This window comes from Pipistrellus kuhlii, unplaced genomic scaffold (assembly GCF_014108245.1).
Source record: "Pipistrellus kuhlii isolate mPipKuh1 unplaced genomic scaffold, mPipKuh1.p scaffold_m20_p_18, whole genome shotgun sequence".
NCBI lineage: Eukaryota > Metazoa > Chordata > Mammalia > Chiroptera > Vespertilionidae > Pipistrellus > Pipistrellus kuhlii.
In genome coordinates this window covers 17,654,629-17,773,231 of record NW_023425493.1, presented here as the reverse complement: position 1 = coordinate 17,773,231, position 118,603 = coordinate 17,654,629, and the positions used below count along the sequence as shown (strand labels likewise).

The 118,603-nt window shown below is 47.5% G+C and overlaps 5 protein-coding genes and 1 long non-coding RNA gene across 15 annotated transcripts in view; 4 read left to right on the top strand and 2 right to left on the bottom strand.

The window, feature by feature from the left end:
- The first annotated feature begins 2,087 nt into the window (after positions 1 to 2,087).
- On the top strand, positions 2,088 to 37,413 carry KIAA1614 (KIAA1614 ortholog). 6 transcript variants are annotated; one of them, XM_045583164.1, is made up of 12 exons: positions 2,088 to 2,550; positions 5,722 to 5,773; positions 10,336 to 11,264; positions 11,952 to 12,015; positions 17,546 to 17,692; positions 23,588 to 25,128; positions 26,878 to 27,004; positions 28,684 to 28,939; positions 31,803 to 31,930; positions 32,664 to 32,851; positions 36,302 to 36,331; positions 37,124 to 37,413. In XM_045583164.1, the coding sequence occupies exons 2-12, from the start codon at positions 5,748 to 5,750 to the stop codon at positions 37,360 to 37,362; spliced, it is 3,675 nt and encodes a 1,224-aa protein (XP_045439120.1). In that variant the 5' UTR covers positions 2,088 to 2,550; positions 5,722 to 5,747; the 3' UTR covers positions 37,363 to 37,413. The 6 variants fall into 6 exon arrangements, 5 of the variants coding, with proteins under 5 accessions (XP_045439120.1, XP_045439117.1, XP_045439119.1 ...); XM_045583161.1 differs by lacking the exon at positions 2,088 to 2,550 and having other exon boundaries at positions 5,652 to 5,773; XM_045583162.1 differs by lacking the exons at positions 2,088 to 2,550; positions 5,722 to 5,773 and adding an exon at positions 8,044 to 8,749.
- A 210-nt stretch (positions 37,414 to 37,623) lies between these two features.
- STX6 (syntaxin 6) lies at positions 37,624 to 73,314 on the bottom strand. 2 transcript variants are annotated; one of them, XM_045583167.1, is made up of 8 exons: positions 73,054 to 73,237; positions 63,472 to 63,641; positions 61,492 to 61,586; positions 58,873 to 58,935; positions 55,891 to 56,016; positions 54,226 to 54,332; positions 52,951 to 53,045; positions 37,624 to 37,727 (listed from the first exon to the last, which is right to left on the bottom strand). In XM_045583167.1, exons 1-8 carry the CDS (start codon positions 73,086 to 73,088, stop codon positions 37,639 to 37,641), a joined length of 780 nt encoding a protein of 259 aa, XP_045439123.1. In that variant the 5' UTR covers positions 73,089 to 73,237; the 3' UTR covers positions 37,624 to 37,638. The 2 variants fall into 2 exon arrangements, with proteins under 2 accessions (XP_045439123.1, XP_036298477.1); XM_036442584.2 differs by lacking the exon at positions 37,624 to 37,727 and adding an exon at positions 47,042 to 48,671 and having other exon boundaries at positions 73,054 to 73,314.
- A 144-nt stretch (positions 73,315 to 73,458) lies between these two features.
- On the top strand, positions 73,459 to 79,531 carry LOC118721302 (putative tRNA (cytidine(32)/guanosine(34)-2'-O)-methyltransferase). Of its 2 annotated transcripts, XM_045583166.1 has the most exons (3): positions 73,470 to 73,580; positions 73,860 to 73,988; positions 77,236 to 79,531. In XM_045583166.1, exon 3 carries the CDS (start codon positions 77,454 to 77,456, stop codon positions 78,411 to 78,413), a length of 960 nt encoding a protein of 319 aa, XP_045439122.1. In that variant the 5' UTR covers positions 73,470 to 73,580; positions 73,860 to 73,988; positions 77,236 to 77,453; the 3' UTR covers positions 78,414 to 79,531. The 2 variants fall into 2 exon arrangements, with proteins under 2 accessions (XP_036298036.1, XP_045439122.1); XM_036442143.2 differs by lacking the exon at positions 73,860 to 73,988 and having other exon boundaries at positions 73,459 to 73,580.
- Positions 79,532 to 81,108: 1,577 nt separating this feature from the next.
- On the top strand, positions 81,109 to 96,558 carry LOC118721301 (major histocompatibility complex class I-related gene protein). 3 transcript variants are annotated; one of them, XM_036442138.2, is made up of 6 exons: positions 81,111 to 81,274; positions 87,879 to 88,139; positions 88,829 to 89,104; positions 92,642 to 92,917; positions 93,509 to 93,613; positions 95,078 to 96,558. In XM_036442138.2, exons 1-6 carry the CDS (start codon positions 81,220 to 81,222, stop codon positions 95,116 to 95,118), a joined length of 1,014 nt encoding a protein of 337 aa, XP_036298031.1. In that variant the 5' UTR covers positions 81,111 to 81,219; the 3' UTR covers positions 95,119 to 96,558. The 3 variants fall into 3 exon arrangements, with proteins under 3 accessions (XP_036298035.1, XP_036298031.1, XP_036298034.1); XM_036442141.2 differs by lacking the exon at positions 81,111 to 81,274 and adding an exon at positions 82,480 to 82,498; XM_036442142.2 differs by lacking the exons at positions 92,642 to 92,917; positions 93,509 to 93,613 and having other exon boundaries at positions 81,109 to 81,274.
- An 8,818-nt stretch (positions 96,559 to 105,376) lies between these two features.
- LOC118721304 lies at positions 105,377 to 114,338 on the bottom strand. The gene is made up of 3 exons (XR_004988693.1): positions 114,194 to 114,338; positions 111,888 to 111,890; positions 105,377 to 105,389 (listed from the first exon to the last, which is right to left on the bottom strand). It is a non-coding gene; the product is annotated as an uncharacterized LOC118721304 (long non-coding RNA).
- A 2,262-nt stretch (positions 114,339 to 116,600) lies between these two features.
- The window catches only part of IER5 (immediate early response 5), a 2,098-nt gene continuing 95 nt past the window's right edge, over positions 116,601 to 118,603 (top strand). Inside the window, exon 1 of the mRNA XM_036442144.2 lies at positions 116,601 to 118,603. This exon is cut by the window's right edge and continues 95 nt beyond it. Within this exon, the coding sequence (XP_036298037.1) occupies positions 116,841 to 117,716 (876 nt within the window). The 5' untranslated portion in view covers positions 116,601 to 116,840 and the 3' untranslated portion in view covers positions 117,717 to 118,603.

The window sequence follows — 118,603 nt, the reverse complement described above, 5'->3', positions numbered from 1 at the left end:
AATCATTGCAGACCATCACAAACACACTCAAGTATAACCCTAGTCTCAGGCACAGTGCCAAATGTGGTATCATCATTAGATCAGATCAATGCCACCTCAAGTATATGGTATTTAGCCATTGACTTGTTGAGTAACAGGTGGCTAGCATGATAGAGAACCTTTATAAGATGTATGTTCCAGAGGATTGGAGCCTCTCTTTGGCTTGTAGTAGGCTGCCTTCTCTCTTGTCTTTACATGAGCCTTTCTCTGTGGATGCATCAAAAGATAACTTAAAAGGGCATATTAATCATCCTCTCATGTAGCTATAAAATGAACACATCAGATTCTATTTTTTCATTAATTGAAACAATCCGTAAAATGTTGCAACCTGTTCAAAAGAGAATCCAAAACACACACATATAAGACATTTGGAATGCTGAGAAAAATTTACAAAATGCAAAATCATCAAAACTGGTCAATACTCATGGGGCAGTTCCATCAAATAAATCACTGTCAATTCTATGAACAAAAATCACTTTAATTACTAACACTTGTTCTACAACTTATAGAATTGCAAAATACTCAGATACTAGTCTGGAAGGATGCACTAGAGACAATACACCCAATAATCTTTTTGGTCCATATCTAAGTCATATTTCTCCCTGCATTTTAATTAATGACTAACTCCTCCACCCCAAATATGCATATATTTATCAGGGCACATCATTTTAAAAAAACAACAAAAAACAAAACAATAACAACAGTGAAATGCTTTTGCTCTCTAGAGAGACAAAAAAGAACATTTTAAGCTTTAGTCAGCTAATGCCAACAGCCTGGTTTAGGTCCTGAGGCAGATTGAATCCACCTCATTTCTCTTGTTACTTTCAAATCTTCTCAGAAATGACCCAACTCTTAGCAAGAGATGTTAGCAGTACCGATGTTAGCAATATCTTTTTGTCTTAGATATGGAAGAAAGAAAAATCCAATCCCCTTTTTGATTACCTGTAGGGTTCTACCAACCATGATTTTCACAATTGCTGTCCTGGAGGCAGAGACAAGCCCTGTTCCCAAGGCTACTGCAAAATGGAGCTGGACATTGGGAGAAAGAAGGGGCAAAAAGAGAGTAGGGAACTAGAGAGGTGAGCAACATCTTAGAGGTACTAGTAAACAGCCATGAACCGCACAGAACCTTTCCAGATGTGGCTGCTCATGAAGGGTGACAATTGGGCCCAATGCGGTGGGACTTTTCACATATGAAATCAGAGCTCACGTGATTGAAAATCCTCAGACATTGGCACTCCGAGAGGCTTTCTAAGAAGTTGTAAAGAATCCACTTTGGCCATATCCATGAGCCCACTGGCCTCCTGGGGACTCTGAGGTCTCTGCTCTCAGCTCAGTAGAGGTGGCACTCTATACCCAGTCTCAGCTGAAACCCTTCCCCAGTATGCTCTGAAAAGAGCCACTTTGTCACATCCACTTCACCATTAAACACATGCTTCTCCACACACCCTGGGTGTACCCAAGAGGCTACTTGGGGCAGCATCTGCCCTTGGAACACTCTAACCTCCCCCGGATCCAATCCACCTCTTCACGCTCTGCTATCATACTTTTAAACCGGTTTTGGATCCAACCTCTTGAGTCAGTAGCTTCTTACCTTTTTATTACTGGTTGCTCCTTTACGTACCCTAAGTTTGTAAAGATATTGTCCAACAAACCAACCATATTTATTGCATAATAATCCTCGTCCCCATGGCAACTGATGTCAAACTGAGTTGATAACAATACCAGTCAAATGCAAAGACATTTCTCATGGTAAATGTATAATTTCCTTTAGACTTCTTTAAATATTAGAAATAGTTTATGCTCCCCTCCTCATTAGGTGTAAGGGGACCACAAGTTGAGAAACTTCTGTTCTAAGGGCTAATGTTGAATGAGTGCCAACCAAGTCTTTTTAGTTTTCCCTTTTTACAGATGGGTAAACGAGGCTGCTAGTTTTTAAGGTGAATTGGCTTAATCAAATTGACAAGGAATCAGAGTGGAAACTGACATTTTTCGAAGTCTCCCCCTTTTTGGTCTCATAGCACTAGACTTTCTAAAATAAAATAAAGCTGGGATTGGCTGCCCTTGTCCTGAGGGAGCCTTTTCTGCGGATAGCCTGGACCTTTCGTGGTATCTAGAATTTGGGGTACAGCAGCTGCCTGCTCCTCTATGCTGGGTTGAGAAACCTAGGCTATCCCAGAAGGAATAAACCTGAGAGGTTATTAGGACCAGGTTATCCTAAAGTGTATCCCAAAGGGAAACGGCTTCTGCGGCCAGTTACCTCTGAGAAAGGCAGGGTTAAACAAAAGTAAACTGGGTTCGTTTTATCTTGTTTTCACTTCAGGACTTCCATGAACCTTTGAAATGTCCTGAGCCTAAAGATCTGCCAGGAGGACGAGATGACATACATTATCTGCCCAAACTTTCTGGACCTGAATTCTCTTTTTCATAGGAGACCTATTAATTCGTCATGGACCCTGAGGTTCTGAGGAATTTATTTTGGGACCTGTTAGTCCCGTCCAGCATTTCCAGGTGAGGAATTGACCAGCACTTGGTCCCATAAGTAGATGGAGCCTACCCAGAGCTGAATACCAGCTGCCAGATTCTAATCCTGGACTTTTCGAATTTGTATCTTTCCCTCCATACCTTGCCCATCATGTACCTTAATTTAATCCAGGAAAAAACTTTCCATGCACTGCAGAAGTGGAAGGAATTCTGCTCAGAGAGGCTGCTTCTGAGGTTCATCTGTGTCCTCAGCAAAGCCTCCCTGGTGGTGGGGGCAGGAGGGAACAGGGAGGCTGGAACCCCCACAGGAAAAGGCATTGCACAGCCTGGTGTTTAGAGAGGGTTTCGCTCCAGAAGGCCCCAGAGAGTGGTCGATCTGAGGAGCTAGTCTGCAGCGGGAAAGCCTGAGGGCAGCTTCCACATAGGGAGCACACTAACCTCCCCTGGATCCAAAGACTGGCCACCTTGGTGTCCCTCCAAGACCGCATCTCGTGGTGTAAGCTAGCTGGGGACTGCTGGTGAGAGCTCTCAGGTATCTGTCCCCACTGTGGCCTGGAACGATGTCTCTAGGGGGAAAGAGGATGCAACTGCTCTTCAGAGCTTGTCAAGCTCATCCCCAGCCAGAAGCAAGGAGTCTGCAGGGCTCCATGCTGACTTCCCCACTTGCTTGAGGCAGTGTTCAAAGGCTGCTGACAGCAAGATAAACTGACACTGGACTCCCTTTCCAGAGTCAGTCCAGAGAAAGGACACAAAAAAGATAGAAAATGAAGAGCTTGGGCTTTCCAAGGCAATAGCACTACCTTGCAGTTGGCCAAGATGTACTGTCTTTCCCCTCTGCCCAAAGCAGCTTCTGAGGCTCTGGGGAGACCTTCCCCCATCCAACACTGATCCATTCCACTTGGCCAGGTTAGACCTCCACTCACATGGTTAGCCTTCCTCCCTCCCTGCCTGCCTGCCACCAAAAGTATGTGTGTGTATGAGAGAGAGAGAGAGAGAGAAAGAGAGAGAGAGAGAGAGAGAGAGAGAGAGAGAGAGAGAGAGAGAGAGAGCGAGCGAGCGCAGCTGTCCTCCATGCCTGAGGTGGCACTCACATCCACCCTACCTCACCCTCCCAGGTGCAAGCCTTGTTTCCCTTTGGGCATCAGTGGGGTTGGAGAGGCTCTGACTTGAGAGGGAAGCATTCCTAGAGGGCACCCACCTGAGAGCCGCCGTCTCCCTGCTATAACTCAGCCAGAAATGTGGTTGCTAGGCCTGGAGCAGGGCTGGTGGCTGGGTCACTCACCAGCCTTGTAACTGTGGGCAGTTTCCTAGGCCTTCTTGAGTCTTACTTAGCTTCTTCCTCTGCAAAATCTGACTTGCATGGCTGTTGGGGGCATTAAAGAATAGGAGCTGCTGCTCTAACGCACATACTGGTGTCTGCCTTTCACAGAAAGAAGGACAGTATGAGGCAGATGGCAGTGTTTAACCTCTGTCCCTGCAGATGTAGGAGGGGAGAGCTATGGGAAGGCATGTTCACAACCCAGGATCCCAGCACTTCCATCCTGAGTGAAAACCTCCTTAGAGAGTTTCTTTAACAAGTAAAATGCATTTCCATTGTCCTCCTTACCAGTCTCTCACTTGATCAAGCTTATACCCAGAACTCACCCAAATTAAATGTTTGGGGTTTTCATAGCAAACAATCATATGATCTACAAAGTATAATGACTTTATGTACCTTTAAAATAACTATATATCATAATTATACTCATTTTAAATAATTATACATTTATAAAACTTACAGACCATTGTTAAATGAATGTGGTTATGCAAAGCATTCTTATTCAGTCCCTAATTTTGGTAGGACAGAAATGGGGTTCTTACCTGGTCAGGGTCAGCCTGCACTGCTCTCCAAGGCTGGCAGGCAGGCAGAGAGCCCACTAGGATGGGACAGGGACCTTCCTTGGAGATATGGCCTCCAGACTTAACTGCCTTTGATGATGCCTACTCACCCTGTATCCACCCTGACTTTTCCTAAACATTTGGTCTCAAACTGCAGCTTTTCAGTTCATAATCCTAATCATAATGATTGAGATTGGGGAAATATTTTAGTACTGTCCCTCCTCCATGCCTGCCATGTGGGAGGCTATCAACAGGACACCTGACTTTGACCTATCTCTAATCATTGTATCTTGGCCAAGTCAACTTCCTCATCCACAAAATGAGAACTATATTGAAGGGTGACTGTACCCTAAAGTCATGTTTGTGACAATTTTTGATCTCAAGAAAAAACAGAAAGTGCTTGGTACTATATTAATGATTTGCTTAAGACATATGAACTATGGAAAAATACATTAGTATAGTCCTCATACCAATTGTTCGATTAAAAATGACTTCACCCACCCAGTGTGGCTCAGTGGTTGAGCATTGACCCATGAACAGGAAATCACGATTCGATTCCCTATCAGGGCACAAGCCCTGGTTGTGGGCGCTGTCCCCCGTAGGGAGCATGCGGGAGGCAGCAGGTTGATATTTTCCATCTATGTTTCTATTTCTCCATCCCTCCCCTTTTGTCTCTAAAAAATCAATAAAAACATATTTTTTTAAAAATTACAATGATTTCAATGGAAGCTAAAATGTAGCTAACAAAATTCAACAATGCACACAGAAGTAGAGGCTGATGAAACCTCAGGGTGGTCCTACCATAATTAGGGACTGAATAAGAATGCTTTGCATGACCATATTCATTTAACAATGGTCTATAAGTTCTATAATGTATAATTATTTAAAATGAGTGTAATTATGATAGTTATTTTAAAGGTACATAAAGTCATTATACTTTGTAGATCATATGATTGTTTTCCCATGGCCAAGAAAGGAGCAACCAGAAAATTCAGGTTTCCCGTTGGACAAGCTTCATCAGGCAGTACAGCAGGGGAATGGCAGAAGTGTCTCTCCCATTCGACTTGCCCCACACACACCTGACTCTAACAGTGTGACCTGGAAGGACTGTTTCTCACCTATATCTTCATCTTAAGTGGAACCCAGTTTCCACATTCCACATACCTCTTCATTCCACATGCCTCTGAGTGTTGAGAGCATGAGGAAGAGTGAGGCTTGAGTTTCTATCCAGGCTGAGTGGAAGGTGGGCTTCCCTAGTTGTTCAAATGGAGGAAAAGGGCTATGTGATTGCTACTTACCATGTATTTGTGTTCTTCCTAGATTTCTCTCCAAAAGCTGGTAATGAAATGAGTCTGATACATAAGGATATAAGGTAGTTCCCCAGCCCAGAAACAAGCTATGCTAAAGGGGGTAGGCCCAGTGTAGACCACCTTTAAGAGATTTCCACTTCACAGGACAGAGTGTAAATTCCTCTCCTAGCCTCAGAGGCCCTAAGCCACCCTATGCTGCAGCTTCAGCTCTCCCTGTCCTTTCCCAGTTTCACTTTTACAGGTAGTAATAGTGAAGCCAGGCAGTTTCACACCTCATTGCTTGTGTTTATGCTAATCTCTCCACCTGAAATGTCTTCCACCCACCCTCTGTCTGGCTAATTCCTGCTGATTCTATAAGACCTAGCTCTCTGTGACATCCCCTCCCACCCAGCACACACCTCAGTGTGTTCCTGTGAACCCACCAACTCCGCTACCCTGCGCCACCCTCAATGGGAGCTCTTATACAGAAAGCTTATTACCTGCCCCTTCCATGCCCCACTTGACCAGAAATGTCTCAAGGTCAGGCTTTATGGTATTATATTTTGTCTTCCCAGTGCCTGGCACATAATAGGAGCTCAACAGATATTTACTGAACCAAACCAAATGAATGAGAAGTACCTCAGATTCACATGTCTCGGTAATTTGATCACATTCAGAGGACTTGCTTATTAGTGCTTTTAAATATGTGATATTTTAAAGCCTCTGTATAGATGTGACTCTCTTTTCCCTCTATATTAAGAGTAAAATAAATTTAATAAGTTAACTGAAGGTATTTATTTGCATCTCAGAAGGTTGGGGGGGGGGGCAGGTTTCTTTTAAACATTAAGCCTCTGCTGGAACTTTCAGAAACTTGCCTTAGAGATCATTAACTTCTGGGGGAGGGTTGGGGACAGGAGTCATGGAGAAGTTACCTCCAAGAATTTGAGTCCTGAGATGCCTCTGACAAAGGGAAGCAAGGAAAAAGATCTTGGAGCTGAACCGGATTAGTTCAGATTCTTCTCTACTTGCTGTGTGGCCCTGAGCAAGTCCCAAGAGATGATTTTACCTTGAATAGCATGAATAAGGAAGGCAGAAAGGCCACAGAAAGAAAAGTCCATTATGGCTGGGCTGCATATTTTGACTATTATAGCACTTCCGAAAATTTTTTGATTTTTTTTTTAAACTAAAGCGTTCCATGCTGAATGTGCAGAATACTGGCAGCACATACAGTGTGATGTGAGGGCCTCGTACTCCAGAAGGCCTGCCACTTACTAGCTCTGTGACCTTGGACAAATCACCTAAGGTCACAGAGCTAGTAACTCACTTTCCCCATCTGCAGAAAGGAGATAATACCCAGTACCCATCTTTTAAGGTTGCCCTATGAGATAAGGAATGCAGTGTGCTTAGCCCGATGCAGGTGCACAGTATGCTGTCCTAAATGGTACCCTATCATGAGGTGGTCAGTACCAAAGATCAGTGTGCCCTGTTGGAGAAACCACTTGCTCTAGTACTATGCAGGGGGAAGGGAGCTAGCTGCAAGAGCACTGGGCCCAGGCTCTGGAAACCACCTGTCACGAGAGCTGTGGGACCTTGGGCCTGTTCTGTATCACAGAGGGGCTGCCCTGGTTCCTAAATTAGCTCAAGGCTATTCTACCACAGCTTCCCAGAGAGCTGCTCTCAGGACTGGGTGTTTTGGCCCTGCCCACATGCCCCTCCTTCCGCAGGGGAATTCCTCACAATAGAGGCCTCTGGAAAGGACCTCTATTGGCCACTGCACCCTCATGGTGTGGTCCTTACTGTTGCTATGCCTGTCATCTAGATGGTGACCATAGCGCACATATGCAAACAGAAGAGAGAAGCTTGCTAGCTGCAGGAAAGATGAATGAGCACTTTCCCCTCTGTAGAGATTTCCGGACTTTCCCCGGTCCTAACTCTCTTGTTTCCCATCCTTTGTGAGAAAACAGGTTTGGAAATAGGCAAGGCTCCGGCACCTCCCTCTGGGTGGTGAGAAAGAAAGCTCCGGTTGGCTTGGGCCACAGATGCAGGTGAAGCTCTTTAACTGCTACTTCTAGGTCTGGAAAAAGTGATGCGGTGTCTTCAGGGGTCCCCCCCACCCTCACCCCCAGGCGCCTACCCCAGGGAGCTGGCAACGCAGGCACCAGGCTCTCCCTTTGGCAAGACAGGATGAGGGAACCCACCTCTACTCCGGTGACCCTCACGCCTCTGCAAAACAGAAATTAATGACCTTGACCTCGAAGAAAATGGTGCCCCAGGCTGACGGGGACGTCCTGTGGCAGAGGGCTCCGAACTCCCCTGGAAAAGCTGTCTAAACCAAGGGCATTCCTTAGCTTCACCCGGATAGCGGAGCCTCACTGGCAGCCTGGGGTGTAGAGTTACACGCATTCCCACGAAGAAGCTTGGGAAGAACGTATTGTTTTCTTAGCTTTTGCTCCCGTTGAGCCTCATCCCACAGCTGCGCTGCCCACAGCTGCCCCGGGGTCTGCCCCTCGCCACGAGGGGTCAGTAGGGCTAAGCACCCCGCGTCCCTGCGTCCCACGGGGCTCAGGCGGGTTCCTGAACTCAGCGGGGCCTCGCCTGCCCTCCCGCCCCTCTGACGTCTGCGAGACGCTGGCTCGCTCGCTCTCTGGGGCTCGGGCTGCTGCAGCCGGTGCCGAGGGGGCGAGGCCGGGCGGGGCAGGCCCCGCTGCTCCAGCCCCTTCCGCTCCCCTCCAGGCTGCGCTCCGCTCTGCTCCGCTCCGCTCCGCTCTGCTCTCCCTGCCCCGGCCCTGGAAGGCGCCAGGCTGGGCTTCTTTCCCCTTCGTGGCACAGCTACGAACTAGCAGCCGATGCCACAGCCATCCCTGCCTGACCTGCTTCCCTCCTCCGACCCGGAGGGAGGCCGCAGCTGGACCCCGCCCGGGCCCAGGGCTGACTGCGGAGCCGGGAGCGGAGCCTGGCCCCGGGGCCTGGGAAGGAGAGGGGACCAGAGGAGGGCTCGCTGGTCCAAGGATGGAGGGGATGGAGGAGCCAGAGGCCAGACCTGCCAGTGGGGGCCTTCAGTGAGTACGGAGGAGGAGGCGAGGAGCCGGCCGGCTGTGGGGTGGCGGGGTGGCGGAGCCGCGGAGCTGGAAGGGTTGGGGGAGGCCTGCCCTCCATGTCCATCTTCATTTCAGCCTTTCTGAGTTTGAGCAAATGCAGCACTTGGGCCATAGACTCACTCCAAGCAGCAGCACCTTCTGTTTCCCCAGGCCGCCGGCTATGTCCCGCTGGAAGGTCTCCCTAGATGGATTAGCTGTGGAATACAGGTCTAGAGAGTTTACCATCAGAAAGTTTATTTTTATTTAACCAAAATGACTCCCATTATATTCTAATCCCTTTTTCTCTGGATTGAACCTTAGAAGGGAGAAATCGGTGACTAGGCTGCAAAGAGAAAGTTGGTAGATCCTAGTTTAACTGGCAGAGTAGATGATCTCGGCCTTCTAAAGATAGTCCTTAAACTACACTGGCTGGAAGCTGGTGCGACATTTTGCACTGTGTGTACTTTGCTTTATGAAATGTGTACATACCTGAAACATGTATAAATTAAATTGTAATAAAAAAAAGTAGAGGGACTTGCCAATTAAGATAATTCTATGGTGACTCTTTAGTCAACATATGAAGTAAATAATTAACTCCTAATTTGTAATATATGTAAATATGGATTTTTATACATGCAGTTTATTTCAAGTGGGACATATCTAGATGTATGATGTTGAGGGAACATTTTCTCAGAGTGCAGGGTAAATATCAAGCCCTTATGGCCCGTATGTGAGCACAGAACGACTTGGTGAATAAAATCCTGTGCTCACTGACAGTCTTGGCAAGTCACCGAAGCCTGCTAGTCTGGATCATTCTCACTATAGAATAAGGGGGCCGGGGTTAAGTGACCACCGAGTGCTTTGGAAGAGTCATGGCTTTGAAACAAAAAGCTTTGCATTCCAAACCCGCTTCCCCTTAGTACCTCTGTGGCATAATCTTGCTGTACCTCAGGTTCGCAGTCTGAAAGTGAGGATCATAATGCTGTGTGGCTGAAGGATGTGAGGATTATTTGAGAGAGTGTGTGTTTGAAAGCACTTGCAGGCCTGCCTGGAGCAGATGCTGGTAGGAGCTAGTGACTGATCATGGCCAGCCTTTGAACACAGCACCATGCTGTGTCCTGTGGTTTGGAGGGAGGGAGTGTGATGTGTGTGTGGGGGGGGGAGGGGAGGTGGAGGCATGGGGCACCTTCCACCCAACAGACAGATCCCGAGGGAATCACATCTTCACTGAGATCACCTGTCAGGAAGACAAGAGCCAGGCATTGGGAGATCTGGCCTGGCTTTTCACTTTGGTCCACATCTGGCTTAGAATTAGTTGTTTGATGTTTGTGCCCCCTCTGTAAAACGGAGTTAGAAAACCCAAATTTAATAATATCTTTTTGTATCATTCAGTGAATTTTGCTTTCCAAAGTGCTTTCACATTATCTGCAGGATATTTATTCCCTGCTCTGCCCCCAGATTACTCTTGTCTGGACAGGGCTCAATATGAAGGCACTTTGGGGACCCAGGAAGTTGCTGGAGCTAGCCAGGTGTGGGGTCTAAGGAGCTCTGTCTATTTTATTTTCCAGAGAATCCAAAATAGAGAGCAGAATAGCCAGCTCCATGGAAGTGACCTCAGCTATGGAGAGAAGTGGCACTGAGTCACAGCTCAATAATGGACAACTCCCAAGACCCTGGTCCTGCCCTCAGGAAGACAGAACACCCAGCCAGATGGCCCCCCACCCTCCCAGGGCATGGGGAATACAGCCCCAAGGACCCTCGGTGCTGGAGTCCAAGGTCAGGGCCTTGAAGGAAAAGATGACAGCAGGCAAACAGGGGGCAAGCCCCTGCCTCACTACCCATGAGAGACCATCCCCCAAGAAACCCAAATGCCGACGAGTCAAAGGGGGTGGAGCCAGAGATCCATCAGCAGGGTCTCCCTTGCTGGATACGGCTGTGGTTCTCCATGCTCAGAACCCAAACGAAGGACAGCTGGACAACAGTGCCAATGAGAAGGAACTTGCCATGAATGGGAGCCCCAGACCTCCCAGGCCGCCCACCCCTAGGCTGAAGTGCTACAATGAGAGGAGCCTGTGGACTCTGCCTGACCATGAGAGGAGTCTGCTGCCAGGGTCCAGCTCTTTGCAAGACAGCCCCATCCACAGAGTCACTTCAGGACGACCTAGGGGCCCTAGACCTTGTGACAGAATTACCCACGTGCCCAACCTGAGGAAAGGAAGGTCATGCCCCTTTCAGGATGATCTATATTCAGGGGAAGACCTGGACAGCTTGTCTCTAACCTCTGAGGAGGACTTTGTCCCCAGACCAGGCCTGCTGGGGGGCCTCTGGAGAGCTGGAGACCTGGGGGCTCTGGGCACTGGGCGCAGTGCCTTGCCCCTGTCTGAACAGGTGGAGAGGAACCGCCTTCTTCTGCAGGAGATGCTCATTGTTGGGGGGCAGGGCCCCCCCAAGGTGGGAGTCCCAGCTCGGACTCTCTCCTGGGACAGAGCTGTATCAGGTGAGGCTCACTCTGCAGGTCTGGGTGGTGGGGACAGCAGAAGGGAGTCCAGAAGGAAAAGCAGGGGCTGGGGCAGGAGAGGGAGGTGTGCTGCCTGTCACCAGAATCATCAGGATGTCCTCTTATGCTTGGCTTTGACATAGATTGTTTACCTCCTCCCCCCACAGCCAGCCCTATCTGCTGAGTACCCCCATGACTCCCCAGGCCAATGGGAGGCCACCCTCTGTGCTTGGGGATGGCGGCTACCATAGCTTCTTTCCTGTGGCAAGTAGCCTCTTCTAGAGGCTCTTTGCATCTCCCTCCAATGATGTGCCCTCACCACCAAGTGGCTAAGTATCTTGTCAGGTGGACTGAACTCAGGCAGTAGCACCACTGGGCTGTGCAAGTGTTCAAGCCTGAGAAGACACTTCTGTCCCTCCTTTCCTTCCTATTTCAAGAGCTCACTCCTCACACACTCCTGAGAGAGGTCCTGTGTGGGCCCCTTAGCCCACGGAAGGGCCTACCACGGCCACTGTGACAGGCCATGCCTCCACCTCTCAGGTGGAGACAGAGGCAGAGGAGAGGAGCGGGTTTATCTGGGAAGTAAATGGCTTCTGGAGACACTTTTCTCCTTGACATTCATCAAGTGGCAGTGGAGAGCCCAGTTTCTGGCTCTGCCCTGATCTCCGCTTCTGTTCTGGGTCCTAGAGCAACCGCCCGGGGACATGGACTGGGACTCAGGCATCTCCCTGCAGGACTCAGACCAGAACAGGTAAGAACTCACAGTGCACCCTTTCTCCCTCCCTCCTCACCATTGTCCCTCCATTTACCGATCAATGGGAGAGTAGGAGACCTTGAGAAAGCACAAGGGCAGATCAGGGGACAGTGGGCCACTATGGATTGTCAACTCTGAGATCGAGTAGAGGGTGCCAGTCACCCCATGTCCCAGGCTGGGCCTGCCTGCTACTTCAGCAAAACCACTCACCGTGCAGAACATTGCAAAGGACGTGCTCTTGCTTTGTGGGATTCGGTTCCCCTGCCTGGCCTCAGTTTCTTCATCTTTAAAGCGGGACAAATAGTATGTGTGTGGTTGATTTCATAGTACTGTGTGAGTCTAAAAGGAAATAGCAGTTGTAAAAACCCTTAGGGAAAGTGTACAAATGCAAAGCACTTATTGCCCAATTCCTTTCCCAATCGAGGTGGTGTTCTCGGATCATGTATAGGGTCTCTCCTCCTCCAATCTCACCCTGCAATCCCACAGAGCTTGCTCTGGCCACTCCACCAGTGTCTTGGGGAAAGCGGGCACACTAAGTGATTAGGGGGGTGGGCAGTGTCCTGACTGGGAAGGATGGTCAGAGGACACTCACAGTGGAGGTTCAGGGGGCATCTGTGAGTCTGAGCTGCTGCCCACTGCTGTCTGCTCAGAGATTGGCCTGGTACATGTTTCACATAGCCCAGTGTTTGGAGCCATTTTTGCTCAGAAGTCAGGTTCTGGATCTTCTGGGCCCCTAGGATCAGGAGGTCATGATGAGTCCTGGGGGTGAGCATGGGGGAAGCAACACTCCTGTAACTCCCAGGATTCTCGGGGCTGTAGGTACACCTGAGGGCACCCAAGGCAAGAATGAAAGGAAGAATGACTGAGCCCTGCCCACCCTGCTTGTCCCCACCATTCCCCGTCCTGCCTACTGATTCAGATATAGGCCCAAAGGAAAAGTAGAGGTAAGCCCTCTTATCACTCCCCAAACCACCAAGACCAAAACTAGAAAGAAAAAGTAACTTAACCATTCACCAGTGTTTTTAAATACCATGCTCCTGGCGCATCTAGTGTTCTAAATCCTAGATGGAGAGGGAAGGATGCTAACTTAACACTTGAAGCCCTACCACACAGCTGGTGTCACTTGGGACTCGATGCCATGTCATTATTGCACTCACACACACCTCACACTAAAATCTCATTCAGGTCCCAACCTTTATGAATAGAGGGGCTCAAGAAAGCCAATTTAATAAGTCACCGTTGGGGAGTCAGGCTAAAATTCAGGAAAAGGAAGCGCTCCTGCCTGGCCACCAGAGCTGAGCAGGCCATTGTCCCTCCACCTGGGGTGTCTTGGACACCTGCCCCCACACACTAGACGGCCAGCCCAGTGGGGAACGTGTTAGCCTTCACTTTGATGTCCTAGGTAAACTCTGTGCAGCTCCACCCAGATCCTTTGCAAGGTGTTAGATGAAGCATGTTCTAAGCAGTCCTTCTTAAGGATGCCCTCTCTTCCTTCTCTGCTGAGAGAAGCTCCTGTTTGTGGTCTAGGCCGCTGGTTCCCTCTGCTACCCAACAGCCTCCTCTTTGGAAGATGATTTCCTGTGAGGCCCTGTCAAAGGTTTTTGAAAGTCTAAAGCAAAAGCACCACCTCGCCCCCTCTAGCTTTGAGATGGTGTGTCACTTCCAAACAGGACTTCCCTTACAGACTACTACCAGGCCATCTCTTTGGCAGGTGACTTCAGTTCCTGGTTTAGGGATTGCATTCTTTACTCAGTAAGGGGGTGAGAGTAATTTAACAAACAAACAGTGCTACTAATAACAGCAATAATCACAGCAGCCGAAACCAGTTTGGCTCAATGGATAGAGCGTCGGCCTGCGGACTGAAAGGTCCCGGGTTCGATTCCGGTCAAGGGCATGTACCTTGGTTGCGGGCACATCCCCAGTAGGGGTTGTGCAAGAGGCAGCTGATCGATGACTCTCTCTCATCGATGTTTCTATCTCCCTCCTCTCTGTACGAAATCAATAAAATATATTAAAAAAAAATAATCACAGCAAATGTGAACAGCTCTATGCTAACCTCCTTAAAGGGACTCAGGTCTCGCTTAACTACTGAGCCCTTAGTTAGCAGATGGGGAAACTGAGACTTAACCCCTCAGTAACCTGTCAGGGTGACACAGCTCGTAAGTGGCAGTCCAGAATATGAGCCTAGGCAGGCTGCCCAGTGCCACCGCTCTTGGCTCTGGCCTGTCAGCAGCCTGCAGCCCGGAGAAGAAGGCACCAAGATAAGGTCCCTGCCTCATGAAGCACACAGCCCAGAATAAAAAGTCCCAGGCTTTCCTTACCTCTTCCCCTCCCTCTCTCAGGAAACCGCACACCGTATGACAGCAGGCGTGCTCTATCCTCGGTCCTCAAAAGGCTAGATAATGTACAAAAATGGAACAAATGCTGGGCAGAAAGCTTATATATGTTCTGTACACTATATGTTTTCTCTACCTGCCTCACCCTATAAACTGGGAAATGTCAGTTGGTGTTAACATTCCAACTTATTTCCCTAAATCATCTTCCTGGGATGTAAGGGTTAAACCCAGTCTTCTTGGAGCTTATTGTTTTAATCCAGGATTATGACGGCTGCAGAAAGAGAACTTGAGATCTCCACCTGCCTGTGTGCCTTTAACACGAAACTGGCTTGGATGGAAAAGTCAGCGGGGAGGGGAGGGGCTGCCCTTTGTCCTCGGGAAGCCGAAGCCGCTTAGGACCCTGGAGGTTGGAGGAGCAAATGGAATTCCACTTGTCTTTGTAGGGTTTGCTGCTCCTTGGGAGCCAAACATCTGTGGTGTGAACCCCACAGAGAGAGAGAGTGTCAAAGTCTCCCCACCCCACTTTGGAGTACACTCACAGACTCACAGGGTAGGGAGTCCTCTCCCCTATTAAGTGCCTGCTGTTTACAGGTGGGGAAACTGAGGCCCAGGGAGGAAAAGCACTCAGCCACTTGACTCCTGTGCCCTACCCCCTGAGCAAATGAGCCCAGATGTGCAGGCTTTCAAGAAAGGGGCCAAAGCTATCTGTTCTCAGGTGGAATTGCCTTTATCTAGCCATGTACTAACTGCTCAACCCTTTCAGGAGACTTCCCAGAATTGTGAGAGCTGGGATTGTGGGTGATAGGTCATGATGGGAAGGGTTTGGCTCCAGGGCTGTGTGCCCTTGGCAGAAGCCAAGGTCAGATTAGACTGGAAAGGCTTCCTCAGATGGAGGAGTCTGAACCTGCCTGTCTGCTGGGGTTGGCACCCCAGCAGTGGACCAGTACGATACGGCCAAAGGAGGTGGGCAGTTAGACTGTGGCAGGCCCACCGTCCCTCAGGACCATACTGCCTGCCCCCTATCATGGGAGAAAGACCACCTGCCCTCAAAGGGCTGGGCAGTGCCTACCCTCTCCGGGGTGTACCATAACTAGCAATTGCCTCCCCCGCTCACCTTGGCTGCCATCTGTGAAGGTGACTGCCACTCTCCCCCTTTCTCAGTTTGTTACTGCATGGATGCCTCCAGGCGCCCCAAAAGCCCTGTTTTTCTAATCAGTGGAAAAAACAGCGTTGTGTGTCAGGAACCAAAGCAGGGCAGCTAATGGGGGGGGGGGGGGGGAATAAAAAATCAACCATTCCAATTGGAGGGACAGAAGGGAAATACAATAGAAACCCGGGGCAAGGCCGATCTTGGCAGCATCTGGCCAGCTGCCTGGGGCCCTCCTGCCTGCCCACCAGGTCTTGTGACAAATGCCCTCCGACAGCCAGGGAACCGCAGCTGTCACCGGAAGGCTCCGAATTTTCAGGCTGGCAGCCAGAGGCCCACAGCTGCAGGGGCGGCTCTCCGGGCTGGTAACCTCATTATCTCTGCTGTCGGAGCAGGAGCCCCAGGGAGCAGAGCTGCTCTCGGCAGTGTGCTGGAGGAGCCGCCTGCTTGGGAAGCCGTGCAGAGGGAGGCCTCTCCTGCCAAAAGAGGCTTCGCAGGGCAGCAGGCCTGGAGACTCACTTGCACATCACTCTAGTCAGCCCTTCTGGTTCCAAAACTGTGCCTGGGCCCTGCCAGGGTTCATGGGCACAGATGGTGCCTTTATACCAGCAGCACTTTTTGTTTTCTTGGGCCTCAAAGCAGGGTTAGGCACAAAAAATAAGAAAAAGGAAGGAAGGAAGAGAGGGAGAGAGAAAAAGAAAAAAAAAAATCCTCGACTGCCCAGAGCTTATCTAAGGATGTCCCAAGAGGATGTCAGAGTTATGCCACTCACATATCTGTCACCTGTCATCTAGGAAACTACTTGGCACCTTCTCCCTATCAGCCCAAGGCCCATTTCTCCAGGTTACATGCGGGTGGGAAGGAAAGGGGTAGGCAGAGATCTAGGTCTGCTGAACCTCTCCCTGCCTGAGCTTCCTCCTGTGGGCCTCCCTGGTGAGGCCGGGGCAGCCACGGGAATACTGAAGTCACGTCAAAGAGCATGTCTGACTCTGGCCACAAACAGCCTCAGCCTGTCCCTGGGACCCAGGAAGGAAAGGGGACAGAGGATACGGGGAGGATGCTGGAGGCAGCGGGGCTGGCTATCGTCTGCTCTGCTCTCAACTGATGTTCGACCTTGAGCAACGTGCCAAATGTGCCTCTCTGCTCCGGAACACCCCCATCTGTCAGACGGAGAGGACACCTGCCTCCGGCCAGCCTGGCTGGGCGCGTGAGCTCTGCGGAGAGAAACATCTTATCGGGGGGAGTCTGTGGGGATGCTGTTACTGCTGTAGCCCGGCGCTGGCTGTATGTCACTGTCTGCAAGGCAGCGTTGAAAAAGGGCTGCTGTCATTTTCCGCAGCTCTGGACTGGCTGGGAAGGCAGCACAATGTGTCGGTGATGAGGGCTGGTGAGGAGGACCCTTATAATTATGAAAATCAAGCCATTTGCCAACTTGGTATGGGTCCAGCTTAATTTCTCCCAGCCCTCAACGGATGCCTAATGAGTCTGGGTTGGGACTGAGGCAGAAAAACACCAGGACCTATAAAAATGTCATCGCTCCAAGGAGGAAAGCTGCAATGGGCAGAGCCCTGAGTCCCTGTGCCTGTGAGGGGAGCGCAGGGTGTGCTCGGGAGCTTGAGAGGGTATGTGTGGGTGCAAAGAGACAGAAGGAGAGGGGGAGATGATGCGTGTAAAGACCATCTGGCTGGGCACAGGCCCAACCCAACAACCGAGGCCCTTTTCTCTCCCTCCCCCAGCCATTATAACTCCTGCTGTCTGCCGAGAAAGGAACAATAAAGTAATCTGGAGACTCCTCCACACTTTTCTAGATCCTCCTGGGCTCTCGGCCTCTGCTCACCGAGCAGATGCTCAGGGCGGGCCAGCTCTGCAGCCCTGTCCAGAGTAGCTCAGGGCCTGGCGCCTTCTGTGGAAGTTGGACAAGGAAGGCGGCCCATGCAGGGTTTTCCTGGCATTGCCGTGCTAGATACTGTTAAAGCCCTCCTAATCCATGTTATTTTCTTCTAATCCCTCTCCCGCTTGCTCCTGCCTGTGCGCCGCCCCGCAGGACCTTTGGCCCCAAGCCGGAGCCCGTGCTGAGGAGCCCCAGGCATGAGGAGGCGAAGCACCTGCTGCAGCGCGCCCGCATGAAGGCCAGGACCCGACCCCTCCGTGCCAGCCATGATATCATACCCACCATTGACCAGAGTGGCCGGTGAGTGGGGCCTGGGAAAGGAGATGAGACCTAGCCAAAATGCCTCTGCTCACTCCTCCCGTGTGTGTGTGTGTGTGTGTGTGTGTGTGTGTGTGTGTGTCTCCCATATCGGGTGCTTGCTTTACCGTATTTTTCGGACCATAAGACGCACTTTTTTCCCCCCAGAAGTGGGGGGAAAAAGTCCCTGTGTCTTATGGTCCAAATATAGCCTACACATATACTTTAAAAAAAAAAGTTTTTTTTATTTGCCCGGCTCTGTGTGGTCTCTGTGTGCTTGCCCGGCTCTAAAATGGTTCTAAATGCTGCTGTTTACTTTACAGGGTTGATTACATGTGTTTATGACTGTGATGTTGGGTTTTAATGCACATAAAATATTTTAGGACACTATTTGTTTCAGAATCTTTTTTTCTTCATTTCCCTTCTCTAAAAACTGGTGCGTCTTATGGTCCGGTGCGTCTTATAGTCCGAAAAATACGGTAATTCATTTAGTTGGTCAACATACTTTTTACTGAGGGCCTAGAGTGTTCAGCATTGAGGGCTCAAAGATGAATGAAACATAATCTGAGCTCCCTGGAGGGACAAAAGTCACTGTCTCCAGGGAGAAAGGTAGGCAAGGCGATCAATACAATTCTGTGGATCGTGGTGTAGGGAGAAAGATGTGTTTGCAGGGCAGGAAATCTGTACCTTCACCTGGGAAGGACTGGGAGGCTCAAGAGGAGTTGGTTTCTAGGTTAGGGCTTGAAGGAGACTTGCATATTCACTGGACAAACGAGGGAGGCAGGGGTGAGCATCCCAGGGCAGAAACCAAGAGCAGAAGTACTGTGCTCAGGAGTTCGGCCAGGCTGGAGCCTGAGGACCTGCTGGGTGCATGGTGTGCAGGCCAGAGAGCTCCATGCAGGCCAGTTGTGCAAGCCTCCAGGCCTGCTGAGCAGTTTGCATGTCTCTCATAACAGCAAAGCATCACAAAAGGTTTTAAGCAGGTGGGTAGCATGATCACATTTGTGATTCAATAAAGTGGTCCTGGCTGCAAGGATGTGTTGGATCTGGGGTTCGGGGGCACTGAGGAGACTGCACCATGCTCCTGGTGCAATGTGATAGGGAGGAGGGTTTGGAGACAAGAGATTACTGAGAGCCAGAAGGAAGCAGCTTTAATGAGGCAGCAGTTGAGTGGTTAGAAGACTCTGGAACCAGACCACTGGGTTGAATTTTGGCTCTGCCACTTTTTAGCTGTGTGTCTTTGGGGAAGTCTCAGTGCCTCAGTTTCCTTATCTGCACAATGGGGATTATAATAGAGCCTATGTTACAGAGTTGTTGTGAGGGTTATAAGAGTTGATAAGTACATGTAAAGTGCTTAGAATAGCTCCCAGCACATAGTGAGTACTCCGTGAGTGTTACCTCTTAAAAGTAATTTAGAGTAGTCTCCACCTGTCCACTGGGGATATGTTCCAAGACCGCCAGTGGATGCCTGAAACTAGAGATAGTACTGAACTGTCCTATGTTTTTCCTCCACATTCATACCTTTTCACTTAAAGGGAGCACATTATAGCTTCTCTTTGGCATATCCAAACTGTCAACAGCACTACTATTGCTCTTTGGGGCTATGATTAGGTGGAATAAGGGCTATTTGAACACAAGCACTGCGATACCACACAGTTGATCTGATAACTGAGAGAGCTACTGAGTGACTAGTGGGCGGAGAGCATATACAGTGTGGAGACACACTAAACAAAGGGATGATTCATGTCCCTGGTGGGATGGTGTGGGGACAGGGCAAGATTTCATCACATCACTGAGAATGGCATGCAGTTTTAAACTTCTGAATTCTTTATTTCTGGAGTTTTCCATTTAATATTTTCTGACAGCTGTTGACCGCAAGTAACTGAAATCACGGAAAGTGAATCCACAGAAAAGGGGGGACTACCGTAATTAAATAGATGTAGGAATTAGGAGAGAAAAGGCATCCAGGACGGAGCCCAGGGTTCTGACTTGGTGTCTGAAGGTTCGATGGGACCTTAGGCAAGGAGTGGAGCCTACGTGCAGGGTCAGGCTTTGAAGGGAGTTAGTCCCGGGACACCCACTGGAGACCCTTATCAGGCAGTTGGTTATGGGATCTGCAGAGGAAGAGAGAGGTCAGAACTGCAGATTTGGGTATTACCCTGTTTTCATGATGCTGGAGCTGTGGGTGAGCCTGAGGGCAACACGGATGGACATATAGGAAAGAAACAAGTTCAAGGACATTCAGACCAGCACTTCACATATGTGGCTGCTCCCTAAGCGACACCCTGTCACCATCATTGTGACTGTTCCATGTACGGTGCACTGCAAGGAACCACTTACATGTGGAGTTCTGGGCCTGAGGTGAGAATGCCAGCCCATGTCAGATTGCACCAGGCCTGAGCAGGACCCTCTCTGTGGTTGACAAGGCCTGTGGCTTCCATGGCATGGCAGGCATGGTGGGCCTGCCAGTTTTCATCACTACGTGGCACTAGAGGAAATGAGGATTCTCAGTGGAACTGGACCACATGCTCTTTGATGCTGAATCCACTCATGAAAGGGTGAGGACCTTCACATCACCATTGAGATGACTCCAGCGTGAGCAGAGGGCTGTGGCCTGCCTCTGGGTTCATGTCAGTGTGACCCTTAGGAGAGGGGCTCAGGAGACCCCCATACCCTGGCAACCGGTGCCAAACAGGCTACCCTTTTATTTCCACATTTTGTGCCTTGTCTTCCTCTGGGTGGAGAGCACTAGTTATGAATGGGCATGGCTTCTCTGAAGCAACCTAACTATTCTCTGCATGTATGTAAGGGCTACTTGAACACAAGCACTGCAATACCGCACAGTTGATCTGATAATGGAAAGAGCTACTAAGTGACTAGTGAGCAGAGAGTATATACAGTGTGGAGACACACTAAACAAAGGGATGAGTCATGTCTCATACTCCCATGGAACCCTCCTCTTTCACTTTCCATAGGTCAGTGGTCTGCAAATTGCGGCTTGCGAGCCACATGTGGCTCTTTGGCCCCCTGAGTATGGCTCTTCCACAAAATAACACATCCTGGGCAAGTCTATTTTGAAGAAGTGGCGTTAGAAGAAGTTTAAGTTTTAAAAAATTGGCTCTCAAAAGGAATTTCAATCATTGTACTGTTGATATTTGGCTCTGTTGACACTAATGAGTTTGTCGACCACTGCCATAGATATATAGGTTGGATTGGGTAGCCTCACATAGGCAAGTCTATTTGCAAAATATACTTGACTGCGTAAATGTACTCGTGCGTGCTTCCTCTTCCCTGAATCGTGACAGCAGCTCACAACAACCCAATCACTGACCTTAAAGTAGGTTTTCCTCTGCCAGCCTGTCCCCTGGCCATAGAAATGCTATCGAAAAGCAAGGTGACCCACTTTAGCAGCTGCTGTGTCCAGAAAGGAATTACTTTGATTTGGCAGCACTGGTGAATCCTCAGAGGGTAGAGCTGAAAAATCAACGCCAGATGGCTTGCTACAGATGCTTTTAAAGGTTACGCTTGTCAAATCGCCCTGGAGAGCCATGCTGAGTTAACATGGAGATGCCACATAGGCCCTGGGCCCTGGTTAGATGCCCCAGCCCAGAAGCATCACTCCTTCCAAAGAGCAGTGAAAGATGACAGAAGAGTGGGGGGAGGCAGAGCCATCCCCAGTTGTATCTTAGATCTAGTGGAGATGGCTGGGGCAGCCGGAACAGACAGACAGGCTTTGCCAGGAGGTGAAGAAGTAGCAGTAGCTGCATTCCCTGGATACACATCAGCATTGAGTCAAGCAGCTCCTGGAAATACACGCTCTTGCCGTTTGGGGGACAGATACACTATTGGTCTAATCTCAGGAGGATAAACATGTCAGCAAGATGCAGGACCTGGGAGGTGGCACCATAAGTGTCATTAACTGTGTCAGAAAGTGGCTGGCTAAAACTGTAGAGCTTGTGTGGGACATATGGAGAGTGTGGTGAGGACAGCATTGTTATAGGAAGTGGGCTCTGGAAGATGGCCTTCCCATCCTTCCCACAGGCCTTTCAGCCCAGGTTCTGAGCCTGACAGAGTCTCCCCGAGGGTGAATACTGAGGTACCTGCTGGCTGAGAAGCTTAGCAGGGTGAGATTTGCTCACTGCTGAAGTGCCTTGCTTGCTCTGCACTTGTCTTCCGAATCCTCATGGCACCTTTCTGCACTGTCCCAGCACTGATGGTGGAGGCCTCTGGGTTTTAATACTTGAGTTGAAGGTGCCTTATGTGATTAAGCAGTCCTTCAGTTCTCCTTTGGGAACAAAAATATTATTTCTATCTTTGGCATGAATTCCATGCCAAATTCCATGACTCAATTCACCATCTTGTATTAAAAGTTAAGCCAAAACCGGTTTGGCTCAGTGGTAGAGCGGGTTTGCGGACTGAAAGGTCCCAGGTTCGATTCCGGTCAAGGGCATGTACATTGGTTGTGGGCACATCCCTGGTAGGGGGTGTGCAGGAGGCAGCTGGTTGATGTTCTCTCTCATTGACGTTTCTAGCTCTCTATCCCTCTCTCCTCCTCTCTGTAAAAAATCAATTAAAAAAAATATATATATAAAGTTAAAGTCAGCCCGACTGGCATAGCTCAGTGGTTGAGCATCGACCCATGAACCAGGAGATTAAGGTTCCATTCCCAGTCAGGACACATGCCCAGGGTGCAGGCTTGATTCCCAGTGCGGGGCACGCAGGAGGCAGCTGATCAATGATTCTCTTTCATCATTGATGTTTCTCTTTCCCTCTCTCTTCCTTTCTGAAATCAATAAAATTTATTTAAAAAAATAAAATACAAGTTAAGGTCAGTGATGTGGCTGGCAGGACCTGGATCCTTTTTTAGATGCCCTTCCTCTGGTCCTGACAGCCTGAAGTGATCCAGGTGTAGGTGGGTCCTCAGGGAGGAAGAAGTATGGTACTTACTCACCTGGCCTCTGACAGAAAGATGGGTCCATTCGCACAGTGGTCTGAAAGTCAGGTAACCTGGCTTCAGGGTGCCCTGGTGTGAGGTCTGACTTGACCACCAGGCACAGTGTCTCCCAGAGCACAGGCTGGTGACAGAATGCGGAGACTTTTCCTAGCACAGCAATTCTCATCACAGCGTTTCAGGATGCGTTTGCTTAAGGGGCTGAAGTGGGACAGGTACAAGGAAGGGGTGTGGGAACAGACAAGAGGGAGCATCTGGAGCATCAGCGTCGTTCTGACTCAATTTTGTCTAAGCAAGGTGATCGGGAACCCAGAGGGAGAGCAAGAAATCCTAACTTCTGCCAATACCGGTTTGGCTCAGTGGATAGAGCATCGGCCTACGGACTGAAGGGTCCCAGGTTCAATTCCGGTCAAGGGCATGTACCTTGGTTGTGGGCACATAGTTAGCAGCTCATCGATATTTCTAACTATCACTCTCTCCCTTCCTCTCTGTAAAAAATCAATAAAATATATTTTAAAAAAGAAAGAAACCCTAACTTCTGGTTTCTTAAAATGTACTTTTTTCCATTAAATCTTTATAGCAAATACAGTACTGCCATAGTCATCACTACCAGATGCCATGATGGCCAGGCTCATGTGCCACACACACATCACGCACACCACCCTGGAGGACTTTGGTGTCATCTTTCTGTACAATCCTCAGTTTAGTAATGTTCCATCTTAACTCAGGCTGAGCTGGCAACAGAGGGAAATGCACAATAAAGAAGGTCCTGTGGGTGTTGTTTAGTGCTATGTCTCAGGCTCTGGATGAGCTTGTGAGCTACTCTGGTTTGCTGCCTGACTCCCCAGGAACCTGATTTGGGGTAACTTCGGGGTTGTAGTTACCACGGAGCACCCCAGGCTACCTTCCTCCTCACTCCCATGACCGTGCTTCTGTCTCCCCATCAGGAGAAACCCAGCCCTGGACCGGAGGGTGCCCTTTGCCCGCAGAGACAACATCCACAACGGGAGCACAAGCGACTCCTCCAGCGGGGAGTCCAGCAGCGGGCAGTGGCCGAAGCGGGGCCCCTCCCCGTCTCGCGTCCGCTTCGAGGATGAGTCCGCCCGGGAGGCCGAGTCCCGCTACCTGGACCGGCTGCAGCAGCGCCAGCGCCAGGTGCTGGGCCCCGCACTGCAGATGGCAGAGCAGGGCCCCCTGCGCTCCAAGCCAGAGCTCGCAGACTACATGGCCGGGGGCCTCCTGCGCAGGGACCCAAGCGAACAGACTCTGCACAGGCTTGTGGGCCACCTGGATCAGAGAGCCTTCCCGGAGTGGCCGCCCACACGGGGCATCCAGAGGACCTGCCGAGCCTGCGGCAGTTGCATCGAGGACGCACGCCCTGCCCTTGGGAAGGCAGCCCCGGACCCCAAGGTCCTCCAGGAGCACAAGGCTGCTGCCTGTGGGCTGGAGGGAGTGCTGGCAGAGCCCCTTAGCTGTTGGGGTTTGAGCGCCCCCTTCAGACTCCTCCCCGCCGAGCAAGGGCCCCGCACCGAATGGATGCGGGAGACACAAATTGGAGACTCTGTGTGTCCCCTGGAGGTGGACTCCGCCCTGGACAGCACGGACACCTCAGACAGCTGCAGGACCGACAGCGAAGAGGCCGGGACCTCTCAGCCCCTCAGAGCCCGTGGCCCCCGACTGCGGGGCTCCAGGCCTCGTGGAGGCCACAGGTGGTTCCGGAAGGCGGAAAGGGAGCCACCTGAGAGCCCTCTGGCCCCGGCCCCGCACAACCTGCCTGGGGCTGATCTCCTGGAGTTTTCAGATGAAGTGAAAGAAGGCGGAGGACACACACCTGAGGGGACTCTGTTCCCCGGAGAAAACGCTTCCTCCAAGCCTCCTGTGCAGGAACCCGAGAGGGCCGCCCTGGGGCCCCAGGGGGAGTTGCAACCAGGACTGAGAATCCCCTGGGCTCCCGCTGTGGATTCCTTGGCTCTGTGGGGAAAGGCCTGTGCCCCGGCCTCCTGTAAGAAGCTGGCACCCTTGGGGCCAGGCAGACAAGACCAGGTTATAGAAAGCCACAAGTCTCTGGAAACCATCCCCCTGCAACAGAGCCACGCAGAGCCCTCTGCCCTACACAAGGCCCAGCAGCCAACTTCTTCCCTTTCCTCGGAGGGCTGGGTGCCAACTCCTCCTCCTTCCAGGAAAACCACGTCACCTGCACCTCACAGGAAGGCACCCCGCAGGCCTGGTGACCGGGGAGAATCTGTGGGCACCCCCCGGCCTCCTCCAGGAAGTGTAGTTCCCAGGACCTGTGAGCTCAGCCCCCCACAGACACAGCCCTCCGGCCACCAAGGCTGGCACCCACTGCTGGGCCTCTCCACCAACAACTGCAACAACAGCGTGCCTGGGGGGCTGAGGGAGTCCTCGGGGGGCGCCATCCTCGAGGGCCGGGTGGAGAAGGGCACCAGCAGCCAGGAGCCCGAGGCACCCCTGGAGAACGGCAGAGATGGTAAGGTGGCCCCAGTCTGGGGCAGTCCTAGAGCTGAGGCCACATCTGTGGTCTCACACATCCTTCTCTGACTGCCCACCTTCATAGGTTACATAGTCACACACCATTCCTAGCAGCCCCATGGAGCCCCCAGATCCATGGCAGGTGTCAGGGAAGCTAGCAGGGTCTGTGGGTCTATGGGTTGGGTGCAGGGCTCAACATCAGCCAGGAGGCGGGTTAACAACTCCCCTGGGGAGGCAGAGCATGGGAAAGTGGTGCTGAAGCCTCTGACCTCTGGGGATCCTGAGGGGTGTATAGAAGGTCCAAGCTAAGTGGCTGCTGGAGGAAATTTTACCATCAGCAGAGCTAGGAGAGGCAGCAGCTCTAGGACTTACTGTTTGCTTAGAGTAGTAAATGCTAAAATGCCCCTTCAATGTCTTCATTTCATTCATTCAGTACTGTTTGAGCACCTGTTACATGCCAGGCACTGTTCTAGACCCTGTGGGGAATGAATGCAATAAGTGAGTTAATTCAGTAGCAGTCCTGCCCTTGAGACTTTCCATGGCCAGGCACAGACATGCTGTCCAGAGCAGCAGTCGCCGACCGGTGGTCCGAGGACCACTGGTGGTCTGTGAGGTGTGAAAGGTTGGTGACCAGCAGGCAAAGCTCTTATAAGGTTTTTTGGGGTTGCTCTCTGGCAACCTCCCAGACCTTGGCCCTGCTGGGCAGACTGGTGTGTTTCAGCAGGCAAAGGATGTAGGATATCAGCTGTCCTTGGAAGGGTCCACATAATGTGGGCAAATCCTGGGCAGCAGCAGCCTTAGCTCTGATCCCTGATGTTGTGAGCTAAGGTGAGCACCCCAGCCACTTTTAGGCAGAAGATACAAGCCCACCCCACACAGCCTGCTTTAATGTGCCCACAGCTCTGGCAGCTGTGGGCCTGGGCTGGCTCAGGAGGGATGGAGGGCTTAGACACAATGGAGAAGGAGAGGGCAGGCAGACAACAGGCCGTACTGACCTTACTGAGGATGTGGATGCCAAGACTCACCCCGCCCTGTGTGCTGGCCACCCCTCCACTGCACACAGACATACACTTTCCCTCTTCCTCCCTTGCGCACATGAACCTGAGGAAGAAGGCCCCACCTTGAACTAAGGTGTGGTTTCCTTCCCTGGTGGGCTCTAGGCTGGCTGCCCTTAACCACTTCCTGTGGGTCTTCTAGTCTGAGAGCTTTTTGGGCAGCCAACCTTCACCTCCTCGGGGCCTGGAGCAGAGGCCCAGGCGAGGCTCCTCTTCTCATTAGCCAGGAGGTGCTGGGCATATCACTGAACCCCTTTGCACTCCAGGCTTCTCCGCTGTAATCTGAGGGTAATAATAGAACCTGTCTCCTGGGAACCCATGAAATAATCTCTGGGGAGGGTTTAACTCATTGCCCAGCTCACTCCAGATGCCCCAGGAATACAAAATATTCCCCTGTCCTCAACTATGTCTCTTGATAAAGGAGGGACATGACTTACCACAGCAGCCCCTTCATTTAACAGGCATTAATTAATCAGCTACTGTGCACCAGGATTGTGCCGGGGGAAGTGGGAACAGCAATAAATAAGGCTCCGTCCCTGTTTTGTGGGTCTCACCACTGCCTCTCCAGCTTTCTCTGGCTCTCCTGTCTCTGGGGTGGGACTGTCCCCTCCCCTGTGGGATGGGTCAGTGACATGGGAGGGTTGTTGCTGTGGTTGTTGCAGGAGGAATCCATGACTTTCTCACCCCCGCAGGTGTGGGCACCATCAGCTCCATGGGTGTCACCTTCTCCCTGGCCTTAGAAGAGCCAGAGTCCTGCCAGGATCAAGAGGGAGGCCTGCAGAGGACAGAGTCACGTTCTGAAGGGCTTGTGTCATCCCAGTGAGTGACAGGAGCAAGAGTGAGCTCTACCTATGGGAGGTGGGGGGTGGGAGGTGCTAAGTGAAGAAAGATCCCCCACCTCCCCCGGAGTGGTAGCATGACTGACCTCACTGCTTCCAAGTCCTTGGAGGGTTCCCAGACTTACATCTAACCATGGCACCCCAATGCTCCCCTCCCAAACATTTCCAATCTAATGTGCTTGATTATTTATTCACCAAACATTTACCGAGTGGCCTCAAGCTCCAGGTGCTGTGCCAGACATAGCTGGCCGGCCAGGCTCAGCCCTCAAGGTGCCCCAGGGCTGGGACAGCCTGTCTGAGAGGACTTGTTCCTCGCTCTGGGCTTGCAGACAACCAGATACTGAGGAGAGAGCTCAGCATTGACACTGCCATTCTCTCTTTATCGTGTTGTCTGAGTCCTTGTTCTGGGAAGCCACCCTCTGGCCAGGGTGGCATCTTCCCTGCTCTGCATCATTCACGGTGACCTATGACCCAAGGCTTCTCGTGCCACTGAAAGCCAAGCCTCCATCTCCAGCCCTGTGTGCTCCCAAACTCCAGACTTGTGCATCCAGTTTCCCCTGATATGCCCACCAGGGTGTCTGAGAGGCTAGCTGAATTCTTGATCGCTCTGACCAAAACTGCTTCCCCCAGGGCCTCTTCCCGGCGAACACAGAGCCACTCCACAGTGCTCACTCCCAGACCTGGGCATCATCTTAGCTGCCCCATTCTCCTTCTCTTCGACTCCAACCCACTGGCCAGTCCTCCCCGGCCCCAGGCCTACCCGTGCTGCATTTCTCCTGGTCTAAGCTGCCTTACCTCTTTCCGTGCAACTCTTAACAGCCCTGCTGCTCTCTGCTTTCTCTCTTGCTCCCTCTAGTTCCTTCTCCACACAATAGTAAAGTTTTCAAAACTTTAATTCAATGATGTCATTTACTTACAACCCATCATCTTTTTCCTTTAGCTTGGAATAGAATTCAAATCTCTTACTTTGGTTTATGTGTTCAGTGTAATCTGCCCGTCTGACTTCACCTATTTCTTGTCCCTTGCTCATGATGATATCCAAGTCCTAGTGGCCTGGCCTTGCTATGTTCTTGAATGTACCGAGCTCCTTTTTGCCCTTGAGCTTTCCTGACAGCTTTTTTTTTTTTTCTCCCTGGAGCTCTCATTTCTGGGCTTGGTGGGACTGACTTCTTCTTGCCATTTAACTTTCAGTTCAAATATCATCTCCTCAGAGAGGCCTTCCCTGGCCACCGTGTCTCTCTCTGCTTCACTGATGGCTTCTCTCCTTTACTTCCTAGTCTGCTGCTATAAGCTCCCAAGAGTAAGAACCTTGTCTGTCTTCTTACCACTATCACTTACTTACCCAGGTCATTTGCCACATGTCCCAGTGCTTACTAGAGGCCTAGAAGAGGTTCTTAAGAAATAGTGAATGAGCAAATGAATGAATGAATGACTGGGTAAACCCACTGTGGAGTGTAATACCAAGGGTCTTGTCTGAGCTGCTCTTTCTGAAAGCTACCGTGCAGGATTCCACTCAGCCTTCCTTTCTGCAGCCTGCCTGTCTGTTCCTCCACGGGGTGTGGTACTGGCTCGTCTGGGGCCCACAGAGCCCTAAGGAGAAGTCCGCCCTCACTTCCACAGCCCTCTTCCCCCAACCTCATGTCCACTCTTGCATTTCAGAGACCTACCAGGGGTCAGTGCAGGAGCTGGCCCGCCCTCAGCTGCCCCTTCTGACAGGAACAAGAAAGCCAGCAGCAGCATCACTACCCTGGGGCTGAAAAAGTTCTTGTTGGCTTTGGGCCAGGGCACACGGCCCAAGTTGGGCAAGTCCCACAGCTGCAGTGTGGAGCAGCTGCAGCCCCCTGCACCCGGTCCGGCTTCCCACACCAGCAGCCCCAAAGTGAAGAGAGCCCCATCGTTACAATCCCTGCATCCGGTGAGTGCAAAGGGCCCAGATAAGGGCTGTGCGAGGCAGATGGTGGTGTAGGCGCCATGGGAACAAAAGGTGAAAGTAGAAATGAAGCACTGAGGAGGCGAAGGTGGAGAAGAGGAGGCTGCTGCCTCCCCACAGTTGATCTCTGAGACTCGGGTCCCCAGGACACAGTATGGTAGCAACATCCCACACTTCCCCTCCAGCTTTCCAGTATGGACTCATCCTAAACACCTTCCTCTCCCCCTCCCTCAACTCTGTCACCTCTGCCAAGACCTGGAGTCTACTGCCTGGTCATTCTAGAACACATGTGTCAAACACAAGGCCCGCGGGCCAAATCCGTCCCGCCAGGCCTTGCAATGTGGCCCACACCGCGCTGTCATCACTGCACTCCGCTGCGTTTCCATCACAATGACAGGTTATGACTGTTCAGTAAACCATTTGGCCCGCGATTTAGGCTGGATTTTAGATTTTGGCCCCTTCTCTGATTGAGTTCGACACCCCTATTCTAGAACCTCAAGTCTAGCACAAATCACTTCCTGGATTACCTCAAGGACCTCCAGACTGGTATTCCTGTCTGTCTTTCTCCACTGGCTTCCAGAGTGGCCCTTCTGATATGCAAATCTGGCTTGCCATTCCCTTCCTTCATATAGGCCATTGTGGTCCCTTACCACTCTTAGGATAAAGTTCAGGCCACTTGACAATGCCGGAGGGTTTCTGTGATCTGACTGCTTTCATCTCACATTACTCTCTCCTACTAACACTCATTCCGTTGTCCTTGACCTTGAAGTTCTGTCATGAAGGCCACACCTGTCTGACGTTCAGCCTTCATCTTTCTTTTCTCCCACCTTCTCTGCCTGTGAATGCCTTCTCATCCAAGGACACTTCAGCCACTGCAACCTCCAGGAAGCTACTTCCGACCCTTTCTTGCTCTGTGTTTTTATCTCATTCTGGGCTACCCTCCTTGGTGGAACTTGCACATAGTGTTTTAACTGATTTTTGTTTGTCTCTCCCTCACTGGAGTGTGACTTCTTTGAGGGATCACCGTTCATCTTTATATCCCCAATATTTAGTGCAATGGTGAATATAGTAGACATAATGCACAGTGACTGTGTGAGTGAGTGGATGCAGGGCAGCCTGCACACTACCTGGTACGTGGTTAGCATTCAATAAGCATTTGCTGGATGAATGAATGAATGGAAGGCAAACACAGAAACAAAACAGCCTTATCTAAGCTGGGAAGAGGATCCGAGAGTGACACCATGCTCCAGGAATTCACTTTCCCCATGAAGTTAGACTTGTCCCCTGTATATCTGAGCCAGGGCGCCTGGTGTGCTGCCCTCAGAGCTCTGGCCTCTGTAAATCCCTCTAGGGAAGTGACAACAATGTTAGTGTAGTAGAGATGTTGTCAGCAATGTAAGCCGAGTGGGTGAAAAGAGAGAGCAAGCTGCTGAGAAAGGGCGGAGTGAGTAGTAGAAAGAAATATGCAAGAACTGAGGAAAGAGGATAAAAGAAGAACCCATCTGTCTCACCCAGAACTATTCATGACATAGCTCAGGGCAAATGACTTCCTGTTAGACTGTTGTGTCGCCAGATGGGGGGTAAGGGGAGGGGGGTGATGATGTGGATGCTGCAGCAGCTTCGTTTCCATTTTACCCTCCTGAGTGGGCAGTGGCCCTGTTCTCTCACCTGATGCGCCCACATCCTCCAGTGGCTGTGGCTCTTTACCTTTAAACCGGCATCTGGAAGGCTGTCAGGAAACCCCTGCTTGTCCTTCAGGTCTGAGTTAACATGACTTCTCCCAGGAAGCTTTCTTGAACTCTGATATAAATCAGCTCCAACCCCCTAGTCAATTTCTTGATAATATGCCTTATTATTCTAGAGCATGTATTCCAAATGTAATACATGTCTGTAACATTTGTTTAAAGTCTGCTTCTCCCTACCATTCCTACCCTTCACCTTCCGAATGGGCTCCTCACTGGGTCCGTTTCCAGAACACAGATCAGACTTTGTAACTCTTCAGATGAGCACCACTCAGGGGCCCTTTAGCAGGCCATCCGAGGCCCTTCCAGGGCCGGCCCCTTGCTCCAACCCACCTCCCATCACCTCTGCAGCCTAGCCACCAGACCATGCGTGTGACCCAGAGCCGACCATGTTTTCCCTGGTCTCTCCACGTCTTCACACCTGCTGCTTCTCCTGCCTGGAGCACTCTGCCCCCGTTTTCACCTCCCAAATACCTGCCTCAAGCCTCACTCAGGGGTCAGCTCCTCCCAGTGTCCAAAGTCCCTTTCTGCTTCCTTGCACATCGTCTGCACTTTCAACCGAGCACTTCCTAGTGCATTTAGGGCTATTCACTTACCTGTGCCCACCCCATACCCACCACTGGGGGAAGTCCTCAAGGAACTATTGTCTTTCCCATCTTTTTATTCACAATGGTTTGAGATGCACACTTAGATTAAAAATTTTGAATGTAACTGATCATAAAAAGGATAGATATACTAAAGAATCACAAAAAACACTAACATTTTAACTCTAAAGTTGCATTTGTTATCCTATATTTAATTTTATTTCACTTTTTTTTTTAAACAAGAAAACTAATTTTCTTAGTGTGGTAATTAGTGTTACAGTACTAAGTTGTTATTTCAGCCAAGAAAACCCAAAACCTGCAAGCTTCAGATCATATCACCTGTATGGACCCATCTACTTGAGTAAATTATGGCGATTCCTGTTAAGCACTTTGAAGTAGTGACAAAAACTCCTACTGTTACTTTGAGTGAGGGCCCTCAGGGCCAGGGTTGGGGTGTCAAGTCTCTGTCAATCCTTTGCCAGGTGGCTTTTCTCACCTGCAATATTGGACCTTTACCACTAGGTGTCCTCCTCTCACCAACGTCGGAAAGCGGCCTCCTTTCAGAACCTCCATGCTCTGCTGAGTGGCAAGGTGGACCGGTCCAGCCTGTACCTGGTAGGGGAGCCAGGGGACCACAGTGAACCTGGCAGGTAAGAGTGAGCGAGTGGACAAGTGGTTTGGAGGACAAACCAAGAATGGACAATGGAGCTATAAGCTTGACTTCTTGCCTCAGCAGCATGGCCCTGAATGGGATCCCATTAAAGAGAAAGGGAGGCCAATCCTCTGAGCCTCAGGTGCCTCAGGAGACTTGGAACTCACACCTCATGTGCAGCTGAGCTTTGAGAAGGTGTGGGCTACTGAAAGGGGGGGGGGGGGAGGAATTGGGAGGTTTGATTCCCCCATGCCTCTGCTGTCTGATGACATCTTGAAATCAGAATGTTCAGAGAGCTTCCTTAGCTCAGCTAAAGATCAAATGAAAGATCCAGAGACAGGGACCTCAAAAGAGGCCCTTGACCTATGACCCTGCCTGGAGAAGGCCCTTGACCTGTGACCCTCTAGCTTAGCTGCTCTTACCTGGAGTTCCATGGAGGGACTCCAGGGTGTCCATTAACTCCTGGAAATTTTATATAAAATTACAGTTTTCATCAGGTTCTCAGAGAATTCTCTGCACCCTGAAAAGGTTAAAAACTTTGCTCATGGGCCGGGGCTTCTGGCGCAGCGGCAGACTGAGGAGCTTCAGACGGGTGTGCCAGTCTCAGCCCCAGCAGGCTCTTCGTGCAGGAGCCCCAGCTGTCAGCAGAGAAGCGAGTCTTCTTTAAGCCGAGGGCCTGGAGCGCAGGGCCAGCCCTCGCTGCCCTCACTCTGTGTCCTCTCTCCGTGCAGGTTAGCCAAGGCCCCACCCCGGCGTGCGCTCAGCGTAGAGGATGTGGGTGCCCCCAGCCTGGCCCGCACAGTGGGCCGCGTGGTGGAGGTGTTCCCGGACGGCACCAGTCAGCTGCAGCTGCAGCGCTCCCCAGAGGGCACGTTTGGTTTCTGCGTGGCCTCCGGGAACGGGCGGCGCCGGGACTCAGGTATGCTCCCTCTGCTTTCTGGGCCCCGCAGCCCTGGGACCTTAGCAAACCGCACTGGAGGTCGGAGGGCTTTTTTTGGCCTTTGGCTGAGCAGTGGAGCTCTGGGTTCAGAGAACCTCTTATCAAAAGGACTAGAGTTCTCCCCACAGGGGCTGTGGGAGGGGGTAGCTATTGGCAGGCCTGACCCCACTGTCCCTCTGCTGTCTGGTGGCAGACATTCTTAAAATCAGAATCTTGAAGGCCAACGTTTCTCTGGGGAGCCAGAAGGAGACTGTCTGTGCTTGCCAGCTCTCAGAGGCAGTCTCTTTGATGTGGCCGATGTGTTTAAATGGTTCCCTCCTCCAGCTGCTGAGTGTGTCTGGGCACGCGGAATGTGCCTGCCTGTGCATCCGGGTCCCTCCCTCAGTGCGGGCTCCTGGGGAGGGGGGTCGGGGGTGGGGGTGGGGATAGGGGAGGCAAAGGGTGGTCAGAAGGAGCATTCAGGGGTGCACAGAGAAAAGTGCCTGGTGCTTTTCTTCACTTTCCTGTTCAGAAAGAGAATGTACTTGGGGAGCAGAATTCCAGATGGGAACTGGCATCATCTGTCAGTGTGAGATCACACACAACCAAGCATGTACTCTGCCTGCCCCTCCCCCCTCCCAACACTCCCCAAAAGGCCCTTTAGGTCCCTCTGCAGGCAGTGGGAGCCCCTCCCCCATCACCTGTCATGGAGTTCTGATGGGCAGGGGTCTGTAATCACCAAGGGCTCCTCGGGCTCTGCCCTGGCCCAGTCTCCCAGGCTCCCTCACCTGGTTGGTGAGAGCTCTTCCCTGTCCTGCCAGGTGGTGTCCTGCCTCTGCTGCTGCAGCTAGCCGTTGGATGTCACAGAGACCCCCATGCATGCGGAACAGGGCCTCCAGGCCACAAGCCGTCCGCCTGCAGCCACAAATCCTTTTTCCTGGGCCTTGGAGACGCTGTGGGCTGGGGTTGGTTTGCAGTCCTTCCTAACAAGTCAAGATGCTGGTGTTAACTTGCTGGCTACCACATCCGATTCTATACAAGCATGAGAGAAGAGCAGGCTTTGCCTTCTGCTTCTCATGCAGCATAAAGAGCATGCATCGTTAACAAAGGCCATGCCCAGCAGCCAATAAATGCCTACAATAGCAGTCTCTCTGTCATATTTTTGTCATGACTTTCAGTTGTAAAATCTACCCCAGAGTCTCCCCCAAAGGGCTGGCGTGACATCAGTGTCTGGTCTGACTCTGGCTGCATTCTTTTGGGTTTTCTCAACACTCCCCATCTCACATCCTGCTGTATAGCAGCCATTTTTACAGTCTCCACCTCTCCCCATTTTACCTGCCTTTTTCCAACATGCAGACAGGCCAGCAAGCAGTTGAAACACCCAGATGGAAGAGGTGGAAGATAGGGCCTCTGAGACAGAAGCCTGTGCAGTCAAAGTGACAAACGTATCTTATTGGAGGGAGATAGGCTCTCAGGAGAGGCTGAGGGTGGCTGAGAAGCACCGAAAGGGGCTCCCCAACTCAGCCCAGCCACAGGGAACTTGACAAAAGATTGGATTTGCTAAACCCAGAGCTACAAACCTTCAGGTACCTCGGAGATTTCAATATACATGCAAACCCAGATTTCACAGGGTGGGCTCTGAAAAGCTTGATGGTTGGGGCCAGAGGCTGGGATGCATGGATCAGAGAGATGACTTTCCACTGGTCCAAGATGTGTTAAATGGCTTTAGGTCAGAGACCGAGGAGCCGGGCAAGTTGCCCTTTCGTGTCCCTTCTAAGGAAGCCGGTTCCAGGAAGAGGAGGTGGGAGTGATGCTCAGGCAGCTGTTCAGTGTGGAGGGAGCCAGCTGAGCCTGGGCTGGCAGCAGGGAGGGTGTTGAGGCCTCGATAAGTCCGCTTCCCTTCACCCCCCTTCCCATGAATTCTGCCCCATGGTGTCAATCACCCCCTGTGGCCCTCCAGTGACCTGGGCTGGTGCTCTTAGATACCTGTGCTCACCAGCTTCACCTGGAAGAGTCTGCTCCTCCTCTAATCCCTAAGGCCAGTGGTCGGCAAACTCATTGGTCAATAGAGCCAAATATCAACAGTACAATGATTGAAGTTTCTTTTGAGAGCCAAATTTTTTAAACTTCTTCTAATGCCACTTCTTCAAAATAGACTCACCCAGGCCATGGTATTTTGTGGAAGAGCCACACTCAAGGGGCTAAAGAGCCGCATGTGGCTTGTGAGCCGTGGTTTGCCGACTATGGCCTTAGGTGGAAGCAGCTGAAGGGGGTTGAAAGGTTTTCAGCAGAAGTTTTGGTGAGAGGGGCACTGTGTGGCCAGGAGAGGCAAGGGTCACCCGGCCTATCCAGCCCTGAGGCCCCACCGAGCCTGTCCCACCAACGTGGGTTCCCCGAGCCAGCCCCAGAGAAGGAGCGGGTTCTCCCAAGGCTCCCAATGCACTTTGGAGACCTCAGAATGGTCATACCGGCCAGGCAGTGCCTCTCAGGGGCAGGGGGGGGGGGGAGGGAAAGAGGAGATGAAGAAGGGAAAGGAGCCACTGTATCTTTACATATGGGGGTAGGATTTTTTTAAATATATTTTATTGATTTTGTACAGAGAGGAAGGGAGAGAGATAGAGAGTTAGAAACATCGATGAGAGATAGACATCGATCAGCTGCCTCTTACACACCCCCTACTGTGAATATGCCCACCACCAAGGTATATGCCCTTGACCGGAATCGAACCCGGGACCTTTCAGTCCCCCAAGCCGACGCTCTATCCATTGAGCCAAACTGGTCTTGGCAACATATGGGGGTAGGATTTTTATGTTTCTGGGCTTCTGCCCAGAGGCCTCTGAGTTCCAAGTGAGGACCATACCCAAGGAAGACTGGGGCCAGGGCTAGCCCTAGACAATACCAGGAAGCAAGCCAGGCTTGGACTGGGCCTCAGCTACTTCAGTGATGCCGCGCCCCCCCCCCACCCCCCCACTCTGGCGACCTGAGGGCAGCAATGGAGTTTGTTTGTGAGGGCCATTTAGCACAGTGCTGGACACATCTCAGGTCATTTTCCTTATTTTTACACATTATTTTCCTATTCTAAAGTCAAAGCTCATTTCAGAAAAAGCTAAGATTAGCTCATTCACACTTGGGTATATGTGAACCATTCCAGCTGAAAGCATTATTTGCACTAGGGCATTTTAAAAGAGGAGATGGAGAAATGAAGTTATACTATGTCTCTATATAAAGTAGTTGTGATTTTGAGTGGGAATAATGAGTGTGTGTGTGTGTGTGTGTGTGTGTGTGTGCGCGCGCGCGCGCGCGCGCGCGCGCGCAGAAGTCCCCTGTATGAGCAGCTGCCCCTACCCCTGTCCCCCCCCCCCAAAAAAAAAAACAGCACTCATGTGGTCAGCGTGCCAGAGATGCATGTCTTTAATTTCACTCGTTAAGTTCTCCTGTTTTCCTTTGCAGGCTTCTACGTGCAGGAGATGGCTGATGCAAGTACGGCCAAGCTGTACTCGGGGCTGCTGGGGGTGGGGGATGAGATCCTCGAAGTGAACGGGGCCAAGGTTGCAGGACTGGGACTGGCTCACATTGAGGAGCTCCTGACCCATGCAGAGAGCTTGTCCCTCCGTGTGCTGAGGCAGAGGCCTATCCCGCGGTGACTCAGAGGTGCTCTGGGCCTCAATGTCACTCCCTCAGAAGCCATGAGTGTCCATGTGGGAAGGAGGTGACTGGGAATGAACTGCACAAAGCTACTTGGAAGAGCAGGGTGGCGAGAGGGAAGGGGCCTACTTGGATATTTTGTTTAAGGGTGTAATTTGTGCAAAACAAGGAGAAGAAAATATGTGTGCCCGGGCGGGGGTGGTGTCACCTACATCCTGCACCTTTGTTGGCAGGAAGAGAAAAGAGAGTCATGGAATCATTCGGTTAGTCCCTGACCATCGCCTTAACTTCAGGTCCCATCCCACTCAAGGGCCCCTGCAGCTTCCAACAGTCCTGAACCAAAGACAGTGCTGGGCCATGTCTGCCTGGAGCTGCCTTTTCCCAGCTCGTTTCTCCCAGCTCCCACTCCACACCTTTGCTCTTTTTCCATTGACCACATATTCCAAACCAAAAACATTGGAACATGTGGTCTGGTGTGAAAACAACTAGGAGATGTGATCTGGTCATCAGAATATTACAATTTTTTTTTTGTAATATATAAGATTGAAGGGGGAAAAAAGGAAATTGAGACCAATTTGGCCCCATCCCCACTGCCCTTCCTCTGCCTCTGCCTCTGCCTCTGCCCAGAGCGAGGCTGGAGCTGCCGGAACCTGGCCATGAAGGCCTCTGTCTTCCTTCTGTTGAGCTTGGACACGGCTGCAGCCAGTGCCATGCAATCCTCAGCCACAAGCTCTCTGTCCAGACCCCCTGACAGCAGTTCTGGATCGGCCAACCCACAGGGAGAAGGCAGGGCACAGGCCCAGCGGATGTGCTGTCCCACCTGGTCACTCCCCTCCTCTAGGAATGAGCACTGCCCAAAGGGCTAGTGGGTGGCCATGTGTCCGTTTTAATTTATTAAAAGCCAAAGCTGAAGATTCTATCCTGAGTTGCTATATTTTGGGCTGCACACTCGCTCGATTGCTTGACCTTTACAGCAGAGGTTTGGGGGGGAGAGGGAGGGAGGACAAGGGCACTACAGTGGGCAGTGTTGGGCATACCAGAGGGGAAGGCTGGTGAGGCACCTGGGGTTGGGGTGACAGTATAGATGCAGAAACCTCCAGAGTCAGTCCTAGGGCTGGGAGAGGAGCCCTGGCAAAGTACGTTTATGAGCAGGAGATGGAATGAAGCTGAGGTGCAACTGGAGGGTGAAGTGGGAAGCTCATGGCTGTTTTAGAACTTGGCCGGGTGCAGACTGTGGTCAGAATAAATACGGTTAAAATGAATGTTAAGCAGCTTTCAAGAAGCAAAGTCACTGAAGGAAGCATGGGGCCTAAGAGAAAGATGATGAGGAGAGGGGGCAGCAATCCTGTGGAGTGTGAGTGTTCTCCCATTCTAGGGTATTATGCATAGGAGCCAGTTAAAACTCCTCCTTACTGCCCCTGGAGGCCAGGGGAGTGATGGGGGGCTCCCAGAGCCTCACACATAACAGGATGGGGAGGCTGGGCCGACCTGCAGTGGGAGATGAAGGAAGAATGGGAAGGCTGTAGCAGGTGAGTAGAGAGACCAAGGAATGGGAAGCCTTCAGGGTGTGAAGAGGGACTGGGACACCTCACAGACCAACCTGGGGCCCCCAAAATATAGAAATGGCCCCACATAACAGGAAACCACAGGCATGGGGAAACCCTGGTGGCTCCTATATGCCCATTACTGGCCTTTACATGTTGACCCAAGAATTATACCTTCCAAAAAGGACTCCTCATGGTTAACAGGGCCCAAATTCATAATCAGAGCCTAGCAGCCATTGTTTACAGAGGCCTGTCTTGCACTCTGCATGTCAGAGAGAAGCCACAGAATGAGGTGCTGAGCTTTCTGCATTGTGTTCTTGCCACCTGAGCCAAATCTGGGATCCTGTTTCAACCAATGGACTAAGACCTGCCCTGTTTAATCAGAACTTCACAGTTGTAGCCTCATTTGTATATTTGTTGACCAATCAGAGTAGCTCCATAATAACCAATCAGAACACATAATTCTGACCAATCAGGACAGTACTATTTGGACCAATCAGGCTGTGCAAACTTGGATTCCTCATTTGCATAGAAATGAGGGGGAGAGGGAAGAATTAAGGAAGAGGAAGGGGAGAGGCACTTTGGACTGTGTGAAGTATCCATGCCTTGCTCTAATTCCAAAAAGGTAAAGCGATGTCAGGGCCCTGTCTTGTCTAGGTGGGAGGGGACTTTGGTTCCTCCAAATGTCCTTCTGACCTTTCCCATCTCTGCTGCCTAGGGTTCGGCCTGGTATCACCCACAGGACCACCAGAACCCTCACTTAGAACTAGGAGCTGGGCCATGTGCCAGGCAGGAGCTCAGGTTGATGAGAAAGACGGGCTCTACCTCAAGCTGCCAGAATCTAGGAAAGACGCTCAACCCTTACTACAAGGCCAGGTGTGTGCAGCAGGAGAAGCTGGCTCCTGGGGGACATGGGGTAAGGAGCCTGGGAGTGCTCAGGGATCAACTGGGGGAGGGAGGCCAATGAGGAGGTGCGCCACCCGGGGTTCTGTAAAACGAGGGGCACTAACAAGAAGGGAGAGGGAAAGGACGGTGTGGCACAGAAAATGAACAGCATGTGCAAAGGTGTGGCTGTTTCCTGTGCCTCACCTATTCCCCACCCCACCATGAGGCAGGTCAATGGTACTCTGTGTGTCCAGATCTCGATTCACACCAGGTACTAAAAGTTGGTGGTGAGGAGGGATGCAGGGTGGGGACCTGGTGCGTGCCCAGGTCTCATGCATGGGAGAGGAACCGCAGTGTGGCTCGAATTTGGGAAATCAAGGTTAACCTGGGAATTGAGGCATGTGCTGTCCCCTCCACAAATACTGGCATTCCAGAGCTTTGTGTGGACATTACCAAGGACACAACGCTGAAACCTTAGGGCCATTTTGCGAGGGAGAAATCACTTATCTCCACGTTACAAACTAGGAGCCAGAAACTCAGAGGTTAAATTAGCAAATAATTAGCAAAGGGAGGACTTGAACCTGGCGCTCTAACTCCCAGCCTGAGTCCATCCGCCCTCCCAGAATTCTCCTTACCAGGAGCCCCGCCCAGGATCCTCCTTGGCCCGAATAGGCTGGCCTTGGTGAAGAGGCTTGGCTTCCGTTTTCCTGCAGGGAAATAGGGTTTGCGTTCCCACCTGCTCTCCGCTGGGGTAAGGAAGGAATGACAGTTCAGTTTCCTGAGTGATTCTGAACTGTAGGCATAATTCACTTGGGAATCACAAAAGCTGTCTTGTGGGTCGACACCAGCATTTTAGAAAAATGTGCCTCTCACAGAGCAAGAGTAGGTTTTGTGTGGGGAACGGTTTGTTGTATTTTAGTGTTGGTGGCCCTGCTCTGGAGGTGGGGGGTGGGATGGGGTCGAGGCAGTCTGGTCCCTCAGTCTGGCCCCTGTGCTTCTTGGGGTTGTGAGCTACCTGCTGGCGGCTACCAAAGCCTTCCTGGGTTGGGTTCTGGTCAGTGTGTGCTTTTCCTGGGAAGGAGGCTCCTTGGTCTTCCATCCCCGTGGTCCAGAGGAGGCCCCGATCCCAGGGGTGGAGTGCAATATGACTGGACTTCCTGGTCCTCCAACTGGCCTCCAGGCAGCAGGGTTCCCGAGTCCCATGTGAGTATTTACTTATTTATTGGCAGGAGTTTGGGTTACTGGTTCCCTGATCCAGGCATGCGCCAACTTCACATATTCATTCACCCACCCAATTTCTTCGCTTATATGTGCCTTTGCTGGGACGCCCTTCCCCTTGTCCACCCATGGGCTCCCTGGCAGCCCTCAAAGATATTAGAGGTGCCTGCCCTGAGAAGCATTCCCTGACACTGGGTGCTGGCTTGGGCCCCTCCTCCTAGCTCCCATAGAATCTGGAACCAAGGCTCTTTGTTGTGGTCCTTTTAACACAGACTTGCTTGTTTATCCTGCCAAACTTACCTGGCAACAACTGGACATCCCTGGTCCATCTGCCCAACCCATTTCCCACCCAAAGCCCCAGGCTGGTTCTGGAGCCCCTCCCCTCCCCCCATCCTCTGTGAAAGTTTCCCTCTTTCCCTGTAGAGCCAGAGCACCTGCTTAGAAATGGCAGCAGCCTTCCTTGGCAAGAAGCTGTGCCCAGCTCTCTCAGACTGCAGGTTTGACCAGGTTGGAGTGCTGGGCCCCCAGGAGGGGCTGCTGGGATTGGCTCAGACATGTGCCTGTGGAGCCAGGCCTTCAGAGCTGCCCTGCCAGGCCTGGAGGGTATCCCGGGCTCTCCTGTGGATGCTGGGCTGCCTGCTGGGCCTGCCTTTGTCTTGCCCTGCTGCCTCTGGGCTTAGGCAAGGACTCCTGGCAGCGTGGAGCTGCCCTTAGGGATCTGGCTGGGTGCCAGGCACTGGGGAGAGACCTGCCCTGCCCTCGGGAAGCCCATATCCCCAGGGGGAGGCAGCTACAGCTGTGGAAAGAGACAAACCAGTGTGCCAAGGGCTACAGTGGAAGCGCCAGGCAGGAGCCCCACTCCACCCGGTGAGCAGAAAGTCTTCCCAGAAAAGCCAGCCCCAGGCTCACCAGCCTCCATCCAGCTCTGGTGTTATCTCAGTAACAAGGAATGTTGGCAGGCACGGGAGCTCACAGCGGCATCCAGATGCCACAACGCTGATTCTCATCCTGGGCTCCTCAGACTGAGCCTCCAGCTTTTCTGAGTTTATACAATGAGTTCGACTCACTTCTTGCACATATTTCCAGCCGCGTAAAAGCTCCAACATACAGGGGTGGGCAAAAGCAGGTTTACAGTTGGATGGTAACATTGAGTTAATAAAGGTGTTGTAATCCTCATATCCTGCATGTTTTTTCCCCACATGAACTGTAAACCTACTTTTGCCTAACCCTGTATTTTATCAAGGCTGACCTGCCTTGGCCAGGTTTCTTAAACTCCACTGTGGGCTCATAGGGTTTGAGATGTGGTCAAAACCATGGCAAGGATGCCATGCTTTATCTTGGGCACGGCTAGGAGGTCAATGCTATAATCCACCTCGGACTTGTAGCTCTTTTGCTCTCTCTCCCTCTCAGCCATCCTCCACCTTTTCTCTGGTTAGAAAGGCAGCTTAGTGGAACATCTGCCTGCCACTACTGAAATGGCGTCTTTTTCTTTTGAGGTAGGCTATGTAATGGGTTCCAGCTGTAGTGCTTGCTAGTTGTGTCCTTATGCAAATTTCTTTTCATTGCTCCACACCTCTGCCTTCAGAGGGGGCAGTGATCTGCCTTCATTAGGGAATACATATAACCATTTCCTTTCTAAATCTCTCCCTCCTCAGGTGTGAACCATACCTCTTAGATAAGCACTCACCCCTTCAGCAAGGCTGGTTAGTGTCTGACTTGCCGTTCCTCCCCTAAGCTGGCTGTTACAGTTTTAGGGGAAATCAAGCCAGGACTGTGAAGCTCGGAGGAGCCAATTTTTGTGCCAGGCACAGGGGCAGAGTAAGCGGCTCTGCCTCACCAGCTGTGTGACCTTGAGAAATTACGTGTGTCCGTTTCCTCACCTTCAGATTTGAGATAATATTAGATGTGTAGACTTCATAGTTTCACACAGCCATTCTGAGTATTATACATGTTAATATGGACTAAGTCTTTAGTGCCTGGCACATGACTGGTGCTCGTTTAAAGAGCAAGGGTGATGAGAGAAAGTGGGTGGTGAGAGCAAGTGGGTGGGAGACCCCTGGCCTCAGCGAGCTTAAGTAGCCGCCTCCTGAGGGCAGGCCCCTCCACCTGCAGATCCCAATGGCCAGTGTTGTTTGCCCACATTCACTGGGGGGAGAAGTAAAGAACTAACTTCCTTTTGTGTTTAGTCTCTCTGTCCGCACCCCCCCCCCCTTCCTAGTCCCAACTGAAACTCTTGTGCTTTAAAATATTCTGAATACTGCCGAAGCTGGTTTGGCTCAGTGGTAGACCGTCAGTCTGCGGACTGAGGGGTCCCAGGTTGGATTCCGGTCAGGGGCATGTACATTGGTTGCAGGCATATCCCTGGTGGGGGGTGTGCAAGAGGCTGCTGGTCGATGTTTCTCTCTCATCGACGTTTTTAGCTCTCTATCCCTCTTCCTTCCTCTCTGTGAAAAATCAATAAAATATATTTAAAAAATAAAAATAAAATAAAATAAAATATTCTGAATACATAGTATAGTTATTTTGGGACTTACCGTATTTTCCGGTGTATAAGACAACTTTTGAAACGAAAAAAAAAGTCAACTGAAAATTGGGGGCAAAAGACCAAAATTGCACAAAAATTACCTGCAGATCTTGACGGCAAAGTAAGTCTTTTCTTTGAAGTGGGGGGTAGTCTTATACAGAGAATATAGGCCTAAACCTATGTTTTAACTGTAAAATTAGGGGGTCGTCTTATATGCCGGAAAATACGTAAGAATCCATATAACTAGCTCGACTAAAGAAAGCACAACTTAGCTTTCTCTGGTCCAGAAACTCAGATCTTCCAGCAGCTAGACCTTCCCTCCCCCAGGCGTGTGCACATGTCCATATTTATTAGCTAGCGGGGCAGAAGGAAGGGAAGAAGCCATGTTAGATATGAAAAGAATAAAAACAAAAACCAACCAAACTTTTAGAAAAATGACCCAGGACAAAGCTCATGTTCTCCCCATTTCCTTTTAATACTGAAGAGCATTCTTTATACAGTTGTGAAATGATTTTTCAAGTGCAGAAGAAAGAAACATTACTGATAAGACTCTGGGGTGTAAAAATATCACTTTAAAAGATGGCTAGTTGAGGTTTTATTTTACACAAGTATTTTTTAAAATTTTTCAAGTTTATAGTGTCATCAAATCTTGTTTAAGGTCAGGATTACAAGGAAGGCTGTGGCAGATACATTATTCTGCAAGGAGCGTTTACCGCAGCCGAACCTCCACAATGCAGCCGTGGTTCTCACACTGGAGAGGGGTTCCGAGCTCCTGGGGGGCTTGCTGAACACAGGCTGCTGGCCCCACCCAGGCCGGGACCCAGCAGGTCAGGGTGGGCCCTGTGCACCTGTGTTTCTAGCAGGTTCCCACAGGAAGCTGCCATCCTAGGCCCCACAGCACACCTGGAGACCCACCGCGTAGAGAAGCGTGCTCTGCCTCCCGGTGGCCAGGGCTGTGAACGCCTGGCCCCAAGGCTCTGGTGCTCTCCCTGGGGGTTGGAGACAGAGGAAATCACCCGGGTATTTTCCGTTTCAGTCCTTGATCTCACTTTAGTTTGTAGCTTCTAGTAATTAAAAATGCTATAAGGTTATTTATCCTTGCGAGAGAAAGATGGGTTAGTCCTGCTGAGCGCTGCCATGGATTACACGTTCTATTTTTAAATCACACCAATTTCTAATAACAAATGAGCTAGTGAAGGTATATTTCCACTTACAGAACATGGATCCATAATCATTTACAGCTTGCTCTCTTTGGCCCTTCCCTGTTTCCAGGCTATTACCCTGGGCGCTCTCCCAGCCTGGGTCAGTTAGGACACAATCACATGGCATATACGAGCAGGTCCAGTAAAGTATCAGCGACACCTTACCGAGGACACCTGGCTGGCCTCTCCTCACCCCGAGGATGAGGACACCTGCCTCTCCCACAACAGACCTTAATTGCAGTAGAAACTGCCACTCAGTAGTGGGTCTCCGCTAACCCTTCTTTCTACAGAGCAGGAAAGAGCCACCTTGAACTTGGCCCTACCCCAGGGCTGACAGGAAGCTTAACTGGAGTGCAGCACTGGCTGCCGCCAGGGCCGGGGAGAGTTCAGTCAGAGGATAAGGATGCTGGATGGTCTTAATCCAATACCCCCTGAATAGTCAAGTGGCTTCTAGGTTTGAAAACTCAACCTTAAAAAGAAAACGGTAAAATACACTTCCTCACAAGGGTCTGGCTCCGTGAAATGACCACGTGAAAGCCAAGCAGTAGGGCAGGTCACTGGGCGATCTAGGCACAGCCTCGGGCAAGGGCAAAGGTCATGTCAGAAGGAAAACAGCACCAACATGTGAGCTTATCTCAGAAGGAAACAAGTTCTTTTTCTTTCTTCCTCAGCTCCCCAAATACCTGTATCAGTAAAGACACTGTAACATACAGGACTCCCATATAATGTATATGTAGGTGGCAGCAACACGATGGAGGTGCTTTGCTGTTTGTCCAACAGCAAACAGCTGGGGTGACACGACAAGTTACTACCAGCCTACCTTAAGTCAGCTCGCCCCAGGTGTGCGGCCCCTGGGCCAAGTCCAGGAGGCAACACACCAAATGACCCCCGTATCTCTGGGGCAGCTGTAACTGTTTCATCTTTGCAACAAGGAGACTGAACTAAGTGTTCAAGTCCACTGAGCCTGTAGGGGACACTAACCCCAGAAGTCAGCTAGGTTGAGTTTCCACCCCAGCACCAGGCTTCAGTCCCCGAGGGTCACGGCAGGGCTGGCCTGTCTGCTCCCATCGGAAGGGCTGTTCTCCCCTCTATCGATTTCTGGCCTGGACCCTGAGGGCAGTTTCCCAGTGAGCAGAACTGACCTTGGTCAGGAAAGACGCAGAGGGCCTGAGGGACTGTGAGAATCCTTTGCTTTCACCTTCTCTCTGTTCTTGATGGACAAAGAACACTCTTTAAGGGAGAAAAAAAAATTCTTAAAAATATCTGGGAGGGAAAGAAATGCCAGCAAGAGGAAGACAGAGGGAGAATTAAAAGTAGTTAAACCTCAGCTTTCTAGATGGTCCGAACGTTGTGTTGTTTGCAAATCCGTCCTGCAGTTTATAAGGGAAAGCTGAACAGCTCAAAGTCTACAGAGTTGGAAAGCAACTTGTATCTATCATTCGGCACTTAGCTCTTCCAAGCTATGAATTCTCTGGAAAGGTACCGGGCTCCCTTTACAGCCAGGAAAAATTTTACCAGAAGAAAAATCCTGGCTCTGCTACCTTCACGTACAGAAGGTACAGCACTTAACAGACAGATTTCGGTTGGAGTTAGACCGGATTTCTCTTCACAGCCCTTAATCTCACGAGGTGAGAAAGAGGGGAAGTTGCCAAGCCGTTGGCTCCCAGGCCCATCAGTCTGTTTAACTCTGGCTAAAAGCAGAGAACGATGGGCAAGTTACCAAGTTTCTCCCCCTCGGGCTCTGGCACGAAGATGCTCATGTAACACACAACTGCAGCCCGCAGCGGCCCATGGGGAACACCGCGACTGTTCACAGTCCCCACAAAGACGGGGCCAAAGGTTAGACTGGGAGCTCACAGTGACTTGAGTTTGCAGTTGGGTGCCTACCACGGCGGACTGTCTCAGTGGTTCACTCCCCTTGCTACCCCCAAGCCAGCCGATTAGTAAGACGGTCTGCCCATAAACGTCAAGTGAGCTCTTTCTCTGTGACTTAGCGCGTTCTGTCTGTTCTCTCCACGATGGGCATGGGACAGGGTGTGAAAACGGAGGGAGGAGAGCCCACCTCTGCCACAGGATGGGAGTCCAGAGCCTAACCACACCCTAAGCCCTGGCTTGTTCTCTTTCTTTTTTTAACAAAATAAATGTTTATTGATTTCAGCCCTAGCTGGTTTGGCTCAGTGGACAGACAGAGCATTGGCCTGCAGACTGAAAGGTCCCAGGTTCGATTCCCCCTCAGGACACATATATAATTTTTATTGATTTCAGAGAGGAAGGGAGAAGGAGAGATAGAAACCTCAATGATGAGAGAGAATCATTGATCAGCTGCCTCTTGCATGCCCACTACTGGGGATCAAGCCCGCAACGTGGGCACATGCCCTTGACTGGAATTGAATCTGGGACTCTTCAGTCTGCAGGCCAATGCTCTATCTACTGAGCAAACCAGCCAGGGCCTGGGTTGTTCTCTTGGAACGCTAGTTTGGAATCTGGAGAGGGGACCTGACCACTCGTTTGTAGGGACCGCCCAGTCCGGGCACAACAGGCTCAGACCCCGGATCAAGCTTAGAGGGGCAAGAGCCAGCTCTGAGGCTTCGGCTGTCCAGGAACAGCTCCTTTGAGGGAGGAGGGCAGTAGCCTACAGGGAGAACACACATGATGCTTATGTTTTCAGTAAATGTTCTCTTTCTGAATATTTCTCTATTCAGCTTTGGCCTGTGAGTCTGCTTTACAAGAACCACTATTTAGCTAACACTGAAATGGGTGAGGTCAGCAATTCTAAATATATCCAAACATTGAGTCACTGAACCTCAGAATCACAAAACGTAGTCCCTGAAGTCAGGGGATGTCTCGCTCATTAATGATCAGGCGTGTTCCCAGCAGGCCTTCCTGACACATGCGACACAGTAAATCTGGACGACGGCATGGCTCTGAAGCAGGACAGCCATGTAGTTCAGACTCCGGTTCCTTCGTGGAAGGCGGAGAGTGTGGATGAGAGTACTAAGACAAGGCCCACATTTTAAAAAAGTTTTAACAAAGACCTGTATATCTTAATGCAAATCTAAGGACCATCCCTCTTCTGAATTTATAGAAGACTATTTGAATATCTCGAAACTTTGTAAAACAAATAATCTAGTACCCTACATCTCAAGCCCTTTGTAACAATTACCTTTTTATGCTCATTTGAAAAGAAATGAACTTATTTACATATCAAATAGAATTGAGTGTAAACGTGGGTGTCAACCACCCTTTGAGTTTTGTAAATCTGCTTTCAGCTTTCATCAACATATCTGCCAGCACCCTACACATGAGAAAATACCCTTTCTTTAAAAAATTGTTACAAATATTTATTAAAAAGTGCAATTCAAAAGTTAGCTGGGCAAATACATCATTGCAAATCACAAAAAAAAAAAAAAAAAAAAAAAAGGAGGAATAAAAGCCCCAAACAAAACAAAAACCATGAAATACAAACAAAAAGAGGGGAAAATTTTTGAAAAAGTTAGGAATGGACCCCAAAAGATTAGGAAATGAGAAGTCAACGCCAGAACTCCATCTGATGTCCCTGTGCTTCCCACGTGCAAAAGAGGATGGTGAAGGTGCAGCTGCTACTTCAGTATTAGGTTATTCACCAGGGAGGCTATAAAAATATCTATGTACATGGGCACGCTGGAAACACGGCAAGTCACCAGAAGCTTGAAGTTTAGTGTCTCAGCAACTAAAGGTCAACGGAAGCATCCGTTTCTTAAATTTGGATTGGCTCAGTGATTTGAATGGATGATAAAAATCAAGTTGTCATGTGAAGGAAAAGAACAACCAGTTCACCTACCCCTTTTTGCCATTTCTCAGGGCTAGAAAAGCCTGGTCCAGAACTAGCCTTTTTGTCATTACAGTTTCTGACTAAATGTAATAATTGTGCTCACCATTCCCAACCCCATCTGCCAAGGTAGAGAGAGTGCCACAGGATCTAAATCCATTCAAGTGTGCTGCTCAGCAGCCATATGTTTAAGGGTCATCCTAAAAATACACGCTGCCCCCCGGGGGAGAAGCCTGCAGGGCAGCCACCTGAATTCAGCCAGGCTACGACCTCCCATGACCTTGCCCCCTGCCCTCAGCTGTGCACACTCAGGGTCCTGTTCCCTGCCTCCTTTCAACTCAAGACACCAGTCGTTAGCACTCCCAGAGCCCAGTGTGTTTCATTATTCCCATTAGTTGTTCTTTCCACAAAAAGATGTGCCTGGAAAAGCAATTTATCCCTGCAAGAAAAACCACTGCATTTTCTGTCACCAGCTGCTCTGGGCCGTCTGTCCCCAGAATGACCGGCTCTCGGGGCTAAAGAATGCTCCCACACAGGGCGGTGGAGGGGACCCAGGAGCCCCTTTCCCTTCTGGCTGCCGGCTGAGCAGGGAGGGTCTGAGCAGGAACAAAGAGCCGCCAGAGGCGGACGGACGCAATGAGCAACAGTGAACACTAGCTGAGTCTGCGAGTTTTTCTGGATTCCTCAGAGGCCCTCCACGGGGAACGAGGTCCAGGGAGGCAAAGCAGAGGACGGGACAGGTGGTGCCAGGAGTGTGAGGTTGTGAGGTCCTCTTCCCGCGGCCCCTCCGGCACTGGACGGAGGAGCTGCCTCCGCGGTGGGGTCCCCCGGAGTAAGTCGGCGCGGTCCGCGTTCCCCGGAGCAGCAGGTGGGAGCCGGCGCCGCGGGCTGCTTGTCCTCCTCCCGGGTCCTGTGCGTCACAGCACCAAGAAGAGGAGCAGCACGACCAGCAGGACCGCAAAGAGGACGGCGATGGCACACCACTGGCGCCGATCTGCGAGGCAGGACACGAGGGTTAGCTCTCAGGACTGGACCTTCCCCGAGATGCAGTCACATCGATCGGGGCAGAAACAGGATGTTGGGGAACCAGCTAGAACTGTAAGAAATATTAATCATGCTCTGTTAACCGCTCATATGTGATTCAACCCTGTCTCTGCTGCACTGGCTCATGTAGTGAGTGACAGGCAGAGCGGACCCATGGTTTGTCCGGTTACAACAAGAAACCTAAGGCCATACTCGGAAGCAGAAAAGTGACAGAATGGGCAAATGACCCGGGCAGGGAGGCTCTTGAACCTGCCCAGGTGCCTGATCCTCTGACGCTGCCCTGCTCCTGGCCTGCACTGCACCCGCGTTTGCAACTCTGCCGTCCCCCAGAGCTCCCCTGGGATAGTAAGTACGTATGTGCTTCGTGTCTCAAGTCTTTAATTAAAACCCGTGTCTCCGACTTTAATGAAAGCCTGCGGCTCGTAGCTTTCTGCCGGTGGTTGCCGCATCCTTGGAAAAGGTGTTGGCCCTGGCATTGCAGATCAAAGCCCACCTGCTTTCATCTCCCACCAAAGTCAAATCACTTAAAAAAGCAATAAATCCACCCTGTCCCGTTCTCAAAGCACTATGGGAGGATGGAAAGGGAATGAAAGCTTCTGCTGGTCACTTCAGGAAATGAGGAGCTTGCTCTGGGGATCACGAGCATGACTAATGATGCCACATCTAGTCAAGAAAGAAGGTTACTTAGCCAGTGACCGTGTGAGAGGAACCCACAGGGTTCTCTGTGCATGAAAGTGAGCTTTCTTCTCTGAAACTTTCTACCCCACCAACAATTTAGAAAAGGCACAGGAAGCAAGGCGGCTGGAGTCCATCTATATGGCTGAGAGCAAGGAGGCCCTGAGGGACACAGGCCCATGCAGGCCCCGGGGGAATCCCCGCTGCAGCCCAAGTCCTGGCTCCACAACAGCTGCCGCACAGGCTGCTGTGCGGGCTGAACAAGAACACCCTCACACACATTCTCAGGGCCCACGGCACCGGATGCCGTCCTCATCTAGACCGTTCGCTAACTTGGGAAGATGTAGAAAGCAAGCAGTCTTTCCAGTGGTGAGCCTGCCACTTCCTATAGGAAAGTTCACCAGTCTGTGAAAATGTAGGTCAACTGCTAGAAATAAGAGCTCCGTTTGAATAGAACTACCAACGAAGACTGTTCCACCCGAAGGTTATTTGAAAGCCTGCACATTTTAGCACACCATGGCTACTGAGAATCCCATTATAAAAAGATATGAATTGAGGAAAATAGATCGTTCGACTTTCCGCAGGCAACACTAAGTCATTCTCTGAAGCAGAACTCCTCCAAAGTAGGCAGCTGGTCTACTCCAGAAGCTAATTTTAGTCTGTTTAATGATCACTTCAACAGAGAAGGACACTACAGTAACTTCACATTCTTTCATCTATTTAAAAATGTTTATAATAGCCGAAACCGGTTTGGCTCAATGGATAGAGTGTCGGCTTGGGGACTGAAAAGTCCCGGGTTCGATTCCGGTCAAGGGCATGTACCTTGGTTGCGGGCACATCCCCAGTAGGGGGTGTGCAAGAGGCAGCTCATTGATGTTTCTAACTCTCTCTCTCCCTTCCTCTCTGTACAAAATCAATAAAATATATTAAAAATAAATAAATAAAATAAAATAAAAAATGTTTATAACAACTCAAAACCACTGTCATTGAAAATAGTCCATATTCTTCCAGGACAAAACAGTCCAGGTAATTGCTTCCTAACCACCCCACCCCCATCTCACACCTAATTCCTCCACTCAACCCCCACCCCCAGGCATCCTGCCATCTTCAAAACCAGATTTCCAACATTCGACCAGCTTTCCACCTTCTGGCTTCCCATCGGCTTCTACCAACCCCTTCCCCACCTCCAATCACCTTCTCGTCTGTGACTGCATTAAGTAGGGGTTTTCATCAAGGAGAACATCCATCATGCAAGCTAGCACAGCCCTGAAAGGCTCTTTAAAGCCACATTCCTTTGAAGTGGTAAATTGCTTCTATGAAGCATGAACTAGGTAACCTCAGGGTGCTGCTACCTGAGCTAACTTCTCCAGAGAAGGGGTGGGACTAACCACCAAGAGCTTTTGTGGCCTCAAGTGAAAAGTCCTAACCATTTACAGGGAACAAAGGGAACACCAGTGGTATCTACCTTTAAAAAAAAATGTATGTTGGGTAGGAAAATGACAAGATGGTGTCTCTCTTGGGTAAGCAGCCAGCCATGGGAGGCCAGATGTTCGGGCTCTCGAGAACCTTGGGACGTGTGTTCAGTTACTGCCTAGTCAAACTTTAGTGTGTCTTAATTTACTTTCTGTATGTACAGATTGATGAAGAAGCAGTGAACTTTCCCAAAAGTGATGGAGGACGGAGACAAATACAAATTGCCGTGTCCTCAGACTGAAACAGACACCGCCAAGCAGGAGGCCCTGAACAATCCTCCTCGGGCAGCAAGCAAGGATGGAAATGAAAACCACAGGCGAGCTGTCCAAACTGAAGGGCCTTTCAGGCCAAATGCTCTGTTTCCTGGCTCCCTTTCCTAGACAAATATAACTCAAGTTCTTACTTTGCTCCCCAACCCTTTCGTTTGGGAGAAAGTAGAATAAAACATAAGCAAGTTTCGGTGCTATTTATACACACTGGACAGCTTATCACAATGCAAGTACTTTTCTAAATTATTCATACCCGGAATGCTGGGAAGCACAGATACAGAGCATCTTTGTTCCTTTGCTCTTCCCCAAACAAAACTGGTGCTGAAGTAGCTACTTGACTGCAACTAGTGAGAGGCCTGGTGTTTAAACTGATTATATAATACTTCATTAATGCTTTTTTTTTTTTTTTTTTTTTTTTTTTTTTTAAGCAGAGGGATGAGGATAGGAGAGAAACACTTTTCAAACCTCTCTCTCAAAGTGTCAGAGATGAACTAAGCTGTGCCTGCTTCAGGCAATGGCAAGCCTCCTAGAAGCACAAACACGCTTACTTGATCCTGGGAAGAAAGGAGGAAATAGGCCTAGCTATGAGCTTACCTTGGTTTTGCACATACTAGGTCATTGCCCTTTATGGCCATCTTCTGCCTGTCTTATGATTTTTGTAAAATAAACATTTACTAAGTACTAAAATACATGGGAGACACTGCTAAACATTAATCACCACTATTTCATTTAATCCTCACAATGAGCCTAATTTTTAATCAATAAGAAACTGAGGTCCAGAGAACTGTGAATGTAACTTGACTATGAGTTAAACTGCTAAAAAGCAAATATACACATATATTTAAGTCTTGCCTCAAAAGTCTAAACTATTAGACTCATTCGCATATACTTGACCCGGAAACCAAAAGAAAAACGGGGTATCGCCCTAGCCGGTTTGGCTCATTGGCTAGAACATTGGCCTTCGGACCGAAGGGTCCCAGGTTTGATTCCGGTCAAGGGGACATGCCTGGGTTTCAGGCTCGATCCCCAATGGGGGGCGTGCATCAGGCAGCCCATCAATTCTCTCTCATCATTCATGTTTCTATCTCTCCCTCTCCCTTTCTCTCTGAAATTAATAAAAAACATATCAAAAAGAAAAGAAAAACAAGGTACCAGGAAACAGGAAGTTCTCATGGGGGAGGTGATATTGTGGTCCAAGAACACTTAAATTACCTTACCTCAAGGCAAATCTCAGTTCCTCCTTTCACTACCCCACCCCCACCAAGTAAAGAGAGGGAAAAAAGAAATACTGGATTTTCTTTGATTTAAAAAATGATGTTATTTCTCCTGTAATAGGGGACATAGGTTGCAGTAATAAAATTTAAAAAAAGTCACCGGAACACATCTTCCTATATAGTAACTAACTTAAAAGATGTTATTTTCTCATCCCCATCCTGGTGCAAATTTGCTGGAATGTTTCACATTGGAATTCAATATAAACTATTTAAGTTAAATCTGCAAGGGCATCTTATTCTGAAATGGTAGGGTTTTCCTTTCAATGAAGTCAGTCCAGGAGAAACAGTCACTGGCTCCTTAACTATTATTTTAAAATAAGTTCCCCATTTTGGCAAGGAAATAGGGGAAAAAAAGAAAGAAAGAAGGATTTTGTAATTGCAAAGCAAGTGGCTCCACCAGGAGAAAAGCCACCAACCACCAACCAGCTGTGGGAAAATGCCCCAGGAAAGGGATCAGAATGGGTGCGCCATACGAGAATGCCCCGAGACTGTTTCTACAATTAAGTAAGAATCCTTATGCTTTAGGCACCATACATACCGCTGGTCATGTGAGATACTTTCGCAAGTTTCTTCATCACATTGTCCAGCCGAGAGTGAGTGCTCTCCAACTCGTGGGAGAAATCATCCAGCATACTAGAAAGAGAAGCAGGTGTGGGGAAGGCAGCTGTAAGCACACAGCCTGGGCGACGCAGGGGCTGTAGAATTCGGTCAGGGCCTAGGCCTTGGTTCCAGCAAACCTCAGCCAGCAACACCGGGATTCAAGCCCCCAATCCATTATCTGAAATCTCTGGGACAGATGTTTCTCAATTCAGAAGTTTTGGAATTTAAACAGGGCCTCAGCAGGGCCGGGGGCAGTCCCCATTATCACACGTATGAATATGTTGCAGAGAACTCTGTGAGCCTGGGCTAAGCCAGAGCTCTCAGGCACCATGCACACGTCCCCGTCCCCCACTGCCCCCCTCCAGCAGTGCCCCCCCCCCCCCCCCCCCCGTCACCTCTGCGTGACTTGCATTCATTGACATCATGGCCAGTCTACCCAGGCTCTCTGATGGCAGAGACACTGATTGTTCTGTTCGCTCCTCTGATACCCAGGGCCTCCCTGAACAAGTGCCCGGTTTGAATTTATAACAAATGAACGTACAACACTGAACACAAAATTGAGATAGGAGACTTTCTGATATATTCTAATAGATTACCTTTTTTTCCCCCAGAAAAATATTATAAAATGGTAAAGGGATTATGGAGTAGCATTTAAGAATGCTGATTCTGGTGTCATACTTCAGAGTTAAAAAAGATTGTGCTTGAGCAAAACAAAACAAAACACAAATAACTCCAACTATAATTCCTGGTGTGTTTTTACTTTTGATTTTTGAAGGGGAATATTTTGTATTAATTGGAGTTAAATTTTTAAGTTTTTCTCATGAAGTTGAAATTTAAGATGTAAAGCAAACAGTTTTGTTCGATGTAGTGGGAGAGTCATGGAATGATAACATTAGCACATGTCCTGTCCTCTGCAGGACACAAATCGCCAGAGATTACCTGTCTGTTTCCCATTCCCACGTTAGTACCTGCTCAGAGGAATTCATTTGATTTTGCAAATGTTGAAAAATTATAATAATCATAAACCCTGCTGAATATTTTAACTGACAATTTGCTTCTTTTGGAGAGGCAAGTCTATAAAACAAAAAGATGTAGCTATAAATAATCCAATTTTGGGTTTTACTAGTCATGTAACTGTGAGGCTTGTTAGGGGTCCTGCAAGATGGCCCTTCCCCTCCATTTCATGGCCCCAAGAGGGGCATCTCATGCTCACACTGCCTGCTCCTCCAGCTCCCCTCCGATGCGCTGGGACATGTTCTTCAGCACCCCGATGCTGCCAGAGACCAGCTCCAACTGCTCATCCTGCTGCTCCACGATCAGCTGGTGCCAGAGAAATGGGAAACAAGCAATTAAAAGCCATCTTACCTGGTTCCAAGCCCAGCACTCTAGCAGCTGCTAGCTTCTTTGTCAACTTGGGACAATTCGCATTCAGAAGCAAAGCCCAGAAATCAAAGGACCAGACCGGCGCCTCAAAGAACACACTGCTCCAAAGGCTGGATTGTCAAGCTCCTGATATCTCCTGCTGATCCGACTTGTGAACAGTCAGCAGGGCTTAAAGCCACCAAGAGAGATTGATTCTGGTTGGCTGGAGTCCAACAAGGGGCCAGACAATGGCCAAGAGCACCTGTGCAGTGATCACTGAGACACGGGGATGCTGGGAAGAGGAAGCCCAGTGCTGGGGTCAGGGTCTGAATCCACAGCTGACTTAAACACAGGAGCATCTGGCAAAGCTCTGGTCGTGGGAAAAACCACACACACAGAGTCCTTTCTTCCCCCCTCAAGGACACACAGGCGGCCCTGTGACAGTAAGTTACCTCAAGGATAATTGCTGAATGATAAATGTTTCATTTAATGTGTGGTAACTTCCTCACTTTTTATTTTTTTTTAAATTTGCTTGGTTAATAGCAATTTAAGCAGACAGCTAGTTAAGCAAACATGCTAATGGCAAAAGAACATATAGCCTATATAAAATACACATACACACACACACACACACACACACACACACACAGAGTGGCCAGATTATTATGATCTCTGAACACATAATAATCTGGCCACTCAGTGTATAGCCTATATAATGAAAGGCTAATATGCAAATTGTCCCCTCCACCAGGAATTTGACCAGCAGGCAGGCCTGCCAACCACCCATGTCCCTTCCCTCTAGCCAGGCTGGCAGGACCCACCCATGCACGAATTCATGCACCAGGCCTCTAATACACACACACACACACACACACACACACACACACAGAGTAGCCAGATTATGCATTCAGAGGTCATAATAATCTGGCTACTCAGTTGTATGTATAATACAATATTTAAGAATCAAGAACTTCGATGGGTAGATAATCCTCAAATCCTCAGGTATATTATTACTAGTTTCCTTTTATTCCAACTAGATATCAAAAGCAACAACACAGAGATAATCAGTTCCCTATCCTTCTACCCTTCACCTCCACTCAAGCAATCATTTTCATGTATAATGGAACCAGTAATAATTTTTGATGAAAAAAACAGGACTCACTTTTTCTGGAAGTGTGCCTTTGTTGAAATGAACAAAAAACTGAATATATGAGTGGAGGTGGGGGAAGAAGGGTTCTTTTGTTTGTTTTTAAACTAGTGGCCCCGTCTGTCAGTTTGGAGGTCTGGTCTGCTTTTCCTCAGAGATCTAATCAAGCCTGGTTCTCGTGAAAGAGCCATGCTGTAGAGGGGGCTTCAGAAACCCCTGATATATGCAATCATTGCACTGGCAGACAGGCAGCCACAGGGTGAGCTCTGGTCCAACCCTTCTGACATAACAGCACAGCCCCCTGGCTGGCTGAGGACCCAAGGAGGTGCCCGCCTCCGCATCTCAGTCCCCAGCAGCGGTTCCCAGTACCTGTTGCTGTGCCTGCTGCTCCTCGATGAAGTGGGAGTTGGCTAATTGGAGCTCACGGTCTAGGCGCCCATATTTATCCGGGGCTCCTGTGCTCCACTTCTGGCCACCGCTGTCTCCCAGCAGCGCCTGCGAGAGGGAAGGGGAAACAAGCGGTTACTTTCTGAGCAAGAGCTCCATCACCGACGTAAAGCGTTCTACCCCCAGGCCCGCCTTCACAGGGGTATAGGCTGGTGCCTACGTGGTCCGATTTAAGGGATGCCAGGAAGGGCACTGCCTCCACACTCTCCCAGTGGGACTCAAAAATGGGATTTGTCCCATTAAAATGCAAATGTCAACTTTAAATCAACAAACGCCCATCTGTACACACCTTACACTCTGAAAGCACTAGGCCTCCAGGCCAGCTCTGCCTAGCACCTTCGGAAGTTCCCCAGAAACCATGTTCCAGACTAACAGATTCCAGAGACCTAGAGTCTTGTGAGGTTTTTTGTTTTGTTTTGTTTTTGTTTGTTTTTTTCAAGAGAGGAGAGAGTCCTAGAGTGACAAGAAGCCAAGACATAGTCTCACACACAGAAGGCATAAGTACCATCAATGTCTGTTCAGTGTAACCTATGAATAAATCCCAATGCCCCTCAGTTGAGCTAAAAGGCTACAATACAAGCATCACAGACGGGAACTGGGCATTGCTTTACCAGGCAGGTACGGCCACAATGGGTGCCTGACCCGAGTCAGTATCACCATCTTCAGATGCCAGGGACAGGTTTCCCGATAGGAATTCGGGGAAGTCTATAGCAAGGAAAGGGTAAGTTTGGGACTGTCTTCTGTACATGAAGAGGCGGGCAGGGATGTGAGCTCGGTCTAGGCTGCCCAGGGTCCCTGCAAGCCTTTCTGACAAGGATGGTAAAGTAACTGCTTGCCCAGCCCTGCACGTGGACCGCTCCTGGGGTGACGACGATTCTTACCGAGTTGCCAGATCTTCTTACCAGCTCCTGTTTATCTCTGGAACTGTTGAAAGCCTCACTGATTACTTGGTTCTCTGTCTGAAAAGCCCTCCAACGGCCCCTCAATACCGACACGGACCTCCCTTGACTTTCAGGGGTGAATTCAGTCCAATGGCCACAGCCAAGGACCTCAGGGAGGCCTGGGATGCAGAGCATAATTCCAGATGGTAATGAGGAGAGGATCAGGAAGCCTGAGAGCTTCCAGAAGACCAATGCCCTCAGTCTAATCAAAAGGCTGGCCAGTGACTTTCTCAGGCATAAAGCAGACCTAGGATTTTTTTCAGAAGGCTCTGCCCCAGCTTGGTCCTGGGACTGTCAGTTAAAACATAAAACTTCTGCTCTTCGGATGCACACTCTAAGGCGCTCTGTGGAAGACACCGAGGCCCATAGTAATTTCTTTCAGGTCAGAAAAAAGGCTCAGTGCATCATTGGGCTGTGGACAGAGAACTGGGGCCCCAAGGGCCCTGTGTGTTCCTGGGCTGAGTAAAGGCTATTTTTTCTAGCTTATCCATGGGCTATGGTTAGGTGGACATAGGACACACTGTTAAGAGTTGTTTATGCTTTATTGTGCAGTAGTTTAGATTTCATCAGTCTGGCCTATAAGTGTCTGTTCTACTGGGAAAGAAGATGGAGCGAGGGACCAGGGCACTGGAAGACCAGCCTATATGTAGGTGCCAGAGCAGGGGCAGCAAGGGGGACTCTACCCACTTGAGTGCTTAGAGGACCCTGGCTCTGCTATTCCTTTACAATCTGTGACTCCAAGACATTTCACTCTCCTCCGAAACAAAATTCCAAGCCATGCTTGGAAAGGCAATGCACAAATGCACATATTATATGTTCAGCTATACTATCTAGAGATCAGGAGTAACAGAGAGTAGGTGTTACTACCTACTTCACTGTCACAAGGTAGGGAGACAGGAAGAATAAAAACAATTTGAAAAATGAAACCCAGGGGAAGGAAACAGAAAAATTAAGTGAGGTGATACTTGGAGAGCCCCCTTCGCTGAGCTTTTGTATTTATTTGTCAACAGTAAGTGGGTCAAAACACACCTCCAGTAAAAAGTAGGGATTTCTATTATGAACTGCTGATTCCTAGTCAGTCAGTTAGATATGGTGAGCTGATTTCTTGAGTTAAGAGTCTAATAAATGGACTATTGGTAACTTTATGGAGTCTGAATGAAATCTAAAGTCTATTATATTAGGTGATGTTGTAAATATTTTTTTAAAAGAACTGCATTTTGTCAGTTGGAAAGGAATTTCTATCATACACAAGTGTCTAATTTTAAAAAGATACCTAAAATTCAAGAGCTGGTTTCTTATAATTTTCATTTTAGATGTGTTAATATTGCTGCTTTGGTTTCAGAAACTTATTAGATTTTATGATTCATTTGTAATAACTGATAAAAACTGGATCTCATCTCAAAGAAAAGATATTCAAAGTAATGAAAGATTTAAATTTAGCACAGTAAATTCACACACATTTAAGGTTCTTCAAATGTCTTGTATTTTATTCTAAATTTCATAAAATTTCAGTCATTAACTATCTAGTGAATTTTATGAGATATGCAATATAATAGCAGCTGGAAATAAAAACAAAACAAAAAACAAAACAAAAAACACCAACAAAAAGAAACACATGACACAATCCCTCCTCACTCTCAAGGAGCCTGGGGTCCAGCAGAGAAAAAGACATGTAACTAAGCAATTACCGCCCTTCACAGGACCTGACACACGGAATGTGCCCAGCAGGTGCAGAATAAATGGCTGTGTGGTAAGGGCACTCTGAAACCCAGAGGAGAGAAGCAGAGGGTGGGAGGGGGGAGGGCAGGGCAGGCTGATGACTGGCCTTTCACAAAACCTGCCAGCTTCTCTCCAGACTCAGCAGGCACAGGGCTTCTGCTGGGTCACATGATACACAGATGTCAGCATCTATAATAACTGCGTTTTCTTTGGTTTGATACTCTACAATCAGATGTTCACTCACCTGTCTGTTTTTTCTTTCAGCTAATGCCTGCACAGATGAAGTTGACATCTGATCTTTCATGTCCTAACAAGGTAAGGAGAAGACCAGATAACAAATGAATATCCTTAGATGGAACAGAGTCATAGTTAACATTTTATACACTAGCAAAATACACATATGTAACTTAATTTTTTTTAAAAAAACAAAAAGACAACATTGTTTTATTTATTTATTTATTTATTTAGTCTCATGAATAAGGGAAATAAAGAGAACCTCCCTTTAAAAAGAGATAACTGGGCACTAAGTTTAATGAGGAGAAAAGAGAAAAGGAACTTGTATTTCCTGGGAACCTACTATAAGCCAGAAACACTGTTAAATGCTTACACACATTATCCCTGAATTCTCACAACAACCCTCTGAAGCTGGCATTGTCTCTCTTTTACAGATGAAGACACTGACACCTAGAAAGGCTTAAGGTACTTTCTCAAGGTCACATAGAAAATGGCAACCTTGGGGCTCAAACACAAACGCCTGTGTTCAAGAGCTAGTGTATCAAGTATAATGAAAACCCAGGCACGTCAGGATGATTACCACTAAACACCTGCAAAAACTTTCCCAATAGTGATATGACCAACAGGTCACTTATTTTATTTTTGAGTTGGACTCATGTGAAGTATAGAATATTTCTAACCAGAGTGAATTTCCAGAGTGGCATTAGAAATAATTTTGTATGGAAAGAAAATGAATGGACCCATGACTTACAATATTACAATAAAGAAAAATCACTTGGTTAAGTATGAGCCATTTTGCTTATCCACTGTAACCACAATCCAATATACTTTATAATGATTTGAACTGAGTACGTAATTACTATAATACAATTTTTTAAGGCTGCCAAAATAGTCGGCCGGGAGACTATTTTATAGATGCAAATGTTGAGGTTTTAGGCTTTTAGAAACTTCTAAGACCCATGACAAGTGTCACAGCTTTCATAAGTCCCACTGTGGAAAGTCTGAGTGATAACCACATTGCTTCAGCTTTCAAAGTACCCACTGCTTCCTTCTCTTCTACCGGACTTCAGTTAGACTTTATTAAATTAAAACAAGATGATTAACAACCCTATGTATTCAGTCGGATCACATATAGCTGAGGATGGTTTAGATCTCAGCTCTAGAAGCTATAACATTATGCTGCGTGGATTTGATTTACGACACTTCTTTTAAGGACTGCTCTTTAAACATATTTTCTGATATCAGAAAACAAACTTTGGATTCTACTTCAAATTGTGCCAACTAACTTAACTTTCAACATATTAACCTCTGAATTTCAATTGGCAAGATTTACAATAGAACCTTTCAGAAAGAACAACTTTAATAAATAAGGACAAAAAATATATGTTTTACTGCAAGACACCAACTAACTACCAACATTTACAGCAGTGTCCTTCAGGAAGTCTATGACAAAAAATAAAGAAGCAAACTGTATTTGTAAGATCAATTGGGGGGGGGGGGGGATATTATTTACCTTCCCAAAACATACATCATCAAACAATGGGGCTTCCTTATCAAAATAGCTTTCTGAATTGGCCAGAGATTAGGATTATCTAATCCAAATGCTCATTATCTAGATGGGCCACACCAGAGGTCCAAAAAGATTACTGCTCCTTTAAAACGTTTGTTTATAAACAATTTAGATATATGTATGTAAAGAGGCAACTAGTGAATAAAATGAGAAACAAGAATATTTCAAGTTCAGTGATAACCTACCATTTGAAGTAAATTCAAAAGGAAATCACATGATATAAAGTTTTTGGCTAACATGTACCAAGGTTCCTGCCTAAGATGACTCTTGAAAAGCCATATGTTAGCACTGATATGATCCCAAGTTTTCTCATTCCAGGAAGCTGCTTTCTAGTACATATGTTCAAGACAGCTGGTTCTCTTACATCTAGTTATGCTAATCAAATGGCTTAGCCATACAGTTTCAAAATACAAACAAATCTTAATGACACAGGATTTGACTTAAATGCTATTTTCTCTTAGGTTTTTAAACAATGAGTTCTTTCCTAAATAATTGGACACTAAATATTTGTTCACTTGTGCCGGGTTTTACACTCTGAGAGATGCCCGCCTGCTCTGGATAACTCCCGAAGGCCTGTCAGGCAGTGAGTATGGAAATGCCAGTTACAGGGTGGAAAGAGTTCCTGAAGCTGAAACTCAGATGGTGAGAGGCGGCCATCCAAACGAAGAGTCCCCTTTCACAAAGCAGTGATCACCAATCACCAAATGGTTTCTACAATAGCAATTCTTCCTTTAGTCCAGATACCTAGTACAGTAAGAACTAAAGAGAAAAAAAGGTAACTGGTTTGGAGGAGTGAGAGGTATAGACAAGTAGATACCTCTGAAGTAACTTCCCAAAGCCAGCAGTTGACTCTCATTTCCGCTCTAAGAAACATGCTTGCTGATACTAAAGACAGATTTCTCTCTTATCAACTACAGAAATTCTATGTGGGAAACTGGCATTCAATTCATATGAAGAAGTGATTTCAGAGTCGGTGTACTAGTTTACAATTAAGGCAAAGAGTTCTGGAAAGTTTGGCTATTTCTCACACAAATAACATGATAAGATCATCTTCCTTACCCTGACAACTTGCCGAGTACTTGTGATGAAGGATTTTCTTATACTCAATTCAGTTGCGTCGAGATTGAATTTTCTAGGATTTGCTTCAACTATGCGTGGGTCAAAAAGTCAAGGGAAAGTCATGTCATTACCACAAGCCTCACAAACCCATCCCGTTAGACCACAGACTCTGTCACAGGCAAGCAGGCAAGTCTGCCCAAGGCTTCTGAAAGCACCACTTGGCACCCATTGTTCTCAGACTTGCTCTGGCCACAGGGTGGGAGGATCCTGAGCCTCAGGGTGGAGACGCCTGTCAGGGGAAGACTCACAGGCCTGACTGGGCCCACAATGAAGCCCTGCTGGCTGACCACAGCTGGGCTGGGCTCTTCCACATGTTGACCAGCACCTCCTCTCTATTCTTTCTTGACCCCAGATCACCTTTCCCATGATAGCTTGCTTTTTAAAAAAAATCGTTTTTTTATTAATTTCAGAGACAGGAAGGGATAGGGAGAGAAAAATAGAAACACCAATGATAACAGAATCATTGATCGGCTGCCTCCTACACACTCCCTATTGGGGATCAAGCCCGCAATCCAATCATGACCTCCTGATTCATGGGTTGACACTCAACCTCTGAGCCATGCCAGCCAGGCCTCCCATGACAGCTTCTGCAAGCCATTTCCATTTGTCATTAAACCTTCCCACTTACGTCAAGGAGCGAACCCTTCTTCTTGATCTGGAGACGGAGGCCTCTTCAGCAGAGCTTCCCCTGATCTCCTCACCCCCGGCCTGGTCCTGCTGCCCAGTCAGACACTTGCAAGACTCCCTGGACTTCCTCTCATGGTCTGCAGGATGGGTTTGTGCTATAATCTTATTAAATAATGTCTGTCCCTGAGTCCCTCTCTACCCCTCACTGTCATTCCGTAAGGGCTGGGACACTGTTTTGCTTATTAATCCAATCTTGGTAACTAACAAAATCTCCAGCACAAATAGTCAATAACTATTTGCTGGTTGATGACTAATCATTAAAACTTTGTCCTCTTTCTTGCATACTATCTCCCCCAATCTTTTTCTCTTCCCCTTGTCTCAAGGGAAGACATATCTTGATCCCACCCTCTCATATATTTTGTCCCACTCATTGTAGAGAACACACTTGTCCTTTCATAATTTAAAAGGCGTCCGGGGTCATTCTGATGAACAGAAACTAAGCATTTCGCACAACGGCTGCATGTGAACCTGTGCTGACTATGGAGTGTTCCTGACAATGTCTGGTTTCCTGGATGCTTTATCACAGCTAAACAAACAAAGTAGAACGCAGAACATACAATTGGTATGTCTTCAATCTAAAGTTGTTTTTAAATTGGATTTTTTTCCACTGGAAAAGGACACGTCATTTCAGCTTCTACAGGGCTTGGGCTTGTCGGTCAGTGGACTTTATTTAACATCAAAGCATCACTTGGCATAATAGTTCTTTTACTAAATGCTGTTTTGTGAGAAAAGATACCTCTCCAATAGATATTGGCATTGTCACATAGTTCCTCAACAGGAAAAAGGCAGTCTACAAAAGGAATTTCTTTTGAGTTCCAATTACCAATACATTGATAAACATGTACCTCAATGTAGTAATGACTACTAACACTTATAGAAGCTCACTGTGGGTCAGGCACCATTCTACACTCTCTACCTGTTAAACTTTCAACAACCCTAGAAACGAGGTACTATTATTATCCTGACTTTCTACTAGAAAGGAAAGGAAAGCACAGAGCAGTGTGTTCTAGGTCGCATGGTAACTGACGGAGACTGACTCCCAGATCTGGACACAGGACCGCTGCGCTATGCTGCTGTGTTGCAGGATTCGCCATGCACTAGAAAAGATCTTGGCATATAAATAAAAACAAGATCAATCAGTTATAAAAGGAAATGCCCAATGTACATGCTTAAGACAACTGGATAAAAACTTGTGTATTTGTCTGTTTGGCCCAAAGGGCACAGAAAGGATATTGATGGTTTCGTCGAGGTCCTCTAGGTCCCACTCTATGCTCCGGAGGTTGTTTCTCAGCTCGTTGGTGGTCCAGTCGATTTCCTCCCTTGTGGCCGTGGAAGGGTCCTGGAGGAGCTCTGTCCATCTCTGAAACAACCCCTGGGCAGTGTTGACAGCTTTCTGCACCTCTCTGTAACCAAGGTGGAAAGGAGAAGTGTCACAGACGACACGTTCCATAAACAAGTTCCTGCATGACTTACGTGAACAGTATGGTCACACACCGTCCTCAGCAGCAACCGCCATTCCCCAAAGTGTCTTAAAGTCTTTATAGAAGGCTCTTCAAGGGCAAATATCAAAGTGAAAAACTCTCAAGTAACAGTCTGAATATTATATTCTCAGCTGAGGTCCAGAATAAAATAGACATTATTTAAGCAGCTCTAACATCAAGCTTGTTTGAGAAGGACAAAAAGTTAATTATGCTTCAAACACACTGTGCTTAACACAGTATTAGAAGCAATCCTACAAATTCACTAAAGAGCCATTAACATTTCTTTTCTTGGGGATGGTGGTGATGGGTTAGGTGAGGGTAACTCTTACTCAGTTAATCTTTTAGAGGTTTTTTATTTGGGACATTTAAAAACCCCAAATCTCATTAGAAGATTCCCAACAGTATTAGTTCCTGGACTTAGCAATGCTGTCAAGCAGATTCGTGTTTCTGGGTCAGAGAGGGACCAGATCATAAGTGCTATAACCAAATGTTCTTTTACCTTAGATAATGTCACAAGGTTTTAAGAACTTTCCCCCCACCATTGAGTCAAAACCCACTAGTTAAATGTTATCATCTAACACTACCACATATAAAAGCCAAAAAAGGAGTCATTTTATAATCACACTAGAGGCCCGACGCACGAAATTCATGCAAGGGGCTCGGCCCTCCAGTCCTGCTTCGTCCAGAAGGTCTTGGGACAGTTGTGCAGCTGTTTGCCCGTCTGATCTAATTAGCATATTACACTTTCATTATGATAGATGGTCTCTTGTGTACAAAGATAATAACTCGACTCCTCCCAAACGAAGAGATCAGTTGTGATTTTTCTATGATTTCTTAACTAGTTCTTCTGTGTTCAATCAGGATGTTTGTTGTCTGAAGCTTTACATCCGAATGTGTATGCCTCCAACTCCCGCTGACATTTCAAGTGCCAGAAGAGAGAGAACACTAACAAAAATGAAGAAAAGTGTCTGACGATATTTTGTGGAATACCGATGAGCAAAAAGGATGTGTTCAGTAGAGAATCATATAGCTGCTGGGCCCAAGCTGCATACATCACTGAGCTCCTTGGCCCGCAGGGCATCTACCAAGGTACGTTCATACCCAGTTTCCATGCTGGGCAAGTGTTCTCCGTGTTCCTCTCCCATCGGCCTTTACTGTCAGTCCTAATGAGAACTTCTATGTGAGACAAGCAGGGGAAGGCCTAAGGAAGTGAGATGTAAATCCACCATCTTGGCTCTCTATCGAGGTTTCCGGCTGATCTGGTGGAGAAAGAGGTACACGTCTTCCCACAACACAAGTCACTGGGTTTATCTGTAAGTGGTGGGATATCGTCTATGATAATGTGAAGACAGAGAGGGATCTAGAACAACATCTCATTTTAAAGGATGTAACATTGATCAATCCTGTAAATACAAATTCCTTTTGGAGAACTAAGAACCTCAAACCCAAGAAGCCCCAGGCTAGGGCATCCACATTCTCCACCTCTGGAACACACCTGCCACACGGGAATCAGAATGACTTAAGTAGCAACCTCATGCGTTTTTTTTGTTTGTTTGTGTGTGTGTGTGTGTGTGTGAGTGTGTGTGTTTTGGTCTGAGGACTCCTATGTACTCTTTAAAATGATTGAAGACTCCAAAGAACTTAAGTTGCCATAGAAATTCAAACAGACATTTAAAAAAAATGTATCACTTAATTAAAAATCACAATGAACTTACTACATGTTAACACATTTTCGTAAAAACTGACTTCTAAAAAAATAATGAGAATGGCACTGTTTAATGTTTTCATTTTTTCAAATTTCTTTAATATCTTGTTTCACACACAAAAAATGGGATTCTCGTGTCTGTTCTTACGTTCAGTCTTTTGGCATACATTTTGGTTGAGTAGATGATAAAATCCAGCACTTGTAGACATGTAGTTGGGAAAGGGAGGAATATTTTAATAGTTCTTGCACGTAATAGTGAACCAAAATACGGCAAATGGCAGTTTCTTCAAAGTTGCAATGTGGAGCCTGGAACTGAATCAGTCTTTTTGAACTATCATACATTACAATGTATGTGGAATGGGTCTTTTACCCATGAGTGATTTTATAACATCATGTAATGGTCCTTTGTAAAGTATTACTTTCCTGGGTATCACAGCATTCAAATCATGTAATATCACCACCAATCTAATCCAAAAAAAAATTTAATTATTGGGAGTTTGTAAGACAATAATAGCTGATAAAAGCTTTCCAAAATTCTTTTTAAAAGGCAGGTGGGCTCCAAATTGTATCATCCGCAAAAGACAGGTTTGCCCCATTCATTGTAAAGAGAGTGTCTCAAGTATTTTTTTAGGTAAGTTTGAAATCTGAGAACATATGCAAGTCTCAACAATCAGTTTGTCAGTCATCCTTTCAAGTAAAAATGAGTTTTGGGGAGGGGTGGGGAGGGAATGAGGGGGGATGGGGGAGGCAGTGATTTTCCTAGAGACAGCCGGCTAAGTTCACAAGGTCGCAAGAGTGCTTCGTGCACACGCTTACACTGTCACATAGAATACTGAAATGGGTACCAAGGCAGGGAGAAAACTTTACACATCTAATGAATGACATATCTTTTCAATATTCATTTAAAAAACAAGAAAACAAACTTAATTCAAAAAAGGGACAAAAAAGTTGAACAGTCCCCTCCCCACAGAAGACAGAGATGACAAGATGCTCAGTACCATTAGTCATCAGGAAAAGCAAATGAAATCCACCAGGAGACACCACTACACGCTTAGAACGGCTTCAAGACAAAAACAACACTGACAGTGCCGAGTGCTGACACGGCGGCAGAGAACCTGGAACTCTCGTGTGTTCGTGGTGGGAACACAAAATGGTACAGGCCCTCAGGAAAACAGTTTGGCTGTTTCTCAAAGTTAAGTGTACACTTACCCTAGGACCCACAATAGTAATTTTGCAATTACTCTTGTGGGTTAAAAAAAAAAAAAAAAAAAAAAAAAAGTTGTCTTGACTTAGTTATACCTACAATGTTGACCTCCACCTGCTGCTGCTCCCACAGCTCCCCTGGGATGGGGCTACTGCCACCAATGACTGCAGGTCAGAGTCCTGAGGGACTTCACTCACTCTCATTTTTCAGTGCACTACACACTGCAGCCTTCAGCTTTATTTTTTTGCAGCTCTCACTTCCTTTGGTTTTGTGGCCTCGTGCTCTTCTGGTGTCTACCAATTTTCTCTCTGCTCTTCCTCCACTTCATCTCAATGTTTCTCCCTCAGCGGCTGTCTTCTTACAGCTTTCTAGGTTCTCGTCAACATGCACAGGTTCAAAAGACCCCTTTATGACTCCCCAACTGCGTTTCCAACCCTAACCACTCACCCAGGATTCACTCCTATATTTTAGCCTAACCACTCACCCAGGATTCACTCCTATATTTTAGCCGCATAAAACCAAACAAACCATGTCCTCCCTACACACCCCAAAAGGCAAGTAAGTATTTAAACAAAGAGATAAAACAGGGGTTAAAAAATCTGCTTCCTTCTCTAACTTCCTGTTGGAGTAAACAGTGCCACTATTTTCCAAGATTCAAAACTTGTCTAGACAAGTGTCCTCTCTGACTCTTCCTCTTACTTCTCACCTTGCACAACCTCCACTTAAGCCCAATCACTGGGGTTTAGATCTGGAAGGAACTTGCAAGATAACTAGTCCGCACTCATTCAGCAAATAAGAGAACCGGGGCTCAGCCATCTTGGCTGCTTGCCCCGAGTTCTCCTGACTCTGAGTGCGAGGCATCTTTCACTACCAAGACCTATTCAATTCCATCTTTGTTAAGCCTCCAGACAAACAGATTTTTCTCAGAACACCTGGGTTTGAGCCCTGAAAAGCTGTGTGACCACAGGCAAGGGAAGAGTAACTGGGAGTGAAAACTGCCTCCTGGTTAAGAATTGATGATAGGAAACAAATTAAATGTAAACTCCTCAGCTAGCTATCCCACGCCTCCCCTTCCCCTGAGCTGGCTGACTTTACTATCCAACCTGATTTCTCATTACCGCAAATCTGGTTTCAGTTGGCAGGCCATCCTCGCACCCTCCCTTTGCTCATTCCTGGCCCCGGACTTTTGTGCGTGTTTCCCTAGCCTTTCCCTAGCTGGGAGAGTCCCTGCACCTCTGCGAATGAACAGCAGACACTTCCTTTCGGCCCAGATTGAGACCCTGTTTGCGTCACTGAAGTGTCCTTGACCAGCATTCCCACTCAGGGTCTTTCCTTTTTTCAAGCTCCACAACCTCTCAACCCCCATTCCAAAACTGTGCACACAATGCACATTGTCTTCCCTGCACTCTTCCCGTTCCGCATGTGCTCTCCAAACTAGACTACAATCTCAGGAGCCAAATACGGTCGGTGCAGGCATTCAATGCATTTACAGCCAATGTTTGCAACGTTGTTTTCACCATGAAACATCTGATTCTGATTTTTTAAAAGTAGGAAATCAGATGTGACTTACACCCAGTTGTACTGGACTAAAGTTCCTCTGCCAGCAAGCATTCTTTTTTCCCACAGAGACTGCACCAACAGTTTCTCAGCATTGTCAACAGGATGCACAATGCTTGCCTTCAAGGAGCTCACACTCTAAGAGGGTCTATCTATAATAATAAAAGTGTAATATGCTAATTAGACCGACAGCCTAATGACCTTCCGGGTGACCTACCAGATGAAGCCAGGGCTGCCCCTCGCACAAATTTCGTGCATCAGGCCTCTAGTATATAGGTCAGAGATGGCGAGAGGATAATATAACATAACCCCTACCCTCTTGCTTTTCTACCTATTTATGCCATTATTTCAACACTGATTCACAGCTGAGAACCTGGGAATAAAACTATGGTGGGAGAGGACATGGACATGAACTAGGGTAGAGGAACCAAAACCAGAGTGTTAGAGAAGATTCCAGAGATATCCTTGTGATGGCACCCATAGGACAGGATGACCAAGTGGACAGAGGGCTGAGGGAGAGTGTGGGGTCAGGAGTGAAGAGGGTTGAGAAGAGGATGGACCAGGCAGGCGCTTATAGGCAGGAAGAAGAAGAAAAAAAGAAGATACCCACCCAGCACCTGGGATATGTGTGGGGGATGTGCAGTGGTTAGTAGAAAAGAGGAAAGCTCTCAGGGGAGAGCTGTACCAGAGTGACTGGGGTGTGGGAGGTGCACAGACACACAGGAAGCACCTGAGAACACACGGAGGATGAGCCAGTGAGGCTACCCTGATGGATGGGGAGAGGACACAGACAGCCACAGGTGAAGGCAGAGCCAGGTGTGAATTACCTGTGAGTGTGAATTATCCCAATGACCATGTGTGTCCACCACGGTGAATTGTCGGCACTCCACCCTTTTCCTAAGAGGCATCCCACCCCATTCCTCACACCACTTCTAGCTGTGGGTTTTTCTCCAGACGAGACTTCAACGGTGTAAAAAATTGAGCCTCAAACACGCAGTCATCATTGCATACGTGAGATAGCTTTTTTTTTTTTTTTTTTTTTTTATTTATTTATTTTTTTTTGAGCGAAAGTAAATGTTTATTACAGAAAAGCTCCCTAGGGACCCAAGTGGGTTGTCTTGTAAGGCTGCTTTCTAACTGGTCTCCTTTTTATCTTTCCTCACACTGATTCATCCAACACTATTACCAAATCAACATTCCTGAAACCCTGATTCCATGTAATTTCTCTGCTTTAAAAATCTCTGGTGGCCTTAAGACTCCCCTTGACCCTAGCCTACCTTGTACTTACTGTGAAGTGTTAACAGTATAAGAGTCAGGCAGTTCAAATTTGAACCTGGGTCTACCACGCACTAGCTGTGGAACCCTGGGCAAGTGATGAACTCCTCTGTGCCCCCTCAGCTGCTCATCTCTAAAATGTGGCCAATACCCACATCACAGAACTGTTCTTATAAAGAGAAAATCTGTATAAAGTGCTTACTTAGCACACAATGCCTGGCATAGGAGTGGCATCCTTTAAATGTTAGCCATTATTATTTCTACTCCCCAAATAAACTTCCTATGCCACGTGGGATGTTTGCCTTGATGATTTCTAAACAAACAATGCTCATCTCAGGGCCTTTGCTGCTGGCGTTCCCACCCATGAACCACCACCAACCACCAAAGGGTATTCACCCAACATTTATGCTCCATATCCAAGGTGCTGGGCTGGAAATACAGGAAAAATAAACAGTCCCAACCCTCAGAGCTCATAATCCAATAATGAGGGACAGAGGAAGAGGTGCAATAACGTGGTACAGGTGCCAAGGGAAGCGAGCACTTCCTGGAGACAGTGGAGATGCCGACACCAGATCTTAGAAGCCGTGGGGGTGAATTAGGCAGAGGAGGAGCATGTGGAGTAGGAGCATCTAGTACCAGGGTCATGGTCACAGCGCTGGGCCAGGCATGGGGGCAGGGAGAGGGAGAGGACGGGAGACAGGGCTGTATCACGAAGGTCATGAAGTGCTCGGGCTTTCTCCTGCAGGCAACAGGCAGCCACTAAGTGATACTAAGTCAGCAGCCCTGCTTGGCCTCTGTGCTGCCCAATACGGAAGCCACATGACTACTGAATGCTTCAAATGCCCTAGTGCCAGGGTCGGCAAACTGCGGCTAGAAAGCCACATGCGGCTCTTTGGCCCCTTGAGTGTGGCTCTTCCACAAAATACCACGGCCTGGGCGAGTCTATTTTGAAGAAGTGGCGTTAGAAGTTCAAGATAAAAAAATGTGGCTCTCAAAAGAAATGTCAGTCGTTGTGCTGTTGATATTTGGCTCTGTTGACTAATGAGTTTGCCCACTACTGCCCTAGTGTGACTGAGGAACTAAAATTTTAATTTAAATTAAGTTGAGAAACTAATATGTAATTTGGTTACTGGAAAAGTTTTAAGTATGCTCGGAATAATTGTGTATGTGACTACTTTCTCAAGTGCAGGTAAGTATTTCTGATGAAAATTTAGCATTTAAATTGAGAAGCGCTGTAAGTGTAAAAAATACACACCAGACTTTGAAAACATAGTTCAAAAAAAGTTAATGATCTCATTAATAATCTTTATTGATCAACCACATGTTGAAGTATTTTGAACTGATTAGGTTGACGATGACATTCAAACTAATTTCGCCTGCTTATTTTTACTTTTGAATGTGGCTACTAGGACCCGTGGAATGGCATCTGTGGCTCCCATTGTACTTTGGAAAGAACTGATCTGCTACAGCCCGGGATGGATGGAAGAGGAACGAGAGTGGCAGCAGGAAGAACGACAATAGACTCCTTGGTAAGAGTCCAGATGAGACGGGCCTGAATTACCTAAATTCTACGCAGCTTCAAAACCGAATTCACGGCTTCATACTGCCTCCCAAAGCTTTTCCAGTCATAACCATCCCTAATGAGTCACCTTTCTCCAAACTCCTGGGGCATTTATCTTCTGTAGTATCACTTCAGCACGTCATCACTTACCACCTGTCATTTCTGCTTAAGTTTTGTGATCAGCTGTTTCTCAGATCAGACTATCAGCTCCTAGGGTAAGGGATCTTTAATTTTTCTAGGCATCTTTAATTTTTCCACGTTGTGTGATGCATTTTCAGTACTTTTAATGAGCAGAAGTGCATGGCTTCTCAGATACTTTGTCACATATACAATCCGGAGGCACCCATGTGCCTAACTTTATCTATATACAGCAGGAGATATTGAAAATCTCACTTCCCTCAGGCACATTACAGACAATAAAATGATGTCAAAATAAACCAAAACTCCAGGCCAATGTTCCAATAAAGCAGTGTTATCTGATCAGTGAGCAAACATCAGGAGACTGGATCGGATACTCTCAGGAAATAAAAAATGTCAAGATGGCAGAGCAATTTAACATTTTCACAAACTCCATTAAAAATCAAACAGAAAAGTTCTCATTCTCTCTGATCCCCAGTGCCGGAGATTACCTTTGCAACCTAAGCATTTAAGAACTTTCATTCAGGGGGAAAACACACAGCTTTAACATTTAAAAACCAATCCCTAAATCAATCCTTTTAATAAATAACACATTTTCCAGATAGAGAGTGACGTATGACTAAAAAACAAATCTACAACTTAACATTTTCCCATTTAAATTAGAGTAAGATGATGAAAACCCTTTTTAGGGAATTGCCAATAATTGTATAAGTATACTTTACTGTATCTTGGTTAATGAAGTATTTCACTTATAGTACCATTTAAATTTTTCTAAGAACCCTTAAAAAAAAAATTAAACACCCAGGCACCAGGTCAACTTGCACCACTACAGAAATAGGAAGCCAGTAGCAACCAGTGGAAAGCAAAGGGACGCTGGATGGTTATTAGTACTAACCTTCTGGGAACCTGACAGTTCTCTGACTTGTTTGACACTTAAAACATAAAGCTGACAGGTTGTAACAACATCAGAATCCATCTTCCTTGCACTTAATGGCTACAAAGCTGATGCAGAAATAAAATGCAATGAAAGTTTCTATCTCCAGACAACCCAGCAATCAAAGATGGAGTCAGGACAGCTCAAAGGGGGGGAAAAACAAGTGGGCAAACCTGTCAAATGGTCTGGGTGAAATCAGGGGCGTTGAAGAGAAAGCACTCATTTCCTTTAGCACTGTGGGAAAATCCCGGTGCGAACAGAAAGCCTAGGAAAGTTTAGTTTGGCTGATTTCATTTTGTTTTCCTTCCAACATCATCACTGAGCACGGACGACTTGCTTTCCTCCCGGCCCCATTAAAAACTCCCCCACTGAATTAAGCTGTCTTCCGGAGCCCTGCTCCCGTGCCTCCCAGAGCCACACCGCCCCCGCCTCCCAGCCTGCAAACGTGCCGGGACGCCTCCGGGCAGCTTGTGGTCCCACCAGTCTGCGGGCCGGAGCTCCGATCTCAATGGACAATGGGAGCTCACCCCCCGTCAAAGCCAACTACAAAGCTCAGGAGGGCCATTTCCCTTTTCCTGCCCAGATGCTGTTTTCCCTCCTTCGAAGCAGAGACCCGTGCTCCACTAGACTAGAGCGCCGGTGTGGGCTGGGACCCGTGCCTCCCTCCCCCACCCGCAGAGCTGCTGAACAACTCGACCCCCCACCCAAGTTACCCAGCAGCGCACAGGCCAAAGGGGACTCCCTCCCCAGGGGCTTGGACTCCTCAGTCCAGGTAGATCATGAAGAAGGGGGTGTCTCTGGACGCTTGGCCATGGCCCTGAGAGCTAAGCCGTCCCCAGGGTCCCCTCCCCAGGCTCAACTTGTCTCCCCTCCCCCTCCAGCAGGGAGAGAGGGGAGGTGCAGGCAGACAGCATCGCCACCTCCTCCACCTCCTCCAGTGGAGCCCTCGGCGACACTCACCCTTTCACCACAAAGAAGGGGTCCTCCATGGACATGGCGTCCCGGCCCCCCGGCCGCCTCCCGCCTGCTCAGCACACAGGGCGCCCGCGCCCTCCGATCTTCCCTGCCACCCCGCTCCCGCAGCCGCCGGCGCCTCGGGCCGGGGTGACCCAGAGCAGCGGGCGCGCGCAGGCCAGGGTGCACGGGGCCGCCGCCGGTCCAGCGCTCGATGGGACCGCAGATCGAATCCCAGACCCAGTGCCGGCCCCCGCGGCTGCCTCCTCCCCCGGCTCCTCTCGGGCGGGTCCGGCCTGCCTGACCCCGCCCCCGGGACGCACGGCCCGGACCAATCACCGACGCGGTCTGCTGCACCACTTCCGCACCCGCGCTCACGTGATCAGAGGATGCCCGCCCCTTAGTAGACGGGGCCTGGGCACACGTCACCGGACCCAGAGGCCGGGCTTTGGCGACGGAGGAGGAGGGCGGGTCTTCTCTCGACCCACCTCTCAGGATTCAAGGGAAAGGGCCCCTGGTCTCTCTTAAAACAGGTAAGTTTTCAGGATACGCGATGGTACCTGATTTGCACAATCCTGTCACCTTTCCTCTGTGTACTTTTAATACTTGATTTTGATAACGAGATTTATAAATCCACCTGGTCCTCGACTTACAGTAAAGCGTGCCCGTTTAGGTGATCTGACTACGACAACGTTGCACAACTGCTTTAGGCCTTACCCTGTCCGGACACGCACCAAAAGCTATTGATGCATTATCTCGATATTGGTTGGGGGAGGGATGTATTATTATTTATTATTATCCCCATTTTATAGATGAGCAAAGTAAGAGATAGCAAGATTTCCTGTGGTCACACGGCCTGGACAGAAGAGAGTCACAGGTTCTGTGCACTTTCCACCAAACCGGGGTGTAGTCTCTCTTGCTGAGCATTCTGCAAGTAACCGGTAAGGTAATTTTTTTTTCATACGATGGTATGATGCGCCCCAGGAGAGAGCACCTTTGAGGAACAAAGAAGGTGCCGGGTATGGCAACTTCCTCTCCGCTATGGCTCAAGAGTGCTTCCAGAAAGCATTTTGGTCAGAACAATTAGCCAACTCATATGTCAGCTATGCTTTAATCAGTGATGATCATTGAGCAGCGACTGTGTGTCAGGCACTGTGCTATCTCAGTTGCTCTCACCATGAGGTCATTACTGTTATTATCCCCATTTTGTGATTAATAAATCTGAGACTATTGGAGATTAAGTGACTTGACCAAAATCAGCAGTCTTTTTGGAAATGAAAGAGTCCCCAGAGCCAGACAAACCCTGTCTGAACCTGGGTTCTGTTCTTCAGTTTCTCATCTGTAAAAGGTGAGCTCATGAGTTGCCGTGAAGTGTTAATAAAAATGCACGTAACCCACAAGGTTCCAATGAAGTGAGATAGCGAAGCCAGGGAAACCAGTCAGGAAGCTGCTGTGGACATCTGGCCTGAAGGGATGAGGACCAGACAGATGAATCTGACAGATGTTTCCAAGGAAAAACAAAGCCAAACCCCGGGAAAGGAATGATGAGAGATTGAATGCGGTCAGGGAGGAGAGAGTTGGAAGTCGCAGACTAAAGACTTCTCTGAGACTGGAGGAGCAATGGTCAGATGTGGAGAAAAGAAGCTATTGGGAGAGAACTGTTTATTTGGTGGTGCACGTATTGTGATGGGGAAGTGAAAAGGGATCATCTTTCATTCATTCAACAAACATATGTAAATTGAGGAGCAGAAGAGAACAGTGCTTTAGAGCCAGACTGCCTGAATTCCCATACCAATTCTGCTACTTCCTATTGTGTATTGGGCCAATTGATTAATCTCTCACTGTCCTCAACTGTGTAATGGACACTATAAGAACATTTTCCTCATAGAACGTCATGAGGATTAAGTTAATTGGTGTGTACAAAGTGCTTAGAACAGTGCCTGACACGTGTTGTGCTCTTCCTATGTGCTAGGCACAGAAAACAGGCTTGGTCTTGTCTTCAAGGAACTCTCAGACCAGCAGGAGAGACAGGTAGTTACATATTGTACTATGAGAGAAGTGCACAGATTGCCATAGAAACACAGAGGCACCATACCAGTTGATTGTGTGTGTGTGTGTGTGTGTGTGTGTGTGTGTGTGAAGGGGGCGGGTGGTGTTTCTAAACAGTGACTAGAGGCAGCCAGGAGACAGCATGGCAGCCTGTGGGGGAGCCACGGCAGAGGGCCTTGCACAGTGGAAGGGATGGGTGGTGGCAGGAAAAGCTAGGGCTAGAGATTGACAGGGTGAGGTTATCAGGGCCCTTGATTGTAATGTTAAGAACTATGAATACCCTCCTGTAGATCATGGCACCTGAGGGAACTGATAGGGTCAGACTGGCATTTGAGAAAGATACTGTGGTGGCTGGGAGGTCAGCTGGGAGATCATGGTCCAGAGGAGGGATGAGGGTGTGCTGATGGCAAATAGGATGGGGAGTAGGAATACATTTGAGAAATAGTTTAGAGGCAGCATCATTGGACTTGGTGACTGATTGGTTCAGGGTGTTATGGGATTGGTGAAAGCAGCAGGAGGAAGGCTTGCAGGGTTTTGGAATTGGAAGTGAGTAATTGTTAGTTCCAGTCACCAGCAAAGAGGACACAGGAAGAGGATTAGATGTAAGGTGGATAGAAATTAGCACGCTGGTTTTCTCCACTAACCGGTAAACTCCTGGAGGGAGGGGAAGCTATATTAATGTTATTATCACCTTAAAGCCTAGCATAGCCTCTTATCTATTCCATGAATTTATTAATTAAACCACGAATAAGAGATCAGAGACATAGAGGATAGAAGATGGAGGCTTAGAGAATTCCCATAATTAGGGGTTTGGAAAAGGTACCAACAATGAAGAGAGTGGAGGGTTGAGGTATAATATGTATGTTGGAGTATGGGATGTTTCTTTCTTTATTATGTCACCCTTCTTCACCTTCTCTCAAACCAGACAGGATCTCGGCTTCCACTGTATTTAATCAAGGAAAACTATGATTAAAATGCAAGCATCTTTTCATGTGCTTATAAACCATTTGTATGTCCTCTGTGGAGAAATGCCTATTCAAGTTTTTTTTTTTTTTTTGCTCATATTTAATTGAGTTCTTTGTTATTGAATTCCCCCTAAATCCTTTTAGGAACAACCTCAAGTAAGGGAGAACGTATTACATAGATGTTAGGTGTTTATTATACTCTTCATCATTATCCCAATCTTTTAAAAACCCTGATATACAGATGTGTGCCCTGGAACACTCTAGGGGACATTTACTCCTGTTGGCTTTCACTGGTCCAGCCATAGCTGTCTGATGTCCCAGACCCACCCACACATAGCCACACACTGGGTATGTTGCCTTCCTTCACCTAGGCTGTAACCAGCACCTGCACCCTTACTCTCTACACCACATGTGTCAAACACAAGGCCCGCGGGCCAAATCCGTCCCGCCAGGCCTTGCAATGTGGCCCGCACCGAGCTGTCATCACTGCACTCCACTGCGTTTCCATCACAATGACAGTTTATGACTGTTCAGTAAACCATTCGGCCCGCGATTTAGGCTGGATTTTAGATTTTGGCCCCTTCTCTGATTGAGTTCGACACCCCTACTCTACACACTAGTTTGAAATAAATACTGAGCAATTCTACTCCACTTAGTACATATCCAACACTAGCAAGACATTGAGAATTTAATACCCATTTGACGGTCATTGGAAATGTTATTTAAAAGTGTATCATGACATGCAAAATTATATATATATATTATATATATATATACATTATATATATATTATATATTATATATATATGATTTCAACTCTTCGTTTTTATAAAGAAAAATATTTTAATACATAGGAGAAATTTACACATAGTAAAAAGGAAATGCATTTAAGGTCTGGCACTATGAGATCTTTGCTTCGATCATCAGGAACACAAAAATCATTTAAAAATGTTTCAGCGTTCAGAAGCTTTGGGCGTGCCCTTTGTATACTGGGAACCGCAGTTGATGCAAAGTGACGCAAGGTGACGCGACGCACCGTAAGTTCGGTTGGTCTGGGCCTCGCACAGCCTTGGTGTCGCCATGACAGCCTTGCCTAGCTGCCGTGGCCCGCAGGCCTGCGCCATGGGCATTTGGGTCAACTAAGAACGAACTGAAGCTCTGCCATTTCTCACAGGTTTGACCCGGGGCTGCGGCGGACGGATCCTTCCACTCCTCCCCTCCGGCTCTGCAAGCCGCAGGGCCCTGGTCAGGAGGGCGCCGCTGGCCGAGGCCTATACGGTCCCGCCATCGGGGGAAGGAGAGACCTTCACCCTCGTCGCCGCCGCTAGTAGCCTGGTCGGCTGACCCCGCGGAGGCTTCAGACCCAGAGTCCCCGGGCAGACAGCGTGCGAGATGGGACGGACGTCGAAGGACAAACGGGATGTCTACTACCGCCTGGCCAAGGAGAACGGCTGGCGCGCCCGCAGCGCCTTCAAGCTGCTACAGCTCAATGAGGAATTCCGGCTCTTCCAGGGTGTGACGCGGGCGGTGGACCTGTGTGCGGCCCCCGGCAGCTGGAGCCAGGTGCTGAGCCAGAAGATCGGGAGTCCGCAGGGCTCCGGCCATGTGGTGGCTGTGGACCTTCAAGCTATGGCTCCGCTACCAGGCGTGTTACAGATCCAGGGGGACATCACCCAGCTGTCCACTGCCGAGGACATCATCCGGCTCTTTGAGGGCTGCCCGGCCGACCTGGTGGTGTGCGACGGGGCTCCCGATGTCACCGGCCTCCATGAGCTTGATGAGTACATGCAGGCCCAGCTTCTCCTCGCCGCTCTGAACATCGCTACACACGTTCTGAAGCCCGGGGGCTGCTTTGTAGCCAAGATCTTCCGAGGCCGGGATATGACGCTCATCTACAGCCAGCTGCATGTCTTCTTCTCCAGCGTGCTCTGTGCCAAGCCCAGGAGCAGCCGGAAGGCCAGCAGCGAGGCCTTCGCCGTCTGTCAGGGTTATGCGCCCCCTGAGGGCTTCCTGCTGGACCTGACCAAACCCCTGCTGGACCGCTCCTACAATAGAGGTCTCCACCAATTAGATGGTCCCGCCCACAGCATTGTGCCATTTGTGACCTGTGGGGACCTGAGCTCCTATGATTCAGACCTCGGTTACCCACTAGACCCGGAGGACGGCTCAGAGCACAAGTACACACCACCCGTGCAGCCTCCCCCCCTCCCCATCTCACCCCTGTGCCAGCGGGCCTGCACATTGAAGAAGAAGGGGCAACTGGCCAAGGAGATCTATCCCCAGGACTGCGCCATCAACACAGTGGACACATTGCCCCAGCCCCTGTCTGCCCCACAGCCTGATGGCCTCTGAGGTGGAAGACAGTAAAATGAATTGTTCACCTTAGCACATCAAGCTGGCGGTCTGTGACAACTCGGCAGCTGTTTGGTATCAGGAGAACCAGAATTTGCATCAGTGCACTTGTTTTTCAAGCAAGTTCTCGTCAGTGGGTCCTGACCACAAGCTTCGAGTGAGAACTTGGCAATGACCACCATGAACACAGCCAGGAAAGAAACATCATGGAATGTTCATTTGAACTGCAGAAGGGGTTTTTGACTGAGATTTTTCCTAGCGGGATCCATGAATTTGATGGAGGGAAATAGTATATCTTTATTTTCACTAATGTAACTGAAAGTTAGCCTTATTCCCAAATAGGAATTTAGCAGTAAATAGGTTCATTTTTAAGGCAGAGTTGTTACGGGCATCATGAAACACTGTTCATGTTTGTCACTAATTGGAATTATGGGATATCTGTTAATTTGATCTAATAAAAAAGGCCATTGTTACTAAAAAAAAACCTTTTTTTTAAAGAGAAGTGAGAAAGCCAAGTAACCACACATGCAAAAGAACATCAGAATTTAGCAGTTTTAAATGTTTTTTTTGGAGTAAGGCAAGTTAGGAATGGATTTTGGCGAGTATTAAAAGTTAAAATATATTATTTGAATTCAGTGAACTTCTTGATGAAACTGAATTTGAACCATTGTAGGAGGGCAGATATGCTCTTTACCTATGAACTTGTCAAAGTGCATGGAGAAGGGAAACCACAATCTCTTGGTAAACTAGTGAATAACAGCAGAGCACTAATGATTGCTAATATTTCCTTACTATGAGCAGACATTGTGCTAAGTGATATACTAGTACATGCATAATTTTCAGAAGCAGCTCCAGAATTTCTACATAGGCCAGTTTTAGAATGTAGCTTAAAAGTTTGGACAGCAGGGCTAGGAGGCTTGGACTGGGGATACATGGCAGACCTACTCTCTTTTCTTAAATTAGTTTATTTGGGATGGCTCAAGAGGGCTGATGGTGATTATCATATATAATAAAAAGCTAATATGCTCATTAGATCAGAACGACCATCTGGATGACCTTCCGGACAAAGCCAGGGCTGTGAGGGCTGAGCCCCTTGCACAAATTTCTTGCATAGGGCCTCTAGTGTAATTACCATGGATTTAGTGACCTAAAAGCCACAAATTTATTCTCTTGCAGTTCTGGAGGTCAGAAGTCTGAAAGTGGGTCACCTGGGCTAAAATCAAAGTGCTTGCAGGGTTCCATTCTTCCTGGAAGCTCTGTGGGAAAATCTGTTCCCTCTCCCACCAGTTCTAGGGGCCCTCTGCATTCCTTGGCCATGTCTCCCTTCCAGCATTGGCATTACTTCAACCTTGCTTCTGCTGACACGTCTCAGACTCTGACCCTTTTGCCTCCCTCTTATAAGGACCTTGTGATTTCATTGGGCCCATCAGATAATTCAGGGTAATCTGCTCATTTCAAGATTACTAATACAACCATATAGGCTAAGTCCCTTTTGCCACATAAAGTAACCGTTACAGGTTCTGGAGATTAGTATGCTCTTATCTTTAAGATTGTGTGTGTGTGTGTGTGTTGGGAGGGGGGGGGGGCAGGGAATTTAATAATGATAGTAATAATAATTTTAAAAGATTAAGAACAGGTTTGAAACAAGCATACCAAAAGGACCAAACAGTACCTGAAGTCTAAGATGACCAGACATCCCGCTTTTGGCAGGACAGTCCCAATTTTTAACAATATGTCCCGCGTCCCACGGCGTTTTAAAAAAGTCCCGATTTTTGGAAAGAATGCATGACAAGCTAGGGAACGGTGGGAGAACAAGAAGGGAATATACGGTTTTCGGCGGCCATGTGGCTATTTAGCCAGGATATGAGTTTTAAATTATTTTGTTAATTTTATAATGTTAAACTTTAATAATAATAATTGTTGAGAACTGATTATCGAGAACTGCTTATCAAAGTTCACATTGTTGATCAGTTGTTAGAATTTGACTACCATTGTTTGGACTGAATGAACAATGGCATTTTTTGGGATTGGCAATGACGAAAACATTTTGTAACTATCTCTCAGACGATACACATCGTACTGCGTGCTAGTAAGCTAGTTAAACAAGTGATGTCATTACAAATCAGCTATTCAGATAATTTAGGTAAGTAATTTATTTCATAAATACATAAATTTTCTTGAATTTAGCAGACAGTACTCGTATTATTTATATTTTATAGTGGCGGCAAAAAGTCTAGCGCTGGCCCTGAAAGTGACACGACTTACGTTATGGCAAATTCAGAGGAAAAATAATACAAGTTAGTATTGTTATTATTTAGAAAGAAATATAGGATTAAAATTAAAATAATTTTAAAAATATAATTACTTTATAACAAATTAATTTAATTTATAAACTAACAATAAAATATGTTCATGTAGTAATTATGTACCTACTTACTGTGTTTTTAAGCAATATGTATATAATAATTTATAATATAATTTAATATAGACCAAATTTTTAATCAAGAACCTCCCCACTCCCCCAACCCCCAGTCAATGGTGTCCCCCTTTACCAATATTAAAATCTGGTCACCTTTCTGAAGCCACCAAAGGGTTAAAAGTGAAGCCGGAAGCGCTCATTTTTCTTTATTCTACCTAGCAACTGATGACACTGCAATATCCCCTGTTTCTATTGGGAGAGGGCCCCGAGCTTCCAGCAGTTTCTACACCCTGAAGAGTGGGCGGAGTTTGGGTTCCTGAAAGGTCCGCTGGGACCTGTCTGTGTTTTGGTGAAAAGAATCTGAGAGAAAGGACTTTAGAAGGGCCGATGGTGCTCCTGTTACCCCTCCTTATTGTATTTACGGTGAAGCACAGCGCTGCCCGTGAGTATCCCAAGTTCTCTCTGCTCTGAACTCCGAGCTCCGAAGCCGAGGCCACCGAGGGGGGACAGCTTGTCCTCCTAAAACTCATGGCGAAATGTGGAAGAAGTTGGGCGAAAGACATATTTAATTCACCCGGGACGTGTCGGAGGCTGGACTGGTGAACAGTGTCCCAGCTCACCCGGGCGGGATGTTGGTGTCACCCCCTCCTGACGGGGCGGAAGCCAGGCTGGAGGGACCCTCCCTCCGGGGTCTCCCTCACGTTCCTCCTGAGCATTGCGCCCTGTTTCCTGCTCAGACCCTTTCTTTTTCTTCTGTTTCTCCTCTTCACTGGCTTCGCGAGTCCCGTGGGACGTGGCCAGAGTCTCAGGGGCCTGGGACAGCGGAGCAGAGTCATTGTGCCGGTTTGTTTTTCTTCCTCACCACGAGCTCCACCTGTAACAAAAGGTCCCCGAGAGAGAAAGCCATGGTTGTGGGCTTGCTTACTGGCTGTGAGAGAGACCAACGGAGCCTAGGGGGAGTTTCTCGTGGTTTAGGGGCCCGGGTCACCGGGGAAGCAGGTGCCTGCCGTTACCCCAAAAGCCTGAGGAGGTCCATGGGCTGGAAGCACCAGGCTTCTGTACCCCAAGCAGCTTCTCTTCCTGCCCGGGCCCGCACTCCCTGGACGGCAGGTGTCTGGAACTGTATCAGCCGCCGCAGCAGGCAGGGACTCCTGAGGTGACAGGAAGGAGCTCTTTCAAATCATCTATTTATTACACAAATGTTGGTTGATGGCCCACAACTTTTGGAGTTGCGACCGTGAACAAGACAGACATCGGTCCTACGTCTACAGAAATTGAACCCAGAAAAATCCCACCATTTAAATCAGAAATGGGAAAGATTGGGGGGTGAGGGACAGAGAGGAATTATGGACAGAAGAAGGGAGAAAAGGGTGATATTTCCGGAAGGGAAAAGGTATATATATATATTGCTACATTTGATCCTTAAAGAGCTGTCCAATAATGTGACCGCAATACCCCCTAAACATAATCTTTTCTGCTGTGGACTCACTAACCCCGAGGGCAGACTAAGAAGCCAGCCCGGAGAGGCTGACCCAGCCCTCAAAACGGACAGTCAGGCCTTCTAGCCCACAGTTCAGGGGTCCTGGCAATGCCACAGCCTCTGCCTGCGGACACCTGGCACTTGGATAATGGTGGAATGGGAAATAAAGCCGGTCCTCTGTGAAGGGTAGGCAGGCTCACTTCGTTCTGGTTATTCTCCTTTACACTCCTAGACATCACCCCTCTCTGTCGTGTCTTGTGCCCTGGAGGATGATGTCTACGCCTGTGTCACCCAGTCTCTCTAGCAGGCCGATTTCCACCCAATGGGAGACGCTGAGAGGAGAGAGGTCAGAGAGCAAGGAGGGAAGGAGGTTGGGGTATTTCACTTTCCTTTCCCCCTGCTTCTGTAATGTCTCCGGTGGTAGCTGTGTCCCTCTGCAATATAATTTTCCCCGACTAGCCCTTTCCTCATGCAGTTCCAGCTCCCACTGGGCTTGGGGACACAATTTGCTACTCTTATCCCTATAGCTCTACGGGTGGTAAAGGCTTCCCATCACTGCTAGCGTCTGGACCACATTATCCCTCCTTTTTTCTTCTTCTTCTTCTTCTTAACCTTGCTCATACTTCCCATACAAGGAGTCGCTTCTCAGGGTCTCTGCATGTTACTCATCTGGAGTGAAGGCTGTTTCCTGCCACGACCCTGACTGAGAGTTCTTGAGCACTGAGGGATGCTGATAGGGAAGAGAGCCAGGGTGATTAAAAAAGACTTGGTCTAATTGCTATATGAGCCCAATGCTGGCCCTGTGTGGAGGAGCTTCTAGAGGAGGAAATGCAGGGAGTGCTTGGGAGCACAGCTCTAGGAAGTGTCACGATAACACCAATGTCGCTTCCGGTGTGTTGCTTTCATCGGCTCCACAGCCTGCAGTGGACCGCTCCTTCCTGTGTGCTCCCATAGCTCGTGTTCACAGTTTTTTAATTTCCTATCTGCAAAAATCTTCCCTTCCAGGCTCTCCTTAAAGCCAGGGAGACATTTCTTCCTTTTCCTTTTCTTTCTCTTTCCCCAGCACTACCTAGTGACCAATAGACACTTCATAAACGCCTCCTGAGTGAATTCATGTTCAGAGGTAATGTCCCTAAGAAATTAAAGTCATCTGACTGGGAGCCAGAGAGAACTTGAGCAGTAATAACGACTCTAAATTTGCAACTGTGGTTTACTGTAGTTGCAGAACTTGTATGAAAACAAAAAAACAAAAAATGATGTTTCATGCTTTACAACTCATCCTGTTCTTCATTTCAACCTGTGAGAAACTGTCCCTGCCAGGTGCAATCAGCTAGGGCCATGCATAGGATCTCTCTTGCATAGGCATATGTGGTTTGTATGCTTACTCTTGAAATAACCAACGTCAGTCTCTTGATATTATTCATAATTTTATGGATGCATCTCAATCTGCAATATCAATTTGCCTCATAAATGATGGAGTCCTTCACAGATAAAGACTAATCATGTCTAAGCCCCCTAAATTGACACCTGAGCTCGTGTAAAAACACACTTACAGATTATCTGTTTAGAAATGACCTTGAGTTCAAAGAGTTAATGTGGGGGGAAATGGGCCTTTGCTATAGACTTGACTAGACTTCAGTCTGTTTCCATGGAGCTGTTACCAAGGTACATGCAGTAGAAATTTCTCCAAGACAACGTTTTACTCCCCTAAGGCTCTCTTCTTCTTGGTTGACATGGAATCTGTCTCAATTGGAGAAATTCAAGTAATCTGTAGATATTTTTTCTGACTAGTTGGGATATCTATTTTCACTAAAATCCATTGACCTTAGCCATCCTCTTACCCCACTTGCTTTATGAAACCCAGATTGAGATAGATGACAAAGGACATTTTCCCTGATGTCCAAATTTATGTTTATTATCAAAACCCTTTCAAAAATATACGTATCAAATCAGGTTTTGTTATGACTTCAATAAAATTCACAAAATTGGAATTCTCCTGGGAAATATGAGGCATATGGTCATCATTGTACATGGAGAGTACTGAGAAGAAAACTCCCCCACCAGAGCTCATTCATTCATTTATTCTCTAATGGTCTACATGGTCCTACAGTAGTGTCCTTGCTATTCCTTAATCACAGCCTCCTCAAGGACTCGGGCTTGCTGTTCTTTCTGGAAGGTTCTTCTCCCATGACTCACTTCATTCACATCTCTGCTTAACTGCCACCTGCTCAGAGAGGACTTTCCTGATCCTTCTGTCTAAAAGATCAGCCTTCTTCACACTTTTTACCTGCTTTATTTTTCTCCACAATTTTCATCCCTGCCTTCTAGAAATTAGCCTATAGGGCTGGGACTTGGACAAGTTTGTTGCTGCATCCCTAGCTCTAGGACTATGCCTACTGCAAATTCAGAAAAGAAGAAAACTTATACAGAAGAAGACATTGGTAACCTCCAAAAGGGTAGCCTCCAAAGAGTAGCTAAAATATCAAACTGTCACACTCAGCACTTTCATGCCCTAAGCAAGTTCCTGTAGTAAGATTGTGAGTTCTGGCTGCCCATAGGACCGTCCACATTCATTGAATGCTTGGTTTGAGAAGTGCCCAATGGTCCTCTCTACTAAAAATATCACCATCCACTTCTCCCCCTCATTCCCAAGCTGCCTGAAATTCCAAACAGTAGTTCCCAGAAATCATAGTCATTCTGACTGTATTAAGGCATCAGGCTACTTGGGAGGGCCAGCAAATAATAGGGACTTTGTTGACTTGGTTATCCAATCAGGGACCACAGCCACTTGTAGGAAGGTCTAAAGCCTGAGCCTCTAGGGACTAGGGGAGTCAGTGACAGTGAATCATCCTTGACACAAGGGGGCGGGAGAGAGCAATGGTGGTGGAAAGGAATAGTCTGGCTGGAGAAGTGCCCCTGCCTTAGGACCAGCTGGGTGTGAAGACAGAGGGATTCCAGTCTGAGAGGTCAGAGAGTGAGTCCTGGCTCCTCCACTACGGATTCTAAAGATCATCTTGGGCCATTTCTTCAACTCTCTGAACCCACTGAAATGGGAATTTTTAGAATCTATCTCAAAGGGTTGCCATGAGGAGTAAGCGAAATGCATTATCAAAGGCTTAGCCTGGTACCTAGCACACGGTATGTGCTCAGTAAATAAGTGCAGTTCTCATGGTTATGACTCAGATGCTGAGGCCCTCCATACTTCTTTGAAGGCCCCGTTTGGCGGAAGGACCTTCACCTCCTTCTTGGAGCATTTCTGAATTGCTTCACGTGAGAGCAGCTCTCCCTCCTCTGAGCACACGATCATGTCACTCACTACTTGCTGCTATGTGTCACCGCACTGTATTTATTTATGTTACAGGTTCTCCTACAGTACTGTACGTTCCTGGAGGGAAGAACTAGTATCTGACTTGTCTTTCTCTTCCTGACATTGCTCACAATCCCATGTACGTGGTACCTACCCAATAAATAAAAATTTCCCCCATGGATGAATATCTGACAACACTATCAGTTATTTTATAACCAGTGATTTTTACAGCCTTTTATAAAAGTGGCCAAGTCACTTAATCTATAAGTTAAAGGAACATAACTTAGTACACTAAGTAACCCCTGTGTCTGGTGTAAAGCTGTGTGGTTGTGTTGCTCAGGCTTTTGAGCAATGTCTATCAGAGGCTCTTGGGACCAGCAGCGGAGGCCCTTTGAGAAGCAGTTTGGCCCGGACAGAAGACCAAATTCAAAATTGTAGATTTCAGTTCCATAAGTGAGTTGATGCTGATGGTCTATTCATGGAAAGGAAGAGATAAATCTAATTACATAATCATTGGAGCAAGAAGAAAGAATAGGAAGATATTTTAGATGGGGTCATATGAAATTGCCATTTGAGGAGATCAAAATGATCAAATGTAGGTCTTTTAAAATGATTCAACCTTCATAATTCTGCTTCACCTGACCATCCATAGGATATAAATGATCACAGGGTCTCACGTACCATGAGAGAGGGGATGACAGACTTTCCTCTCTCTCTTCTGTTGAGTCACTGATTAAACATCTGTCCACAAATCTCCCATCACAGCTGAGCTCGCATTTTGGAAGCCCAACTAAGGAGCAAGCATGGCTCGTACCTATGGACACAGCAGATGGATAAGTAGGCCCACAGCAAAGGCAGGGGAGAGGGCTGAGATGTCCTGGAGTGGGGCCAGGCCGCAGCTGCAGGAGGGGTGGACAGGCAGATGACGGACAGATGGAGGCCAGCCCCTAGGGGCGGAGCAGCCTTTGAAGTGAGGGCTTGCTGGCAGAGCGCTGCTCTGAAACCAGGAATCAGGCTGAGATGGAGGTTGGAGAAAAGGGCAGGACACGACTTGGACAGCATTGTCAACAGACCCTCTTTCTCTTTACTTACCTCTTATAAACTCTGGTAATGCAGATTTTTATGAAGTGATATTTTGTAATAAGAAAGTGGAAGTACAAGAATTATAAATATTGTGCGTGGTAATGTCAGTGATACTCATTTAGAAAAGTTTCTCCTGTTGAGAGTAATGCCCCAAGATGTTAATACTTCCTATTTATTTTTTAACTCGGTGGCACGTTCTAGGCATGTGAACCCAGCTGTCATAAATGGAACCCCATATTCCAAGGGAATTTCTATACCAATCCAACTTAGCTCAGTAAAATCTTCTTTTTTTCTTCTTCCCCAAATTCTTATTCCTTCTCCTCTCTCATTCCGTGCCTAGAATTTGATTTCTGTGAGCTGTTTTCCTATGAGTAACCGTGGAAGCGATTCCTACCCATTTCTCCGGCCATAGGCCTTCTTGCTGCTCTTGGAACATGCCGGCAGGTCCTTCCCGCAGGACCTCTGCACAGTCCCCCCGCCTGGACTGCTGTCCCCAGATGTCTGCCTGGCCCCTCATTCCTACAGAAGTCACCTTCCTGGGGAGCCTTCCCTAACCATTGCTGTCTAAATTGTATTGCTTAGTCCTCTTTGCAGCTTTATTTTTCTCCATCGCACTTTTAAAAAAGCATGTTACTTATGTCATTTATTTTGTATTGTCTGTCTCCTCCCTTCCCCCCCACAAGGGCAGACTCGTGCATCTGTCTTGTGTGCTCGGGGCCTAGTGCAGAGCCTGGCACACAGGAGGCGCTCCTGTGTCTGCTGAATATACGGACGGATATCAGGGAGGTGTGAGAACTGATGTTCACAATCTGCGCTTCCTTTTGCCTCCATCTTTAGACAGCTGCATATCTGCAGAGCCATAGAACCTTTCCAGATGTGGAGAAATAGCACCGTTTCAAAGTCAGTGACAGATTCAAGCATACTTTTGCAGACTCCAAATAAATTAGGTTTCAGCTCTGCTCCCCTTTATGAAAAAGGCTCCAGGTCTGGGGCTAGAGCTCTCAAGCCCTTTGCAGCCCCAGTCCCTGATTTTGTAAGACGAGTCAGCAGCCGGTCCAAGGAGGAGTGGAGTGGGTGCAGCTGAACATGGAGCAATACGTGGGGATTAAAGAGACAGCCGCTTGTGGGCCTGCATGGTCTGTGACTAAATATCTTCCTTCTTTGCCTTCCTCCCAGGGACTCACTCTCTGAGATATTTCCGCCTGGGCGTTTCAGAACCTGGCCACGGGATCCCTGAATTCATTTCAGTGGGGTACGTGGACTCTCACCCCATCACCACATACGACAGTGTCTCTCGGCTGAAGGAGCCCCGGGCGCCGTGGATGGCGGAGCACCTGGAGCCGGATCACTGGGCGAGGTACACCCAGCTGCTGCGGGGCTGGCAGCAGACGTTCAAGGTGGAACTGGAGCGCCTGCAGAGACACTACAATCACTCAGGTGTGAACGCAGCAGATTGCTTTTCCTCCCCGAGGCCCACCCCGGCCAAGCCTGGTCCCTGGGCTGACGGTGCGTGTAAGCTTTTGCTGAGTTGCCCTTTCTGTGGCTTTTGGCAAAGCTTGGACAATTTGGTTGATGGAGTTCGGTGCCTGCCATCTGCCCTGCTCGTCTTCCAAAGAGTCTGTTGTTCCTAGGAGCCCTCTGTCCTTTGCCCCCTATTCCCTTATCCCAGTGTCATTCAGGCTTGTGACCTGTATCTTCTCCTTTCCCATCTCAACGTGGCCATTCTATGCCTCATTTCCTGGTGGCCCAGGCTTAATGAGTTGCTCACATGTGCATCATGACTATGGGCATTAACTTTCCCAGGGATATTTCTGGTTCCTGCTTATCTCTCGCTCCACTGCACTATAAAGTTTATCCATTAATCATTGCTGCTATAGGAGTTATCCTATAGTTCCCCAAGGCAGGAGTTATCACATTCCTTTGGCACACAGTAAGTATGCCATAAATATCTGTTGATGAATGGGATGGTGTCACAGGAATCTCCTGGAGACAGTGAGGCCATGATGGGCCTGTGGGGTGCTCTGTCCTGGGGTGGAGGATGTTCCCAGCCGCACCCAACTCCCATCACCAGGACTTCACCTCCACATCCTGTGTGAACCCTTCTCTGGCCTGTATGTGTGTTCCAGGGTTTCACACTTACCAGAGGATGATTGGCTGTGAGTTGCTGGAGGATGGAAGCACCACGGGATTTTTGCAATATGCATATGACGGAGAGGATTTCCTTATCTTTGACAAAGACACGCTCTCCTGGATAGCCGTAGACAACGTGGCCCACGTCACCAAGAGAGCGTGGGAGGCCAATTGGCATGAGTTACAATATCAGAAGAATTGGCTGGAAGAAGAATGTATCGCCTGGTTAAAGAGGTTCCTGGAGTATGGGAAAGACACTCTGCAAAGAACAGGTAAAAAGAAGGGAGAACACCTTGTCCCCGCGCCCCCAGAACCCTGTTTTTATAACTTCCTCTAATCTAGGTTACATTCACCTTACTCTGAAACCCATCATGGTCTATGACTCCCTGTGCAAACTCTCCCCAGTTGCTTTTACCAGCATCTTGATGAGATTCAGCCATCCCACTTGAGAGAGTAGAGTACCCCTGGGGACACCTCCTTTTGTGGGGATCCAGTGAGGCGAATCCCTCATCTCCTGACAATGAGAAGCTGGGAAATGCTTTGGGCAGTGGAGTTCTTACAAGTTGTGTGGTAACTAAGGGCTCCCATACCACCCGTGTGAGTGAAATCTGGACTTACAAAGAGAGACAGAGGGTCTTTCCTCACTAAAGGATTTATGATAAGATTTCTTTCGGTGAAAAGCTCCTTACACATTAACGATAAGGATTTTAATCGGATAACTTTTAGTTAATACAGAACTTTCCCCTTATAATCTTATTCAAAGTGAATTGTGCCTGTGTCATGCTGTAGGAAACTCCTAGACACAATGTGCCTTTCCCCACAGGGGTGGTCTTTAATGGTGGACTTTCCAGAGCTGTGGCCGGCCCTCATGTTATGAGTGTGGACTGTCTCTCTAAGAGCCTGCCTATGGAGGCAGATAACTAGAGTTTGAACTTAAACTCTCCTACTCACTAGCTAAGTAACAATCTCAATTTTAATGGTTGCAGTGAACAGAAACCTACTCTAACTGGCCTAAGCATAAAGGGGGGAGGTTATTTGACAGGCAGAAATCAGGGCAGTGATTTCTTAGAAACTTCTGATGGGCATTGAAAACATTTGAATGGTTTTCTCTGAGGGGAGGTCTTGGCCAACACAAAGCTCGTGTCCTTGTAGTTTCAGCATTCTAGAAGAATGGGCTTCTCTCTCCTAGCTCTAGCTACAAAAAATATTTTTTTTAAATTACAGGAGGACTCTGGTTGGCCTCAGTTGGATCATGCCCCACCTCTTGCACTAATCACTGTGCCCAGCAGGAGAAGTTTCTAAGACTCACCCTGGGTTACAGAATCCTGACAAGAACCAAATGGCGCACTCGGGATGGCTTAACTGGGAAGCCAGTAACCAGATTATTTACATAGGTGCAATCAGGGTTAAGGACACCGGCAAGGGATAGTGAAATACTTCAGGGCTTACAGCAGAGGGAAGCCATTACTTCTCCTGAATGTGAAGGCAAAAGGGAAGGGACTATTGTTACCAGAGTCCCACAGGGCTGGTTCCCTGGAAGAACTTTCTAGCAAGAGCTGAGGCCATGGAGGATCATGGTTAATAGCAGATTGCAATGGCTGTGCAACCGGTGGACAAATTTCTAGCCACTCTCTCCTCTAGTTCTCTGGTCTTTTGCTAAGCGTTCTCCTCCCAGAGGCCAGACCCCACAGGTAGCTTGGGCAAGAGAGCCCTGGAGTGCAGTCTGATGAGCACAGCCTCCTGGGGCAGAGCAGGGCACAGGTGGTCTGAGACTAGATCTGGGAGCTAGCAAAGAGAGAGTAGCCAGGGCATACAGCTTGGGTTATGTTTCAGTGTCAGGGTTAAGAATGGTACCTCTTGCCCAGCTGGCATGGCTAGTGGTTAAGCGCTGGCATGGCTAGTGGTTAAGCGTCAACCTATGAACCAGGAGGTCACAGTTTGAGTTTCTGCCAGAATGGTACCTCTTAAAAGAAGCAACATGTTGGGGTAGAGTGGACTAATTTTCCAATATGGGGAGTGTGCTTGTCAGGAGAAGGGGTTCTTGTGATGAAAAAAAAAAGGGGGGGCTAATAGAGGGTAGGCCAGCAAAGCAATAACCTTGAGTAAATTAAGTAAGTGATATGCCTACCTCACAGAAATTTCTGTGAAGTAATATATGAAAGCTCTTTGTAGACTTCATTAAATGTTATTGTTGCCAGACTGAAAAACGCCTGACAGCTCAGGATCTGGTTTAGGGCCAACTCGGGGTTGCATGGGACCCTTAGTCATGAGGCGTTTTAGGCCGAGGCCAGCCAGGTCTGAAGAGAGGCTGTGTGAGCCGCCACTTCCTCAGCTTGATTAGTGGCATAGCCTTTCCAAACCAGCTGCCTGCTCTTTTCAGTGAAGCCAGCACTGGGAGAGGGAAGACAGTGTAATTGGGATTTGAGGGCGAGTACTCTTTGGAAAAATGGGGGAAGTTTGCACACCTGTGGTGTGCGTGAGCAGTGTGGGAAGTCTGACTTCAGTGTACCTGCTCCCCCTCCATGCCTACTTCTCTCTACCATGAGTGTCCTAATGGTGTCTCAACCCATCGGTCAAAACCCCCTCCTAGGAAAGGATCTGTGATCATTTCTCACAGGCAACAAGCAGAGTCCCTCTCGGAGGTGTTTACATTTTCTTGTTAATATTGGAAAGCCTTTTTCTCCTTCTAAATGAGACGCCATAGGACATAACTGGAAGGTGTTGTTGAAATGAGGGCTCCTCCTGTATCTCGGTGGTAGGTAGCTCAGTGAGGTGAGGAAGTGAGTAGAGACAAACAGGAAGCAGCCCCTCCAGGGATGGGCGTTGGGCTCTGTGTGGCTCATGTCTAGATGTGACCCGGTGTCAGCAGGAAACACTAAGGACAGCACCATATGGAAAATGAGCAGAATGGTTAAGAGGAAGCAAGACCACAAACGGACAATTTCTTTGCTGTCACTGCTGGATCCCCTCCAGGATATGGATGTCCATAGCCCCTCTGAAGGCATAAGCATGACATGACCTGTTACATATGTTTGTATCTGATGACAATCGCTGTCTTAGTCCATTCAGGCTGCTATTAAAAAAATACCACAGGCCGGGTAACTGACAAACAACAGAAATTCATTCCCACAGTTCTGGAGGCGGAAAGTCCAGGATTGGAGTGCCAGCATGGTCCGATGAGGACCCTGTTTCAGGTTGCAGACTGCTGACTTCTTGCTGTGTCCTCACATGGTGGCTGGGGACAAGGGATTTCCCTGGAACCTCGTTTATAAGGCACTAATCTCATTTTTGAAGGTTTTACCCTCATGATGTAAGCACCTCCCAAGGGCCTCACCTCCTTATACCATCATCTTTGGGGGTTGGGATTTCAACATGTGAATTTGGGGGGGTGGAGAGGGACACAAACATTCAAACCACAGCAGTCACCAAAGTGCCAACTTGAGTTCAAAGGTGACTCAGAGCCAAAGCTGAGCTGAGATGGCTGTGATATCTTGGCATAAGCACAGAATGGAGAAAAAGGAGCGCTGAGTTCTAATCTCCAAACTTTTGCTGAATCACTTGTCACAGTTACATACAATTCTGTAGCTCAGTTACATGGCTCAACAACACACTCATTATTCTTGAGCACACTGCCCTAGCCGGAAGTGCACAATCAATTTGTTGTTGATGAAACTGGGTTCCGGGTCATTCTTGGTTTTAGATGTTTCCTGAAATGCAGGAAATTAATTGGGAAACCCAGTCACCAGTTCTGATATTGTACACTCAATATATAAGATATTTCTATTTAAATTTATCTTCTTTTTTCCTAGAGCCCCCACTGGTCAAAGTAACTCGCAAAGAAACTTTTCCAGGGGTTACAACTCTTGTCTGCAGAGCTTATGGCTTTTACCCCCCTGAAATTTCCATGATGTGGAAGAAAAATGGGGAAGAAATTATCCATGAAATGGATTATGGCGATATTCTTCCCAGTGGGGATGGGACCTATCAGACGTGGGTATCTGTGGAGCTGGATCCTCAGAGCAGCGACCTTTACTCCTGTCACGTGGAGCACGAAGATGTCCAAATGGTTCTTCAGGTCCCTCAGGGTAAGGAAAGGCTGTGCTGTCTGGGAAGTGAGACAAGGAGGGGGGGTGAGCAGCAAGGGGGATCACTGGATGCTTTAGAATGCATCTTTTAAAAGAGAGGTTCTCATTTTTTGGTCTCAGGGATTCCTTATGTTCTTAAAAATTGAGGATCCCAAAGAGCTTTTATTTACTAGGATGTGGATTTCCTCTATTGCTACTTACTGTATTGAAATTTTAAAAATTTTAAAATTTAAACTCAAGAAAATATGAGCACATGTTTCATGAGCTATCAGAGCGGTGGTGTCCTCACATGTGATGTGGCCTCTGGAAAGCCCCACTGTGCACATGTGAGAGATAAGGAAAGGAAAGTCATGACTCAGACCTCCTGGACTCTCTGAAGGGTCTTGCTTGAAGATCCCGGGGCATTCAGACCCCACTTTGAGAGCTACTGTCCCCGTTTTAGACTGCCGCCCTGCATGGATCCGTGAATGAGAAGCAGGAGTAAGAATAATGGTGTTGGGCTTCCCGATGATCACAGGGACAAAAGTGCCCCAAAGTTAATACAGAACGGGAGAAGGACGTGTGGATTTCCCCCCATATGCTTGCTTTTAGGATCAGAAACACTCCTTCTGGTGATCAAAGCTGTCTCTGGGTTCATTGTCCTCGCCATGGTCCTGGCTGGAGCTGGCTTCCTGGCCTGGAGAAGGAGGCCCCAAGGTGAGAGGCACATGACGGGGTCTATATTTTATTGATATTTTACAGAGAGGAGTAAGGGAGAGAGATAGAGAGCTAGAAACGTTGACGAGAGAGAAACATCGACCAGCTGCCTCTTGCACACCCCCTACCGGCGATATGCCCGCGACCAATGTACATGCCCTTGACCGGAATTGAACCTGGGACCCTTCAGTCTGCAGACTGACACTGCAACACTGAGCCAAACCGGATTCGGCAATGTGGCAGGGTCTAAGGGGCTGCAGATTATCACTCCCACAGCCTCACAAGCTTTATTTTCTGCACCTACCACTCGACTCTCCTCTTAGGAATGAGTTGGGCCACACTTGGTGATCACAGGAGGAACACCTCTCCCGTCATAGAGGGAACACACATGTGAATAACGCTTGCAAGGAGCATGTTCTGTTTCATAGGTGATGCCTGACACCAACAGAGTAGGACAACTTCTGTCCAGATGAACTGTCCTCCCAGAAGTTGGGTCAGAGAAGATAGAGTGATGTTGATTTGTCTTCTTCTAAACTATATCCTTATTATTAATTACCATTAACCTTTTCTTTTGTCCTTTGTTTTAAGACATCAGTAAGTGTTCCCATTTGACAAACATTTTCTGACCCAATTATATGAAAGTCCTTTTCCTTCTAAAATTACCTTATAACACATAAAATGCTGAAAAGTAGATACCTTTGGAAAATGGGAACTGGAGTAAGGCAAAGGGGAAGGAGAAATGGGAGGGATATAGGTTCTTGATAACTTGGGGAAACCATTCATTCCATATGTATCTATTAAATACCTACTGTGTTCCAGGCACTGTACTGGATGCCGGGATACAGGAATGTAAAAGACAGACATGATCCCTGCTGTAGTGTAAAGTCATCTCTCCCCACCCTATCCCCTAAGCCCGGTTTCTGTAGATGTTCAGGCTGATCACAGCATAATATTGATGAGATCTGGACTTTGGATTTGAACTCAGTGTGGGCCAGGACTTTGGTGTTACTTCATAACCACAGATTTCAACTCCAATTCAAGTGCTATGGTATAAAGCATATTATTAGATCAAAGTAAAAAAAAAAAACAACCCCTTTATTAGAAAATCAGTTCAGAGTTAGTGGGTCATTCTAATGTTTTCTTTACAAAGTAGAGCACTAATCTCAATCCAAGAAATAAGAACTACTGAAGAAAAAAACAAAACAAAAAACAACAAAAATAAATTAAAAAAAAAGATTTACAATGACACACCTGTCTCAAGAATGACACACTGTGAGTTCCTGCTTTTTATCTTGTGGAGTTTGTGAATTGAGTTAAAATTTGTCAAGTACTAAGAGAATCTTGACAAAGCAGGCTATGCCAGCTTCTCAGGTTTTGCTGAACATTGCATAATCTTTTTTTTCCCTTTTCTTTTTGAACTATAAGGAAAAATGCACTTATGTGACTAAAAAGTCTTTCTTTCAGAGAACAATGAAGTCGTCTACCTTCCTGCACCAGATCAATAATTGGGGAAAGCTCTTTTCCAGCTGTCTCTCCCCTGGGAACCATGGTCACCTCTGCTCCCCATGGACTCAAGCCCAGTGCTCAAAGCTCTTGACCACACCCATGAGAGACATGGATATTACCGGACTGAGCATTATGGCAGAAAGAGAGGAGCCACAAAGTTTTCTTTGTTCTTTGGCTCCCAAAATAATGTCAGCTTTCAAGCTCTTTTGATGGACTCCTTGATCACATTTGGCTCTCACTTTTGCTTGTCTCATGATACAACACTACCCTACATCCCATCTGTCAGCGATGATTTACAAGTAAATTAGAGAATCTCAGAGCTGGAAAGATCCTTCCATACGAAGGCCAGAGATGTCTTCTACAGTGCCTTTGACTTGAGCATCCAGGCTCCACTTGAATACCACCATTGAAGAGCACCTCACTACATCATAAAGTGGCCTTTTTCTTCCATCTTGAGACTGTATTATGCAAGAGCTTTGAACCGTGGGTGCCATGACTGTGACCCTACAGGCAGCCTTGGACCAGCCACCCTGTGAGAGCAGCCAGCGAGTTTCTACAGTGCCCTGTGAATAGCCGGATCACTCCACATATTTCCTGGCCTGAGAGAAAGCCAAAGTGTCCCATTCTTAAGGCATCTCTGCCTGGTAGCTTGGAATCTTGGAAATATGCATGGTCCGATTCTGAAGTGATCTCATTCTTTCTGTCTTCTGTGGGAGAGTAAGGGTAGTATTTATCAGACATAGTATCACCTTCAGTGGAACTACAAAGATCTATACCCAAGTGCAATCTTTTAATGTAAAAATGATGGTATGTTTATCAGAATAGGGTTCAATCCAATTTCTGTCTTTCCTCTACTGACTAATTGTAGATGGGCCTGACTCACCTTTATAACTATGCTTGTTCCTCACTAATTGAGAGTAAATAACAGCTTCACTGTGAGAATTAACACCCCTTGGATCGCCTTACTGTACCCTTAGAATCTTCACTATCATTTACCTCTTATTCGCCTGTCATCTTTGCTTCTCAGTAAGAAGGTCACAATCTACCAGAGGAAAGATGCTGATGTTTCCCAGTGAATTAAATATGAGCTTAGATCCCAGGACCTTGGAGTCTCTTGGACATAAGATTTCTGGAAACACTCAAACCATGGGAGCCCATATTGTGGCTCCAGGGGAACTCACCAAGGCTTTCGCTATGGCCTCCTTCCCCAGAAAGTTTTCTTTTTGCTTCCCCACAGTAGGCTTGGCTGAGGAAAAAGAACACCAAATATGGCCACTTAGAGGAATAAGTGAAGATAAGCGCCATATATGCCACTAAATGTGTCTTTATACCTGGGGGGAAGAGGGGACTAAGGGATTGGAGGAATGAGGGAAAGGGGTGGGGGGATGGGAGATATCTGTAATACTATCAATAATAAAAATGTATTTAAAAAAACCCAATGTGTCTTTGTTATGAATCTTGTTTGATCACAACACACAGCTCTGCCCATTTATTCTATTTCTAGCCCCTGAGCCAACTGAAGACATAAACAGGGCCACAGCTAATACATATAGGGCATTTGTTCAAATTAGAGAATTGTTTCTTTGGGTGGACACTGACCCAGGCTGGGTGACATGGTTTAGTCAGCAAAACATAGAATGGGTTTCTGCCCTGTTTGCCCCCTTGGAGTTCAGGGCACAGTATTACATTGGCAGCTCTGGTCATACCATTAGAAAATAGATGGAAATTGGCCATAGACTAAGATGAATTAATTAATTTGGAAGAAAGGGGTGGTAGTGGAAAAAAAAACAGGTCAGTTTATTCAAAACAGTGGAACCGGAAGCCCTGTTTATATATCCAAAGAGCTAAAATTATCTGGAAGGTTTTACATAATCCTATCATGGAGTTTATTTATGGCTGGCTATTTTTAAATTTTTGTCATATTACACAGTCTCTTTGCACGATGCCTTGTATGTAGTAGGAACCCAGTAAATACTTCTTGAATGAACCAGTATAGTATTTTAATTAGCTAGTACTCATGTACTGGTGCAAAAAAACAGTGTCATCTTACAACTGAAACCATAGAGGGGAAATAAGACATTCCAGAGCTCAGGGTCAATGCTCCAAAGACTAGTCTGAACTCTTCCAAGGTTTCTACAACATTTAATACTTTATCTTGTCATTGCCTTGTCTATGACATTAGGGATCCCAAACATTCTAACCACATTCCAGCCCCCTACCCCTCCCCTTCTGCCCCTCACCCCCAACACACACACACACACACACACACACACACACACACATTAGGGATAAGGACAGAATTCAAAGGTTCTTATGCAAAGCACCTTTTTTTCTTCAAGGTTATGAGAAGAGGTGCTGAGTATGAGTTCTAAGTCATCTTGGGGGCCCCAAATCGGATACCTAATATCTTTTCATTCGTAAGGTCTGAGAGCTGTTATATAATCTAGATTTTTTTTTTTCTATTGTCATGGGGTCTTTAATTCATTAGAGTTCTTGAAATACAAATCCCATCAGTTCTTATCAATGACCTAGAGAGCATGTGAAACTGCTCCTTCTAGAGAGGACTGGTCATGTATGCATTTTCTTCTCTTCCTCCCCTGAATTCAGTGTTCGCTGAGCCCAATAGGCAGGAGCTTCTGCATTTGTCCCTTGGCGGTTTTGTGTGAGAGAATGTGAGGGCCCAGGTTCTGAGCCGAGCCAGTTGGAGCTGGACAGTGGAGCTGAGGGGCTGAGTGGAAGGCCCAGTTGGCCTGGAGCCCTGGCAAGCAGAGGCTGGGTCTGAGGCAAGTGCCGTGGCAACAGCCAGACCTCTGAAGAAGCAAAGCAGGGCCAGAGAGTGGGAACAATCAAGAAGAAAAACAGCTTTAGAGAAAACAGCTTCTCAAACGGAAAATAAATTCAGGGAACAGGAGGCCACAGACCAAAAATGGGAAGCCACCAGAATGGAAAAGGAAGTGAAACCAAGAAAAAAAATGAGATATTCAACTTCTAGCTAAAGCAGTCTATGCTTTTTTTTTACTTTTTTGAGGTGTACCAGTGTGGATCTAAGGTGTTACCCGAACTGAGTAAAAGCTCTGTGTTTTTGTTGTTGTTGTTGTTTTCTGAGCAACGTGACCGTAGCATAAATAAAGAATTCTGGGATCAATGTGAGAAGACACTCACTCTAAAAGATAATAATTCTGGAGAAACTTGGAGGGCTGGGAATAATAAAAAGGAAAACATTTGGAGTCTCATCAGCTGCTGAATACAACCCTTCGACGTGCTTTAAAAGATCTTAAAGCCTGTGCTCTGTTACTCACAAAACAGCTACCAATACTTTGTGCATTACACACAGGAAGTTGCAAACCAGATGGAACCCCTGAGGCTGAGTCTTTGGGCTGCCCTCTACCTTACTTTTAAAGAATGAATTAGTCATTGATCCCTGAGGATCCAGGAGGGGTGAAGACAGAAGGCAAGCTGCTCTAACCCAATTTAGGCCTTTGCAATTGAAATTAAGATCAAATTTCAAAGATGTGTGAATTTGCCCAGCTTTGCTGACTCAAAATCCATCTACAATGATGATGTGTTTATAGGCCCAATGATGAAATTGTCAAGGATTGTTCTCTGCCACAAGGAATTGGGAGTTCTCTGTCTGTCACTATAGACCCTGTATTTCATTAATGCTGTAGAGTTTATTTACTAATAATCTGCCGTGGATATTGATATTCAGATTAGATTCTGATGGCCTTCATTAGTTAATCAGCCATTCATAGAACATACACTCCGTGTTCCAGTGCCTGGCAACTAGGAGCCCCTCAATACACAGTATGTTGGCAAAATGAATTTCAGCAGTGCCCACTGTAAGCCAGACTATGTAGACAATAGAGTCCCAAAGAGAAGTTTTGAAAATTACCAAGTGCAGAAATGGCCCAGACATATGCTTACAAGCAAGTCATGCTCACGTCATAGAAAAAGATTTCAAGAAAGGTAATCTAGAACGCATATCTATAAAATAGACCTGGGCTCTGTGTTAATAGAAGATTTTACCACTCTGTAATAATGCTGGAAAACACAGATTGGATAACACATCCGAGTGAATTGGGAAGGCCTACGTATAAATATTCTATTAACGAATGGGAGGAGGGAGAGGAGCGGGGACTGGGAGAGCTGAGGGCTGCCTCTGTCCCTGCAGCAGCAGGGCTGGGCTTCCAGGACCAACAAGCAGTTGTGATGGTGACATCTAGGAACTCTGGGGTATTCAGGGAGACAGAGCAAGTTCTAATCCTCTGTTTTCCTTTCGCTTTTCCCAGTTGGCCAATCCTCAGAATGAACTCCCTCTCTAAACTGGTAAATGCTTTTTGGCTCTGCTATTCAACTGGCACTTGGCCATTCTGTGTTGGTATTTATCTATTTCTGCCCAGCTTATCTCTCTGGCTAGACTATAAACCCCTTAAGGACACAGTTTGAATTCCATCTTCTTCATGTAATATCAGGGTGATCTTAAATTATTTGACTTCTCAGCCTTAGTTTTATAAAGCCAGGTTTGCAACTATCTATTTCCCAGCATTAGTTAATGAAGAAATAGAGGGGTGTGTGTGTGTTTGTGTGTGTGTGTGTTTGTGTGTGTGTGTGTTTGTTTGTGTGTGTGTGTGTCTGTGTGTGTATAGGCACATTGCACAGGGTCATGTCTTTTGTCCTCTAGGTTTTCTCCAGGATTTGCTCCCTATGTCCCACATAACCATAGCTACCGCTTATTGAGTGCATATGTTATCTCTATTCCTGATAACACTTGATCAGCATGTGTTATCTTCACGTTGCTGAAGTTCAGATAAGTTATGTTTCTTGACAAGGTCACACTTGCTAAGAGGCAGAGGCATGATTCAAATCCAGTCCCTCTCCATATACGGGCTTGTGCTCTTCCCAGTGCACCACCGTATCTGCACACAGTAGGCACTTGGTGCATGCTTGATGAAAACTCGAAGGTATCACCTACTCAAAACTCTGCTCTGGAGTGAACTTTGAGAACAAAGGAATAAAAATTTTTACAATGAATCAGAAAATCAATAAAGTCCCTTAATAAATTCGTGGAAGCCTGAGCCTTTTTGCTCAGCCTTTGATGATGTGACTTAAATGCTGAATAAGGCCTGAGGGCCAAATGAAGCCCATGGGGAGTTGTCACGGGTTTCATGGAAATGTCAATGAAGGCCACAGCTAAGATTCATTACTTGTCAATTCTTGGCAGATGGGAATAGCTGGTGCCCAGAGGGAAAATTAAAAGCTCCTCACCTTGCAAACAAACTCACCCAGGGTGGATCTAGTGGTTATAGCTGGAGGGTTGTTTAGAGGTGATATAGTTAAATTTTCTCATTTTACAGATGAAAAAAAAAATTGAGGGTTGGAGAGAGTGAAATGATTTGCCAAAAGGAAACCTGGAACCAATTATAAACTTAATATCTTTACAGAAATATGTACAACATTGCTAGTCATTAGGGAAATGCCAATTAAGACCACAGTGAGCCATCACCACACCTATATGAACGGCTGAAATTAAAAGTAGTGACAACTCTGATAAGGATGTGGAGAAACTGGACCGCTTATTCATTGTGGGTGGAAAAAGAGAGTGGTATCAACATTCTGGAACATAGTTTGGACATTTCTTTAAAAACTAGATAGGTACTTATTAGCAGTTACACTTCTGGCAATTGACCCCAGAGAAGGTGTGTACACATTTAAGTGTATATACATTAAAGTGTGTATATGCTGAAACCTGTATTCAGTTCTCCATAGTTTTATTTGTAACTAGTGGCCCTGTGCACGAATTCGTATGCAAGTAGTTTGCTGCCACTTGCCTCAGCTGGCTGGCCCGCCCACCGCTGCTTGCAGCTCTCCACTGCATGGAGCTCTGCTGCCCTGCCCTCCTGCTGATTGGTCATTATGTGACAGCATTCTGATCAATTTGCATATTATCCTAATATAAGTATAGACTAGAGGCCCCTTGCAGGAAGATTCCTACAATAGGGCTTTCTACTGCGGTTTCAGCTGCCCTGCCGGCTTCTCTCCCTTCTCCCCTCCCCGCCTGCTTCCCTTCCTTCTCCGCGGCCCCACTTGCTTGCTTCTCCGCAGCTTTGCTCCCTTCTGCAGCACTTGGCCTCTTTCTATACTGTCTTCAGTCTTCGCTCTGGCCTGGATATGCAAATTAATCACTATCTTGGTTGGGTTAATTTGTGTACTTGCCCTGATTGGCTGGGTGGGCAGGGCTTGTGAGTGTAGTGAAGGTACAGTCAGTTTGCATATTTCTTTTTTATTAGAGAAGGATAGCCTGAAATGGGAAACAACAAAAATATACCTCCATAGAAAAATGGTTATACAATGCTATCTCTATGCTATGGAATACTACTCAGCAACAAAAAGGAATAAACTATTTATATATGCAATAACTTGAATAAATTTCAGGGGCATTATCTGAGTGTGGGGGGGAAGCCAATCTCAAAAGGTCACATACTGTATAATTTCATTTCTGCAACATTTTCCAAATGACAAAATTATAGCGATGGGAAACAGATAAGTGGTTGCCAGGGTAAGGAATGGTGGGGAAAGGGGGTGGGCGTGACTATAAAGGTAGCATGAGAGAGACCTTTTAGTGATGGGTATTTTTTTTCTTTCTTTTTAAAAAAATATATTTTATTGATTTTTTACAGAGAGGAAGGGAGAGAGATAGAGAGCTAGAAACGTCAATGAGAGAGAAACATCAACCAGCTGCCTCTTGCACACCCCCTACCGGGGATGTGCCCGCAACCAAGGTACATACCCTTGACCGGAATCGAACCCGGGACTCCTCAGTCCGCAGACCGATGCTCTACCACTGAGCCAAACTGGTTTCGGCTAGTGATGGGTTTTAATTGCAGTGGTGGTCATACGGATCTACACATGTGATAATGACATAGAACTATGCACACATCTCATATCAGTATCAGTTTCTTGATTTCAATATTGTATCATGATTAGTATAAAACGTAACCATAGAAGAAACTTGGCAAAGGGTACGTGGCACCTCTCTGGACTATCTTTAATGCTGTCCTGTGACTCTAATTATTTCCAAATACATTTTTTTTTTAATTTGATGAACAACGCAGCCACTCATTTCTTTTGGGATAACTTGTAATTATCTGGCTTACATGAAACTAGTTTCACGTAAAAATTGGCCAAATAATAAAAGTGAGTGACAGTGAGCTCGTTAAAGTAATCTGTGCCTGTCATTACAGCTACCTCAAAAACTCTTCTTTGGAAAAATCCATTTAGTTTGCAGTCAGTAAATTGTAAATTAGATACTTAGGGGACCCATTAATAGTAGGATAATCTGAAAAGGCTGTATTATTAGAATTTGGTCATCTCATATTATAACATTAAAAGTAATTTGTTTAGTAAGTATTGGGGACATTTCCACTGTTTTCCAACCCCTTAGAATAGGGGTGTCGAACTCAATCAGAGAAGGGGCCAAAATCTAAAATCCAGCCTAAATCGCGGGCCGAATGGTTTACTGAACAGTCATAAACTGTCATTGTGATGGAAACACAGTGGAGTGCAGTGATGACAGCGCGGTGCGGGCCACATTGCAAGGCCTGGCGGGACGGATTTGGCCCGCGGGCCTTGTGTTTGGCACATGTGCCTTAGAACAAAAGGCAAAAGGTATTTGGTGCCTGGATCTTGCTGCTGTCTTTCATAATTTGAAGATGCTGCTTCCTGGGGTGAGCATCATCTCTCTGTGCGACTGAAAATTCTCATTGCTTGATGGTGGCAGCTCAAGGCGATTTGAAGTTGAAGCTTCTTTCTGCACAGGCAGGGGGACTACCACTTGAGACTGATTACACTTGAACCATTTTGATTGTTGGTTCTTGAACTGGTTTCTTTGCAGCAGGAGGTTTCTAGCTGTTCACAGCTGCACCTTGAGTCTGTAAGCAAATCACCCATTTTCCAGGGCTCCTGGTGACTTAGGAGTATGACTAATGCTTCCCATTGTGCCTGTACTTGTCAACCTAACGAATGGACTTCTGATAACTGCCCATTTCCTCAGAGGGAGCTCTCCATGGAATTTATCCATATATTTAATTAGGCATGATGGCCATAATCTCAACTCTGCTTGGCATTTATTTATATATATAACCCTGGTCGGTTTTGTCCATAACAGTTATCCAAATGCTCTTCATTCCCTCAAGCTCCCTGCTTGGTCCCACCCCCCTTTGCCTCCAACTTCACAAAGAAAGCAGAGGTTCTCAGAAGTTCCTTATCTTCTCAGCCACCAAGGGACCTGCAACCCATCTCCCTTTACCTCCCTTCACCTCCTTGGCTTCAGTCTCAGCAGAGGTGTTCTACTTTTTGCTCTGGGCTGGTCCCTCTTCTTACTCCCCCAAGACCTTTCCCCACCAGTTATTTCTCTCCCTGCTGTAGCTTCAACTTCATATATATAGAAAAGGGCAGAGATTTCCCAGCCGGACAAGGATTTGAATCCCACCTCCTCAATTTACACTAGTTGTGTAATCTAAGAACTTTTTTTTAAATTGCGGTAAGTACATGTAACATAAATTCACCATTTAAGCCATTTATAGTATACAGTCCATTAGTGGTAAGTACATTCATATTGTTGTCCAACACTTTCCATCTTCCCAAACTGAAACTCTAGACTCAATAAACACCACTCTATTACCCCTTTTCCAGCCCCTGGTCACCACCATTCTGTTTTCTGTCCTATGGATTTGACTACTTTAGGTACCTCATTATGTTTGTCTTTGTGACCAGCTTATTTCACTTAGCATAATGCTCTGGAGGTTTATCCATGTTGTAGCATGTCTTGAGCAAGTTTCAAAAATCATCTCCAAGCACCTTCCCAAGAGTGTTGAGAGGATTAAGCGATATGGGAACTCAATATTGGTTGGTTCCCTTTCCTCTTATTCCCTATGGCCCTCCCCTGGATGTAGTTTATTTGGCTTTCTGCAAATTGTTCTCAACTTTCAGAAACTCTCCCAAGTTCCTGGGTTTCTCTCTCTACTTTCTTCATGGCACCGAGTTAAGAGCAAGCTGTCTGCTAGCTGTCTCTACTCCTCACCTCTGCTCCAAAGCTCTGCAGAAGGACTTGCTGTATGTCACCAGCACTCCAGTTACTCTGCTGCTGGGGAGGTCACCCGGACACTCCCAACTGTCCAATCTACGTCTCAGTCTAATTTCCCTTGTCTTTTCTGCAATATATGACATGAATTAACATCGCTGGATAGACTTCCTTTGTTGGAATCTTCCTTGGCTTCTGTGATGCCACCGTGTACCATCCTGAAGTGGTCAAAAGGTAGTTAGGGATAAGGTGACAGAGGAGATGTTTTATTGTATTCTTTTTTTTTTTCTTTCACTCAACAACAATGGCTTGAACACACTAAGTGCCAGCCACTGTCCTAGATATTAGATATACTTCAGTGAACAACACAGGAGAGTGGGGTGTCCTAGGTGCTGTGAGGAAAGATTAAGGGTTGGACTGTGGCTGGAGCTCTCCTACCCACCCCCATCTTTTTGTTCATTATCCTCATCTTCAACTAATAGAAGAATAAGTAGGTCAAACCTCTTTCTCTAGCACCGTGATCCTTGGTCCCCAGCTCTCCCTTTGTCCCCGGCCCTGCATCACAGAGGAGTTGCCTTTGCCCTCTGATCCCACTCTTGTCTTTTTGCACACAGTCCTCCTGTAGGACTGATCACAATGAATTTCTACACTCCCACCAGCCTGTCTGCCCTACAAGGAGGTGAGCTGTGTGGAGGCCATACTGCTGGAGGGGGCCATCCCCATCCTGGTGTTTCCGGGGCCCTGGCTGTGCCTGGGCTATAGTAGATAATCAGTGAATCTTCATCTGATGACTGAAATGGAAGAATTTATTTCCTAAGTTGATTAACTCAAATATTATGATGGTTATTTCTGTCCTCTTACATTTTGTTCAATTAGAACCCAAACTGCAGGGATTTTAATAAATCCCAGAAACCTTTAGGACACATCTCATCTCCTTTTTCCTTTAAATATTCCTCCACAGCCACTAATTTAGCAAATAAAGTTAGGCTACTCAAAATCCTTCTAATTCCTCTATATCTAGTGTGTGAGAACTAGAGGGACCTTATTTGAACCTTATCACGTCACAGATTAGGATCCTGAGGACTGAAGTGCCATGACTTGCACAGGGTCACTGGCTGGCTAGTGGCAGAATCCACGAGAAGATCTGATTCCTTATCCAGTATTCTTTCTACTATCCCTTGCTCTCTCTCTCTCTCGTGAAAATTTGAAGCAACCAATATTTATGGGTATTAATTAGATATAAGACAGTAGGCTGGATTCTACTAGAGAAACAGAAGTTGAAAAAAGGTCCCTACCATGAACCATTTTATAATCTAGTAAGCAGGAAGACATGCATGCAGAAGACCATAGAAAATGTATGCAAAAATAAGGTGCATGAAAAACTAATGTGGCAATGAACTCCAACTTGAAGGACTGGCTTTGGAGTAACTGAGCCCTTCTCATGTGGGAGAGTGGTTCTGGGAGTGCAGAGCTGGGGACATCGAGGCCTTCACTGGTCCCAGAGACTACTTCCAGCACAGCTGGGGTTGCAAAACCGCTCACCTCTCACTGTGTACTTCAGTAGAGGCAAGGGACCTTGACCGTGCCCGGACCAACTACAGGTTTTCTGAGCAGAGAAGGAAGAGCCAGGCTCAGTATTTCAGGCACGTATTTACACCCTTATCTTTTCTTAATCTAAAATGTTCCAGAACAAGGGCTTTTGAGCCAAGAGTCTTAGTTTGCAATTCTTGTCAATGCAACTTGATTTTGTAAAACAACCTGCAGAAATGCCCAGGATATTAAGTGATACAGGACTGCAGAGAATAGTCTGTAGAATTAATGTGCTAATGAGGCAGTAACACTGCTTTGCTCAGGATTAACACATTCAGGAGCCAACCAATTAACTGCCCTTTCTAATACCTCCCAGGCACATTCTGTGTTCAGAATTTGGTAAAGCTCCTGGACTATGTAAATCTCAGCGCTCTGGGGTTTCTGGGTTTTGTTTTTTTTTGGGTTTTTTTTGTGGGGCTTGGGCAGTGGGGGAAGAATTGAATACATGAATGGCCTTAAAGCTAACTGAGTGACAAATCCAGACTAAGCTATCTTGTCCTTATACTCAATTTTGGTTATATATCTGCATAATCACGTAGTTGCTTAGCATCATTCCAGCCCTTTATAGATTCACACAGCCTTTCTCCCACTCCGGCTGGGGCAGAGCAGAAGTGTGCTCTCTGAGCCGCAAGCATTCTATTTTGCCTACTGTTCTGGCGCTAACCTTGCTCCGTAATTAATATCCCTCGATCATACAGAGCCCTTGAATGTAAGTATCTCTGGATCTGAAAGTCTAATGTTTGAGTCAGCTGCAAACGCCTTTGAAGGAGGGTCCTTTGGAAATATCACATCACATGCATATACTCCCATTCTTCTCTCTTTACGTTCCAAGGCTGTCCATGGTCTCTCATCCTGGGGTTGTTTCACGGAGTCAAGGGTGAGAAGGTAAAGTAGCACTGTATTTGTGTCACTCCTCCATCCTCTTTCCTGAAAACCCTTTCTTCAAGGAAAATAGCTCCCCTCTAAATTATTAATTTCACAACTGCGTGTTGAGTGTAACTCTGTACAGTGCTAGGTGCTAAAGAGGACAAATGGGGAACAAGTCTTGGAACATCAGAGTCAATCAGATCACTCCTCTGTCTTGCCTACTTTTCAGAAGAAAGTTTGCCAATTATATATTTCCTTTTCTAGGATATCAGGAAAAAAAGAGATAATGTATGAATATTCCAAATGTCTCCCTCTACTATTTATTCTCCTATCCATCCATCTATCTGTCTGTCCATCCATCCTCCCCAATACTCTTGAGTCCTTCTAATATTTGAATAGGTGTCTTGGACCAAGTGCTATGCAAGCCACTGAGGATACACACAGGAGGCCTATAGCTGCCCTTGGGAAGTCCCAGTCTCAGAGGGATGTGGCTGTATGATCAGACCATGAGCTAGAATGCCACTGTCACAGGGGAAGCATATGCACAATGCAAATGGAACCAAGCCCACGGTTTCTAGAAGCTGGATTGTGAATTAAATTGTGGAACAGATCTCTATTTTCCATAGCTGCTCTAATACCCACTGGGTATATTTTCGGGGCAATTTAAAAACAGCAACATCTAGACTCCCATTTGACATGTGTAATCTGTTAATCCTCAGGGGGCACGCTCGGTCCTTCCGTTCCTCCTCTATCTTCAGATTCCTGGTCTTCTGGACCACGTGCTGCCGGTCTGTTCCCTTTGTTCAGTGCATTGAGTGCTTTCCCTCCTCATCCCCATCCCCATCCCCATCCCCATCCCCATCCCCATCCCCATCCCCATCCCCATCCCCATCATGACAGGAGACATCTCAGAGAGCCTGGGCTGGCAGAGCAAATTGACATGTGGGAGTGTGAGAGGCAGTTTTCCAGAGAAAAGAGAGAGGGAGAGGTAAGCATGGCAGGCTGCTGTATGCAGAACAGGGGAAAGGGAAGCAAGCGAGAAAGAGGACAAGGCAGAGCGAGGAGAAGAAAAGACAACCCCAGGCCTCACCAGACCTCTCTGGACCTGGCGTTGAGCAATGTCTGCGCCTGGGGGTCAGGTGTGAGGAAGGGCTGGAACCGTCCTTCCAAGGAGGGGGCGAGGTGAGCAGAATTGCAGAATGCCAGAGGACCTGGCTCCTTCAATGAGCTGCATCTTAAAGGGTGATTTCCTTCCAAATGATGAACAGAGGGGAGAGAACCCCGCCCCCAGCATCCATCCTGTGTTGCTTTTGAAAATTACTATTTTGGAGTGCGAAGCAGTTTCCTGTCTTTAAAGCCTATCATCTATTTCCCTTCCAGGTGGAGCCTGGGCTGCCTGCTAATTTAATCCCCTGGGCTTCCCCCTCTGCCTTCCAGATCGCAGAGCGCGGGCTTCAGAAAGAGGGCACCTTTGTGTCTTCCTCCCCTGCAGGCCCCCATCTTCCCTGGCAGCCAAGGAGATGCTATTTTGGGAAACAGCGGCTGAGTGGGAAGGATTGTTAATTGTTTGTCAAACCCTTCCAGTCTAGTTAGATCTCATGGGAGAGAGAGAGAGACAGAGACAGAGACAGAGACAGAGAGAGAGAGAGAGAGAGAGAGAGAGAGAGAGAGAGAGAGGGAGAGAGATGCCATTTCCCTTTCTTCATTCTATTTTACTCTCCCCTCCGTGAGAGGGGGAGTGGTGAGAGGGGGAGTGTAAAGGGTTCCTTTTCCTCCTCAAGCACAGGCACCTGTTTTGTTTTGTTTTGTTTTGTTTTGTTTTGTTTTTTTAAATAAACCCAATTCTTCTAACCAATTGGGAACACATTGAAAAACATAATATTGGCCCCCAAACTAAACGAAGTGCAATAGTTTCAAAATCATTTATACGCCTCAAAACAAATAAACCGTAAGTCCCCTCCATAACAGAAAAGAGACATCAAAAGCCCTCACATTGATTCAGACTAGAGCTTTCATTCAGCCCCTGGAGGCCAAACTGACTAAGCAGATCCCTCTCCCCACCAACACCCACTGACACACACCACTGACACACACGAAAACAATTTACCAGACACACACTGATGGGAACAGCCACAGTGACATGCGTTCACGCCATCACGCGTGGGCAAATTCAAAATCAAACTGAAAGAGCCGGACTGAAAAAAGGGCTCCTTGTGGTTTTGACCTTACCAACCACGTGCCTCTGAAACTTCCCAAGCATTACTCAGTCTTGGGGGAGGGGGAGGGTGGGGGAGGGAAGAGGGGGAAGAGGGGAGGAGAGACAGGGAATCAAAATCTTATTCTTCTTAAAAGAATATTTTATAACTACCTGTAGGTTTTCTTTCTTGACTAATTCTCCTATGGAATAATGTTTAGTCCACCTTAACTTTTAAAGGACACCTTTTCTCCCCAAAGTGGTTCCCCCCCCCCCCCCCCCCCCCCCAGCATTTCTAAAGAAATTGTTGCTTATTAGGAGAGGAGCTGGGCTCAGATAACTTTATACAATGATGATGCAAGGAAGGATGTGAGAATGCTGCCCGTGTTACCGTCCTTTTCCTCAAAAGAGCTGGGACTGCCTTATAAACATAAATCTGCTAATCCACACCCTAGCTCCTAGTCAGACAGCAGGTATTACATTTCCTTTTACCCTGGAGGGTGTGTCTGTATGATTACTTGGAATTTGCTTAGTCAAAATGAGTATGAAAAGAGGTAGTGATTTCTGGTTTTCAAACTGAATGAGCCTTTATGGCATCATTTAGATAAGCTGTGTTGATCTAAAATGAACTTGACTTTTGAACGAATTAAAATTCGTTTTATTAGGATGGGAATGGCAAGAAGAGGAAGACTTTTGTATTGGCTGAAAGATATATAAGTTGCCCCTAAATGAGGTGCTGATACCCAGTGGGGTTTTCAGTACATCACTAACCTATAATAAATGTTTAATCAGAACAGGTGAGCAGTTACTTTCTCAGTAATAGAATCACACATTTGTAAATAGCATGGCAGAAAAAGCAAACTGTATCAAAAATCAACTTGTTTTATGTGAAAATAGCTTTTATAGGGAAATAGTTGAGCTTACGGTCATAAATAATTAAATTATGAGCTAGGGTAAATTGAAATGTATTTGTAGTAATAATTTGGCTAATGTGCCACTAGAAAAATTTATATTAAGTATTCCTTTTTTTTTTTTAACCCTCGAATTGGCTGTCTGAATATTTTAGCTTCAACTTTTGGTTGCTCATTAATTAATTTATCAAATAGTTATTGATCCTTTGATACAAATATTTATGGTTCTGGTGTAGATGAGGCAGGATGCAAAAAAAGTGTAATGCAGTATCTCCTGGGACTTTATAATGTTCCTGGGAACTGAGAACTATATCTACATACAACTTAAATAACATGTGAGTAAACAAAATACAAAACCAAAGTAAGGGCATCACAAGATAAGTGATATTGTGGTTTTAAGTAACAAAGGACTGTGTGTTTCCAAGTGAGCACTGTAAACACCAATGGGCACAGAAGGCTTCTTGGAGGAAGTGGTAGTACAGAACTTGGGCACCAGGGAGAGGGCATTTTGTTGAGGAAATAGAGGAGGCATTTTTTAAATTTTATTTATTTTTTTTGTCACCAGAGGATATGCTCATTGATTTTAGAGAGAGCGGGATGGAAAGAGAGAGAAACATCAATGTGAGAGAGAACATCGACCAGTTGCCTTCTGTACACACCCAGACCAGGCTATTGAACCCACAGCGAGGTATATGCCTGGCCAGGAATCAAACCTGCAACCGCTTAGTGGTAAATTGGACGACACTCCAACTGAGCCACGCAGGCCAGGGTGACATATGCTTTTGATTAGACCTGTCTAGCTGGGGAAGAGGTGGGGGCATTTATGTTGCTCAGGATGGTAGAGAGGTTGGAAAGGTTTGCCTCGATTTATATAATAGAATCATGGAATTCTAGACCTGAAAGGATCCTGAAACCATCAGCTAGTCCACTGGGTCTCAAACATGGCTGCACATTTCGATCACCTACCCAGCTTTAAAAAATCCCAGTGCCTGATTCTGATTAAAGCATCTGGGGTGAGACCTGGGCGTCTCCATAGTTAAAGGCTCCCCAGGTGATTCTAACGTGCAGTCACCGTTTGAGGAACAATAATTTAGTCCAGCTCCCCACTTTTACCAGGTAAGGACCATCTGCAATTCTGCTCATGCACAGCGGGCCCTGTTCACCATTTCGGGCTGTTTGTTTTTGGCAGTGTGCTGTGTACCACGCTGGAGACCAGGCCCAAGGAGTGGATTTTTGCCATAAATGCCATGGAGACCACTGAAAGCTTGTGTGCAGGCAAGTGGCACGTTGAAAACAAATGGCCCTGTAACTTCAAGATGAAAAGGATGAATGCACCCTAACAACACACGAGAACGATACTACCCGAGTGAGTACTCTTTCTATGATTTAAGTTTGCATGTATGTATTTTGGATTAAAAAGTAATATTGTGATAATGGCTGGATCATCATATTCAGAAACGTTGGCTTGTGTTTCTCTACTTCTGTGGCAACTTCTCAGTTCTAGAAAGAATTCTCTGCTGGCCAGTTAGCTCTGTTTTCTACATTTTCCTTTGATTTTCTCCTCAACTCCACAACTGTTTTTTTTGTTGTTGTTGTTGTTTCATTCCCTTTTTACTTTATCTTTCCTCTCCTTTTCCTCTTCTCCAATCAAGGACCTTTGTTCATTGCTCACAATATGCTTATGCATATTTATAAGTCCACCCCTCCCTATCCCTTTATTATCCCTAGGACAATGTTCTCCGATAGAAATATAATTTGAGCCACATATCTAAAAAGAAACAGGTTAAATTAAGTTTAATATCTTTTATTTAACCCAGTAAATCCAAAATTTTAACATTTAAACATGTAGCTATTCTTAAAATATTAATGAGATAGTTTGCATTCTCTTTTTTGTACTTAGACTGAAATCTGCTGTGTTTTACAATATACCTTCCACTCTGAAACTAAATTTTCAAACTGCAGAAATATGACACAACTAGAGGCCCGGTGCATGAAATTTGTGCATGGGTAGAGTCCTTAAGCCTGGCTTGCGATTAGGGCCAATCTGTGGGGTGACCAGCAAGGCAATCAGGGCCTTCACTGGCACCCGCCTTGACTGGCCTCGTGTGGCTCACTCGCCAGCCCCACCCCCTGCCACTGCCTACTTGTCGGCTAGCCCTGCTCCTCTTGGCCGCAGGTCACCTCCCTCTATGGGGCTATGTGGGGTGATCAGGAAGTGGGGTGGAGGGGAGGGCGCGGGCTTGCTGGCACCTGCTTTGGCTGGCCTAGGGGCAGCTCCTGTGTTGAGTGTCTGCCCCCTGATGGTCAGTGCGTTTCATAGTGACTGTTTTGGGTCAATTTGCATATTAGGCTTTATTATATAGGATAAAGTTGGTTTTCAGGACAAGGGTTTTATTGATCATGTTTCAGTTTTTCGGTTTGAATTCAATGGAATTTAAAATTCAGTTCCTCAGTTGCATGGGCCACATTGGCCTGGTGGCTACTGTATTGAACAGAATGGGTTTTATATGGTGGTGTTCCCTCATTCTGTGCCTTGAGAGGGTACTAGACCATTTTAATGAGGTTTGAGCGCTGTGCTTATTGATTTGCTTTCCTTAGGAGTATTTCAGAAAGCAGGGTATGACAAGGATGATCATAAAAACAACCAAAGGGTCTCTGAACCAAGATAGGAAATTCAGTTCAAGAAGAAGGGTGGGGCTGTAATAGTTTAGAAAAGGAAATGGGGATGAGGAAAGAAAACAGGCTTTGGTTTCACCCCTAATCAAATGCTACTTGGGGATAAATTCTACAGTAGTCAAGCAGCCCAGGGAAAAAAGGCTGAAAAAGATGCAGCCTTGTGAGAGAGAAAAAGTTGGATTAAAAAGTGTATTTGTTCTCAGAAGAGCAAGAGGAGTATTGCTTATATAAAGTGCTTATATTGTACTTTTATAGAGCTTTTTACCTAAAGAATTCAGACCTGGCCAACATGACTCAGTTGTTGAGCATCAGCCTATGAACCAGGAGATCATGGATGGATTCTGAGTGGGAACTGTGGCTAGTACTAGGCATGCTAATCTGCTCATGCCAAACTGGGAAGATGGGGGGTGGAAGGACAGCACAGATCCCCTGGATATGCTTGGCCATTTCTTCCAGAGCAGGGCTCCTCCTGTCTTTCTGATAGCCCTAATGCTTCTCATAGTGCTCAGAGTCGTGTGGTGTGTTTTGTTTTTGTTGTTGTTTTTTTAAATGAGGAAATAGCAAAGATCGATGACAGCAAATTTAATGACTTGCTTCCTAAAACTTAGAAGAATTTGTTATAGATCTTCCCACCTTTTCTGGTAAATGGAGGTGAAGCTTGATGATCATCAGAGCCCAGACCCTCCAGAAATAAGTTCTCAAGTTACCATTTTTCTATCTCAGGATTAGAGAAAATCCTGATGATAATAGTGACCATGCTCAATCTGAAGGCAGCAGACATTTATTGAGCACCTATTATGTGGTGCAGTAGAAAAAAAGCATTCATAAGCCAACAAGCACAAACAGGGCACCTACCATGTGCTCAGTACTGAGCTAGGCACTGGTATAACAGTAACAGCAACTAGACTTAGAAAGTGCTTATGTGCTGCTAGACTGTACTAAGCACTGTAGGTATTTTTCATTTTTTCATTTCACACAGTAGGTGACAGAGGCACAGAAAGGTTAAATAATTGAACGAGGACATGGTTTTCTCATTTCAGCTAGATGTGAAATAACTTTTCAAAAGTCACCCGGCAAGTAAGAGATGAAACAAGGTTTGAACCTCAGTGGAGTCCCTCCTCTCCTCCTACAGTTGTATGACTTTGGGAAATTACTTAACCTTTCAGAGTCCTAGTTTCCTGTTCTGTAAATGGAGAAAATGACATGTGCTTTTAGAACTTTATAAGGGTGATAAATAAGGCCTGCAAAGTGACTAGCACAGTGCCTGGCAGACAATATCACCATTAAGGGCTCATTCATCCAAGTGCATAATCCATCACTCAGTACTTGCACTGCTAGGGCAAGTTGTTGAAATACGGAAATGCTTCCATGCCAGCTGGCAGAGCCTCTGCCCTAGGCCCCTTGGGTACCTCCCTTTCTGGCCATTCAGTTCTTCCTGCAGAAGCCCGGCCTCCACCCTCCCACTCCCCTCCCCCTCCCTTCCCCACTGCAGGCTCTCTAAGGGCCTCTGGGACTCAGTTCTGATGGTTAGTGCCTGGGTCACCCAGTTGTTAAATATTTTCACTATCTCCCGGTATAGATGGGCTTTTGTCTTCATTTAGAGCGCAGCCAGGGAGGGGCATGAGAGGGCAAAGGTGAAGAATGCTTCATGCGATGCAGGATGGCGAAATGCCCTGCTCACGTGGGTCAGGAAGGCTTCATGAAGTCTGGCTCTATACATGACCTGTTTGGGTGGGTAGTGGCTTCCTAGATATCACTAGTTCAGGCCGCATGACCCTTTGCCTAAACTCCCATAAGAGCCTTACAATAGTGGTCCTCTCTATAATTAAGTGTACTGACTGTTCTAGGGTCCATTCTGTGGTTCTCTTACTCAACAACCGTTAGTAGCTCCCAGGGGCCCACTATCATGTAGGCCCAGCCTCTGCTTCTTGCCTTTCCCACTTACTGTGGTGCCTGGCATGCCTGCCAAGTGGGATGCTCCCTGTGTGGGATTCTGTTGCTCCTGCTGCTTGGAACTTGTGGATCCTACTTGGAACTTGTGGGTCCTTTTCAATACCCTCCTCAAATACAACTTCTTTCTCCCATCTAAGTCCCTCCTCACCCCCCCATGTCTCTTCTCCCACCCCAACGTGGTGTTGGGGGTGATGTGTTCTGATAACTATCATACATTGGTGGCTTATTAGGTGCTAGGCTGTTCTAAGAGCTTTGCATGTTACCTTCTTTTAGCCTCACAAAAACTCTTAAGGGGTAGGCACTGCTACCTTCTTTTAAGATGAAAAAGAACCAGGCACAGAAAAGTGAAACCACTTTCCAAAGGTTGGACCCCAAGTAAAAAGTGGGACTGGGATTCCAACTGAGGAAGCTTGTCTTCAGAGCCTGTGCTCTTAAATACGTGTTTTATAGTGACTAATAACTCTTAAAGAGAGAATAGAAGAAAGCATTTCTCATGTTATTACTCCAAATATACAGGTTGCTTTTGTAATTACTTGTTATTATTTTATGTCCTTCTTTATGTGAGCTGAAAATTCCTAGAGGAGAGGCACTCTGGGCCTCATGGACTGGTGTCTCAGTTGCCATCAATCATTTGTGGGCGCCGGTAATGCTACTGAGGCCTCACATCCTTTGGAGGACTCTGATTGTGAATTGGCCACAATCAAGCCCACCTTTCACTAGCATTTCTCCTAACTAAATACAGCGAGTCCTCAAATGTCATTTTGTTCAATGTCTTTTCCTTATAACAATGAGATGTCATATGAACTTTACTCCTATGTCTATTAGCCTATGGTAAAAATTGGTTTCATTATACATCATTTCACTTAAAGTTACAAAACCTATCAATAACACCGCGTAAGGACTTAACACTATACACCACTTGGCCAAATCCTAGTCAGGCTAACTGTTCCACATAGACTCCCATGTGCTTGGTTTCACGATTCAGACTGTGGCTGAGTTATCATTTATGTTCTGCATAATGGAGCAGATGTGTATGTGATTTCTCCCTTTTAGAGTTGGAGAGACTAAAGTGTTTGGAGATTATGTACCCAGAATTATCAGGCAGGTCTGTGCTGGAGTTTAAGTGGGACTAACTGGGACTGACTGTCCAGGACCCTGGACAACCCTGTGGTGATTCTACCTTAAAGTCGTGTACTAAGGGTCAGTAGATGGTTGACTGACCAAAGAATTCTGGAACACTCTTCCCCAATGTTTTTACCTTGGCACAAAATAAAATTATGACATCATGATGAGAACACAGAACTTCTCTATTTATATTTTTAGAACTTGCTAGATTTTTCCAAGGGTGGCTGGTCAGCCCTCCTGCTGGAGAAAAATCATTGTGGAGAACCTGTACCACCTTCCATCGGAACCTATGTGACAACTGTGTTTGTTTTTAAATCTAGAGAACAAAGTGATAGGTGCTGGCTTTTGAACCTAGACACAATTCCTTGATAAGCAACCAAAATGTAGGAACTTTTAGAAACTCTTTTTTTTCGTTTTTCGAGTTTACCATGAACAGATGCTGAGAGAGAGAGAGAGAGAGAGAGAGAGAGAGAGAGAGAGAGAGAGAGAGAGAGAGAGAGAGAGAGAGAGAGAGAGAGAGGTTGATTGTTTCTAGGGGGTAAGGAACTCATACAAAATTAGTATCTATTAAATATCTTGTAGTAATGCTATTTTGTTATCCATGGGTATCCCTTGCCACGTTTTGCTGTCATCTCCATTTCTGCCAGAGGTGACCACAAGGTTTCAAGTGTGAGGCGCCCTGGAAATGGAAGTGGGGCATGGGGTAATCAGGGAGGATCCGGACTTTATTGCAGAGCAAAGTCCACCTCCACGGTGAAAAGTTCAAATGGTTTGTTTTGCTTTGGTTCTGGCAAGCCAGCGCACAAGCCAGAACCTTTTCCTACAAACAATACAGGGGGCTAAGTCTCCTACCCTATCACCTACTTTCTGAGCCCAGGCCCGCCACCCGTCCAGGTCGCTAACCGCCTGCACACCGCGTCCCCTTTAAGAGACTGCTCCGCGGGACTAAGGTTCGAATGGCTTCGGCGCCCCTCCTCGGGCTCCGATTGGCCGCGCGCAGCTCATGAGGGCGTGTCGGCCCGCCCCAGAATGGTTGGCGGCCCTTCGCGATTGGCGGGTGGGAGGCTTATATAAAGCGCCGGGCGTTGGGGCTGCCCTCAGTTAGCGACCAGACGGGAGACTGCGCGCTAGTCTGCACTGGAGGGGACGAAGGGGTCAGTGAGCGCGTCATCGAAATCGCTTTCTCCTCTTAGTCTTCCGTTGTCGAGGGTCCACCTCTGGGACCGACTTTTTGAGGCCCCCGACTCCTCTCCCGGCTGGTGACCCGGAGCCCGGGCTCAGCCCTCCCCTCCGCGCCTGCCCGCAGGTGGAGGGTCGGCAGGCAGAATGGAGTTCAAGCTGGAGGCGCACCGCATCGTCAGCATCTCGCTGGGCAAGATCTACAACTCGCGGGTCCAGCGGGGCGGCATCAAGCTGCACAAGAACCTGCTGGTGTCCCTGGTGCTGCGCAGCGCCCGCCAGGTCTACCTGAGCGACCCGTGTCCCGGCCTCTACCTGGCCGGTCCCTCGGAGCTGGCGGCCGGGTCCCCGGCGGGCTGGGGAGAGCCGCCCGCCCCCGCCGCCGCCGCCGGGCTGGAGACCGAGCCGCGGCCGGAACTCTCTGCGGCCCCAGACGCTCTGCGGGCGGGTGACGCCGAGCTTGCGACTACCGTGACCTGCGCCAGGGACACTCTTCAGGGCGGAGAGGTGGCGGCGGGGGGAGCCGGGGACCCAGCCGGAGGCTCGGACGTCTTCCCGGAGGGGCCCCGAGAGGCTCGCCGCTACCGTGGCTGCCCCCCAGGGGTGGAGGACCAGCAGGGGACGCCGGGCGCGTCTCCCCCCGGGGACCGCAGCGCGGAGGACGGGCCCCCGGCGCCGGCCCCGCTCTGCCCCAGGAAGCGCCCCGCGGCGGGGGCCGGCGGCTGGGGCCGCCCGGCGCCTGGCCTGACCCCGGTGAAGAAGCCCCGCTGGGACCCGGAGGGGCCGCCGAGCCGGGCGGAGGAAGGGGAGGAGGAGGAGATGGAGACCGGGAACGTGGCGAACCTCATTAGCATCTTCGGCTCCAGCTTCTCGGGACTCCTGCGGAAAAGCCCGCGGGGCGGCGGGGAGGAAGCCGAGGGCGACGAGAGGGGCCCGGAAGCCGCCGAGCCCGGGCAGATCTTCTGCGATAAGGGGGTGCTGAGAGACATGAACCCCTGGAGCACAGCCATCGAGGCCTTCTGAGCTCCCGGCCCCGCTGGGCGGGCTGGAGGTTGAGCATCGGGCGTCCCGACGTGCGGGCTGGGCAGCTCCTGTCCCCGAGGACGCCCCGGAGACGCGGGCGCCGGGCGCCGGGGAGACTGGGCGCTGCGGGGCGGCACGGACCGCCCTCGGCCTCGGCCGTGCTGGCCTCTCCGGGGACCTCTCTTGAGACTTGGGAGCGCGAGGCTTATCGGAAGAGGACGGCTGTTCATTTATGTGTCTGTGTATCTGTGTCTGTAAGTTTGTGTTTGTGAATTAAGACTATTTTGTCCTCCTGGAATGCTTCTTCGCCCCTGCCCCAGGGCCGAGGAGAGCGGGGGCAGGCGGGGACTTTCCTCCACCCGCAGCGCCGAGAAGGGCCCGGGAGTTCCCCGTTCGTGCTGGAGGCAGGAAGGGACTTTACACACGCCCCTCGCAGGAAAGCCAGAGCCCTAGCGGGGCCCGGAGCGGCGCTTCCTCGCAGGATTTCCTAAGACTACAGTGATTCGGTCTGGAGTAGAGACTTGTATTATTCTCCCTCCCCTCCTTTCTCTCACTGAAGAAACGTTTAAGAAACCCTGTGATGATTCTGGGAAAGGGGACTCTTGGTCCGGGTCTTCCCCACGGGGGGGGGGGGGGGGGGGGGGAGACAATAAAAAGCTTGATAAAGAGTTCAAGCTTGGAAATAATGGAGTTATAGAGAAAAGATATATTTTTTAAAAGCTCTAGCTCTAAACTACTACACAGTGCTTTTAAAAAGTGTTGAATGAAACAAAGTTTACAGACAGAACCCCTAAGTGAAAAGACCGTATGGTTTTGTAGCTATGGTGACTCCAGTCTTTGTTGTATAAAGGTTGGGGGAGCTGGTTTTTTTTTTGTTGTTGTTTTTT

Bases quoted from the DNA above. Each gene is read 5' to 3' on its own strand.
- KIAA1614 (XM_045583161.1), top strand. From the start codon at position 5,667: ATGGAGGAAAAGGGCTATGTGATTGCTACTTACCATGTATTTGTGTTC. The intron at 27,005-28,683 runs GTGAGTGACAGG...CTTGCATTTCAG, and splicing joins GAAGGGCTTGTGTCATCCCA to AGACCTACCAGGGGTCAGTG. The intron at 32,852-36,301 runs GTATGCTCCCTC...TTTCCTTTGCAG, and splicing joins CGGGCGGCGCCGGGACTCAG to GCTTCTACGTGCAGGAGATG.
- STX6 (XM_045583167.1), bottom strand. From the start codon at position 73,088: ATGTCCATGGAGGACCCCTTCTTTGTGGTGAAAGG. The intron at 58,936-61,491 runs GTAAGGAAGATG...TTACCTTGTTAG, and splicing joins GTACTCGGCAAGTTGTCAGG to GACATGAAAGATCAGATGTC. The intron at 54,333-55,890 runs GTACTGGGAACC...CTCTGGCACCAG, and splicing joins AGCAGCAGGCACAGCAACAG to CTGATCGTGGAGCAGCAGGA.
- LOC118721302 (XM_036442143.2), top strand. From the start codon at position 77,454: ATGGGACGGACGTCGAAGGACAAACGGGATGTCTACTACCGCCTGGCC.
- LOC118721301 (XM_036442138.2), top strand. From the start codon at position 81,220: ATGGTGCTCCTGTTACCCCTCCTTATTGTATTTACGGTGAAGCACAGC. The intron at 89,105-92,641 runs GTAAAAAGAAGG...CTTTTTTCCTAG, and splicing joins AGACACTCTGCAAAGAACAG to AGCCCCCACTGGTCAAAGTA. The intron at 92,918-93,508 runs GTAAGGAAAGGC...GCTTGCTTTTAG, and splicing joins GGTTCTTCAGGTCCCTCAGG to GATCAGAAACACTCCTTCTG.